This window comes from Megascapheus bottae, chromosome 1 (genome assembly GCF_031878675.1).
Source record: "Megascapheus bottae isolate mThoBot1 chromosome 1, mThoBot2.hap1, whole genome shotgun sequence".
NCBI classification, from domain to species: Eukaryota; Metazoa; Chordata; class Mammalia; order Rodentia; family Geomyidae; genus Megascapheus; species Megascapheus bottae.
Window position 1 is genome coordinate 52,009,961 of NC_143509.1, and position 144,179 is coordinate 52,154,139.

At 45.1% G+C, this 144,179-nt stretch overlaps 1 protein-coding gene and 1 long non-coding RNA gene across 2 annotated transcripts; one reads left to right on the top strand and one right to left on the bottom strand.

Annotated features, from left to right (window-relative positions):
• Positions 1-19,750: 19,750 nt before the first annotated feature.
• On the bottom strand, positions 19,751-109,873 carry LOC150069142 (uncharacterized). Its single transcript, XR_016535277.1, has 3 exons — positions 109,824-109,873; positions 43,735-43,885; positions 19,751-20,131 (listed from the first exon to the last, which is right to left on the bottom strand). It is a non-coding gene; the product is annotated as an uncharacterized LOC150069142 (long non-coding RNA).
• Positions 109,874-110,991: 1,118 nt separating this feature from the next.
• Hes1 (hes family bHLH transcription factor 1) lies at positions 110,992-113,554 on the top strand. The gene is made up of 4 exons (XM_090331961.1): positions 110,992-111,360; positions 111,520-111,615; positions 111,874-111,961; positions 112,647-113,554. Exons 1-4 carry the CDS (start codon positions 111,253-111,255, stop codon positions 113,192-113,194), a joined length of 840 nt encoding a protein of 279 aa, XP_090188087.1. The 5' UTR covers positions 110,992-111,252; the 3' UTR covers positions 113,195-113,554.
• The last annotated feature ends 30,625 nt before the right edge of the window (positions 113,555-144,179 follow it).

A 144,179-nucleotide genomic window follows, 5' to 3' on the forward strand; every position in this document is an offset into this window, starting at 1 on the left:
TGGGGACTGGGCTGGGACTGGGCTGGGCGGGTGGCTCCTTTATCACTACCCCCCCCCCTTGCACCTCACACAGGGGCAGGGAAAGGAAAGGGAGAGGCAGGTTAGAGTCTCCGGGTACTGGGTTTAGCCTATGTCCAGAAGATTGAGAGGTCAAAGGACAATGAGCACCCTAACTGCAGGAAGTCAGTGGGGGAACCCCTCCTCCCTCCTCCTGTGTGTGACAGTGTTTGGACGCCCTTGAGAAGTTCTTCAGAACCCTGGATCCATACTGCTGAGTTCTTCCCATTTTTCCTTGGGCCGAAAATTAACCTATAGTATCATTTGCAGGCCAGGCTTGAGAGAAGACTGGAGAGTGGAAAGAAATCTAGAAAAATTTTGAAGAGTCCAGAGCATACCAGCTCCGTCACAAAGCTCAGTCCACTGCCTTCCCGCAGGCCTCAGTTTCTCCCTCTACCCCCAGCGGTCTGCCTTAATAGGAAATAATAGCGTTCTTATAGAAGAATAAATGACTCCATTTCCGAAGTGTCTTGTCACCGGCCCCTCTTAAGAGATACTATTATGTCTCAATGGAAGAAACTGGGACATGGGGAGTTTGCAAGTAAGAGATCAACACTAGGCTTGTCCTTCATGTTAAAGAGATTCAGGGCCCTGAGGGACAGAATGACGTCTTCCTGGGAGGGAAAAGATTTAAAAATAAAATTCGGTAAAGTCTAACAGTTATGATCAGTTTTGGGGGTTGTCTGCTTCCAAGCATTATTAGCTCCACCGTGACTGTGGTTCTTTTTTATTTGTGGGAGGGACCAGTGGCCCAGAACACCAATGGCAGGCAGGGATTCCTGACAGTCAGAGCTCTGCAGAAAGCAGGGCATAGGGGACCTGCTAAGATTCTCTTAGGGTTGATCCTGAGGGTTTGAATGTGGGGCCAAACCCCCTCTAGGCATGGCTGAGCAGAGAAGCTCATGCCTGAAACAGAAATGAACAAAGGACTGGTTTTTCCAAAACTCATCTCTGACACTACAGCGCGTCTCAGGGAACTTGAGGCCCAGACAAGCTTCATTTCCTGCTCCTGGGACAGAAAGCCTCTCAGTCTTGTTGCTTTCATTTGCATAATGTCAAGAAAAATGAGTTACATTGAATCGCCATTTGTTGAGGAAATACTGGCAAGAAGTTCCAACTGCAACTGGGGTTGATTTCTTAAAAAGGGACAAATGCACTCTCAATTATTGATTTATTTTTGTCTGCATGTGATCAACTCTCAGCTCCGTTTTTTTTTTCCATCTGTGCAACCTAAGGATTCTGGAACTCTGTTGTTGAAAAGATTTTAAACTTTTCAGACAGAGAACACCAAGGGGAACATCAAAATTAGACTCCTGGAAAATAATCTTGTGTCCCATTTTGTCTGTTGACAAAGGCCCCTGTTAAGAATCCCAGCTGCTGGGGAGGCTGAGATCTCAGATCACAGCCAGAACAGCAGAGGCAAGAAAGGTGATGAGACTTTTATCTCCAAGCTAACCACCAAAAAGCAGGAAGTTGAGTTGTGACTCAAGTAATAAAGCAGGAGACTTTAGCAAAAAAAAAAAAAAAAGTTGTGGGACAGTGCCCAGGCCTAACACACACACTCACACTTCAGCTCTGGAGGACAATAAAATCCTTAGCCTCTGTTTTCTCATCTGTGCAAAGGTAATATCATGGAATCTATTCAGCTTTAAAGAAGAAAGAGAGAAGAAATAAGGCTGTCCTATTAAAATCTATTGGTTCTCTGCCTAGTCAACATGTAATATTGATGCAGTCCCGTTACCGTCATCTGCCATAGTCATTCCCTATTCTGCTACATGAGATGTAAATTTCATTGCAAGGCAGAGCAGCGCTGTCTGTGAAATTCCAGAAGCAAACCTTTCTGGTAAGCCAGCACTGTAAGTTTTCATACTTGGCTGTTAAGAACGTAATGAGTCCCTGTGGAGACCAAAGAAAAGGCAGGAGGCAGCTCTGCCGGCTCTCAAAGGGTAATAATTGCTGGGGCAGGAATGCACCAAATGATACCCTTGTGACTGTAAAAATCAATGAAACTTTCCAAGCCATCCTTCCTTCTCCCAGTATAGGTCCTAGAATTAAACAAATTAGCTCCCTGAAAGACAAAAACAAAAACAAAAACCAAGGAATGGGAGAAAAGCTGTGGGTAACGTTCATCGGTGACATACTAAAAAAATAATGCGGCAGTCTATTGGTACAAGAAAACTAGAACTTATTTCTTATATTACCAGTAAAACAATAGGATTAGATTAGATTTCATGGTGCTTCATCCCCTTGGGTTCACAAATCCTTTGAGAATCAGATATAGAAACTAAACTATGGTTCCGGGCTAAAGAAAATACACAGACACCAAACACATAACTCTCATATAATTTTTCTTATAACTTAGGGAGTTCACAGAACCCTGCTGTCATCATGGACCCCTAAATCTACAGGAAGCTCAACTACTCACTTTCTAGAGCCTCTTCTGCCTTAGCTGGTTCCTAGCAACTAAAGAATGACCCTAACCATTTTGCAGAGCTTCTGCAAGCAGAGAAAGGAGCAAACTCTTCCTCTTGGAGATATTGTGAAATTAACCATGTTTTAAACACCCCATTTAGATTCTGTTTGGAAATCACAGCCCAAATAAGCTGCTACGTGGGGTGACGGCATGAAACTTTAACTGGGTGATTCACCTGATCCCTTCCACATGCCCAGAGGCAGATTATGAGAAAAGGGAGACCCTAAAAAAGTGTAGGATAAAGCACAGAGTATAGTCAAAATGCTTGCCAGACTGGTATTCTACCACTGAGTCATGCCTCCAATCCAGTCCTTGAGATATTGGAATTACTTGTTACTGCCAAAGAACTAAACATAACTTTCTGCTCTAACATCCTCCTTGAAAAGAGAAATGAGATGGTATGCAAACGCTGATTCCAGCAGTACCTGCCATATGCACTCTCCTCCCTATCTAACCTTGTCTCTCCCTCATACACAATACTCTCCAGATCCACCCTCACTCAAGTTCCCCTGAAGCTCAGGTAAGAGCTATACCACCTATAGTGGGCCGAGTGGTCTCCCAAAATAAATGTCAAGTTTTGCCTCCTCATATCTGTATATGTAACCTTATTTGAAAAAAAGGTCTTTGCATATGTGATTATATTAAGGCTGTCTAGATGAACTCATCCTGAATCACCTGAATCACCAGGGTGACCTAAATCCTTACAGAAGATAAAGAGCTCACAGCTGTAATCCTAGCTAATCACTGTGCTGAAATCTGAAGATGGCAGTTCAAAGCTAGCTTAAGCAGGAAAGTCTGAGTGGACTCTTGTGTAGTTAACCAGCCAAAAGCCTAAAGCAAAGCTATAGAACACTAGACTTGAATGACAAAGCATAGGGAAGGCACCCAAGCTCTGAGTTCAAGCCCCAGTATTGGCACAAATATAATAATAAAAGAAATGAAGACAGTAAAGTATGGTTGCATGTCCTATAATCTCAGCACTTGCGAGGCCAAGCCAGGAAGATTTTGAGTTCAAAGCCAACCTGGACTACACTGTGAGAACGTGTGTCAAAAAAGAGAAAGAAGAAGGGAAAAAAAAAGACAGAGCAGTGACCAAAACCAGGCAGCCAAACATCACCTGGAGCTCCCAGAAACTCAAAAGAATCATAAAGAAACCTAGAGCTTTCAGAGGAAAAGCTCTGTGGCTCCACTGACTTCTTGAATTCGGGCTTCTGGCATCTCAACATGTCGGGGAACAAATTTCTTTTGTGTTGAGGTACCTAGTTTATAACAATTTGCCACAGCAGCTATAGCAACTTAATACACCTTAGCAAACTATCTTGTTTTCCTAAACTCTTCTATTTGATCAAAGCCTCAAAGGCAAGCACTACAAACCATTGGGCTAATGGACTGGGAAGGAAGCCTACCTCTCTAGTCTCTAGGGAAGGGCCTCAATTACATTTAGAGGGATGAAAATGCCTGCTCACAAAATCTAAGGGCTCTACTTCCTCTCTAGAAGAGGTGCTGGCCTGGAAACAGGCTGAGTCCTTGATTATGGACTATACAGAAAATGATGCTCAAAATAAATAGCTCCAGGAATTAAAGCCCTTGAGAGAAAGCACAGAATTGTATTACTGAGAACAGAGATTAACCATGTAATCCAACTTCAGGTAGAATTTTTGTTATATAGAAGACACTGAGGCCTATAGAGAGAAAAAAATGTACTTGGGTGGATTCCACAGTCCAGCTCAGGAAAGCTTGCTTTTCTTTTCCTTCCTTCCTTCCTTCCTTCCTTCCTTCCTTCCTTCCTTCCTTCCTTCGTACTGGAATTTGAAGTCAGGATCTTACTCTTGCTAGGCTAGCACAATACTGATGAGTTAAACCTCAAGCCCTGTTTTTCATTCATGCATTTTAAGATAAGTTCTCAAATTCTGTTCAGGCTGCACCTGAGCTGCAATTTTCTTACTTTGGGCCTTCTTGTGATCACTGGAATCACAAGTACACACCAGTACATCTGTGAATGCCATTGTACACGCTATGTTGGCTTTAAACCATGATCCTCCAGTTTTCAACCTTCTAAGTAAAGATTACAGGCATGAGCCAATGGCTTCTGGCCCAAGAAAGTGTAACATCTCCGAAGACTCTGGTATTTAGCCCCTCTGATTTTCCCTGAAGAAGAGAAATTTACTATGCCTAGGTGGTAAGGTCCTTGGTAAGTCCTCAGCTTCCTTTTTTAAGACTCTACTCCATGTTAGTGTTGTTGTTTTCATTGTCCTGGGGCTTGAACTCTGGGGCTAGGCACTGTCCCTAAGCTTCATTTTGTTCGAGGCTAGTACTATATCACTTGAGCCTCACATCCACTACTGGCTTGTTCTGTGATTATTCTGAGAGAGAATCTCAGGAACTTCTTGTCCAGGCTAGCTTCGAACCATGATTCTCACATCCCAGCCTCCCCAGTGCAAAGATCACAGATGTGCACCAACACACCCAATTCCATGTCATTTTAAATATCTCAAGATGTGTGTATCTCACATCAAATATTTTCATTTCTATTTTTTCATAGTTCTCTTCTGAATTTTTCTTTTGAATTCAGTTGGTTACAAGGAGCTTATTTTGTTTCAGATGTTTCTACAATGTTTTCAGCAATCAGTACCAAACGAGGAAAATCTTACTTTAGATTTTGCTATTTTCTTTATTTTTTCCAGCCCTGGGGCTTGAACTCAGGGCCTAAACAATGTCCTTGGGCTTTCCTCAAGACTAGAGCTCTGCCACTTGAGCTACTGTACCACTTCTGGCTTTTTTTCCTATGTATGTGGTGCCAAGGAATCAAACCCTGGTCTTCGTGCATGCTGGGCAAGCACTCTACCTCTAGGCCAAACTCCCACCCCCAATTTGTCTGTTTTCAAAGGCAATACAATGTTTATTTCTCATGAATGTTTTCATGATTCCTGTGATTGGTCAATAATCATGCTTCCTTTTGTATGAATTTCATATCCTATTAATTGCCAGTTTATCTTTTAATTCGTGGATTGGGAAGTCATTGGGCCTTCACATTGGTCCAAAGGAATGAGTATCAAGGTAGGAAAATCAAGTAGCAGTACATGCATTATCCATACAATTCCTCTAGATCCGGGACAATGCGGAGTAGGGAATGGTCGGAGTTGCTAGGCCAGCTCTGCATTATTTGTAATCTTCTCTAAGACTTAAAAGTCAAGCAGCACCCAGCTTGCAAATGACTGCATGATCCTCCTACCTCACCCTGCCACCTCACCTAGAAGGTATGGGGACAGCTTTGACTGAATTTCTGTTTCCCTAATGCTCGCTGGACATATCTAGGAAGCCTGAGTCTACTCATGCCCATTTCTATCTGCTGAGACAGGGCCTTGCTAGGGGTGCAAGATAAGACAGCATCATTCTAGGGTGCAGGTGGGATATGTGTCCCCAGGAAATGACTTTGCTGCTTTGATCTCTGCAGCATCCCATTCAGGGCACTTCTGTGGAAAGGAATTCCATCCTCAATGTATCAAATACCTGAGAAAAGGAGGAGCCACTGGAGTATATGCTTACTTGATGGAAACAACTCACAGGTTACAAACGACACCATATCTCTAGTGGTACCAATGATGAGCTGTCATGAACTATCAGTGGATAGAATGATTCTGGGAAGTTTCTTTTTTTTTTTTTTTGCCAGTCCTGGGCTTGAGCTCAGGGCATGAGCTCTGTCCTTGGACTTTCTCAAGGCTAGAGCTCTACCACTTGAGCCTCAGTAACACTTCCGGCTTTTTTCTATGTATGTGGTACCAAGGAATTGAACCCGGGTCTTCATGCATGCTAGGCAAGCACTTTAACCACTAGGCCAAACTCCCGGCCCAATTCTGGGAAGTTTCTATAAGCGAAAGTCAGCTATATTATCATTTCCCCTTTAGGCTGAATTTCATAGCAACTGCTCCAGAACCACTTATCCTTACGTTAAGCTTTAGAGCAGAAAGGCCACTTCCTCAAGGATACCCAACTAGGAATGGAGGAAGCTAAGAAAACTATAACCCAGGACTTGAGACCAAGAAATGCTCCGTCTGCTGAGCTCAGGAGGGCTAACAGTCCAGAGACTCATAGCCTCTCAGGGAATTGTAAGAACATATCAAAAAGAGCCTCCAGAGGTCAGGAGTTTGGCCTAGTGATAGAGTATTTGCCTAGCATTCATGAAGACCAGGGTTCGATTCCTACATACCACATACATACAAAAAGCCAGAAGTGGTGCTGTGGCTCAAGTGGTAGAGCTCTAGCTTTGAGAAAGCCCAAGGACAGTGCTCAGGCCCTAAGCTCAAGCCCAGGTCTGGCAAAAACAAAAACAAAGACCCTCTGTTGGTCAAATCTGGGACAACTATTTATGAAAACAATGATAATAATAGGTTAGTAAGGATTGTAATCACAATAGTAATAGATTATAACCATTAAATTAAATCCATACTAATATGAATAAATAAGTGGAAAGAATCCAAATAATCAAAATAGTTTTCACTACACTAAAATGTTAACTCATAATTGAAGAGGGATGTAATAAGAAAAAAATGACTTTTCAGCTAGGTATTGGTGGCCCACACCTGTAATCTTAACTACTCAGAGGAGGCTGAGATCTGGAGGACCATGGGTTTAAGGCCAGCCAGGGCAGAAAAGTTTACTAGACTCCATTTTCAAAATAACTAACAAAAAGCCTGGCTAGAAGTGTGGCTCAAGTGGAAGAGCATCAGTGGAGCAATCACAAAATCTTGAGTTTAAATCCTAGTACCACAAGAAGGGAAGGAAGGAAGGGAGGAAGGAAGAAAGGAAGGAAGGAAATCATTCAGTAAACCACCATTGCTCTTTTTTTTTTTTTTTTTTTTTTTTTTTGCCAGTCCTGGGCTTGAGCTCAGGGCCTGAGCACTGTCCTTGGACTTTCTCAAGGCTAGAGCTCTACCACTTGAGCCTCAGCACCATTTCCGGCTTTTTTCTATGTATGTGGTACTGAGGAATCGAACCCGGGTCTTCATGCATGCTAGGCAAGCACTTTAACCACTAGGCCAAACTCCTGCCCCCACCATTGCTCTTATGAGGGAGATGCAACCTCCTTGTAGGAACTATACAGCAAAAGGATCTGGATTTGTGAGGAAATTTTTCCTTGTACTATTTTTGCAGCTTTTGTGCAGACTGAAATTATTACAAAATTAATCATTTAAAGAAAATGTCGACCAGGAGTGTGGCCTAGTGGTAGAGTGCTTGCCTTGCACGCATGCATGAAACCCTGAGTTCAATTCTTCTTTATATACACAGAAAAAGTCAACAATGGTGCTGTGATTCCAGTGGTAGAGCACTTGCCTTGAGCAAAAGAAGCTCAGGGACAGTGCTCAGGCCCATACACAAACAAATTAAAATGATGGATAGTATTTTGTCACCTTCCCAGGAATTAGAATGCCATGGTGCATGGTTGCAGGTCTCTACAGCTCACTCAAAAACTTCTCTGGGAAAAAAAGGGGGATATTATAATTGCTCCTAGTAAAACAACATTTAAGAAAGAGCATTTTCCTTAAAAATATGTATAAGATCTCATTCTGCAGTGTGAATGCTGGTTTTCTTTAAAAGGGAATGAGCAGAAAGGAATGTATTGTCACTAACAGACAAGACAAAGAAAGCCAGTATTAGTTCACCACCCCAAGGACGATTCACCTTCCTGTGGCCTGTTCTCCTACGCTCTCCTCTACCTTCCTGCCCAGTGGTGAAATATTACTCACTGTGCGTCTCTTCTCCCACCCACAGTCCCTCCCTCCCTTCCTTCTTCACTGTTTTAATGCGCTCAGCATTGTCTGGGTCGATCAAAAAGTCTGTTTGTTTTTTTCATGCAGACTTTAGGAAACTACAATAGCTCCTGAACCTATGATTAAGCTTAATATAGCCTGGGGAAAGCAAAAGGTTAAGAAAATGAAGACTGTGAATCGGAAGAGACATACAACTAACACATATCTATTTTCCAGTGAAAGACAGGTATAGGCTGCAAACACCCTTCTGTGGGCTGGTCCTACCTTGAATCTCCAGCTGTTACAACTCTGCTTTCTTAAAGACATGCAATGCCTAGAGAGTGTGTGGAGTATTTCCCCAGCATTCCAGAGAATGCTGCAACGACCTTTACTCTCTCTACATGGCACAGGCCAATTTCCAGCTCTCTATGATAAGTATATTGTGTTCATAAATATACCTACACACATGAAAAGAATGGCAGGGACAAATGTACAGTACATTTCCTATAATTGCACATTCAGTTTTTATGGGCTAGCCCAGAACTCTACCCAACACTTTTGTTGTTGTTGTTAGCGTTAACTATAACATTGGCTATATTAGGGGGAATTTCTTTTGGCATTTACATACATATGTATACTATATCTCAACCCCCCCCCCCCCCCCCCCCCGATCACTCTCCCTTCCTCCCGCTCTCCTCCTGCTAAGGCAATTTCAACACTAACCAGTATTTTGCATTGCTGCACTAGGAACTGCAGATGGGAAGCAGATCTCTGGATATATCCTCCCCAATCCCAAAGGTTCTTCTCCATCACACTGGTTTTTGGTTTTTTTTGCCTGTCCTGGGGCTTGAACTCAGGGTTTGGGCACTGTCCCTAAGCTTTTTTTTTGCTCACAGCTAGCACTACCACTTTAGCCTCAGCACCACTTCTGGCCTTTTCTGTTTATATGGTACTGAGGAATCAAACCCAGGGCTTCATGCATGCTAGGCAAGCAATCTACCTTTAAGCCACACTCCCTGCCCCCATCATTCCTTCTCATGCCTCCTCATGCAATCCCCTCCTCCACAAGCACAGAGGAACCCTCCTTGGGCCACAAGACCTATTAATGAAGGAATCCCATCCCACAAAGGCCTTCCAAGTGTTTGCTATACAAGTGCTTACCGTCCCATGAAACCAAGACCTTCACCATTAAAAGGGCTTAAGTGATATTTTCAAGAAATGTCTGTGAGTCAAGGGCTCAGAGTTCAGAGACCACGATGATGTAAATGCATGTTGCATTTCTTCTCTTGAAAATCTGATATGAGATGATATGTTGAAAAGCTCATATCAGGTCAAAGTCTCCCTCTGTCCCACAGTGTGGAACCCAGGCCTAAACACCGTACTTCAATGTGCTGTAATTTTTGCCTGCCTGCCTGCCTGTCTGTCTGTCTCAGGTGCACACACACACACACACACACACACACCAATCTATTGTACTAAAAACAGAAAATTTGGCATTGAAACAGAAAGTAACACTTGTCATTGTGCCACTAGATATATTCTTCATTCAGGACAAGCAACTTCATGCTAGCTGGTGGAACTCTTTTCATTTAAGATATCCTAACAAGGCCGGGAGCATGGCCTAGTGGTAGAGTGCTTGCCTAGCATGCATGAAGCCCCAGGTTCAATTCCTTGTCACCACATACACAGAAAAAGCCAGAAGTGGTGCTGTGGCTCAAGTGGTAGAGTGCTAGCCTTGAGAAAGCCCAAGGATAGTGCCCAGGCCCTGAGTTCAAGCTCCAGGACTGGCAAAAAATAAAAATAAAGACACCCTAAGACTATGCTCTATAGGCAAAGACAAAGAAACACAAATAGCTATGGGTCTCAGCTCATTGCTGTAGCTGTGTATAGCTATAGACTTACTAGATATGCACAATTTAAGTTTCAAAAACTGATTAGACCATTGCCAGGATGATGTCATGGAAAGCAAGACAGTCCTTGAAATTCTTATTCTGTGACAAAAAAATGAGGGAAATCTGTCTGGTATTCTCCTTACATGTTCTTCTTCAAGACAAAGTTTCTAAAATAATCTCAGACATGGTGTAACATTTGCCAGACAGCTGTTCTAGGGAATGCCGAAAAGATAATCCTTGGTTTATCATATTCTTTTGCAGTTTTTTTTCTCTCTCTTCAGTGAATCCTGGGTCCAGGCCAGTATCTGGACACATGTTCTGAAAGTTCAAACAGTCTCTCTAAAGAGACATGATATTGCTTCAGGCCATCCATACCCTGGTAGAGCTAGTTGAGAAGGCAGTTTTTCAACTTTTTGGTTAAGGGAGTGACCTTCACTTGATCTCTTGAAGGCGAATGTCTACAGAGACAAAGCTATGACTAAAGTCCGTCACTATGAGGGCACCCTGGTCTGAATCCCTCTCCAGCCCTGATGTAGTTCCTGTTCAGAGCAGATGACACTCTGAACAGCAATTATGGACTTGTTGATCTTAGAACCAGAGGAAATCGCCAGAAGTGATTGGGCCAAACAGCTTCTCTTTCTGACACACTGGTCATCTCCACTGTCGAGTAGCAACAAGGTTTCAGAAAAACTAAGTTCTTTCTACCAATATACATGTTCAAGATATCATGGCTGTTCTAATACGTGATTCTTACATGTAAATGGGTTCAATAAAAGGAGTTTGATCAGGGGACAAAAAAGCATCTCTTGTTTGTACAGAGCTAGGAATACAACCTTGAGACCAGTCATTCATTCACTCATATCTTCTAATGCTAGTTCGAAGTTCTTCCTCCTCTTCTTTCTTTGTACCAGTACTAGAACTTAAATTCAGGGCCTGGGCACTGTCCCTTAGTGCTTCTGCTCATGGTTAACCCTTTATCACTTGAGCCACACTTCCACATGAGGTGTTTTGCTAGTTAATTGGAAAGAAGAGTAATGCAGTTCATCTAGCTAGACTGGCTTTGAACCATGATCCTCAGATCCCAGCCCTTGAATAGCTAGGATTTTAGGTGTTAGCCACCAGTGCCTGGCTGTTGGTGCTTCTTAAATCATCATTTGTCAGAGAACAAAGAGGATTATGGAAAGAAGTAGCGACAGAGGAACACACCGTGCAGATGCGAGGACTGGAGAAGGGATCTGATGGAAGCAGAGGACACATGGGAACTCCTCAAAGCTGTCTTGAGGTCCAAACTCATCCAGTCAGAAAGCCGGGTGTCTCTCTTCTGCCTTTCTTCAGCCACTAGGCTTTTCTCCAGCTCTACCAAAGAATAGGTTGGTATATTACATGGCAGCTAAAACTGTCATGTCACTTGCCACAGCATGGCTTCTTCCCAGCCTTCCCCTTGGACTTGCAGGTGACTAATTGCTTCTTGTATGATCCCTCATGACCTTTCTCTCATGCCTCATTCCTGTGATCTCCTTTTGTGTTCAAACTTCTACTTCTTATAAGGAAGGACAAGCGTCAACTTGAATTAAATGCTTTGATGTAGCTTCATTATCACATATAATAATATTCTGTAAATATGTGGATTAGGCTTCCACATATGACTTTCTGGTGAATGAAATTCAGTCTATTACAGTTAGAAATAGGGTGCTAAGTCAGACGTTGCGGCTCAAGTCTAATCCTAACTGTTTAGGAGGTAGAGATGTGGATAAGCAGTTCAGTGCCAACCCGGACATAAAAATGTGTGAGACTCCATCTCCACTAATGGCTAGGAAGAGTCACCCGTCATGTACCTTGTCCAGCAACAATGTGTCCAGGCCTGCCCAGGCCCGAATCTTGAAAGCAAAACAAACACAAAAAGGGGACTGTAGAACATCTGCCTTCAATCTGGAAGCCCTGACTTCAATAAAATTAAAAATAATAAATACATAAAATAAAATAGGGTATTATAACCTCTTCCCCAAATTCCTAGGAATTCATATTTTTTTTAAAGAAGCAATCCAGGGTGAATCAATGCAGCAGTGACACTCACAAGGCACTATGTTGGAAATGAACTTTACGGCTTGTAGGGGAGGGAGAAAGAGGAAGCCAGAGGGAAGCGGGGAGTAGGGAAAAAAAAACCAAGGGAGGGGATAACAATGTTCAACCAGAAGTATACTCATCACCTTCCTGATGTAACTGTAATCCTTCTGCACATCAGCTCTACAAATAAATTTTAAAAAGAAAAGAAACAAGCCAGCTGAGTGCTGGTGTGTTGGTGCTGTGTGAAACCTTAGCTACTCAGGAGAGTGAGATCTGAGGACTGTGGTTCAAAGCCAGCCTAGGAAAGAAAATCCATTAAAGATTCCTTATTGTTATTATAAAGGTGATGTACAGCGGGGTTACAGTTACATAAACCAAGAAAGAGGACATTTTTGGGGGGACAATGTTACATCTTCCCTCACACCCATGAGGCTCTTATCTCCAGCTATCAGAAAAGCCAAAATGGAGCTATGGCTCAAAGTGGTAGAGTGGTAGCCTTGAACAAAAAAATCTCAAGGACAGTGCCAAGGCGGAGTTCAAGCTCTAAGATCACCACCACCACCAACAACAACAACAAAACGCCAAATAAGAAGCACTATTGGGCTAATGGCATGATCATGGGTACAGAGTTAACTAAAAGGAAGAGGTGACCTTGAAGGAAACCTGTATCTGTGTGTCTCCTTGCCAGAAACTTTTCTAGATAGCAGTCTGGGAGTAGGAGCCAGCATGGATTAATCTGAGCCAAGGAGGTAATTTTAACAGCAATATTAAAAGACAAGTTTAAAGGTAACATTGATCAAGATGCATTATACTCACAAACTGACATACTGAATTGAAACACCTTTGTCTAGCTACTTACAGATATATAATTTTTTTTAAATCAGACAAAGGTCCAGGAGTATGGCCTAGTGGTAGAGTGCTTTCCTAGCAAGCACAAAGCCCTGGGTTCAAGTCCTCAATACCACATACAGAGAAAAAGCAGGAAGTGGTGCTATGGCTCAAGTGGTAGAGTGCTAGCCTTGAGAAAGCCCGAGGACAGTGCCCAGGCCCTAAGCTCAAGCCCCAGGACAGGCAAAAGAAAACAAAATCAAACCAAATTAAAACGTTTCAAATAGATGGAATTAATTTTGAAATACTTAATCAGATGCAGTATATCCAAAATACTATTTTGATATCTAATCAACATAAAATTATTAGTGTCAGGTCTTCCATTCTTCTTCTGTGCTGTCTTCAGGTTCTGTGAAGTCACCAGAAGTGCATGGCTGATACTCCACAGGGTGCAAGTAGAGAGTAAAGTTCTCTGGAAGGTCCAGAAAAATGAGTTTGAGTGTGGTCCAATGTAGCATGAGCGGGATGAGCTGAAGTTCTCCAGAGCAGTCAATGCCTTTGTGGATCTCTAGAACTGCCTAGAGAATACAGCATGGGGCCCCGCAGACTGGTTCTTTCCCACACTCAAAGTATCAATATAATTATAGATAAGATAAATGATAAGAAGTAAGCTTTTACTATTCCTTTGTGTATAGAAGGTGTAGAGGTTAAGACCTTCTGTATGAGCTCAGCAAGGACATGACTCAGCTGCAGAGCCCCCCAAAGACAGGCACTGACCTTCCTCACGCCACTCAGCCAAGAAAGAATTCTATCCTGCAACTGGCACAACCTATGCCCCGTGGGAACCAAACAAGCCTACTAAGAAATGTTGGTTTTATTACTCCTTCTCTCTCTTTTCTTTAAGGTCAGGAGTGTATTTGGATGTCTTCTCTGCAGACCAGATTTTGTATGTGTGCGTAAAATTAAGATAACATTCACCGCAACAGAAGGATAATCATAGTTGGTGGACATTTTTAGAAGGCAACGCCTTTGAAGGATATTGACTTTGGAATATGAGAAGTGGGATGTCTCCAGCTTCCCACAGTGTGTGTGTGTGTGTGTGTGTGTGTGTGTGTGTGTGTGTGTGTGTGTGTGTGTGTGTGTGTACGTTGGTACTGAGGCTGGAACTCAGGGTCTGAGGACTATTACTGAGTTCTTTTTTGCTCCAGGATAGCACTCTACAATTTAAGACACAGATCTACTTCCAGCTTTTTAGTAGTTAATTTGAGATAATATTCTTCTGGTCTTTCATGCATAGAGTAGCTCAGATCTCAGTTTCCTGAGCTAGAACTACAGGCATGAGCCAATGGAGTCCAATTCCCCACAGGGTTTTAAAGGTCTAATTTAGCTCTAGAAAAAAAAGATAATGGCCCAAAATCAGACAGAGCTGCTCTCCCATTCTTGTGTGGTACCTAGCATGCAGCCAGTTACTGACAGGACTGATTCTAGGGTCTCAGGTGACCCCCAGCCTGGGTCAGGAGTATGTGAGGTCTAATGTTTGCTGCATTTGGGGTTCTCTGAGCGATTTCAACTTCTCTTCCTTGAAAGAGTTCACCACTGACAGGTGTGCAAGTGCCTTCCCAAAGTCCATCCTCTAAAAGGTTATCACATCATTGAACTTAGCAAGTTTCTCTACCTCAATTCCTCAGTAGTAGTGATTATAACAAAACTTATGTTGGGGTTGTTGTAAGAGCTAGATGAGTTAGAGATTTAAACCAACTCATATGGTGTATAATTCAAAGTTACCACAGTATGTATTTTATCTTGTTCTGTTACTGAACAGCCTCCCCCCCTTCTAGTCCTCCAATAGCAAAATGCTCAGGCTAAAACACAAATATTTTTGCTTGTTTTTAAATATTTTTCCTTCTGACAGGATCCATATTGTCTGCAATTTCCTCAAGAATCCTCTACAGCAAAAAAAATCAAACTATTGAGCCTCTCCTTGCATTTTGGTTTAGGAAGTCTAGGGCAAGGCTTGCGAATCTACATTTTTAATGTAGAACCCATCAGAAGTTCTGATATGAGAGGTCTAACACTACTGTTTCAGAAAGGCAGGGCTCCTGTTTCCACTCTGGTTATCTGACTCTTATTCTCAGACCCTGGGCTCAATATCAAGAAAAAGTAAAAAATTAAAATTAAAAAATAAAAATTAAATAAAACCACATTTAAATCAAGCCCACTCTTATTTCTCCATATGATTGGTATATTATATGAAATAGAAAAAAATAGCTGAATTTATGCCCAGAAAAATCTCTATGGTCATGCCTAAGAGTCACCATGGAAACCACATCTCTGAGACTTAGCTCAGATGGAGCATAAATGCTGAGAGGAACAAAACTACTATGTTTCTGAGTTCCTGTTCTCTTTCCAAGTCTCCCTTAGAGACCAGACCCCTTATTCTCCTTTCAAAGCCACTCAAGGGGTTGTCAGGTCTGTGGTGAAAGGAAGTTGAGAATAGGAAGAACCAAAACAAAAGTTGGCCTGAAGTTAATGGACTACACTAAATGAATTCACACATGATTTTGAAGGTCCAGAAACATCTTCACTCCATTCCCACGAATTCATCAAACTTACAAACTTACAACTTACAACTTACAAACTTAAAACTAATTCATGTGAGATGCACTAAACACTAAGTGTTGACATACTTATGGTGAAGTCCAAAACTCTACCCTTTGCTCTACAGAATGAAATCCAAACATCTCTAAAAGGTGTTTAGAGTCAGAGGCAGTGGGGGGAGATCTCTGTTAAATTTCATTGAGGAAAATTTCATCTTGATAAATTCCAGATCAAAACTAATTTTTGCCAGTCCTGGGCTTGAGCTCAAGGCCTGAGCACTATCCTTGGGTTTTCTCAAGGCTAGAGCTCTACCACATGAGCCTCAGCACCATTTCTGGCTTTTTTTCTATGTATGTGGTACCGAGGAATTGAACCTGGGTCTTTGTGCATGCTAGGCAAGCACTCTACCACTAGGCCAAACTCCCAGCCCCAAAACTATTTTTTTAACTCTACAGTTGACTTTCTTAATCACTAACAGGGAAAATTCCATATTTGTCATTATTTGGGGTGAATATTATCTCCCAACATTAAATGTTAGCTTAAATACATAGACTCAAATATCAGTATATTTCCTAATTGGGCACTTACACATGCAAATAAAATATGACTTTACATGTGGCTATACAGGGAAGGAAAAGGTTCTCATGTAGCCACCAATTTCCTTAAAAAAGGAGAATAACACAGAAGAAAGACACTATGTAAATCACAGATCTACAGGAAGAAACTATCTTGACAATGGAGGAAGAAACTGGAACAGTACCAGGGATGGCCAGTGACCAATAAGAATATAGGAGGATGGAAGGAAAGTTTTCTTCCCTAGAGTGTTCAGAGAAAATAAGGCTCTGCTGTTGGATCATCTGGTTCCAACAACCCAAACAGAATAAATCTCAGTCGCTCTGAGCTACCCCGTTCTTGGCCATTTATGATAGTACCTTGAGAAACTTCTCAGTGCGATGCTTTCCTGATGACAGAAAACTCAATCTGCACTGGCTCTCTGAGAGAGAGCATGGGAATAGTGTCAATTCCGTTGAGTATGGAAACACCCAACGCCACCTCACACCATGAGAAGCTGTAAGAAGCAGCTTTGCGGTTACCTTGGGAACCTTCCTCAAGCGCAGTCAGCCTGGAGCTCAGCCTTCCTGTGATAAGAGCATTCCATCTTTGCTTGGGGAGAAGGGGGAGGTTGGAGGTCTTCTCTCCCAATTAGGTACTTTTTGGGTGGAGCTGTCAAACTTCCTTGCCATTGCCTAACCAAGGAGCTTTCACAGGACCCGAACTTTGCCATTTGGACTCTTCTGGAGTTTTGTTCCAAACACAAAGATTCCAGAAGAAAGTGCTGTGTCATCCATCTTGCTGCCTGAGCCTGAAAGGGTCTACACAACAGTGTGTGCTACCTGAGCACTGGGGGTAAACCAAGTCCTGTTTCCCATTCTTCGCAAGCCTTCCCTTTCTGCTTGAATTTATCAGAAGTTCCTATTGTCTGCAACCCAAAACTGTAATGGAGACACCCACCCACATCCCAACGCACCCTAAATCTGCCATCCTCAAGGGATAGGAAAGATAGGGGAATTCAAAACAAAAAGTCAAAATGATACCCAAACACACACTGATTCAAGGTGCCAAAAATGTGGCCATGTGTCTTTTGAATGTGCTCTATATGCAGATTTTTAATTTATTTTGCAAAGCACGATGGTGTTAGACAAATGTCCTGTCATCTGAATGCCTGTCACTATGACGGGGTGGGGGGGGGGAATAAAAGCCTGGCGTGGCAATTAGGGTGAAAACCCCTCCTACAAGGTGCTGGTTTCCTCACCATGGCCTGGAGCAGTTGCACATGCAAGTCCCCAGGGCATCAAGTCACGGCCCATTCCCCTGGAAGAGTTCAGGGGAACAATAGCTGACTAGTCTGCAGAGGTGCCAGATGGGCATCTAGTCTGAGCAGCTAAACATGGAGAGCTCATTCAGGCTGCTTGGAGCCTCTGAGTGCATCTGTGGACTAATACGGTCTGCAGGCTGTCGAATGATCTTTCACTCATGTAGCGTTCTCCTAGGGACACCTTATTAACGCCTATACAACAGATTCCAGGTGGTCCTCTTCCTTGGAACCCCTTCCTGTCTAATGGGAGCTCTGCTTAGCTTTTTCTTCAATAAAGCTTTGCCTCTTCTTTCTCCCTCTGTCTGGGGACTCTTTTTTTTTTTTTTTTGAGACAATAGAGGCAAAATATCTGATCTAGGTGTTGCAGTTTTTCTGTGTCAATTATTTCTCTATTATTTATCACATGATATAACCTATGTTTTCTTCTCTCTGTATGCATTTTGTTTTGTTCAGTGTTTTAGTTTAGAGTTAGAGGTACTGTCATAAAGGAACTATGTTCATTTGCCACTTAATGAACACTTTCCTCTCTCCTGTTGTTGAGCTTCGGTTACTATTTCAAGCATTTGTTAGCAGATTCCTAATATTTCTTACAGAAATGGTGAAAGGTAAATTGTAAATAATTGTAGAGAGAGATCATGTGATCTCCATAAGTCTTAGCAAGTGATCTAAATTTAGCTTCCAGAAACAAATGATGTCATGTTCAGTGCCATTGAGATTGGGATGAACATGAACGACCATATAAAATATACCACATATATACATGTGTATAGACATGTGTATAGAAGAATAGTTAGACAGACAGACAGACAGATTCTGACTTTATGTTGTCTCCAAACTCTAACAGCATTACTTTCATAGACCTGCCTTAGATACTGACATAGGTTCTGCCACGTGTTCAGCAGCACTAGCAAAGTAAACCAGACAAATTCCTAAGCAGACAGTCAGGGATCACAGGGACCAAGGCCTGCCACACCCTGGCCTCTCACCAGAAACTCGTGACCAGGACACTGGTCTTGTTTGGTTTCATTTTCATAGTTTTTAACTGAATCTACGTGTTCACCTGAAAGAGCCAGTTCATGGGGAAGTTATTTCACTGGGTGACCACTTGGCCAGGAAAAAAAAAGCAATCTTTGTTTCCCAACCCCTTGTCCTTCCTGAAGTTAGGGCTTGAAAATAACACCGGGGACAACTTCTCTCAAATATGAGGCACTATTGTACCAACTTGAATAAACCAGTTACTCTTTTTTTTTTTTGCCTTAGGGGTGTGTGGGGAGGAGAGGAAGGAAGGAAGGAAGGAAGGAAGGAAGGAAGGAAGGAAGGAAGGAAGGAAGGAAGGAAGGATTTGCAGCATGAACAAGGCCATCAGATAGAAAAGATTAATATTTCCCATGGCCAGATATAAGTGCAAAATGGCTTGGTGTACATTATGAAATTTCTGTTATAGTAGAATTAGTTACAGGATGACATTCGGACTGTTTCCTCTGTTTTATTCTCATAACTCCACTTACCTGACATTTCCTTCCTCTCTGGTTCATGTAGCCCAGGTCCCACTCTGCGGGAGAGAGGCCACCCTGCAGAATTTCACGAACACATTCCAGAGAAGGTGGCTGCTGAGGAGGCATGCAAGGAAACCTCAAACCCTTTGCACAGAGTAAGAGGTTATTGCCCCAGGACTTGATCAGGAAAAACAGAGAAAGTTTCTCATAAAAAAAAGAATCCCAAATTCTTTCAGCTCTTTGTAGCCCTCAGGGACAAAAATTCACTGAATAACCATATCCTTCCTGATCTTAGGGGATACTGAAGAAAAAAAAAAAAGAAAGAAAGAAAGAAATGACCAAGATTAAAAGTTGAGCTGAAAGGTAGATATAACAGGAGGGGGAAACAGCAGGCCAAGAATGATGATTTATGAAGAACGAGGAGGAGGAGGAGGAGGAGGAGGAGGAGGAGGAGGAGGAGGAGGAGGAGGAGGAGGAGGAGGAGGCAGAGGTGGCGGCAGCAATGACCTCAAATGAACATAACCTAGTTACTGCAGAGGCCAGTGACAGCAGAATGTGTAACAGGTGCAAGCCCCCATCCCCACCCCCTCACCTTTCCTTTGGGTCATAGACAGAGATCCAAATATATATACATATATATATATGTATACACACATACATATGTGTATATATACTTATTTATTGTTATTATAAAGGTGATGTACATAAGGGTTAGAGTTTCAAAAGTTTGATCCTCAGCACCCTTCCCTTCTCCCACAGATTTTCCTTCAATTACTGATAAAAATGCGGGGCTTTCATTGGGTTTGGTGATCTGGAAGAGAATTTCTTTGCTTATTTTGAGGAAAATGAGATCTGCTGGGGCCAGTGAGGGAGAACTGCACCTCTGTAAAGCTTCTGCTAAATGCTATGTCTAGATCTCATGAAGATTTCCAGTCTTCTTCCAGGGCTGCCTCAAAATGCAGCCTTTTTTTAAATCTTCCGGTGGAACAGATGACAGGAATATGATGCAGCCCTGGGTGCTTTGGAGTAGGTACTTATGTCATCAAAACTCTCCTGCAAGTAGCACACAGGCCCAGCTTCGTGGAATCTGGAAATAATCCCTGAAAGAAAAAAAAAGCAACAATAATTCTATATTGTACATCAGGCATCATGGTGAACATTTCACACATTGTTGACCTGTGAGCTAGGTATTCTAATACCCATCCTAATGAAGAAAGAGCTGAGTAATTTGCCCATGTTCACACAAGTTGGAAGAACTTGAGTCAGGACTTCTGTCTGAGTACAATGCCCAGGTACTTAGCTTCTAGGCACTGTGGTTCTGATACCATTTTGTGGAGCGGGGAGAAGACCCCAGCCTGCGTTTCTTTTTGCACCTGTAACCCCCCTTCTCCACTACTGAGGCTTGTCTCCTTTGGGATGGCAGTGATTTGTTACCTCTGCCCTGTAGGTCCAGTTTATGCTTCTGTCATAGGAATCCCCTCCTGTGAAGCTGTCAGATCACAGGCGCTGCCTGAGTCAGATGCAGTTTCCTGACTTCCCACATTGAAGGGAGGCTGTCTCTAAGATGCCAAGGGAACCTTGAATAGCAGAGCTCACATACAAGTGCTCTCTCACTTTCACTTCAGGTAGCCCTTGAAGACAACCCACTGTGCCCATCTCAGGACCTGTGATTTCCCTTCTCCTCCCCACTGAAGTTCAAAAGGAGATTTATCAAGCACAACAGTTCATTTGTAGCCTACGTAGAGCAGAATCTGGCCTCTCCTTTTACCTGGTGGGCTGCCATCATGGCTGCTTGAGCAATGCAGAGGTATATCCTTGATCCTCGCCCAGACAAATAGCTGAGCCCTAGATAGGCAGGAAAGACCAGGGCTTGCTCTTGACCCTGACATGACCTTCTGCTGATTGACTCAACAGCATCCCTCCCTTCTCCTTCCTATGGGGATGGAGGACAGTCTCTAAGGGTCTTCCTGTTCCACGTCTCTCTGGGTTTCTGTGGGTGGCCACTTGGTGCAGTTGGCTTAAAGACAATTACCAATCTAGTCCTGTTTTAACCCTTTTCTTCCTGTGTATCTTTCTCTGGAATCCTATGGCTTAGAGTGGGAAGGAGCCAGTGCAGGTCTCCTTGTGGAGGCTCATCATTTAATCCATTTCTTTTCCAAATTCTTTCTGGTTTGGGGGCCTATTTTTTTTTTGTCAGTCCTGGGCTTGAGCTCAGGGCCTGAGCACTGTTCTTGGACTTTCTCAAGGCTAGAGCTCTACCACTTAAGCCTCAGCACCATTTCCGGCTTTTTTCTATGTGTGTGGTACCAAGGAATCGAACCCAGGTTTTTGTGCATGCTAGGCAAGCATGCTACCACGTGGCCAAACTCCCAGCCCTTGGGGCCTATCTTTTATCAAGATGGTATTAAGCTATATCAAACTTCGCAATCAATTCTTTCTAAGCTGAGGAAGACTTAGAGAAAAGGGCCAGCAAAACCCCAACTGGTTTCCTAGGAATCTGGCTTTACCATGGGTTGGAGTTTGAACATGCTTACAAGATTTGCTAAAAATCAGCCCAGTGTCTATTCTTCACTCATATAATCCTAGCTACTCAGGAGGCTAGGATATGAGAATCCTGGTTCACAGCACAAGCAGAAAAATCCATGAGTCTCTTATCTTTAATTGACCATGCAAAAACCAAAAGTGGAGCTGTGGTTCAAGTGGTAGAGTACATCCTTAATGGGGAAATAAAAGGTGAGGGACTTGAGTTCAAATCCCAGTACCAAAGAAAGAGAGACAAAGACAGACAGAAACAGTGAGGAAAGTTATGGGTTGGACTCTGTTGACACCCTCTCAGGAAGACAATGAATACACAACCAAATATCCCAAGTCCTCAGTTTCCTCATCTTTAATCTATTAGGTTGAAGTATATCTGTAATCTAATGGGGTGAGGAAACTGAAACAGAGAAGATATGGAATTGACTTAACGCCTCTTCCAACTTGGTGATTCCCCTAATTGCTTTACAACTGATGAGTCTGAAATCATTCCCTATTTTTTCCCTAATCATTTTCCATTAATATGGATGGCTAGAGATACATCCTCCAACACAACCTTGAATGCTGTGCCTGGCTCTTCTTCACATGCCCCTTAGCCCCTGCTCAACCTGTGACAAAGGAAATGGAATTTAGCATGTTCTGATTCACTGGTCTCCAGGGCAACAACCAAATGGGCTTGCAGTGATGGACTGTTGCCTCTAAAACCATGAGAAGCCTTCTAGATAGATGAGAATTTTTTTCTGTGTAGTCTTAGGCACTGTCCCTGAGCTTTTTTGTGCTCAAGGCTAGTACTCTACCACTTGAGCCACAGTTTCACTTCCAGATTTTTGGTAGTTTATTAGAGACAAGATTCTCACTGATGTTCCTACCAAAGCTAGCTTCCAACCACAATCTTCAGACTGCCATTTGGCATTACTCTGTTTGAGCATTCAGAAAGCCAATTGATGAATGCTCTGTCGTGTGTGTGTGTGTGTGTGTGTGTGTGTGTGTGTGTGTGTGTGTGTGTGTGTATTTTTGTCCCAGTACTCATGCTTGAATTCAGGGCCTCATGCTCTCACTAAGCGTTTTTCACTCAATGTTAGTCCTCTAACACTTGAGTCACATTTCTACTTCTGGCTTTTTGCTAGCCAATTAGAGGTAAGAATCCATAAGCTTTTCTCCCTGGCCTAGCTTCCAAACTTGATCTTCAGATCTCAGCCTCCTAAGGGATTACAGGCTGTTTTGTTTTTTGATTTTGTAATACTGAGTCTTGAATTAAAGGCCTGGGTGCTGTCCCTTAACTTTTTTTTTTATTGTCAGGGTAATGTATAGGGGGGTTATAGTTACATTTGCCAGATAGTAGGTGCATTACTTCTCACACATTGATACCCCCTTCTCATTTTTTCCCCATTCCCTTCCCAATCATTTTGTTTTCCCCATTTCCCTTTCCTATTTCAAATAAACATATATACAATATACCAGGCAACAAAGTCAGATAGAGTAACAATATGAGATTAACCAAAGGGCAAAAAAAGAGAAGAGAAATAACTGTCCCTTAACTTTTTTACTCAAAGTTGGTGCTTTACCACATGAGCCATGGCTTCACTTCTGGTGGTTAATTGGAGATAAGAGACTCACAGACTTTCTTGCCTTGGCTAGTTTTGAAATTCACTGCTCAAATCTCAGCCTCTTGAGCAGCTAGGATTACAAGAGTGAGTCACCAATCCACAGCTGGTGGGTTCCCTTGGAACCAGCAAGCTTTTACTTGCCAATATTTCATCTCAAAAACTCTGTTTCCCTGGAGCAACTCCAGGAGTCTCAACTTGGGGAAACCACCTCCTTGCAGCCTTCGCTAGGGAAGAGGTGTAGAGTGAAAACATATCACACCCAATGCCTTGTGACATTCTCATTCTCCCAGCAGGGAGAGTCAACCAGTTCTGCCAGTGTCTGGAAGTTAGAACAAAGCCCCTTTCCCATGTGATCATCAGAAAGCAAGGTCTAGTGCCCCACACTCTAGACGGACAGCCTAACCTCTGTCCTAACACCTTGGTCTGACCTGGGCCAGACACCACACCCCCAGGACAGTTTCCCTGTCTGCAAAATAACCCCAGCCTGAAACTACAGACCACAGCCTCCCAGGATGTCTGGACTTGGAACTCACCTATCTTGGGGGCAGAATGTGCTAAGCAAAGAAACAGGTGTGTGTTGCAGGGAGGGGAGGGTGAAGATTTGGGGAAGTCTTTTTTCCCACTTGTGAGGTGAAAGGTCCCTGCTCTAGGCTCACTTTTGTGGAAAACAGCCTGATGAAGAAAGAGGCCCCACAGTGGTGTCTCTGGGGTCCACCAGAGGGGCCTTCTGAAACATTCCTTTCCTCTCTTATTTCCATTCCTCAGGAAAGCAGCTATTTCCTCTGTTCCCTGTCTGGGCCCTGGTCCCTCCGCCACCACTTTTTCATCCTGCCCACCTCAGACTGCAGATCTACTTATCTGGTCTCAGGACACAGCTTCCATTTATGTATGCTACTACGAATGCATCCATCTTCTGCTACTGACTTCTCCTCCTGCACCTGCCCTTTCCACAGGACCCTGACCCAACCATGAGGGCAAACCTTGCCTCCCACAACCTGTGCTGATGTCATAAGCTATTTGGAGCTCAGATTCAGAAGGTGGGAACTTGAGACTTGCAGAATGAGTCAGGTCTCTGGTGAGGACTTTAGTGTGTCTTCCATTCACTTCCTGCCACTCTAGCCAAGTGCACTAAATGTGGCTGCCTATGGAAGGTTCATCGTATCCCTGTTCTCATGGCATCAAATAAGGAAACTTTATTTGCCCATGATCACTTTAATATTAAGTGATTAACCTCACCTCTAATACTGAAGTGAGGTTTGAATGTTAGGGGGCAGGAATGGGAAGAAAAGTCCTGGGGATCTGAAGTCGATTTCTTCATTTCCACTGGACACAATTGTATGACTCTCAGATTGAATTCGAGAGAACAATAAAATTCTGTTCGTTAAATTCCAGCTACACATTAAAATCCAGGATGCTCCCTACATGGATTAAGTAGAAATCTCTAAGGGTGGGACCAAGGCATCAGTTGGCTAACTTGGAAAGCCATTCATCTAAAACTGCTCCATTTTGCATTTGGCCATAAGAGAGGCAGTAGCTGGCCCACAGTCAACTGTACATTTGGGACAGAAATCTAGGTGGAATTTAGGTTTCTTAACTTTAAATTCCTATTTCTGCTCATCATAATTTTCCTTCTGGAGGCTTTAGGGAAAAGGATTTTTATTCTGTGTACATTATAATGATCTGTCGACTTTTAAAATATCCCATGGCAGGCTTGACCTTGGAACTCTGATTAAAATTATTCTGGGCAGCTTGGCCATGAGTAGTTTATAAAGTTCTCTGAGTATTTCTGATGTGTAACCATGGTGGAAAAAAAAAATGTCTTGCTTTTATTCCCTCCAGGACTTCTGGCTTTTAGCCCAGGATTGATTTTACTTATTTATTTATTTATTTACTTATTTTTATTTGCTTATTTCACTCAATCATTGATTCATTCACTCATTTGACAGAGTCTTGCTTAAATAACTTAAGCTGGCCTTAAACTCTCTGTTACCCAGACCAATCTCAAATTCTCTCTCCTCCCAAACTCTGGGATCAAACACCAGTGTCATCCACTACTCTTCCCCCTGTACAGTTTCAGCACCGTTTCTTGGTCATTCTATTTATGTTACTTCATGAAATGAATATTTGCTGGGCACCTACTGAGTATCAGAACAAAGAAGTCCTGCTTTAAAGGTAAAATGAGAAAGAGGGGGAGGGGTGATGGAGGGAGGGAAGGAGGGAGGGAGATAGGGAGGGAGGAAGAAGAAAGGAAGGAAGGAAAGAAGGAGGGAAGGAAAGAAGGATGGGCTACTTTGACATAGCAAAAGTCTTTCCAGGAGAGGAGATACTATAATCTGTGCCCTATAGAAGTCATAAAGGAGATGTAACCTTTGAGAAATAGAAAAAAAAAAAAAAAAAACCCAGCTAAACTAGGCCCCAAACAAGATCTTGAAAGTCACACTCAGGAGTTTGGTGTGAACTACCTATGCAGAAGCTTTCAAGCTTTAGTGAACATGATATTGGCTTGCAGGGCTTGTATAGCTTTCTGGATCCACACTCAGAGTTTCTGATTCAGTGGATCCAGGGTGGCACCCCCAAATTTGCATGTCTAACAAGTTTCTGAATGATTATGATGCTTCTTGTTCTCAGAACATCCTTTAAGAACCATTGCACAAGACAAGGGAACAAAGGAAATCCCACAAGGTCCAGTCTGGGTGTGTGTGTGTGTGCACGCGCGCGCGCGAGCGCCCGCACCAATGCTAATGCTTAAACACATGTCCTGAGCACAATTCCTTAACTTTTTTTCTCTAAAAGCTGGAGTTCTACCATTTGAGCCACATCTCTACTTCCATAGTTTTGATGATTAATTGGATATGAACTTTCTTACCTGGGCTGGTTTTGAACTAACATCCTGAGATTTTCCTGAGTAGCTAAGATTAGAGGTTTGAGACACTAGCACCTGACTTTAAAAGTCTGATCTTAAGTGGAGAGGGAGAGGGAGAAGAAGAGGGAGAGGAAGGCTTTAGTAAGACAGGACACCGACCTGGTATGAAGGGAGAGGACAGAGATGTTGACGCTCAGAGCATGACAGAAGCTAAGGCAGAGATTTCCATTAGACAGAGTGACCATGGTCGTGGGCAGCGGGACTGGGGAGGAAGGGAGACTGCAGCATGGTAAGCAGGTCAGTTCTCAGAATGTGGCAATACACTGGCTTTAAAAGGAAGTAGAGGCAGAGCACAGGGTGGGTGAGTTCAAGAGAATAAATGGCCAAGAGAACAGAGAGTACTGAGCTGAGGAGGCAGTGGAGGCTTCTAGTACCAGGGGCTAGAACTTGAACTCTGAAACCTGGTCTTAAATTCTTGGAAAGAAGCTGACTTCTGATTCAGGCCACGTATGCCACCATGACTATTTGAAACTGCTCCCCTACGAGTCACTGTATGTGTGTCCTCAGACTCCTGCCTTGGTGGAGGAGGCAGCAGGCAGGGAGAGCCTGACTAGTGTGACTTCCTGTCCCAGGCAGTCTTCAGGGCTCTCACCCCACCCAAGCCTCAGGAGCAGGAGAGGAGTGAGAGCTCTGTGTTCAAGTCCCCTCAGGAAGCCAACAGCATAAAAGTAGGTTAAGTCAGCACTTTTGCTCCAAGTCTGGGCCTTGCATTACCTTCATATCTATAGAACATGCCCCCTCCAATAATGGTTCTCCTTTTCTGATCTGGGAGCTTTAAGAAGAGCCTTGACTCAGCCACACCCATGCCAATTACAACTGAACCTCTAGGTGGGATGCGGGAAAGCTCCCCAAGGGACTCCAAAGTGCAACCCAGCTTCAGATCGCGCCCTGTAGGGCGTGTGTTAGTAGCCCTCAAATAGCACATTATGAAAATGGCATTTCCTCTGAAAGAAAATGGTCTGAATGTATTACACTCCACCCCACCCCGCCCCACCCCACCTCACCCAAATGAGCAGGTCAGGGATGGGCCTGGCCTTTCTGACCCACAGGCCCGTGGTGCCGTTGGGGTTGGGCCTATTTCCCACACTTGTGGTTTGTGTGGCTGAAGGCCACGTCCTGGAAGGGAGAGGCTTGAATGCCTCAAGTACAGGGAGGATTTCATTCCAGAGGCTGGATGGACCCAAAGGGGCAGAGGGGGCGGATGGTGTGTGAGGACAGCATGGCACAGAGCCAAAAGCAACCAAAAGCAAGAGGGAGTTTTCAAGGACCCAAGAAATCAAGTGGGAGGAACAAAGGGTGCAAGCGGTGGGAAGTGTTATGCATGCATTTTGCCATCACCAGGCAACTCGCCCAGCCACTCTCCAGGCATTTGTGAGCGCTGAGATGCCAGAAGAGAGCAGAGTGTAAAACTCTTCTATGGGGAAGGGGGAAGGGATGGGCTAAGCTTTCTGAAGGAAAACTGAGAAGATGAGGGAACTTGACCATCAAGTGGAAAACCTGCTCTAGAGGCATCCTGGGAAGGCATTACTGTCATTTTGTGTGGTAGCGTGGTGACCAGGACTTGCATGTGAAATCACTAAGTCTGCACTCTGACCCTCCACATAGGGCCCTATCTGTTTATAGATAAGGCAGCTGAGGCACAGGAAGGTAGAGGAGCCTCCTCTCAATCTCAAATACCCGAGTCTGAGTTCTCAATCTAAGCAGTCTGGTTCCTAGGGGCACAAAGCTAAAAGCCTCCTGGAAACCACATGACATTCAGTATCTCACAGACAGAATGTACAAATGAGACCATAAGGAAAGAGACCAAAGAGACACTAAAAAGGAGAGATGTGAAGAGATGTTTGAGGAAAGCCCTGCTGGTGAAAGGCAGGGCAGCTTGCAGTAGGTTTTAAGCAAGAGCTAGGTGTGGTCAGATGTGTCCATTAGAAAGGTGGCTCTGTGTAGATAGGACTACAGAAGAGTGATTGGAGGCTGACGGTGGAAGCAGGGGTCTTGTAAGGATGCTGTCACTATCTGGCAAGTGTGAATGGGTGTCCACTGAGGCCAAAGGGCCAGCTTGAAGCTTTCCTGGCTCCAAAGACCAGCTTTAGCAGCATGGGAGTATCCCTAGAAAGCATTCTGAGTTTGGACCAGGGGACCTACATTCAATGATCACATCTCCACTTGCCACCTTTGTGAGCTAAATCTCTTCATCTCTGAGTCACTTTCCTCATCTAGAAAGCGGGCAAGATACATCTTGCTGTCTCTGATTCATTTCATTTTTTTTTCTGAAATGTGAACAATATAATATATATGAAAAATAACCCCCATATCTCATTGACAGTACAATAGAAGCTTAAAATAAACCCATATAGCTATCAAGATAGCCTGGAGAAGCTGGAAAAAAAATATTGGATGAAGTCAGTCAGGGTCAGGGAGACAAGGGATGCACGTTTGCTCTTGTGTGTGAAAGTCAGCCTTACTACTAGCGCATAGGACACACAAGCATGAGATCCCTGGTGGGATTCCTTTGAACAATTAGCAGGCAGCTGAACAAATGAATACCCAGAAAATGAAAGATGCCTTTTTTGAGGGGAATGGGGATTCAGGAGGAGAGGCAGCCGAATGGAGAAAGGAATGAAGGGCAAATACAGTCATCATTCTCAGTGTGCCTATGTGAAAATGGAACTAGAAAACTTTAGGAGACTGGAGAGGGTAGGGTAGATGGGAGGGCAGGGAGAATGGTGGAAGGAGTGATTCTAATCAACATGCATCATGCCCATAAATAGATGTGTTAAGCTGAAAGCTCTTTGCACAACTATTTGAAGATAGTAGCAGTAGTAATAACAATCAATAATAATGATAATAATAATAAATGATGTAAAAAACAGCCTGGTAGCTGGGTGTGGTGGCTCATGCCTATAATTCTAGCTACTCAGGAGGCTGAGATCTGAGGATCGAGGTTCAAAGCCAGCCCAGGCACAAAAAGCCCATGAGACTCTTATCCCAATTAACCATCAGAAAACCAGAAGTTATGCTGTGACTCAAGTGGTAGAGTGGTAGCCTTGAGCTAAAGAGCTCAGGGACACGCCCATACCCACAGTTCAAGCTCCACGACCAACGAAAACAGAAACAAACAAAACAGCCTGGCACTTCATTTACATGAACTCCACTGGTGCCCTTGCTCTTGCAGTTAAACCTCACAGCTCAGGATGTCTCTTCTTTCCATCACAATATGGGCCATCCAAACCTACCTGTTCCTCGACATCCAGTGTACATTCTTCCACACTTAACTTTGTGACTTTCTCCCAGTTTCCATTGAGCGGAAGATGTTTGGGCATTCCCTCCCCTTGAGCTGTCCAAAACAGATGCCTTCCTCTCTACTTCTCTGATGCTTAACCTTTACACTGGCACAAGGAACCCACTGGGTGTGTTTTTGTTGGAAGACTGGAAAGCAGAGTGAGTGACAGGGCTGTGATTCCACACAGATGCCCAAGCCAAGAGACAGCATGGAAACTCCAAGTATGAAAGCCTTTTAACAGTCTTCCACTCTCTATTCTTTCCCCAAAGACAAACATAGCATGAAAACAGAAAGAGTAACTGTTTTCACTGAGTTATCAATGTCCCTACCCTCTGCTCAGTGTTTTACTAAACAATCTCATTTAGATATCAAGACACATCCATAAGGATTTTTCCAGCACCTAGAACAGTGCATTGCACAGATGGTCCGCAAGTGAAGTTTTCAAACGTGTAGATGAGGAAGCTGAGCACAAGAAGGACAACTGATTTGTCCAAGGTCTTAACAGTGGACAGGCTGAGGGAGGGGTGAGGGGAGAGTAGGCACAGGAAGCAAAGGCTACTTGCCTCTGCACTTTTCAAGGGCTGGCGCCTGAAGGACTATGAGAGACGGTCTGGCTCTGCATGGCGTCAGCCTTCCCCAGCCTGAAAAGCCAAGCTGGAGTCACAGGCACCCCTCATAAAAAGAGGATAGCTATAGCATTCACGACCATCAGAGTCCAGCACATGAGGACTGATACCACTATTTATTTAAGGATCCTCTAGACATTTCCTTAACCTCAGCTTTTCTGAAAGGATATATGGAATTAACAGGTGCCCAGCTAGACAGAACCTGTTTATTAGAAGGGGTGTCCTGGAATATGTCCTCCTCTCTTAGGCTCAGATGGCTGCAAAGACAGGAGTGTGAACATGTAGGAGAAGCCTATAGCCTTGGTCTGGAGGAGGGGAGGGAGGGGAGCAGTTCCTGTGGAACTAATCCCAGTCCTCTCGGCTGCCCTGGCTGACATTTGATAAATGCTTCCTGTGGAAATGTTTACCCAGGCAGAGATCCATCATGCTCTCCCTCCTACCACAGAGTGGACAGGGGGGGCTGTGTGGTTCCCATCAATTCAAGGAACTGTCTCAGCCACAGCCTGCCTTCCCTGGGGGCTAGGGAAGTGTGAGACAGAGAGGCCGTGACAGGATGCAGGTATGCAGCCAGGAGGCCATGTCTGGAGTAGAGCACAACCATGCCTATTTGTCACTTTTATGCCTGACTCTCCCCTCTCCTATCTTCAATTTCTTTTAAATTAAGTTGGCACCTGTCCTTGTTTCATCCACAAAGTCCTAAGGGAGCAGATCCTTTTGCATCCCCCCCTTACAGGATAAGGAGATGGGGGCTCTTGTAAGAGGTATATTCAACAGAGTGGCACAGGGGATTTTAAATCTTGTGAGCAGAGGTGGCCAGACCTAGTAAAAATCACTAGTGTCCCCAACAATGGTTCTCCTTCCCACTGTATTTGCCTTCTCTTAAGGGGCGGTCTGATATATTGAAGAGTAGTGTCTCTCTTCCAAGTGTCTCTCTTGGGCCGGGAGTTTGGCCTAGTGGTTAAAGTGCTTGCCTAGCATGCATGAAGACCTGGGTTCGATTCCTCGGTACCACATACATAGATAAAAAGCCAGAAGTGGTGCTGAGGCTCAAGTGGTAGAGCTCTAGCCTTGAGAAAAATCCAAGGACAGTGCTCAGGCCCTGAGCTCAAGCCCAGGACTGGCCAAAAAAAAAAAAAAGAATAACCAAGTGTCTCTCTTGAATGCCAGCTCAGTCTCGGGGCCAACTCTAACTTTGCCACCTGGAAACAGTCCAGGACTTTTCTGAGCCCAAGCTTCCTTGAGAGAGGCAGAGAGCCAACAATACTACCTGAAACAGAGGTTCCTGCAGAACCAAGTGAAGAATGCACCACACCACTTGCCAGGACTTGATGCCAGGGAAAGAACACTAATTTTGGTTTTAGTTAAGCTAAGGAGCCTGGCCAAGTTCCCCATCCATAAAGTGGGTAGGTATCCCACTTTTCTGCATGCCAAGGAGACAATATTTGCAAAATTGTCCAAGATCTTGGGTCAATTTTTCATTTTACCTATATCCAAGCAATCAGAAAATAAAACACACCCTACAACTTGTTTCAGCTCCACACTTGTTTCAGTACTGTTGACTGTCTCTGCCAACAGCAATCACCAAGGCAAAGCATCAAAGATAAATGCCTATTCTCTAAAAGTTCTTGACATATATTTGTAGTCTGATCATCTCTTAATTAGAGCAACTCAATTCTCAGTAGTCATTCCATAAAGAATAACTCACACACCCTGTAGATGGAGGAGCATACTTAAAGATCCAGATTCGTGGGATATCCTGACTCCCTAGGGAGAAGAAGCCCAGAAAACTTGCATTTTGTTAAGCTCTTTAGGTGACTTTTCCCTATGCTAAATCATGAAGTTCATCTGGAAACGCAACACTATAGGTTTTTTTGAGGGTCCATTATCAGCCAACCCCTGGGGCTCAGAAGGAAGGGAGAAGACTCAGATTCATGGATTTCCACAAAGCTCAAGTTAAGTGACTCCAGCCTTCAGGGCCGTGTACTATACCTCTGATTCTGGACAAAGCACATGGGTGATGTCGAGTTCAGTGCTCTAGGTGGTCCTTCTGTACCAGAAGTTGGGCCTTAGCAAAGCTTAACACAAAGCAACAGAGCAGATGCAAGATACTAAGTAAGAAAGAAGGGGACTGCACCTCTGAGGGAGGGAGGGAAGGAGACAATTAGAGAACGAGGGAGGGAAAAAGGAAGGATGAAGGATCTTAGATGACATTAGAATCCTTGTTTGCAGACACAACATTAGAAGAACATAGAGGGAACCCACAAGGAAAATACTGTGCATTTTTAGAATGTGATTTTCTCCAAATAACTTGGATATTTCCTATTAACTAATATGTAGCTTTCTCTGAGAGTTTTAGGAATACTTTCAGGTATCCAGTGGTCACTCAGTTGACAGGACCATGACTCATACCTGTCATTATAGCTGTGTGTGGAGATGTCCTTTGGCTTTCAGATATCCTGCAGGGATGTGGTGGTGGGTGACTGCAAAGGCATATATTTCTAATTCCATTATGTTGTTGGATAACAGTCCCATCCCCTTTGAGTAAAGCAGGGTGGGCTTCCATCCTCATTTCTCAGGCAAGAGACTGAAATCATTTCCTAAATCATGTAGGTATAAAACATATGAATGGGACTCCAGGTCTTCTGAATTAAAGTTCCTTTCCCTGTGACTTTCTTATTAAGTTTCAAAAGCATGAGCCTGACTACAAACCCTATATCATAAAAGAGGGGGTGGGGGAAACAGATCAATTATGATTGACTTCCTACTAAATATCTCAGGCCCAAGTCTCTCTATTGAAGCACCAGAATGATGGCCAAAGGCAAAAACAAAAACAAAGAAAACACCAAAAACCCGCCTTTCCCAGCCCTCTAGTAATCCCATGCTTTACCTACAAGGGAAGACAAGAAACAGAAGGACATTTTCTAGTATGTGGCACTTCAGGGAAAATGCCATCTGCACAATGTTCATTCGGATTCATGGAAATGGCTTGTGTAGCCACCATTCCAATTTGTGGTGATTTTCATGAAGCATTGGATTAAGGGAGCACCTAGCTGTTGTGAAGGAATACATGGGAGTGTCTAGCTACGTGTAGAACTTTACTGACCAAGCCTTAGTTGAGAGGCCTGAACCATTTGCTAAGGCTCACAGAACTGTCAGGGAACCCAGGTGAAGATTTGGTTCTGTGAAGAGGTAAAGTTCATTCCAGTTTTGAGAAAAATGGAATTGACATGGGCAGGAGCAGATGGTTGGGGAAAAATCACATGAAAACAGCCTAAATTTGTCAAAAACAGATGGCAAAAGTTTCTTCTATTTATGTCTAGTGTTCTAGTTATCTGTGGCTGCATAACAAACTACCCCCAGACTTAGTGGCTTAAAAACTACCAACACCTCCTTCCTAAATCTCATGATTTTGTGGGTTAGGAATTCAGGCAGGACTAGTCTGAGCCTGGTCCTCACAGTGTCAACTAAGATTCCTCAGAGGTTTTTATTTAGCTGGTACAAGGATAGGCCTGAAACACCAAGATGCCCTCACTCACACGGCAAGCATATCAGTGGAGCCGTTTGGAAGACTGGGCTCCATAGGGATTGTGAACAGAGAACTCCATCTCGCCCAGTGTCCTCAGGGTCATCACACTTCATACACAGTGTTTAGTGCTCCAAGAACAAGTCTCCAAGGAGAACTTAGATTGAGGGTTACATAGGGTCACTTCCATCCATCCATCCATCCATCCATTCATCTTATCAAAGAAGTCACAAACTTACCTAGATACAAGTAGAAGTCATTTAGACCCAATCTCCTGCAGGGAGTGGGTAAAAGTACAATATTCACTTCAGGTCAGAACCAGAAGACATAAGCCAGAATAGGAGTGGGCAGAGGGGCAGGAAAGGAGTCAGAATGGGAGATTCCAGGGGGGCTGGAATCACTGGGAACCAAACCAAGTCCACACTGGGTCCTGTCGAAGATGCCATGTTCCATGGAGCCCACGGTGTCTCCCCAGTCTCCTGCCAGTCATGTTAGAAGCTCATGTCTTTCATTCTAGCTTCTTGGGAGGCTGAGATCTAAGAATTGAGATTTGAAGGCAGCGTAGGTAGACAAATCTAAGAGATTCTTGCTTCTCAATTAAACAGCAAAAATCCAGATGTGGAGGTGTGGCTCCAGTGGTAGAACACAACTGTGAGCAACAAAGATGAGCCCCGAGTTCAAGCCTCAGTGTACTTGTGAACATACATACAGACAAACACAAAGAGAACAGAAATGAACATCAGTGAACATAGATGTGTCCTTGTAAGAGTCGTAGCGGAAACAAACTCATCCATTCAGCAGGGCATGCTTTCACATCATACTTGTACCCTTCTGTTTTATTTTGTCATTTCATATGTTAGACACCTAGAAATGACTGCAATGGGCAGGGGTGGATAAGGAGAAGATGAGACAAAAAAGGATCTGATGCTGCTGGAATTTTCTGGCCCAGCCTAGTAGCCTGGAATGATCTGACATAATTTCTTTGCTCAGAATGAAATGTTAGACAATGATACAATGCTAAATTAAGTATTTTCCCTTCAAACTTACATAGAATTAATAAAAAGAAAGATGGATGACATGGCCACTTACTAAGACCTTACTAGGCCAACATATCCGACATCTGTTACATATATAATTCATCCATCTTTACACAACTGAAGGAACAGATGCATTTATTCTCCTTATACCATGGAAGAAACAGAAGGAGCCAAGGAAAATCCAGATGTGGCTACTTCCTCAGCCCCATTCTTATTGCTGCTTAGCCTCTGTAGGGAATCTACAATCACCACTCACCCATCACCTGAGCTAGAATGATATGCCTCCTCCCTTACATGATACCTCCATGCCAACTAGCAAACAGGTGCCATTTTCCCTCTTCATCATCAGATTTCTTCCATCTTTCATCTTAATGTACCAGCCTCCTGATAAGTCCTTCTGTCTCATACTCCGTGGCCCATCCTTACACTGAAACATAGAAAGCTGCCACACTCCTACTTGCATCCTACAGATTATATCGTCAAAACTGTTGTAGTGATGCACACATGTAATCATGGTACTTAGATACTGAGGCTGGGGGATTTTCAATTCGAGGCCAACCTGAGCTACATAACAAGATCCTGTTTCAAAAATACAAAACTACCCACAAACATTACCAAGTCTGGTATTTAAGGTTTTCATGATCTCCCAAACAACATTTCCAGTTTATTTCTCACTCTCCCTGTTCACTATTGTTTTGTAAGGCTTGAGCTCTGAGCCTTGTTCTTGGAGAGGAGATAAGTTCCAAATAATACCTTTGAAATTTTGAGTTCTTTGCTTCAGTGGTAAAGAAAATCATACATAATCCACCTTCTTCTACTCAACCCTGTCCCAGATCTCTGCATTATTTATACTTGCATTTATAATGTCTAAGTCACTGCTTTAAACTTCACACGCACTGTGTCCCAAATTGGGATTACAGAACCTCTGGAAGCCTAGGTAGGATGCTTGTTGGTGGCTCCTCAAGCTCTTGTCCACATTCCAGTTATAGCAGACAAGCCCTCAAAGTAGAGCTGTGGCTCAAAGTGGTAGAGTCTGAACAAAAAGAGCTCAGGGACAGTGCCTAGTCCCTGAGTTCAAGCTCCATGACCAACCCCCTCCCCCACAAAAGGTATATTTTAGACAAGCACTCATGCATGGGTCAGATCACAAGTTTCATTTTAGCCACACCCTTGCTTCAGCATCATTATTCAGGATTCTCCTAAGGTTTAGAATGGACTCCCACATTCTCCACTCTCAGTTCTCACCTAGCACTACCCCAAAGCATCACTAGGACAGCTCTGCTGCTGTGCTCCAGATGAAAGAAATGTTCCAAGCTGGGCATCATGTGTCATGTAACCATTGTATTTACAGTTAGGGAAACCTATGCCCAGAACAATGCATATCTTGGACAAATGAAGTGTGAAAGAAGTGTTTCAACTGTTCCTGCCATAAAAGCTACTCTCAGCCTTCCGTAGCAAAGCTTGAAGATAAGATTCAAAGGGATCTGTCTTTACGGAAGGCTGAGAGCTGTTGTTCATAATGTACTATGCTATTTCTCATCTCTTTTGTTGTCCCTTGGTTATGTCATATTGTTACAGTATCTAACCTTGTTATCTGGTATATTGTATATATGTTTTTTGTTTATTTGAAATAGGATAGGGGAGGGGGTGGGGGAGAAGGGAAATGGGGACCAAGACATGAGAAAGGGTATCAATGTTTGTGAAGTAATGCACCTTCTATCTGGCAAATATAATGTAACCCTTCTATTAATTACAATGAATAAAAAATAACTAGACATATAAAAAAGCATAAAAATGTTGACCTATAAGGAACAGAAAAATTAGTTCATAGAAACAGATTTATAAATGACACATTTTTTAAGTAGTTCAGTAAGTAACTAAATAAAGCCTGTCAGAAGAGAATCCCCAAATCCCAAAATCAGGTCTCTTGAGAATTTCACATAACCCTTTTTTCTCTTCCCAGGACTCACCCATCTGTTCTTGTGGAAACGTATAGAGATATTCCATGACCAGCCTAATGCCAACGCTCTATAGAAATGTCTTCAGGCACACTTTAGTAAGAACATGTGAGAGGCCTGCAGAGATAGCTACAGACCCTAAATCTATCAAAGCCAATCCCACTTCACCCCACAAGGCTGGTTTAACATTCGCAAATCAATTAATGTAATATATCCTATCAATACAGCTAAAGATAAGAATCATACGATAATTTTTCCAGACAAGGAGAAGGCATTTGGCAAAATACAACATCCATTCATGTTGAAAGCACTAAAAAAATAGGAATAAGAGGTACATTCCTTAAAATAATTAAAGCCATATATGACAAACCTACAACCGGTATTATACTAAATGGAGAAAGACTGGAACCATTTACCTTAAAAGCAGAAACTACACAGGGATGCCCACTCTCTCCACTTCTCTTCAATATAGTGCTGGAACCCTTAGCCAGAGCAGTAAGGCAAGAGAAGGACATCAAAGGGATCCACATAGGAAAAGAAGAAATTAAACTATCCCTATTCGCAGATGACATGATCCTCTACTTGAGTGACCCAATAAGCTCCACTCCCAAATTCCTAGAATTAATAAACCACTTTAGCAAAGTGGCAGGATACAAAATTAAACTTCAGGGGGGTGGGGGAGAGGGTAATGGGGACCAAGACATGTGAAAGGGTATCAATGTATGTGAATTAATGCACCTTCTATCTGGCAAATATCATGTAACCCTTTTATTAATTACAATAAAAAATATAAAAAAAGAAATGTACTTACTTATGTAACTCTAAACCCTCTGTAGATCAATTTTGCAATAAAATTAAATTATTTTGAAAAACAAAACAAAACAAAATTAAACTTCAGAAGTCAGTAGCCTTCTTGTACACCAACAATACACAAACAGAAGGCCAAATCAAGAAAATGATCCCATTCACAATAGCCCCCAAAAGAATAAAATACTTAGGAATTAACTTAACCAAAGATGTAAAGCAATTATTTAATGAAAACTATAAAAGCCTAGTAAAAGAAATTAATGCCACTAGGCCAGGAGTTTGGCCTAGTGGTACAGTGCTTGCCTAGCATGCACGGAGGCCTGGGTTCGATTCCTTGGTACCATATACATAGAAAAAAAGCTGGAAGTGGTGCTAAAACTCAAGTGGTAGAGCTCTAGCCTTGAGAAAGTCTAAGGACAGTGCTCAGGCCCTGAGCTCAAGCCCAGGACTGGCAAAAAAAAAAGAAAGAAAGAAATTAAAGAGCACACCAGGAAATGGAAAGACATCCTATGCTCATGGGTAGGGAGAACCAACATTGTGAAAATGGCTATACTGCCAAAATTGATATACAAATTCAATGCAATCCCCATCAAAATCCCAAAGACATTCTTTACTGAAATAGAAGACACAATCCAAAGGTTCATATGGAACAAGAAAAGACCTAGAATAGCCAAAACAATTCTAGGCAAAAAGAGCAGCAGAGGTGGTATTACAATATCAGACTTCAAACTCTACTATAGAGCCATAATAACAAAAGCAGCATGGTATTGGCACAAAAATAGACCAGAAGATCAATGGAACAAAATAGAAGATCCAGAAATAGAACCACATACCTATAATCAAATTGTATTTGACAAAGGAGCCAAAGATATACAGTGGAACAACACAGTCTATTCAATTATTGGTGCTGGCAAAACTGGGCAGCCACATGCAGAAAACTAAAAATTGACCCTAGTCTTTTGCCATGCACAAGCATTAATTCAAAATGGATCAAAGACCTCAATGTCAGACCAGAAACCATGAAACTGCTACATGATAGAGTAGGAGAGACACTAGAACTCATAGGCACAGACAAAAACTTCCTGAACAGAATCCCAGGGTCACAACAGATTGGGGAGAGACTCGATAAATGGGACTACTTAAAAATAAAAAGGTTCTGCACAGATAAAAGCATAGCCACAAAAGTAGAGAGACAGTCAACCAATTGGGAAAAGATATTTACCAATAATACATCTGACAAATGCTTAATATCCAGTATCTACAGGGAACTCAAGAAACTAATCCCCCCCAAACCCAACAAACCATTCACTAAATGGGCAAGGGAGCTAAAGAAAGATTTATCAAAAGAAGAGATTAAAATGACAGAAAAGTATTTGAGAAAATGTTCATCATCCATGGTCATAAAGGAAGTGCAAATAAAAACAACCCTAAGATACCAACTTACCCCAACAAGAATGGCCAAGATTTTGAACTCAGACAATAACAGATGCTGACAGGGTTGTAGAGAAAAAGGAACCCTACTGCACTGCTGGTGGGATTGTAAACCAGTTCAGCCACTCTGGAAAACAGTGTGGAGGTTTCTTAAAGAACTGAAAATTGACCTTCTCTACAATCCCGCCATACCACTTCTGGGCATCTATCCTGAACACCATAACCCAAGTTACGATACGGACACCTGCTCAGCTATGTTCATCTCTGCATTATTCACAATAGCCAAGCGATGGAAACAATCCAGATGCCTTACTGCAAATGAATGGATACAAAAAATGTGGTATATATATATGCAATGGAATTCTACATAGCTAACAGACAAGATAAAAAAAATGGCATTTGCAGGGAAGTGGATGAATCTAGAGCAAATCATGTTGAGCAAGACAAGTCAAGACCAAAGAACAAAAAAGGCGCATGGTATCCTTAATATGTGGCTATTAGATCCAAACAGTACAAGAGCGAGGACTCAATATTTGCATGTCCAATGCTATGGACATGGTACTGGAAATATAAACACAACTACATAGACTTATGACTCTATAGACATAATATTTTATTACATAGATTAATATGTATCTATGATAAACAAATCCTCAGCCTAATTTTGATTATGTTCTAAAATCTAAGTGCCAGTGATTGTATATAGAGATTCCCTTCTTGAATACTTGTTTGTTAAACACATCATTTGAAATAGGATGTAAAAATCAATGTTAATGAATTCTTTAATAAAAAAAAGCCAATCCCAAATCAGGGGTCAGCACCAGCCATCTTCATGGACAAAATTCTCACTATGATGCACCGAGCTCTCCACCTTGTCACTTACATGGGATTGCTCAAGCCCGCTCTTAGGTGATGTCTTTGGCCTGAGGGTCTCAGTGCCCCAGGTTCCTTGCTTTAGAGAGCACAGACGTGCAGATGTGACCAGTGACAGTGTATACCAGAAAGCCAGGCCTTAGCTTCAGGCCCAAGCTGGTAAAACTTTACCCAAGGGTTCAAGAGGAATACATTAAGCACCCCCAACACGGGGTCAGTCAGCAGAGGTGCGAGCCTATCCCCATCACTAGGTGCACATTTGTGGATATATGTGAGCGAATGGCTCGGGGAGCACAGACACTCACACCTCCCAGGCTAGGGGTGCAGTTTTCCTCCCTGCAATTTACTATACAAGTTGTTACCAAAGCAAATATCAAAGCCCTGCAATTTGCTAATTACAGGCGGGATCCTGGGCTTGTGGGCCCAATTAACCACTTGTTCCTCATTTTCTGTGTGTGACCCGCCGGCTGTGCCCACAATTACCCACTTGTCTTTTAACTGCCCCATGAGCTGGCTGACTCACCTCCAATTCACTCCCACTATCACCTCCAGATGGCCTTTGGTGTCTCTTTGCCTTCCAGGTTCCCCACCCAACTGTGATGGCCCTCTGCATCACAGACCAGCATCTGCACTACTCTCCCCAGGGTAGGTCTTCCTTGGAGATTTCCTGCTCTTGCAGACACAAGGAGCCTGTAAGGCAGGAAGCAGCTCCTGTTGGTCTGGGCATCTTGCCCAGCTACCCCTAAGGATATGCAGGAGGCTTCTGCTTTCAGACAGACTCCACAGAAGAGAAAGGAAAATTACAGCTTCTTTGGAGCCAGCCCACAAGCCCCAGGTCCTGCTCACACCCTCCACCAACTCAGTGCACCCCAGCTTCCTACCCAGTCCAGTCAGGGCTGGGGCCAGGGAGATGTGCCACCAGCCCTGTGACAGGAAGACCCTAATGCTACCAGAATTAGCTCTTCAAGGAGACAAATATAGGAGCAGAAAAACTTAGGGCCTTCCTAGGTCTACCTGGTAATCAGAGGACTTCCAGTCAACTAAAATTCAAGGCCTAGCGCTTACTCTCAGGACCTGGGTATTGACCCATAGCTTTTTCACTCAAGCTAGACACATTCGCTTCTAGCTCTTTGGTAGTTAACTGGAGGCAAAAGTCTCACAGACTCTTCTGCCCAGTCTGGTTTCAAACTGATTCTTAAATCTTGGTGTCCTGAGTAGGGAGAATTATAAACATGCGCCACCAATGTCCAGCTCCAACTTTTTGATGGGTTATTATATCAGTAATTTCTATCTTTTTTTTTTTTGGATCTCAGATATCTCGGAGAATCTATTGAAAACTCTAGAACTTCTCCAGCTAGAAATGCTTAATTCACCCATTTACTTATTACTTAATCATTTAATGAATAATTGTAGAGTGCTTTGTGCTGGGCACTATCACAAAGTAAGAGAACAAAAATTCCTACTCTCCAGGAGTTTATGTTGTAACTAAGAGAAATAAGCAATAAATAGTCATTGTAAAGAATAAGCAGTTAGGGCTGGGAGTGTAGCTTAGTGGTAAAGTGCTCGCCTAGCATGCATGAAGCCCTGGGTTCGATTCCTTGGTACCATATAATCAGAAAAGCCAAAAGTGGTACTGTGGCTCAAGTGGCAAAGTGCTAGCCTTGAGCAAAAAAGGGTCCAAGGCCAATGTCTGTGCCCTGAGTTCAAGCCCCAGGACTGACAGAGAGAGAGAGAGAGAGAGAGAGAGAGACAGAGACAGAGACAGAGACAGAGAGAGACAGAGACAGAGAGAGAGAGAGAGACAGAGACAGAGACAGAGACAGAGACAGAGAGAGAGGGACAGAGAGAGTTAATAAACAGTGAATGTAACGAGTAAGTATAATAAAAGTACTATAGGAAAAGAGAAGTTAAACTAAGGCAAGGGAGAGAGTGGTGGGGTGTGTGGGTGTGCTTTTCCTTATGGGAAAGCATAGTAGTTGTCAGGGTGAAGTGAAATGGGAGCAAACCAGAGTCTGTAACAGACAGTGTAGGTATCTACATGGAAGCCCTGAGGGAACCATCTGAAGTCAGTGCATGGTGTCAGAGGGAAAGTTAAAAGTGCAATACAGCTTCCTCAGGGAAGAGAAGAAAGGCTGCCTCCAGGGAAATGGGGTCAGAAGGACAAAGGAGTTGATTCCACAGAGGGCCTTGGAGGCCCTGAGGACTTGCATTTTACTCTGACTTAATCAGAAGCCAGAAGTGGGCTTGAAACAGAGAGATCACGTTTTTTTTTTTTCTGCCTAAAAAGGAAGTGTAACTACAGCTGGAGTAAATAACCAAAAAAGCAATCAATCAATAAATAAATACTTTGTACAACAAAACAAACAAACAACAACAAAAAGAGAGTGTAACTACTGAAGAAACCAAATGGCCAAGTGGGAGGCCTCCGTGACGTGGACCACAGTAGAAGCAGCAGAAATCTCTGGACGGCTGGGTTAAGAAGAGTTCCTAAGCCTGGCATAGATGGCTGACTCCCATAACCCTAGCTACTTGGGAAGCTGAGATGGGGGAGTTGGGGTTTGAGACCAGCATGGACCAGAAAGTTCTTGAGATCCCTTCTCAACCTATAGCTGGGCACAACGCCTGCCCTCCTAAAGTTCCATAAGAGGCTGAGATTGGGAGGACTGTGGTTTTACAACAGCCCTGGCAGAAAAGTCCAAGAGAGTCCATCACCACAGACAGAGCCTGAACATGATGGCCCATCTGTATGCTCCACCAATGGCCAGAAGCTTAAAAGTAGGCTGCTTGAGAACCAGGTGTGTGCCTGGACAAGCAATGAGACCCTATCCAAAAACAATCAACGAAAAAGAGCTTTAAAGGTGTAGCTCCAGTGGTAGGGTGCCAGCCTACCATGCTTATAAACCTGAGTTCAAATCTCAGTAATGCTCCCATGGAAAGGAGTTCCAGAGGAGACAGCATGTTTGAGGAGGGTATGCTCAGAACTTGGCAACTTATTGTCCCCTGAATCCTGTTCAGGTAGAGGATACTACTAAACAACAAGGGCGAGTAGTAAAGAGGGAGGGAGGAAGGATGGAAGTGAGTGATCAAAGGCTAATCTTACATCTTTCTAAAACATTTTTTTGTTTTTCAGAATCCATAAGAATCTTAGCTACTAGGACCGGGAGTTTTGGCCTAGTGGTTAAAGTGCTTGCCTAGCATGCATGAAGACCCGGGTTCGATTCCTCGGTACCACATATATAGAAAAAAGCCGGAAGTGGTGCTGAGGCTCAAGTGGTAGAGCTCTAGCCTTGAGAAAGTCCAAGGACAGTGCTCAGACCCTGAGCTCAAACCCAGGACTGGCAAAAAAAAAAAAAAAAAAAAAGAATCTTAGCTACTCAGAAGGCTGAGATCTAAGGAGTGTACTTCAAAGCTAGCCCAAGTAAGAAAGTCTGTGGGACACTTCAATTAACCACCAAAAAGCCAGAAGTAGAACGGTAGCCCAAGTGGTAGAATGCCAGCCTTGGGTAAAAAAGAGCCTAGGCCCTGAGTTCAAGCTCCAGAATCAAATGCGCGAGTGCATGCGCACGCGCATGCACGCACACACATGTACATGCTCACACACACAATGAAAGAAAGACAGAGAGAGAGAGAGAGAGAAAGAAAGAGAGAGAGAGAGAGAGAGAGAGAGAGAGAGAGAGAGAGAGAGAGGAGGGAGGGAGGGAGGAAGGAAAGAAGGAAAGTTAAGAAGAGCTGGAGCCATTGAGGTATTGCTCAACTGATAGACCCTAAGTTCAAAACCTTAGTACTATATAATAAAAAAGGGGGGAGAGGAGAGCCAGGCAAGCATAGGCCTTAAGTTCAAAACCTTAGTATTATAAAAAAAAAACAGTGGGGAGGGAGGGCCAGGCACCAGTGGCTCATGCCTGTAATCCTAGCTACTCTATTCAGGAGGCTGAGATCTGAGGATTGTGGTTCAAAGCCAACCTGGGCAAGACAGTCTGTGAGACTCTTATCGCCAATAAACTACTCAGGAAAAGCTGGAAGTGGCGCTTTGGTTCAAGTGGTGGAGCACTAGCCTTGAGCACAAAGAAGCTCAGGGGCTGTGCCCAGGTTTATCAGGTCACCTCCATCCATGGGTCAGATTGGTCAGGAAGTCAGCAGTCAGCCCTCCTGGCGAGGCTGGTTTCTGCATGGCGGCCTGGCTGTCCTGAGATCCTCTGGCTTCTCTAACTTCCTTCCTGCTCTAGGGTCCAGCAGCTCCGAGTCAGAGGTGACCTAGAGAAAAGAGATGAAGAGAAACACACTCGGTTCCAGACCCACAGCTGTGAGTGGAGGCGCAGAATGGAACTGAGAGGGTGGAGGAGGGCCCCCTAGCAGAGGCAGCCTATACACATGTCCAGTGAAGGTTGGTAGGTTTGCTGGAAGGAGGGGAAAGAGGAACAAAGGTACCGAGTGGATGATCTAGGGGTCATCTTAAGGAGAGCTTTGTCTCGGGGACTGAATGAGAGAGCCCAGACCCTATCAGAGGTGCTTTTCTCAGAGCGCTGCATTCACCCATGATGGAGAAGCATGACTCTGGGATCACAGCCAGCTGCAACAAAGACATAAGAGGAACTCTGAAGCCTCCCAGAGATGAAGACAACTGAGGCCACTCCAAGTTTTTCTGTTAACTTGGGTGGACATCTCCTGAGAGCAGGAGAGCAAGGAGCCTCCCTGGCCAGCTCTGTGTCAGTCACCCACCCAGGTTCTGAGCCCCAGACAGGCAAATTCCTTATAATCTCCAGTCCTGTCTCAGAGCCTGGGGAAAGGTCCCCTGCTGCCCCATTTGGCAGATACTTGTGCCATGTCATAGTTCTGATTAAATGCCAAGAGAACTATTTCCCAGGCCACAGCTTTAACAAGGCCATGCTTCCTAATTACTAGTTTTCTCCTAATTAAATAAAAAGGGGGGGCAGGGGGTCACCAGGCATTACTCCAGTCACAACACCACCTTTCATTTACAAGTGTCTGTCTTCAGAGTGGCCCAGAGTGCTTTGTGTATTATTGTGTATTTTCCCCTGGTAACATGCACAAGATTCCCAGGAGAGGTCATTACCAACCCAGTTTACAGCTGGGAAAAGGGAGGGTGACTGGGATCTGAGTACCCTGGCTGAATGTATTAAGTATTCCAAAGCTTTTCCTGGAAATAAAGTCATACCTTGAGAGATAAACTAGACAAAAGCAACATAGAAAGAAGAGATCTTTATTGCCAACTTTACCGTAGTAATTAACAGTGTTGAGTTCTACAACAATCCTGTAAAACAGAGTATTGTGCCAATCTTGCATGTGGGGACAAAGTGATTTAGAAAGATGCAGATATGTGTGAGGTCTTCAACAACAGTAAATATAGAATCTAGCATTCATTGACTATATAGCATGTTACCATATGTTTTGCGCTTAGGAACTCATTTGCATGCTTAGAACCATTTTTTTAAGGGTTTTGTTTTTGTTTTTCTTTTTCCTGTACTGAGGCTTGAACACCAGGTCTGAACATTGTCCCTGACCTCTTTTGTTCAAGGTTAATGCTCTATTACTTTAAGACATAACTCCACTTCTGGCTTTTTTGTAGTTAATTGGAGATAAGAGTCTTATGGACTTTCCTGCCAAGGTTGGCTTTGAACCATGATCCTTAGCTCTCAGGATCCTCATTAACTAAGATTGCAGGTATGAGCCACTAGTGCCCAGATATTTTAAGCTTTTAGTTATCATTTTCTGTCTCTTTCTTTTCCCTTTCTTCCTTTCCTTCCTTCCTTTGTTCCTTCCTTCCTCCTTCCTTCCTTCCTTCCTTTCTTTTTGGAGCAGTTACTGGGATTTGAACCACTTGAGCTACACCTCCATTTCTTGCCTTTTACTGGTTAGAGATAGGTTTTACTAGGTGCCACTGACTCACACCTGTAATCCTAGCTACCCAAGAGGCTGATACCTGCAAATTACAATTCAAAGCCAGGCTGGGTAAAAAAGCCTGTGAGGCTGTCATCTCCAATTATCCACTAAAAAGACCAGAAGTGGAGCTGTGGCTCAAGTGATAGGATACTCGTCTTGAACAAAACAATGCTCAGGAACAGCACTTAGATCCTGAGTTCAAGCCCAAGAACAAGTATACACACACACACACACACACACACACACACACACACACACACACTCGTGCATCTCTCCCAGACTTCTTTTCCTGGGCTGGCTTTAAACCACAGTCTTCAGATTTGACTTTTAAGTAGTGAAGATTACAGACATGAGCCACTAGTGACTGAGAAAGACCAAAGCACAAAAAAGACACATAGAAGGTAAGTGGCAGAGCCGTGAGAGCCTGGAAGAACACTGTAGCCTGGGTGGAAGCACCCAGGGGCAGTGAGAGTATAGCCACAGAACTTTGAGCCAGTCCTATGAAGGCAGATGAGGTCCCCTTTCTGCACCCCTGTTCTGTGTGTGTGTGTGTGTGTGTGTGTGTGTGTGTGTGTGTGTATGTGCGCGCGCACATGCGCGCACGTGTGTGCACTTATGATAAGGACAGGCCCTTTCTCTCTACCTGGATGTAAATGTACAAATACTTTCTACTGGCAAATGGCACCAAGGGAGTTACTAGTACAGAGGTGATGGAATCCAAGAGCAGGACCTAGACAAGAGAGCTCTCTTCACACTCCCGAGAAATTCCCAAAGTGTCTCGGAACCTTGATCTAAAAACACCTGCCATGACTCATTTCCTGCCTCCCACCAAGGAGTGGTGGCTGTATACCAGGACAGAACTCTAGTTCCTTCCTTGGCATGCCATCTAGCCATGTCTATCAGGAAATTAAAAAAGAAAAAAGGCCAGACTCAGGCTACAGAGTGACAAAGGTGAGACCTGGACGCAGCCTCCCTTCTCAGGCTAAGGCAGCCGGATGGCAGCTCTTCTTTATACCCTATTCTGTTGAGACCCACACCTAATAACAGGTTGATTACAATCCCTGTCTCCTGTCACTGCCTGTCCTATCCCTTCCCAACGGGTCACATGGCCAAGGTGTCATTCCTGAGAATAGCAGGAGAGTTAACAAGCCACTTACCTGTCTCCCTGACACACACACACACACACACACACACACACACACACACACACACACACACAAATAGCTCCAGCTCTTTCTGACCAAAGAAGAGTGCTCAAGAAGCTCTGGACTTCTGTTTGACTTATAAACTTTCCAGAATTTCCTCTACCTGGTTTTGGTCTGAGGCTCTAGATGGGAAGTCTTCAGTGCAACAGTCCTCTGGAGGGGACAACAGTTAGGGTACAATACTTAGGCACAAGTATAAGAGATAAACTGCCTACATTTAAGCTCCAGCTCTACATACCATTTACTAGTTGTACTACCCAGAGTGCATAGATAAACCTTTCTGTGCCAGTTTTGGCTCTTGTAATGTAAAGGCAAATAAGAGTTCTGACTTCTTAGGACTGTCATGAGAATCTCATGCACCAATAAGTGTTATCTACTGGTATAAAATCTCTTCTATCCCTAGATCCCATTACTGAGTCATATTAGGCTTTATACCCCGGTACTTAGGGACAGAGGTAGCTCAGTCAGGTGAGGACTTTTGCCATTGTTGAGAAAAAGTATTGAGCTGGGGTCTGGTAGCTCATACCTGCAGTCCTAAGCTATCAGGAAGCTGAGATCTGAGGATCTCTGTTCCAAATCAGTCCAGGGGAAATAATGTCTATGAAACATTTATATCGAACTAACCAGCAAAAAGCTAGAAGTGGAAGTATGGCTCAAGTGGTAGAATACATCCTTAAAGCAAAAATGCTAAAGAAGCTGGGCACTGGTGGCTCACGCTTAACTACTTAAGAGGCTGAGATCTGAGGAGCATGGTTCAAAGCGAGCCAGGTCAGGAAATTCTGTGAGACTTTATCTCTAATTAATAACAGAAAAAAAAGCTAGAAATGGTAGCAGGAGCTCAGGGACAGTGCCCCAGGATATAAGGCCTTGAGACCTAAAAACACACAAACACAACACTGAACCTGAGATTTCTGTCTAATCAGCGCCAAAAGATAGTCTCACCCCTATTGATCATGTAACATCTGCAGAATAAAAAAGAAAGAGAAAAGCAAGTTAAAGTTTGGAAGCACCGCTGGAAGAAGGGTGACCCCAGCTCCCTTTCCTTCCCGATCCTAGGTTTATTTTGTTCCCTCCTGGCCCAACACCAGCAATAACTCCGGTTCACTAAGGTCCTGGGCTGCTCCAGAAACATAAATATCAAATGCCTGGCCAGAGACAGGTCTGCATTTGGGGAGCTCAGATTTCTCTTGTAGCCAGGCCAGCACCTGGGCAGCTAGCTGCTGGAGGTCATGATTAGACAAGTCCACACAAGCCTGGGCAGCAGAGTTGCATTCCCTGGGGATAGTGGGGTCTGATTCTCCAGCCCTGAGAGGCTGGGAGGTGGCTTTCCTCTCCCAACTAACTTTCCTTTTGTGTATGTGTGTGAAACAAAAAGGAATGGCCAAGAGAAAGACAGGCTGACAAAAAGAAAACATCCAAGCAGCACCAAGAAACAGATGCAGAGACCAAAAGAGACCCTCCATTTAAAGCAGTGCTTAGATTGTGAGGTTTGTGTGATTGCTTGGGAATGCAGTGCATTTGGCTCTGGAATTCTTTTGCAATGGATGTCTCACAGAACCAATCTCAGTTTACCACAGGAAACCTGGGGTCATTTAACCTTAAGAAGCTAGTCTTCATTTTCTATTAAATAAAATATGTTGGGTTGAATGCTGGAGCCTGCTGGAGATAAAAATAGAGATGCTGAACAACTTCTCCACCTGTGTTTTCTTTAGACTGCATATTTTCCATGGTAAACAAAAAAGCACAGATTGGAAATCCATTCATTCTTTCAGAAGATGGGGATTATTTGTGTTTCAGTCAGCCAAACTAAAAACAACCTGTACAAGATTACGGTAATTTCATGCCTTGCAGCTCCAAAACATTCCTTAATCCCCTCGATGTTTTCAATGCACTTTGTAATTATAATTGCCATTTAATTTCCAGAGCATGCACCATGACATGTGATACTCACTTTCCACGTTGTCTCATCTTTGATAATATTGAAACATTTCTTTTCTTTTTGGCTTTAAGAGTCAAGGTCTCACTGTGCACAGCTTTCTAAGCTAGCTTTCCAATGGTAGACCATCCTGCCTCAGCTTCCAGAGTGCTGGGATTACAGGTATATGTTACCACACCTGACTGAAACATCTTTATTCTGATTTTACAGATGAAAAGGGCTTGTGAAATGTAACCAGTAATTAGGCCTGTGCCCCTCGGGTCTAAAAGCTGCAAAGTTGTGCTCTTTCCACTATCATTAAGCTGCCTAGTGTTCTAAACAAAGGACTGGTAGGAACATGTTGATAAATCTGTTCTTTTGACTTTCAGGATAGCTTGACTCCTTGGTACACTTCTCTAACTTGTGCTTCCTAACACTGACTGCCCAGGCAGAATCTCTAGAAGGAACTTTGAAAACTATGGGTGCTCAGGCCTCTCCCACTCAACACACACACTCAAGTTGTTCTGCAGTGAGCCTCAGTGCAAAGCTTCTCTAAAGCTTCTCAGATGATTGTGTATACAAAGTTGAGCATTGACCTAACCCAGGAAACTGCCAGTTCCACCCACCCTCGTCATGCTAATGCTTTACCACTTGAGCCACAGCTTTATTTCCTGCTTTTTGGTGATTATTTCATAGATAAGAGTCTCACAGACTTTCTATTCCAGCCAGCTTTCCCTCATGATCCTCAGATCTCAGCTTCCTAAGTAGCTAGGATTACAGGTGTGAGCCACTGGCCCTTGGCTTGGAATTTCTCTCTTCTAAAATTCAGATACACTGGTACTACCAGAGTCGATCTCAAAACAGATCTGAGTTTTCATTTTATTTGTGTGTTTTGCTCAAGTAAGTTGAAATGGCTCACCAAATTTTCAAAATGTTGGAATAGTTACTGTATATGTATGTGTGTATGTGTGTATATACGTGGGTGTGTTGAAGAAGATGACAATGATGCTTTCCTCCACTACATACAGACGGGTACTACAATAAGATTTAGAGATCAATCTGACACAATAACTGAAAGAAATCACACCAAATACTGACTTAACTTACAGGCAATGCCTGCTCATTAAAAAATAGCTTGTGTTAGACCTAGCCTAAGAGACTGGCCTAGGCTAGAGATGGTTGAAGTATGGAGCTGGGTAAGAGGCCAGCCCGGAGCCACTGGAATATCTCAGGGCCCTAAGCTATTTTATGTAAGATTAGTTCCTTCTTTTGGCATCTATTAGAGTGAAGCAAACTTTCCAAGGCACTTCCTCTAAATTCAGCCTGATGACAAGAGTACCCAGAAGAGGCTCACTCTAAATTCAAACTGATTTGGAAGAAACTATTAATTTCTTGATATATAGATGAAATCTATATATCCTAGGTAAACATCTATAATATTTTAAGACTTAGTTGAATGTAAATTTAATGATGTGGTTCTTATATAACATGGAGCTTGACCCCCAGCACAGGAAAGAAGGAAGGAAGAAAGGAAGGGAAGAAGGAAGGAAGGAAAGAAGGAAGGAAAGGAATTATGGTTTAAATAGGGTTTGCTCCCTACCTCAAATTCCGCAAGAGCTTAATTTCCAAAGCCCTACTTAATAGTATTGAGAGGGTAAGGACAATCCCATAATAGTGTTTACAGATGGGGCCTTTGGGGAGTGGTTAGGTTTAGATAAGATCATTAGGGTAGTGCATAATTGAATCCTGGTGACTTCATTAAAAGAGGGACAGAGACCAGACCTACACAAGGTGAGCTAAAAAAGCTTCTTCAGTTTCTTCCTCCTCCTCCTCTTCTTCTTCTTCTTCTTCTTCTTCTTCTTCTTCTTCTTCTTCTTCTTCTTCCTCTTCTTCTTTGAACTTGTCTCTTGTATTTCATTATAGTAATGGAAAACTGATGGATACAATATCCGTACACACACACACACACACACACACTCACACTCACAGATACACATACATAAATATACACACACATACATACATGGAAGCAAGAATGTAGTTTGAATCAACCTAAGCTAAATAGTTACAGTGAACAAAACACTTCTCTTGTTAATAGTTGATTCTGTAATCAGAAGACTGCTTTCTCCAAACATGGTAGGGCAGACATTCAAACAAAAGCCAGGAGCCATTTTGGGACTCCTTATCCTTTCCCTGTTTTCTACAGTCTTGACTATACAAAACAGATAGTAGAGTCTACATAAGGTAGGAATGTTGTGATTGCCTTCCATATTAAACTGCTATGTCCCCCTGGCAATAGAAAGATTCACCTTTTTGAATAAGGGAATAGTTTTAACTCAGTCTTCCAGCCACTGCATCTACATTTAAGTTAGTCAATGTTCACCTAATACTGAGGAGATAAGCAACCTGAATATCACATTATAAAGTTATTATGCTCAAGATCAAGGAGGTAGCAATCCTAAGAAACTAAGGTTAAAATCTCCAGAAAATGGCCAGGAGTTTGGCCTAGTGGTAGAGTGCTTACCTAGCATGCACGAAGACCCAGGTTCGATTCCTAGGTACCACATACATAGAAAAAAGCCAGAAGTGGTGCTATGGCTCAAGTGGTAGAGTTCTAGCCTTGAGAAAGACCAAGGACAGTGCTCAGGCCCTGAGTTCAAGTCCACGACTGGCAAAAAAAAAAAAAAGCTCCAGAACATCCAGGAATATTCTCAATCTGCATTTCCAGGATAAATTCCATGTTAAAAGAAAAAATCATTTCATAACTAGGATAAGGCAGAAACAAATGAACTTACTTACTTAATGAAATTGGAAGATAAAATCTTGAGTTTTAAAACAAGTTCACTGCCTGCCACAGGTTAACAATGGGTTCATACTCTTAAAAAAGAAAAAAAAAGCTGTTTTTAATCAGTCCAGATAAGAGAAAGTGTAAAGTAACAGGGAAGTTGTCACTTCTTGTGTAAAATGCAGGGATCAGATTGAAAATGTGGGTCTTGAAAAACGGAATTATTTTTATCAGCATAGTTTCCAAGACAGCAAATCACTTGTTTCCCTTTTCTTGTGTATAGTAATTTATAGTGTGAGTCTGATGATAGATGTAACCTGATCAAAATTCATTTCATTTCTGTCTAATTCCATGGATACTTATTGAGCATTTACTATGTACCAAGCATGCACTGGACTAAGCATGAAGTTCGCAATGTGAGTAGGGCTCTGTCACCTTTCTCAGGAGCTTTCCCCACCAGGTAACAAGGCTTACCATGGGAACCAAGCTGAGTTGTAGATGACCACAGTTTCACAGCTGACAACTCCAGGAGCTCTCAACTTGAGTGGAAAGACAAAAGTGTTGGGGTGATTTTAACATGCCCCTAGCTTAGAATTAGAGCCAACTTGTGTGGCCAGTGATGGGAATTAAGGTGTCATGATCATTGTTCCGAATCCGCAAGGGATCCATTTGAGCTAAAGCTGGGCAAGAAATCAAGAAGGTGTGAATGGACAGTGTGGGAATGAATAAACTGAGGACTCTGGTTTCCAAATTAAAAGGAAAACTAGATGAATTTCCTTTAAGGGCACCACATTGTAAATGGCAAGTGAGAACTTTGCTGGGTGGTACTTTTCAAGAGAAGCTACATAAAGGGGCTTTGAACCACTTTAGAAGAATAATGCCTTAAAGCAAAGTACACCCAAGATCCAGAATGATAAATTGCCTTTGCCAGTCACTGGGTGGGTTCTTTTGGTCCTGAACACCTAGGCCGGTGAAGGAGAAGACAGCGACTGATGGCATTGCTTCTGACAGACATTTAACCCTTGGCAAAGAGGTTTTCAGAAGCTGTCAGATTGTCAGATTCAACTTAACAGGCTATACAGAGAATAGCATGAATTCAAAAAACAGAAGAAAGCTGGATGGGAACGGGGAAGGGAAGGGAGAACGGGGAAGGGGAGAGGAAGAAAGAGGAAGGAAGGAGAGGAAAGGAGAGAGCCCCAGTTCCTAGTATGTTTGGAGATTTAGGGCCACTGGCTTATGCTTCCAATACCCACGGCTTTCTTGCCCTCTCCTACCCTCTGCCCTTCTAAGGCTTCCCTAAAAAGAATGTCCATTGCAATCTCTCTTCAGCTGTTAGATCTTTTTTTAATGTCTTTCACTTGTCTGTGGCATGTGCTCCAACCAAAAAATAGACCTCAGGCCTTCAGGATGGGAAAAAGTATTAAGTGGCAAATCCTGCCTCGTGCCAGGGGTGTGGGTAGCCTTTCCCCAGCCATAATGACAAGATGGCCCAGATAGATGGGTGGATGGTCCCAATTTAAAATCTTCTAGTCCCTTTCCCCATAAGTGCCTTCACACTTGTCCAACCATGTGTCCCTATTTGAATCTTGGAAAATCTAGCTACCACATGGATCCCCAACACCAAGTGTCAAACTGAGTGCAAAAATTGCAAATATAGATGACATTGGGATAGACCAGCTCTACCCTTTACTATCTGTGTAGATTTAGGAAGTCTTGGTTCTTTCTGAGACTCTATTTATTCATCTAGAAAATGGTTCAGTTTCCCCTGCAAGGTAGTTCCACCATGCATTGACTTACATAAATCATTGCCCACAGACACTTAGCATCTTTCAGCCTTTTTGGTCAGTTCTGCCATATTCTTGGTAATTCCTCCTTCTCTAGGCAAATCTGAAGCATCACTGGTAAAAGCAGTGACTTATATATAACATTCAGGTGTCATCTTTAACAGATGTGCGAACAACAACCAAAATAACCAAACAGAAAATTCTGTCTTAGGCACTAAAAACCGTGAGGCTCTTATCTCCAATTAATCACTAGAAAACTGAAAGTGGGGCTGTGGCTCCAGAAGTAGGGAGATAGCGCTGAGCTGAAGAGCTCAAGGACAGTGCCCAGGCCGAGTTCAAGCCCCATGACTGACAGAAAAAAAAGAAAGAAAGAAAGAAAGAAAGAAAGAAAGAAAGAAAGAAAGAAAGAAAGAGAGAGAGAGAGAGGGAGGGAGGGAGGGAGGGAGGGAGGGAGGGAGGGAGGGAGGGAGGGAGAGAGAGAGAGAGAGAGAGAGGGAGAGGGAGAGGGAGAGGGAGAGGGAGAGGGAGAGGGAGAGGGAGAGGGAGAGGGAGAGAAAGAAAGAAAGAAATCCTTTGTACTCCTTGAGACTCAATTTGGGTATCCTGACCCCCCATCCTCACAGCTCCCATGGACTGAGTTCAAAACACGCGTGTGCGCGCACACACACACACACACACACACACACACACACACACACAAAATGTACTCCTCCACTCTCCAGCTATTTCCAGGCATGTCATCACAAAGTCAGTATCCAAAATTCTCCATAATCTGGCTTACCCTAAGATTCTCAGACTGACTTCCCACGCAGCCAGCACATGCCTTTGATAGCAGCCACGCATAACTCCTCACTGCTTGGCAGCTCTGGCCTCTACACATTGTGCCTATGTTACTCTCATCACCATGCAGGGCCTCTGCGCTCCCTTGCATCACTCCCTGGCATCTGTCTAGACCCAAGTCACATCCTTTCTCCACTGCTGTCGACTAGACTGTGTGCCTCCCAAATTCATACCCAAAGATCTAAGCTCCAATATGACTGCCTGTCTTCATGCAGACATGATTAAGGTTAATGAGGTCACAAAGATGGAGTCTTAATTAGAGAGAGCCAGTATCCTTAAGAGTCATGACAGAGCTCCCTGCCATCTGGAGACAGGGAGAAAAATAGCCATCTTTAAGCCAGGAAAAGAGGCTTCACTAGCAAGCAAATTGTCTGGCACCTAGCTTTTGGCCTTCGCAGGCTTCCAGAACTGTGAGGAAATGTATGTCTGCTGTTTAAGCCACTATGATGGTATTTTAGCAATCTTATGTCAATTAGCCACATGGATATGTTAGTGGTTTTGTCATTATAGGAATATCATACAATATTCTTACCCAAAGTAAGATGCCTATGGTCTCACTAAATGATGTGACTTTATGGGACCACTATGTAACCCAGACTGACCTTGAACTCATCAACCTCCTGTCTTCACTTGCCAAGTGTTGGGATCACAGGCATATGTCACAGAACCCAACTCAACTAAAGTTATCTCTGTTTTCCAGGTAAGAAAACTGAAACGTAGAGTGATTGACCTACCTAAGATCACATGTCTTCTGGTCTTGTCAGATTCAGAACCTGTGATGAAGGCAAGCATCACTGTCTCACACCTGAGACCTGAGGAATGTGGTTCAAAGCCAGCCAGCGCAAAGGAGTACAAAAGCCAGATGCAGAGCTGTGGCTCAAGTGGTAGAGCGTTAGCCTTGAACAAAAGTCACCTAAGGGAGAAAGCCCAGACACACCCATGATAAATCCAACTGTCCCAGCTTCATTTGCTGCCACATTCAACCAATGTGGAGCAGCTACCATGAACAGATGCCTCAGGTCAGCAAATGCTGCTCGAGAACCATGTGGTCTCTGTCCATCAGAACCTGCAGGAGGGAGGAGGGAGGAACGTTGGTGCCCATGGCACTCTTGAGTAGGATTTCCTTAGACTGCAGTTGTGCCCAAATCAGGCCTTCCGGGCTGAGGTCCACGGCGCGGGGGGGGGGGGGGGGGTGACTCTGGGTGATATTGTAGGACCGGCAGGGGCAGAAATGGAAAGGAGCTGGAAGAAGGCCAGGGAGCAAGGTCACAACCTCAGAAAGACAGCCTGAGGTCACAGGGGCCTTAGGCCACACCAGTCTGTCTTCTCGTAGCGTCACTGGGTCCCAGGACATACAGTCCTTCCCCATGTCCATCTGCCTCACTCCCACCTTCCCCACAAGGCAGGGGCCTACAGGGATATGCGCAGTGCTTAGGAGAACTGGGGTGGAGCCCCATCTCCGGCCGTGCCCGGCTGCCAGCTAGCAGGGTGACCTGGCCAACCTTCCCTAAGTGGCTTTCTAGACGGTGACCTGGGTGACTTCGGAGCACACGTGATTCCCGCGGGGGTGGCAGTGGACGCAGGGCCCGGCGTGGGGTGCGGGGCTCTTCGCCAGGCCCCCCGGGAAGCTGGCTCTGATTTGGGGCCGCAGGCGGAGGCGCCTCCCGCCACCGCGGCCGACCTGGGGGCGGGCGGGGGGGGGGTGGAGCCCGCTGCAACCGCAGGGGCCCAGGGGGCGCCCCCTCCGCCCGCTCCCGCCGGGCTGGGCGGGCGGCGCGCGGGTCGCCGGCGGCGGGCGGCCGGGGCGCGTGGGCGGGAGGGCGGCCCCGGCGGCGCGCGTGCTCGGAAGTGGCCCCGGGCGGCCTCCGCGGCGGGCGGCTCCTGTTTCCCGGCTCCCGCCGGGGCGGGCACAGGGCAGCTGCTGGGAGGTGAGCGGAGCAGCGTTTTCCCACAGTCTGGGGCGGTGACACATGGCGCTCACACATTCCACAGCCGCCGGCCGCGCCAGGCCTGGCCCCGAGTCAAGGCAGCGCCGGGAGCTGCCGACAGGCAGGTTCCGACTTTGGCACCCGCCGCCCCGCGGCCTTCCCGCCTCCCCCGCGCCCAGCCGGGGCGCAGGGGGGACGCGCGGCCCACCGCCGCCTTAACCCTTTGAGAGGCAGGGCCTCCGCTCTCAGATGGCTTTGCCTGCTGGCGTGTGGCTCTCCCGAGCACAGCACAGACGTTGCATGCATGAATGACTGGAGGAATGCATGCATGCATGCACACGCATGCTGATGACAGCCAGCCCTCCCCGGCACAGTACCCGCACAGCAACTGGATTGCGCCGAGTTTTGCCACTTTCCAAGTCTCTGCTCTCAGGCTTTCCGTACATTCTTGGAAGAGCCCAGAAGGAAGTTGGGGGGGGGGGGGGATGCTGGGTGGACTGCACTGCCAGTCTACCACGTGGCAAAGCGGACTCAGGAAGAGGTGATTGACCGTGGGAAGCAACGCTCTTGCCTTTGGATTCAGAGAGAAACCGCCCAAGAGATAGAAAGTGACTTGGGAATCTGGCCACTCTCTATTCCCTTCCTGAACTGTTTTATTGGTGGGCCGAGGGAGCCCACGGACATTGTGACAGTCGTCTGACAAATAGAAAAAGAATGAGGAACCTGCCCAAGAAAGTGGGCCCTGGGATGGCAGGGTACAGGCTGGATAAGGGAGCATTCTGTATCCCCCAGCCTCTGGGTGACCTCCAGGTGACCTCCGCAGCTGTTGCTGTATCTGTGGGCACCAAGGACAGTATCTAGCAGAAACCACACTGAAACTGGGAACTCTCACAGTCCCACAAGAGTAAGGGCTCCACCGAGCACCCCACAGAAGACCAGACCCAGGGGAGGCAAAATCATAAGCATATTGCCTTTCCCCCCGGGAAAAGTAGGGAGAGTTCCAGCCTCTAGTTTATACTGATAAGACTCTGAAACTTAAGAGATGAAATCACCTGCTATAGGTCATATGTCTATAAAGGTATTTGCTCTCAGGCCTGTGTAGCCATGAGCCAGAATGATGTCAACTGGGTCCACACAAGAATTTAAGATACAATTCATATTGCACCTCTCTGCCATACACACACACACACCCACCCACCCCCCCACACACACCCCTTTACCCTTTCCAAACATAAATGTACTTGGATCTTCAGTGGTTCTGATTTTGATGGAACCGGGAAAGTTTTACTTCATCCTCCATCATTCCAATGTATTCACACAGCCAAGATGTCAACTGAGGAGATTCAGGACCAGCTGAGTGCCTCCAAGTTAATTTACTCAGCATTCACCTTAAACCTACAGTGGGCCAGGCTTCTTGCAGGGTACTGATCAAGACAGCCAAGGAGACCAGAAACTGAAGAAAGAGGGAGGAATGAAACAATCCAGAAGCCGCTCCCAATCAAGCAGCTGGGAAAGACCCACAGAGTCAATTATATCATAACAGGATAAGCCAGGTGCAACTAAGTGAGGATACAGTGATTTGGATGTTTTAAGTGAAGTTTAGGGAGGCTTGCCAATACTTCTGTTGAGGTTTTGTCAGTCTGTTTTGTGTTACTGTAACAAGAAATACCATAGGCGAGCTAACTGATAATGAACATTAGCTCAGGGTTCTGGAGATTTGGAAAGGCCAAGCAAGTATCTGGTAAGTACCTTCCTGCTGAGTTATATGTAGTGGAAAGGCTAAAAGAGAAAGACAGATATGTCCACAGTCAATAAAGGGGAGCTGGAGTCCTATTACTATTATTGTGGTAGTTATTGTTGTAGTTATTATTATTGCTTATAGTGGTTGACATTGTTGAAATTGAGACTTGATTCTCTCATTTGGCCATTTAGCTCAAGGCTAGCGTTCTCCCACTTGAGCCACACACAGCTCTGCTGGAACTCACAGATTTTCCTGCCCAAGCAGGCTTCAAACTGTGATTCCTAGATCTCAGCCTTGAGACTAGCCAGGATTATAGGCATGAGTCACCAGCACCCAGAAGGACTCCCTCTGCTAGAACCATACTAACCTCAAGCTAGTTGGGTGTCAACCCAACTACTCTGTACTCAGGGACTAATCATTAGACTGCACTTCCCGACTCTATTGCATTAGGGATAACTTTTCTAATACATACATTCAGAAGGACACTCTAACACACTGTCTTAAATAGTTCTCCTGATGAAGCCATTCCTCCAGGCAAAGAGAATGTGACCTGATGCCATAGGTCAGGATCCAGACAATAGGAGCCACAATCTTTTTTAAAAATTAATAATTACAGGCCGGGAGTTTGGCCTAGTGGTAGAGTGCTTGCCTAACATGCACGAAGACCCAGGTTCAATTCCTCGGTACCACATGCATAGAAAAAAAAGCTGGAAGGGGTGCTGAGGCTCAAGTGACAGAGCTCTAGCCTTGAGAAAGTCCAAGGACAGGGGTCAGGCCCTGAGCTCCATCCCAGGACAGGCAAAAAAAATATTAATAATTAAATGTCATAAAAATTAAGCATGTCTGTTCACACACACAAATGCCATCAAGATACCAGGTGCCAATGGCTCATGCCTATAATCCCAACACAGGAGGTTTAGATCCAAAAGTTCAAAGCCAGCCTGAATAGAGAAATCTGAGACTCTTGTATCTAAACTGACCAGCAAAAATTCAGGACTGAGGGTATGACTTGCTTAAGTGATAGTACATTAGCAGAGTAAATATGAGACCCTGAGTTCAAACCACAGTATTAGCCTAAATAACTGAGCCATCCAGAAAACAAGTATGCAAATGGCAGACACAAGGCACTATTTATAAAACATTACATCATATCTGACAAAAATGTGTATGCAAAACATATAGAGAATTCCTTTTGCTCAATAATAAAAAAAGACAATGCAATTTTCTTACATGGCCAAAGGCTCTAAGGATAGCTTAACAACAAAAGATTTAAAAATGATCTTAACACGCATGCATGGAAGTATCCAGTGTCATCAGTCAGCAGAGAAATGCAAATTAAACAAATGAGAACTGCTATGCACCCAGAAGAATGACGAAAACCAAAAACTGACAGCCCCTGATGGTAGAGAGGGTAGGATGTGAAGTGATGGGAACACCTGTATACCATAAGGGTAATCTTAAGTAGTATGTCCGCTTTCAGACCCTGAGGGAGTCAGCACACCCTCGCTGACTGGTGTATTAGTATGTGTTAACTGCAGCCTGTCTGGAAGAAAAGCAAACCTAATTTTTAGCATTTGCTGATTTCCCTGGCGTGAATTCTCCCACCAGGGCCAATTTCAAGAGTCATCACTATGACAGCAGTAAAAGCAGAGCTGGAAAGAGATGAATGTACTTGGCTCTCCATCTCTCATCCCAGTCCACAGCAGCACAGCACTGAAACTCTACCATGACAGCAGCCCTACGCATAGGCATTCACCTAAGAACCATGACAACCAAGGTCCACATCCACAAAGTCTCTCTCAGGAATGCTTGCCATACCTTTACTCTTTATAACCACACCTGGAAACAACCCACAACTACACTAGGGTTATGCAGTGGAATATTGTTCAGCAACGAAAATGGATAATCTGCTGTGGCATGCAGCCGTGTGTTCAAATCTCAGAAATAGAAAGCAGAATGTAAAGTGAAAGAAGGCGAACATAGGAACAGCCTGCGTGTTTATATGATATTCAAGAATAGTTGAAACTAGCCAGCATGATGATTTCTGCTGGTGTGGAGGAAAGTAGCTAGGAGAGATTGGGACAGTGACAAATATCTGCCCCTAAGTCAGATGTGGTATATGTGCCTGTAACATGATCATCCGGGAGACTGAAGGAAAACTTCAAGTTTGAGTCCATCATAAGCTACAGAGTGAGATCTTATCTCAAGCAAAAGAAAGGGGGAACTGGGTTTAATTTTTGGCACCACAAAAAGAAAGAAAAAGAAGAACAAAAAACAAAGAAACAAAGAAAGAAGAGGTCCAATGTGGGTGGTGCAGAACTATAATCCCAGCACTCAGCAATATGAGACAGGGAGATCATGAATTTGAGTCCAGCCTGGGCTACAGAGTGAGACCCAGCCTCAAAGAAAATAAAAAGGAACCAGTTACTGACAGGTATGAATATTATCCTGGCTATTCAGGGAAGCTGAGATTTGGAGAAATGTGGTTTGAAGCCAGTTAGGGCAGAAAAGTGTGTGAGAGTTCATCTGTAAAATAACCTGCAAAAAGCAGGGCTAGTGGTGTGATTCAAGTGGTAGAGCTCTAGCCCAGTCAACCATAAGGCCTTGAGTTCAAACTCCACTGCTGCCAAACAACAACAACAACAAAAAAAAAAAAACAGTACACTGTGTATTTATTGATTACACTTTCCACCACTCAAGGTTTCTTAGGAGCAGAGGAGAGCAGGCTGGCTTAGGGGCTACAAAGCAGCTGGCTCAGCACATGGGCCTCAGACAGCAAACTGGCTTTCTCTCATTTTCTTTAAGACAAACTAGCCAAGCACTATTTCTCTGCTACCCTCTGTGATCACTAGTTGTACTAATCACGGGCAAAGCCTATCCCTTCCATGCTGGGCAGCCAGAAGGCCTAACGTCAGCCCGTCTCCTCCATTTCCTCATTCCCTCCCTCACTTGGAGGAATCCCTCTTCCTTGCAAAACAGCTGTCCCCCAGGTCTGTCTACTCCCTCATTGAGTGTGTGGGGGGGTGGTACTGGCGACTGAGCTCAGGGTCTGGGTGCTTGTCCCTTTGATTTTCTACTCAAGGCTAGTACTCTACCACTTGAGCCACAGCTCCACTCCCACACTTCGGTGCTTAATTGCTGATAAGAGTCTTACAAACTTTCCTGCCCAGGCTGGCTTTAAACTTTGATCCTCAGATCTCAGCCTCCTGAGTAATTAGGATCACAGGCGTGAGCCACCAGCACCTGGCTCCACTCTTGAATCTTTTCAGCAGTTGTCCCTCCCATGCACAATTTGCCATCCCTTTTCTGTGTAAACACACATACAGAGATACATGCTTACTCCTAACAGCCCATGGCAGTGAGAAATTCCTGTCTCTAGGAGTTTCTGCTATCCATCCAAGCAGGAAGTAGATAACTTGTCAAAGTTATGCAATGTATTGAATTTAAATAACTCAAACTCTCAGAGGCTCAGTTTCTCATTTTAACAAAGCAGGATTGATTCCCAAGGATCTATATTAGAAATAAATGAGAACCTGTGGCTAGGCGCTGGTGGCTCATGCCCATAATACGTGTCTTTGTGTACCTGCAAATCCAGTAGAAGATAGACCAAGTGGTAGCTGAATTGGCAGATAGATTGATAGGTAGGGTGGCTTGGATCACTGGGCTCATATATGAACATTTATATGCATACATGGGATGTACAAGAATAATTGAGTAAATGGATGAGAAACAGACAGGCAACATACCTGGGTGGCTGAACCATGTAAACTTCTATTTCCTTTCCTTTCCTTTTTTTCCCCTCCCTCCCTTCCTCCCTCCCCCTCTTTCTTTCTTTTTTATTTCTCTCTCTCTCTCTCTCTCTCTCTATATATATATATATATATACATATGCATATATATATATATATATATATATATATATATATATGGAGCTTGGACTCAGGGTCTGGGCAATGCTCCTGTGCTCTTTTGCTCAAAGCTATGGGACCACAGAACCACACTTCTGTTTCTTGGTGGTTAATTGGAGATAAGAGTCTCACAAACTTTCCTCCCCAGGCTGACTTTGAACCACAATCCTCAGATTTCGGTCTCCTGTATAGCTAGAATTATGGCTGTACAGCTTCTATTTCTTGCCTGTCCATCCATGATCTATGTCTGATTAAGGGGACAGCCATTTGACCATATTTCATTCAGGCTAGATCCCAAGTCTTATTCAATGTTTATAGATAACAAAAACGAAATGGATTTTCATTTGTTCCCAACTGAAACCTGACATTTTTTCACTAGTATTCAAAAGTAACATATTTTCTGTCTTTTAGCTCTCACTTGAATAGGCCAACCAGTCCATCCAGTCTCTTCTCAAATGAAAAAGTCAGGGGTCTGAGGGGAAAAGGAGATTGCACAAAATTGGAGGTAGAGTGAAACTAAAACACTAGTGCTGGACTCCCAGCTCTTTGCTCAGTTCTTTAAAACAAAAGAAAGGGCTGGTTTATCCATTCCAGGTCTGTTTCAAACCTTGATGAAAAGTGGGGAGATCTGAGAACAAAACTCAAGATTTCTCTGGAGAGCTGTTAAAATTTCCACACTGTAAGATCGAGTGTGTGTGTGTGTGTGTGTGTGTGTGTGTGTGTGTGTGTTTAATGCCAATAGATTTGAGATACCTTAACTTTTTTTTTTTCCAGTCCTGGTGCTTGAACTCAGGGCCTGAGCACTGTCCTTGGGCTTTCTCAAGATTAGAGCTCTACCCCTTGAGTCACAGCACCACTTTCGGCTTTTTCTAAGTATGTGGTACCGAGGAATCGAAATTGGGTCTTGGTGCATGCTAGGCAAACACTTTACCACTAGGCCAAATTCCTGGCCCCACACTTTAAATTTTAATCTCATGTGTACAATGAAGGGGGAAAGGTTAGGCTCCTGACTCTAGAACTTATGGACAATAGAGAATTGGAGACCTTAGGACTGCCATTGTCTGCTAGGACTTGATAACAAGAAAATTCTTCAGACAATCATTTCTTTGCTCCAGTGATGTAAACACTTCCTATGTTTTTTCTTTTGTTTTTTTTTTTGTTTGTTTGTTTTTTGCCAGTCCTGGGCTTGAGCTCAGGGCATGAGCACTGTCCTTGGACTTTCTCAAGGCTAGAGCTCTACCACTTGAGCCTCAGCACCACTTCCAGCTTTTTTCTATGTATGTGGTACCGAGGAATCGAACCCAGGTCTTCATGCATGCTAGGCAAACACTTTAACCACTAGGCCAAACTCCCGGCCCCTTCCTATGGCTTTTATTGAAAAAGAAAATAATGAAGTGAGCCTGTGTGGGCTTCTAAGTTCTCTGCCATTCCCCTTTCCCCGACACAACTTAAATTTCCTAGCAATTTCTAAAATTTTGATCCAAGCACACACACATAGACACAAACCACACACACAAATCACTAATACCAAATTATTATTTTTTTATCTCAGTCATAGGACTTGAACTCAGGGCCTGGGCACTGTTCCTAAGCATTTATTTGCTCAAAGCCAGAGCTCTACCCAGTTTTCGGGCGGTTAACTGTAGATAAGAGTCTCACAAAATTTCCTACCTGGGCTATCTTCACATCACAGTCCTGAGATCTCTGCCTCCTGAGTAGCTAAGATTACTAACCACCAGGGCCCAATTAGTATACCAAAATTCTGTGTAAATCACAAAGGGTCCAGCTATGCATCCTAATACAGACAGTAAGGATTCATTAGGGTTGTTTTGTTTTGTTTCATTTTCCCTCTAGAAGTTCTAAAGACAACAGGAAGAAAACAGAAGAGAGTCCATAAACCACAGGTACCAGGGAAGATATCTCTGAGAGACCTTGGTCTTCTGTCCCCACCCCCTCCCAGCTTCTAAGTGGCAATTATGACTGGTCAGCCAACCTGAAGCATGTCTTGCTTTTATGAATTTCCAGTCAATACCCCAAATGCCAGAAGTTTCTTTTCAAAGAAGGAGGAGGAGGAGGAGAAGAAGGAAGAGAGGGAGGAGGAAGAGGAAGAGGGGGAGCAGGAGGGGGAAGGGGAGGAGGAGGGGGAGGAGGAGGAGGAGGAGAAAGGAAGAAATCCAAACAGTAGACAAAACCTAGGCTGCTGTGGCTCCCACTCCAGCTTGAGAAGCAAGCACAATGGTGAGAAATCAATGCTCAAACCACAAGGCATCTTTCAGACTCTTCTTGACCCTGTCACTTCCTGGGTAATTAAGAGGCACTATAGTTCCGTGTCACTGACAGGGGCTGAATGTATATCGATAGATAGATATATATGTGCTTTAAAAAGATTCTTTTTCTACAGCCTTGGTCGGGATCTTGCCAAAAAAAGAGGGGAGAAAAAAGGCATTTTGTCCCCTCCACAGTGAAAAGCAACATGAAAGGAGAAATCTAAATTTTTCGGCACAGTCTGTTCCTGACATGGGAAAATGGCGGAGACAAGAATAGATGGCTTGTTCACTCTTAGGATTGTTTTTCTCCCCCCTCCACTTGACAGGTCATCTCTGTGAATGTGTCCTAGGCGGCAGCAACCCCTCCCTCTCTCTGTTCTTCAGATGCTCTGAGAGTAAGAATGCCCCCGCCTGACGTCCCCTGCAGCAATGACAGGCTGAGTCCCTGCTTTTCTTCATGAGATGCGCAAAGTGTGGCTTCCCTTCCCTAGGCCTATTTTCCCCAAATGAAAGAAACTGGCTCCATCTCTTTGGAGCTTTTTCCAGGGCTAACCATTCACTGAGACCATGAGAAATGTCTTCTGTCTGCTGACCTTGTCAAGGAAGCAGGAAACCAGAAGACTAGGAGGGAAGAGTCAGCATCCTCATTCATACCTGTCAAATACCAGTTGCCAGGGCTACTGGAGCCTATAGGAAACCCAAGGTAAAGACACTGGGACAAAGTCATGCTAATTCACCTGAGAACAGGACTCTGGGAGTGTACTTTATCAGCTCTGACTCTGCACATCCTATAAATCTCTGTCCTTTTCCACTCCACTATGAGGCCCACTGAGAGGGCTGACCACTCTCTGCTTCGTAAATCTGTGCAAACTGCTTTTCCACCATGGGCTATGAGCTCCTTACTCAGGCCCATGTTGGTTATCTCTGCATCTCGCTCAGCACCAAGCCTGGGCCAGACATACCAAGGAGCTCAGGAGATGCTGATGAGGCCAACAACCTCATGGAAAGATTCCACTTTCACTTGGCTTTCTTCTCCATGGCTGGTATTCTAGTCCAGCATTTTCTGCCCAAGCTGGCTTCTAACCTGGATCCTCCTGGTCTCAGCCTCCTGAGGAGTTAGGATTATAGCAACTACCTTCACCAGGCTATTTTTATTACATTCCAGTTTACTTAAACAGAAATGGCTGCATTTAGATACCATAGTGGATAGCACAGCTCTCACAGCGCTCCCCCCTCCCAATTTATAAAACCACAAATCTTACAGAGCTTGATCAAACTTATCTCCAAATTAACTACCCGAAAACTGGAAGTGATTAAAGTGGTAGAACACTCTCCTGAGCAAAATGCTCAGACAGTTCCCAGACCTGGAGTTCCAACCGCATGAGGAAAAAAAGCCAAACAAGAGCCTGAGGCGATGAGTTCAAGCCTTAGTACCAGAACATACGCATCCAAAGGTCCAATAAGAGTCTGTCCAGAGGTGGTGGCTGAGTCTAACTGAAGCAACCATCTCTAGTGTCCCCCTGGGGTGCGGCCCCCTCAGTAATTCTCATCTTAGCACAAATAGTAGATGGCTATCCACATGTATAGTGGCAACTGGGCTAGACTGTGACCTCCCAGGGGAAAGAGACTGGGCTCAGCCATTGAATATCTCTCTTGAGCTTCTCCCTCAGAGTGACAATTGCCTGTCACACAGAATGAAGTCAAGAAGAGTTGCTTCAAGCAGAAGTCCCAATATTAAATTCACAGGTCATTACAGTTACAAGATAGGATCTTTTATCAATTGAATGTCTCAGTTTCTCTTGTATTGATGCCTAATTTCCAGTGTGGTAGCATTTGCAGAGGGATTTGGGTGGCACTAATTTAGATTTAGATGAGTACACGAGGGTGGAGCTTCTGTGGTGGAATTGGTACCCTTAGAAGAGGAAGAAGCAACCAAAGTCTCTTCTGTCTGCCGTGTTAGGATACAGTAGGAAGGAGACCTTTCTGAAATTCTCCCCACACAGGGATGAAGTAGCCAAGAAAGAACCAGTCCCTGCTCTGGGGAAGACCTAGTACAGTTAGAGAAATCACCTAGTACCAAGAAGAAATTAGGTAGCTACTCAGGAGACTGAGATCTAAGGATCAAGGTTCAAAACCAGCTCAGGCAGACAAATCTGAGAGACTATTATTTCCAACTAAGGACCAAAAAGCCAGAAGTGGAGGTATGACTCCAGTAAGTAGAGTGCCAGCCATGAAGAAAAAAAGCCAAACAACAGTACAAAGATCCTGAGTTCAAGCTCCAGTGTGTGTGTGTGTGTGTGTGTGTGTGTGTGCGCACACGAGTGAACACACACACACACACACACACATACACAGAAGTAATTATGATCTTAGACATAAAGCTATCAGTTCCAGTTGAGCAATACAGATGCAGTCTTCAGAGGAAAGATGGGCAGGTCAATACTAATTTTCTTGGAATGGGGGAAGGGGATGTGAGACAGGACACGATGGATTCCTCCAGAAAGTGAGGCATTCCAGGCTCTGAGGATCAAGCAGAGCAGAGGAAGTGGGTGACAGAGAGGAGAAGTCTGCAAACTAATGACAAGTCCAGCTTTGGATACAGCAAGCTGCATAATGAGAGTGGAAATCTCTGTTCTGGAAAGCACTGACCCTCATTCTCTGCCTTCCACCACTCCCTGGAGCTCTGTTTTAAAACCGGAAGGACCTGAGGTATTTTGTATTTCTAGTTTCTATCCTCTCTCCACTCGCGAGGTGAGGGTTTGCCCTGACCCGAACTGCGATGGATCCTCCAGTCTCATGTCCCACCTCTTTCACAAGGACTGAGATGGGGGACAGCTGGACAACCAGTGTGGCCTCCCAAGTGGCTGTGGGAAGGGACTGGGCTGTCTGCTCCCCTCACTCTTCCGCTTGCTGTGAAATCCACATCAGCTGGAAATGCCCAAGAGATCTGTGTCCATCTGTTCAGGGCCTGGCTGGTGAGAAAGCCTCAGGATCAGAGAGGGTTAGGGGTTGGGGGAGCAAGAAGAACAGACTGTGAAGGCATGCGTAGCCAGCCCTGGGAACAGCTGCCCTGAAGAGATTTGCTACTTCCCAGCCGCACTCAATGCACTCGTTTTGTAGCCAGGTTGCTAATAACACCATTAAATTCATCAGGAAAACATCTGTTCTGAATGATCAAACCCTGGCCATGGTCTGAGTGAGGTTCCCCACACTAAACAACCAGGAACCAAGGGCCTCCCGACATCATCAACCACCTAACTAGACCTGACAGCATCACTGAGTCCTCTGCCTGGATCTGCAGACAGAAGAGAATTCTAGGCTATGTCACTTTGGAAAAGTCTCAGAGTTTGTTGTTATCGTAGTCCCTGGGGATCCCCCTGCTGCCTCTGTGAGACTGAGCTGGGGAGAAGGTTTTGAGGAATCTAACAGGGGCAGCTGTTAGATTCTGGCATCCTGAAGTCCTACTTTCCCACAATTTCCCACAAATCCAGGCTGGAGACAAAGGCGTGACACACAGGCATTTATTCAGGGTGAATCCAAGAGTAGGAGCCAAACACCCTGGGAGAATGAAACCAGGGAGAGGGGATTGCCAATACGAAGAGGAATGGCTACTTCATGCTCAGTTCCCAGAACTGCCCACCAGACATAGGAGAGAAAGCCTTGCATTTGCCTACAGGTTCCTGGCCTTGGATGGGCCAAGAGTGGCTCTGTGACTGACAACCCTGTGTCCTTATAGGTCTGCAAATACATGAAATACATGAAGATGCCTCCTGACTGCAGGGAGAGGGAGCTTGAAAATGTTTTCCAGAAAGCTTTGGGGTATTACATCTGCTTTTAACACATGGATGCCTGGAGTCCAGGGTACAAGCTTCTGGAAGTCTGCCATTGCTAACCTCTGTATTCATTTCATAGCAGTGCTAGAATAAATTACCACAAACTCAGTGGCTAAACAGCACTAATGTGTCATTTTATAGCAAAGGGCTCACAAGTCCAAAATTGGCCTCCCTTTGGTAAAACCAAAGTGTCCACCAGGCTGCATTTTCTCTGTGGAAGTTCTAGGAATCAGCCCATCTTATCATTCAGAATTTGTTATTGATTGCTTTTTCCAGGCATACAGGCCTGAACTCGGATTTTCACTCCAATTTTTGTTCAAATTTTTCCCATAGCTGATGCTCTACCATTTGAGACACACCTACATTTCTGGCTTTTTGGTGGTTAATTAGGCATAAGACTCGTCTCACAGACATTCCTGCCTGGGTTGTCCTCAGATCTCAGCTTCCCGAATAGCTAGAATTACAGATGTGGGACACCAGCATCCAGCTTCTAACCCATGTGATGTGCGTGTGTGTGTGTGTGTGTGTGTGTGTGTGTGTGTGTGTGTATGTGTGTGTGTATTATTTAGAGATGGAGTTTCATGGACTTTTCTGTCTGGGCTTTGAACTCTGGTCCTCCTGGTCTCAACCTCCTGAATAGTTGGAATTACAAATATGAGCCACTGGCACTTGATATTTATTTGTTTATAATGTAAAAAGAAAGCATAACCACTCCCTTATTTGATTTTCACAGTAACAATCCAGACAGACAGGACAGTTAGCTGTCATTTTGTGGTACTCACAGCCCAGAGATATCCCATGCCCAATGCAAGCATCCCAGTCATTCAGAGCATGTCATTTGTCCTGTCACTATCCTGTTGTTAGGCAGAGCAAAGGATTATGAGGTAGAAAAAAATTAATTAACTAATTAATCAATTACTTAAAATGACTTTTGCAGAGAACTAGGACTGCAGGGTCATATTCTCAGTTGGTATACTTTCTTTTTTTTTTCAAATTTTCCAGTCCTAAGGGGTTGTACTCAGGGCCCAGACACTGTTCTTGGGTTTTCTCAAGACAAGAGCTCTACCACTTGAGCCACAGCACCACTTCAAGCTTTTTCTGTGTATGTGGTAGTGAAGAATCAAAGCCAGATCTTCGTGCATGCTAGGCAAGCACTCTACCACTAGGTCAACTTCCCGGCCCCTCAACTGGTATACTTTTTTGTGACAGCGCTGGTGTTTTGAACTCAGGATCTTGTACTTGTATTGAACAAGCACTCTACCACTTCAATCATACTTCTACCCCCAGTCCTTTTTGCTTTAGTTATTTATCTGCTAGGGTCTTCCACTTTTGCTCAGGGCCTGCCTGAAATTATGATCCTCCTCCTACTTCTTATTATTTTTTTCCTTTTGTCAGTCCTGGGCCTTGAACTCAGAGCCTGGGGGCTGTTCCTGAGGTTAGTTTTTTGCTCAAGGCTAGCATTCAATCACTGAACCATAGCTCCACTTCCAGTTTTCTGGTAGTTAATTGGAACAAGAGTCTCATAGAGTTTCCTACTGAGGCAGGCTTCAAACTACAATTCTCAAATCTCAGGCTCCTAAGTATCTAGGATTACAGACAGGAGCCATCAGTGCCTGGTCTCCTACTTCCTCTTACATAGCTGGAATCAGAACTGGGCTCCACATACCACATTTGCTTTGTTCTTTGAGACAGACCTTGGCCTCAAAATACAATCTCTCCCTAGTGCTTTCCTAGTAGCCTGGATTATAGGTGTGAGCCACCATGGCTGGTCTTGCAAAGTATAAGTGTCTTATTGTGTATTCTGTAGGGATAGATGTTTACAGTTCTCTTTCAGCATTTATCTCTGGCTACCTTCTGTTAGCTTGCATGTTTTCTCGTCTCTCTCTCCCACAGAGTTGTGAATTCACCACCAAGGAGTAGCTGATGGACTCAGGAGGCCCCAAACAGTGAGGCATTTAGTAAGGTACTTTGCAATTATTTAGTAGATCTCAGGAAATACCTGTTAGCTCTGCCCTCTCACCCACACCTCATTGCCTTAGAGGAGAATCCTAGAGATTGCTTGCCAGAAGCCTCAAGTGAGTAAGTCTAAGTATTTTGATAGTCAGGTTGGCAGGAGTGAGCTTCAAGTGGTCCAAAAGCTTCTAGTTGACTCCTTACCTACAGCACAATCCAGATGCCTGTGACTTTTCTTTTCCCTGTATTCTTAGAAGATGAAGTGACTTGATGCTTGTCCCATTATCTGGTTCCCAGGATTCCCTCCTCCAATTTTCAGGGTGTCCAGCTCAGCATCTAGGATGCCATATTTCTTGAGAATAAAGAGAGCACTTTCAGGTTTGACGAGCCCAGCGTCTGCATGTCTTTTTTCAGAGAGATACACAACTTGGGGGAAATTAGGCCTTTTATTTTCTTTCCCTCCACCCTCCCATTCAGCCCAAAACATACAAATATTTTTTGACATGGTTGCCCAGGAAAGGATTTCTAAAGAGAAAAATACCACTGATGCCCTGTGATTTCAGTAAGCTGGTGTGAAAAGTACACACCAAAGGGGAAGGAGAAAGGGTGGAGAGCACAAAAGAAAAACAGAAAAATCTCTTTAATCGAACAGATTGTTGATCTTCAAGTGGGCTATACATTAACTTTCACCTCTAGTCTCAGGAAATACACATCTTGGTTACTCTGCACTGAGGAACCTGGCTCCTGCTTTCCTGGACCAGGAGGAGAGGGGCAGGAAGTAGGGAAAGAGGCAGCTGGCTACATCTAGAGCTGAGGCACTGGCAGGGGTGGGGAAAACAGGGATGGCTCTTAGCTGTATTTGACAAATGGAACCTAGGCTTATCTACACACACTGACCAACTCTGAATTGGAAAAAAACAACGTTAATCTCCTTGGAAGCCCCGAGCCAGAGTAGCTCACACCTGTAATCCTGGCTAATTGGAAGGCTGAGGTCTGAGGGCTGATGTTTGAAGCCAGCCCAGGCAGGAATGTCTGGGAGCCTCTCATCTCCAACTAACCAGAAGTGGAAGTGAACTCAAGTGCCAGCCTGAAGAAAAGAAAAGGGAGGGGGCAGCACCCAGGTCCTGAGGTTAAACACCAGTATCAGCACAAGGAAAAAAATAAAAGAAAATGGGGCCGGGAGTTTGGCCTAGTGGTTAAAGTGCTTGCCTAGCATGCATGAAGACCCGGGTTCGATTCCTCGGTACCACATACATAGAAAAAAGCCGGAAGTGGTGCTGAGGCTCAAGTGGTAGAGCTCTAGCCTTGAGAAAGTCCAAGGACAGTGCTCAGGCCCTGAGCTCAAGCCCAGGACTGGTAAAAAAAATAAATAAATAAATAAAAATAAATAAAAGAAAATGTAATTCCACTATCCACATTCATCTGGATCTGCAAAACACTTTCTCAGATGAGACAGGAGGAAACAAGCCAGCCAGGTGCTGGCTGGTCCCTTGAAGAAGTCTTTCATCCATGATCCTTAACCCAAATACTGCCTATTCTCACCTCTTCTCTTAAAGGGTTAATTTCAAAACCCCTCTTGGGTTAGGTACAAAGTAGTCTCCAACACAATGTGCAATTTCCCTTTTCTCGGTTCCCCTCCAAACATTTACCTTTCACTCTACATGAGCAAAGCTGAGGCTGGAGGGGAAGTTGGCTATCAGCTGCTGCAACAACACTTAGGCAGACAAGCCCTGGGAGATGCTGCATATCTGCAAAGGACATCTGCCCTCAGAGTTCTGACCTTCTAAAATGAGCATCAAGACCCAAAAGTGTTCTAGTAGAGAACAGAAGAGGCCATTCCCCATCCCTAACCTCAACTCGACCACCCTGTTCTACCTAGCATTGAACTGATGAGTCACTCCCGGTGCTCAAGTTATTAATTCAGGAAGGAAGCCACGCTAGCTAGCTGCCTCCTCTGGCTGGGAGCTTGCTGCTCTTGCAAAACAGATGAGTAATCAGACATTCCCGGAGCCCTCGGTAAACCTATAGCCAAGAAAGGTGTCTTGCAGCTCATTTGCTGATGGGGAAGCCACGCTACAGGGCCTGAATCACACGGCACCCAGGTAGCAAGGCCAAACTTGCCTCCTCAGTTCAGTATTGCACCACGGAGACCAGTGACTTATAGGGTCACAGAGCCCCACCCACAACTGCAGCTGGAGCTGACTTTGTGTAGGTTTGAGCTGCACATCTGGAGATTGAAGAAACGCAGGGAATAGAGGCAAATGGCCTTTGAGGGACACCACGTACTAGATAGACCCCAAAGTCTCTGTTTGACAAATGGTGAAACTGAGACCTACAGTTAGATAGCTAATATAGTCCCTTTTCCACAGGAGGCTGAGCTGCAGAAGATCAAGATTCTAAGCCAGGCTCAAAGGAAGGCCCCAAGATTCCATCTTCAAAAGAACCACCCAAGGGGCCAGGAGTTTGGCCTAGTGGTCGAGTGCTTGCCTAGCATACATAAAGCCCCGGGTTTGATTCCTTGGTACCACATACTTAGAAAAAAGCTGGAAATGGTGTTATAGCTCAAGTGGTAGAGATCTAGCCTTGAGAAAACCCAAGGACAGAGCTCAGGCCCTGAGCTCAAGCCCCAGGACTGGCAAAAAAAAAAAATAATCATCAGCCAAAAGTAAGGCTAGAGGCATGACTCAAGTGATAGTCAACTGTGAGTAAGTGCAAGACTGCACTACTTTTTGTATTCAATATGGAGCAAGTTCCATGATATGATTTGAAGAGCAAAAAAGCAAGGTATGGAGATAGCTCACATGGTTTGCTACTATTTCAAATAAGGGAAACATTGTCTTAATAGCTAGAGTTTGAATGAGTTGAATGATTGTGTTAACTCTTGGTAACACTAGTCACTTTGAGCTTGCCTTCTCTGACTCTAAGTAGTCAACTCCTTAAGCCAGGCACGGTGGCTCAAACCTGTAATCCTAGCTACTCAGGAGGCTGAGATCTGAAGATCCTGGTTCAAAGCCAGCCTGGGAACTAAAGTCTGTGAGACTCTTATCTCCAATTAACCACCAGAAAAAACTGGAAATGGCACTGTGGCTCAATGAGGTAGGGTTGTAGCCTGGAGCTGAATATCTTAGGGACATCACCCATGTCTAGAGTTCAAGCCCCATGACAGACAAAAAAAAAAAAAAAAGAAGAAGAACCCCACGTCATTACAGTGGTGTCCAGCCATCCCTGCACCCTCCTCTCCCTCTGGGGATCTGAGTGCTTTTTCTGGCATTGGCCACCCCAGCGGCCTGCCTCAGATTCCACGTGCTCAAGGAGTTTTCATGTAGAAGAGCTCTGGGTGCAGATCCTTGAAATCCCCACTCCTCTTTCACACAGCTTACCAAGATCACAATGGGACAGCACCAGAAGAGAAGGGCTTTGGGACTATCAAATGTTTCAGTCTTCGTGAATTGTCTAGCCTGCTTCAAGACTCCAAGAGGAATCACACGTTGGGCTTAATCATCTACCACCTTCTTATTTGCCTACTAATCTCTCTGCATGGGCATGCATACGGACAGCCATCTCAGGAAAGGACCAACACTGCTCTCCATCTCACTCTAAGATTAGGAAGAGGAGGTCTTTGAAGTCATATCTGATGAAACAGAAGAGTCACCAAGTGACAATAGTAATCCTGAGTAGAAACCCTAAACAGAAAGAAACATCTCCCCATCAAAAAACCCCTCCACAGACTCTGGCCTTGGTAGCTCACGCCTGTAATCCTACCTACTCGGGAGGCTAAGATCTGAGAACCAAGGTTCAAAACCAGCCTAGACAGACAAATCTATGAGACTCTTATCTCTAACCAACCAGCAAAAAAACAAGTAGTAGCTTGTCTACCTTGAGAAAGGAGGGGAAAACAAAAACAAAAACAGGTAAGCCTTGAGTCTAAGCCCCAGGACTGGTACATACACAGCAAGAAAAAAAAAATCCTCCACAGAGTTCCATTAGAAAATTATTTCAGGAACTCCTGCTATCATTTTTTTTTTTTTTGCCAGTCCTGGGCTTGAGCTCAGGGCCTGAGCATTGCCCTTGGACTTTCTCAAGGCTAGTACTCTACCACTTGAGCCTCAGCACCACTTCTGGCTTTTTTCTATGGATGTGGTACTGAGGAATCGAACCCCGGTCTTCGTGCATGCTAGGCAAGCACTCTACCACTAGGCCAAACTCCCGGCCGCATATCATCTTCTTATCTTCTACAATGTTCACATTATTTTCCTATCATCCCCATCTTACATATAAGGAAACTGAGGCAGAAAGAGAAGAAAATCATAAATCCAGGCTTATGCCCCAAGTGTCTCCATCTGTAGATCTGTGCCAAACAGTTCCTGGAATGTAGGGAACATTCACTCAATGTTAGTTGACTAGGGAAAAACAAGCAAGCAAACAAACAAAAAACCTGCAGTGGTACTAGCAAAGACTGGGGCATTTATAATTTAGTATACAAATATTCCTTGTCTGAGTGGGAAGATGGAAGTAGAGCAGAGACCCTAGGACTTAGTAAGGAAGCATAACCACAGTGTTCAAGGTTCCCCTCCCCCACTCTCTCCCAATTGTCTCATTGCTGCTGAACTGTTTTCCTAGTTTCCATCTGTATCCCTTTTGTCAACATCATACTTCTCTCCAGCAGAGTCCACTGGGGTTTGTTGGATCTTTCCTATCCGAGGTTCTTCTTTCTCTTGCAAATGTGCTCGCTAATTCATCAAGTATTTACTGAATACTCAAGGGCCAATCACATTTCTGTATCACTCCACAGATGATCACTGAAAATTATGCAGTATTTGGCATATCCTTCATAAAGAACCAGACAGGAAAAGTTACTTCCCTAAATTCTCCCTTGAGATTGTTTCAAAGCAACAAAGACACACTGAAAATCATGAGGTTTTATGAGTGTGTAATTATTTCTTATACTCTTCTGTATTAAAATTTCCCCTGGTTTCCAGAATGAAATCAATAAATACTGAATTTTTTCTGACTTTTTTTTTTTACAAAAAAAGAGGGGGGTTAATTTCACATGCATTTGTTTCTGGGACTTGAATCTCTCTCTCTCTCTCTCTCTCTCTCTCTCTCTCTCTCTCTCTCTCTCTCTCTCTCTCTCTCTCTGTCTCTCTCAGCAGATAAATGAGGTTCTAAACTTAGAATAATAAGGCTTAACAGTGAGGCGCTTTTGAAAAAGTGAATCATTTCTCAGTTCTCCTTTGCTAATCTCTCTTGGTAACATTAATTATGAGTTTGTACAGCATGCCCCAAGGCAAGCTCAGCTTTCCCAGGACAATTAAAGTTACTTAATTATTAAAAACTTGTGTGTGCTGCTGCCTAGAGAGAAAGAAGCAGCCAGGGCTGGCTCCCACAGCCCCCCACAGGAGTGACCAGACCCTGTGGGAACTGGGCTCCATTCCCTCACCATTGTAAGTCTTTCAATATAAACTATGGAAATCCCCTCTGCCATTACCTTGGCCTCTCCCTCCGCAGCAGGGATGATTTAGAGCTGCTTGCTTACACTGCTGGCTCCCCAGGCCTCTCTTGGGCTGGCTCTGGTCTCCAGACCAGCATGGAAGAGGCCCCTGGCCTCTGAGGCTGAGAAAGATGACAGGACCCTGTCTGGGGATCTGCCACTGGATAGGTCCTGGAAAACATGGGTTTGAATGGTTCTGGCTGGGCCCCTTCTTCCTCAGGCTGCTTACAAATGTCATTACTTACCCACCAAAGGATGGAAGGAAGGAGACAGACTGCACTGACCAAGAGTGGATAGTAGTTTGCAGTCTTCTTTACTGGATGATTCTCTGCAGGAAAGGGGAATAAAGAAGAGGTGTCCCTGGTATTGCTATTCAGCTTTAGGACCCTTGATTTGGAGAGGAATGGGGGTGGGGGTTGACTTTTTATGCCAGTACTGTGGCTCAAACACAGGGCCTTACAGTCTCACTTGGCTTTTTCACTCAAAATTGGTGCTCTAAGCCAGGTGCCAGTCTACTCAGAAGTGGCACTGTGGCTCAAGTGGTAGAGAATGCACCTTGAGCAGCAGAAGCTCAAGAACAGCACACAGGCTCAGAGTTTAAGCCCCAGGACCGGCAAAAACAAACAGAAAAACAGACCAGTGCTCTCTCACTTGAACTATACCTCTACTTCTGATTTGTTTTGGTAGTTAATTAGAAATAAGAGCCTCTTAGACTTTCTTACCCTGGCTGGCTTCAATGCTCATTATCTCAGCTTCCCGAGTACCTAGAATTACAGTTGTGAGCTGTGGACAACTGGTCATAGAAGATTCTTGAGAAATTAAGAACATCAGTAAAGGTAACTAGATGGATGGAGGGCAGGGAAACATTTCAGAGTGTTGTGTGTTTACACTTTTGAAATTATTGAATATGTGGATACATTTTGTGTTGAAAAACTAAAATAAAAGCTCCTTGGTGAATAGTCATGCTTTACCCACAAGCCTGTTCTACCCTTTGCTTTCACACCACTGGTCACCATTCCCCAGGGTCAATGCCACAGAGCAAATGGAGGTCAAGTCTGTGCTGTGGCTGCTGGTCCACTGTAGGAAGAAGGAGGCTAGTTATAGGCCCAGGGCAGGAAGACACGATTTCAGGTAACTCTACAGCTCTCTCCCTTTTTTGTGAGAAAGGCAGTGGTTGTCACCCAGCATTCTCGCCACCTTTAGAGCTCCTGATCTCTGGAGTCTTGGCATTACCTGCTACAAGAACAGATTCTCCACCCAGAAGTCAGCAGCCTTCAGGCTTTGGGTGGGGAGAGGAAGAAGCCCTAGTCCTCCATTCCCAAACAGTCAGTTTTTTTCCCCCAGAATATCCTTTCCGGAGGCATGATGCCACCCTGCTATCTGCTCTCAAACTCTTAACGTCTCCAGCTTGCCTGTCACACAGAGGAATAGAACTGAAAAATCAGAGTATGACTGTGTCGGCTTGTGTATGGCCAACTGTGTGCACGTGTGATGTACATCCTCTCTCCCTTCTTCCCGCCATCCTTCTCTCTATCCTTCCCTTCCCTCCCTCCCTCCTACCCTTCTTCCCTCCCTCCTTTCCTCCTCCCTTCCTTCCTACAAAGATTTTGTTGTATACTTACTGTATCTTGGTCATTGTGTGTCCCTTGGGCAAGATCACTGGGTTTCTAAATTCCAAGAAGAGTTTTACAAAAAGAGTTAAGGGTTGTGCCTAGGTGCCCAGGTCTTCATGACTACTACAGGAAAAAAGTTGGTACATGGTCAATAGGGATCATTTTTTTCTGCATTTTTTTTATCTGCAGTTGAAACCAGAGGTATGGAACCTGCAGATATGGATGTCTGACCATCTACACACATTCATACATGCACACACCATGTACTACACATACATACGATCTTAGGACACATGCTATGTGCCATGTCCCTGTGCCACCAGTTCTTCAGAACCAACCACTCTATCCAGTCTGTGCCTGGAGGGCACAGCAGAGGGTCCAACCTGAACCCTCTCCTCGCTGGCAGTCACAAAGACCTGGATTCCTGGGGCACAATGCTAACTCTCTTTTTGTAAAGCTGTTCCTGGAATTTAGAAACCAAAATATGCGTCCAGAGAGATGACCCAGATTTTAAACCCTGATAAAGACAGCCAGCCCTTCAGTCAGGCTTGGTATGCATGGATGTGTGCGTGTGTGTTGTGAGTGTGTGTATACAAAGGGCTGGCCTTATTTCCTTGGAGGCCTCCCTTTGCTGTCAGATAGCTGGGAAGACCAGAGCCTTGGAGACCACATTTCTGACTTACAAGCTCTCCTCATGGCTCCAAGGAAGCACAGCCAAGGCCGCTGTGGCTGCTGCTATACACAGTAGCTGTCCACTTAGGAAAAGCCTTCTTCCTTGGATGAGATGGAACAATGCCAGGAAAAAATCTTGCTCCTGGGAATGGGACCTGCATCCAGGGAGCAGACCAGAGCTCACCAGGCACAGGAAGTGGGCGTTGGTCCTCTTTGCAGGTGCCGAGAGTCATCTGGTACTGGGAATGATGAATTGGCTTGTAGGTGGTTGCCAAGAACATTTCTGATGCACTTCCCAGACTCCACTGGCCTTAAGGGGCAGTTCTTTGAGCATGGGGCCTGAGGAATCAGTTGCTGGTCAGGGATGCAACTCAGGCCTAAGTCAAAGCTTCTGAGCTCAGAGCTTGAGAGAGTGTGTGTGTGTGTGTGTGTGTGTGTGTGTGTGTGTGTCTTGGGATTTGAACTGAGGGCCTGGGCATTGTCCCTAAGCTTTTGTACTCAAGGCTAGTGCTTTGCTATTTGAACCACAGATCTACTTTTAGATATTTCAGTAGTTAATTGGACATAAGGAGTCTCCCAGGCTTTTCTGTCAAGGTTTGAACCATGACCTTCATATCTCAGCCTCTTGAGTAGTTAGGGTTATAGGTGTGAACCACCAGCACCAGGATTGAGAATATAGCTTTTTAAAAGCTTTCCTACAACTAGGTGCTGGTAGATTACACCTGTGATCCTAGCTATTCAGTAAGCTGAGCTCTGAGGATTATGGTATGAAGTCAGCCTGGACAGAAAAGTCCATTAGGCCCTTATCTCCAATTAATCATCAACAAGCCAGAAGTTGAGGTTTGGCTCAAGTGGTAGAGCACTAACCGTAAGCAAAAAAGCTAAAGGAGAGCATAAGACCCTGAATTCAAGCCCTAGTACAGACAGAAGGAAGGAAGGAAGGAAGGGAAAGAGGGAGGGACGGACGGAGGGAGGGAGGGAGGGAAGGAGAAAAGAAAAATGGAAGAGTTGGTAAGGGGAAGGGAAGGGAGAAAACGTTTAAAAATTAAAATGAAGCCAGTGGCTCACATCTATAATCCTATCTACTCAGGAGGCTGAGATCTGAGGATCACAGTTCAAAACCAGCCCAGGCACTAAAGTCTGTGAGACTCTTATCTCCAATTAACCACCAGAAAACCAGAAGTGGTGCTGTGGCACAAGGGGTAGGGCGGTAGCCTTGAGCTGAAGAGCTCAGGGACAGCGCCCAGGCCCAGCGTGCAAGCCCCATAACCGACAAAATAGATAAGTAAGTAAATAAATGAATAAATAAATATAAAAACTTAAAAAATAAATATAAAAACCATCCAGGAACACAGTCTGTCTCAGAGTGCTTCCAGAGTGGGGGAGAGTAGGGGAGGCAGGACAAGCAGGTGGTAACCTCTGTTCCAGCTGCTTTGGGAGCACTGAGGTCTGGCTGGTGGGGCCAGCTTGATGGAACAGCTGCCCAGCTCTGTCTCTCAGCAGCCACTCCAAGCTCCTGACTCATCCGGCCTCCGCAGCAGACCCAGAAATACCCCTGTTGCCTGCGCACTGTTTTCCATGCCTCTGTGTGGCTAGCTTATTTTCTTTTACTCCAGTTACCCATATCCCTCCATGGGGGTCACTCTGCTTCACACTGGTCATTTCTTCTTGAATGTCTAGACAAACACCGGGACCCTGAGGCCCTGCAACCTCCCCCAGCCCATGTTTACACTGTGAGACAACCCCTTACCCTTCCTGCCTCGCACCCTCCCTGAGTACAAACTACCTCCCTCAGTCAGGGCTCAGCCCTGACTCAAGCAGAGAATGCAGGGGGTGAGGGGAGAAAGGAACAGGGGTGGGAGAGAGAAGAAGGAAGGAGGAAGGAAGGCTGCACTAAAGCTGCAATCAAATCCAGTTTCCAATTGATGCCCTACATCAGCTTTTTCCCCAGGGACCATTCCAGGAAAGCTGCTTGTTCAAACCAATCAGAAATTACTCTTCCTCCCACTCCCATCCCCACCCCCATCCCTCCAGACTTCTCTTATGAAGGAACTGTGTGCAAATGTGTCCCACAATAAGCGTTAACTACACTTTACCATCGATTCTTTAAGGGAGGGAAGCTCTTTGCATGGATACAGAATGCCTCACAGATGGACTGAAAGATAAGAGAGCTCTAAATGTCTACATATGACCTATTCAAGATAAAGTAAAGGTCACCTCCTCAAAGAAGGCTGCCTGGGTTTTCCTGGTGAGATCTGGGCGCCCCCGCTGCTGTTCTATGTACATAGTGGGCATGGACCATAGAAAGGAGCAAAGGCTCTGCAGTCATTTCTCATTGTAGCTGAACAGGAATGCAGAGGAGCTGCTCTCCTTTCATTTCTTCATGTGTGCAATCAGGTTGTTGCAGGTCTGAGGATGAACAATGAGGTAGTTTCACAGGGTTCACATTATTTCCATATTTCCTTCCTTAGAGGCCCACAAAGGAGTCTACTGGTCTGCCCCTACTTGAAGCTGGGTGTGGTAATGTGTCATCATCTGGCCAGAAGTGCTAGGTGAGCAGCAGTGGTAGGTGTCTCTTCCAGGCAGAAGGATCTTGAGCAGGTGCACACATCTTCTCACTCTCTTCCCCTGATACAGTAGTTGCTACAGACTGTGTTGAGAAAGTGACAAACTGGTGAAGCACCTGTCAGACTGGCATCTAGGAGCCAATTCCAATCCCTGAAAAGTGATGTTAAGAAGCTCACATCTCTCACTTACTGTTTCCAGCCATTGAAATCTGGGGACTTATTTGTGAACACAGCATTGCATAGCCTAACCTGATCAAATCAAAACATTCTGCATGCAGGGAGGGCTCTCAGCTCACCTCTGATACATAGCAAATACATAATGCGCATTTCATGATTAAAGAAATGTACGAATCAATGTTTAAACATATGAACAAATAAATGGACTAGGAAGTTCAACAAGTGTTTTCACATCCAGTGTCTGCCATGGTCCATGTGACAGCTTGAAGTCTCTTGGATTTTGTCACACTCATCCTGCACAGACAGAAACAGAGGCTTGGAGCAGGGAGGCACAATTGTCCCACTGTGAGAGAAGCTGAGAGTCCTTTGTAAAGTTTCTCTTCCTTTTAGTGTACTCCATTCCCTCCTGCTAACATCCATCACTCAATGAAGCAGGCACTTGGCCTTTGTCCCCCAAAGATCTTCAAAGACTACTTCCTATAGCAGAAGACGAAGATGAAGACCGAAGAAGACGAAGATGAAGACCGAAGAAGAAGAAGAAGAAGAAGAAGAAGAAGAAGAAGAAGAAGAAGAAGAAGAAGAAGAAGAAGAAGAAGAAGTTGTTGTTGTTTGTAAAGGGTCTATCAATCAGGAGGTAGGGGCAAGAGCAGTTTTGGGACCAACCTGGGCTACATAGCAAGACCTTGTCCCTAAACAAATAATTAGAAGAGAAAATGTCAGAGAGACCGGGGAATCTGGCCTAGTGGTAGAGTGTTTGCCTAGCATGCATGAAGACCCAGGTTCAATTCCTAGGTACCACATACATAGAAAAAAAAATCCGGAAGTGGTACTGAGGCTCAAGTGGTAGAGCTCTAGCCTTGAGAAAGTCAAAGGACAGTGCTCAGACCCTGAGGTCAAGCCCAAGACTGGCAAAAAAAAAAAAAAAAAAAAAAAAAAAAAAAAAAAAAGTCGGAGAGACACATCATCCTAGAAACTAAGACAGCACTCAGAGAAAAGGAGTAAAAGAAAGGATCCCTCTGGAGAGAGACACATGCTCTAAGCCAAAAGCTACTCAGTATCACTGTGACTTAGCCAGATTCAGTTCACTGCTGATTAACTGGGTCGCTCAGGACTCTCAAGTACAAAGGGCAAGGCAAAAATGAGTCAGGAGAGCAGACACACATCGTAGGGGTAGTGAGTGTGGGTCCAGGAAACAGGAGGTCCAAGGCTTCCCGTGCTGTGATCATCGTGTGGGTCCGAAGATAGCCAATCTACCCACAAGATCCAGTAGTATGCTCTGGACTGCAGATTCCTTTTCTGGTAGAGATGGGGTTAACGCTAAGTTCCCTCATCAGTCCCCAGTTCTGACACAGACACGGTTTGGTGAACTCAATGCCTTTCCATTCTTCATCTCTAGACCGTGGAGCCTGCAACACACCCAGGTCCAGGGCTACCCAGCAAGCACAGAGCTGACTCTAGACCTCACAACTTAAAGTTCATTCCTGTAATGCAAATGGGGATCTTATTTCTTTCCTTTTTTCTTTTCTTTTTATTTTTGTGTGCTGGCATTGGGGCTCAAACTCGGTGCCTGGGCACTATCCCTTAGCTTTTTCATTCAACCATACCTTCACTTAGGATTTTTTGGCAGTGAATTGGAGATTAGAGTTTCAAAGACTTTCCTGTGCAAATTTTAGCTTCAAACCTGGATCCTCAGATTTCGGCTTCCTGAGCAGCTAGGATTACGGGTGTGAGCCACAAGCACTCTGCAGAAACTGAGATTCTTGTACTAGGTGAAGATACTTCCCTACTTGCCACACTAGTCAGATGAAGGCCTAGATTCAAATCCAGCCCACTCTGGTTGCCTGTCTCAGGCTCTGGCAGCCACCTCTTGCTTTTCCCCACGCTTAGAGTAAAGATTCACGCGGAGCAGCTGTCCTCTTTTAGGGTCACCTTTTGAAACATTGTCCACCTACATCAACAGGGAACTGAAAAGGACTGGTGATAAGCTGTCATCACACCTCTTTGCCCACACAGAAGGAGCATGAATACTGAGAGCAGTGGTGCAGAAAGCCTTTTGCCCCCATGTCCTTGCCAGAGACACATAACCTGTATGTGCAAGTCGGGTTAAAAATTAATTCTGCACCCAAGGGTGCTATCCAATGCAAGCAAAACAAAGTCCTTGCCTTGAGCTCAGTTGCTGAGCACCAAGCAGAGGGAGACTAAGTGTGTGCCACCGTGCCTCCCCTCACTATGAAGCATTCTCATAAGGTGAGATGAAGGAGTGCACCTGCTCAGGCTCCCAGACCCAGAAGTGACGTCCATCTGCATGTAGCCATAAGGTATTACCCACTCTCACTCAGAGTCTCACAGGCTGTGCCCAGACAGAGACTCCACACTACAGTGACCTTTCCCGAGACATAGCCCCCATTCCCTTGGCCAGGCCAGGACGAAAGTGGTCTCTTTGCAGAGCATCCCAGTTTGCATTCCCTGGATCCTCATGCTCTCTCTACTCCTGGCCTTTGCACTCTGACTGACAGCTGCTGGCCCTTCACTGCTGTTTGGAATACACCGAGGATGGGGGTGGGGGAGCTGGTAGTACAGAATGAAGACTTGGGACATTAGCTAATGGTCACACCACACTTTTCCATCATCATAGGTGTCTCTTTGACTTCCCAACTGAGTTATTCACATAATTGACAAATCCAGAGGTCTCTTCCCTTCCTTATCTAAACCACAGTACCCATTTTATAATCAGAGATCAGGGCATGGGCCTTCCATAAGCCTCGCTTCTTAGAGTACATGACTATTAAAAAGAAAAGAAAAAGGTCTCTTCCTCTTAGGTAACAAGCAGTCTGGGAACAACAATAGCTTTCTGACTGGTGGGTGGTTCTAACACAGGATTCAAACCTAACATAAACCAGACAGCCTGGCTAGGCGGCAAGGACTCTGGTCTGTATTTACCCATCAACTCGGGACACCACTTGTAAATATACTGTTTCTTGCAGAATCTGGGACTAATGGCCACCACTGGTGCCCAATCCCATCCCCTCTCATAGCTCAGAGGCTTTTGAAAATCTCTGCTAGAGCCCCTTGGCCTACAGAAGCCTAGAGCCGCCATGTCAGGGAATCCCTCCCTGACCAGAAGAAGCTGCTGGCTCCCTTATCCCCCCTTTTTAAAAAAAGTAGTTATCTAATAGTACTTACATTTTAGGTACTTAGTTCTTTAAAAAAAAAAAAAAGCTGTGGAACAGCTTAACCGTTCCTAAGCAGAGAGTATATTTTACAAACTGTAAATCTTGCCTTCTAATAGCTACTCCGCTGATTTGAATGCATTAGAGGGTGACAGAGTAAAATGTCTTCACAACTGTAAGCCACCTCTTTACTTGATCCTCCAAAGAACAAATATCACTGTCCTCGTTTTACATATAAGAACAAGGGCACCCTCCCACTGGCTCACTCATGTTTAATGTGCATCTGTTTCAGACTAGAAGAGAGGATTCTCACTAGGAGCTGGTAGTTCATGTCCATAATCTGAGCTCTATCGGGAAGATCACAGTTCAAGACCATCTTGGATTGAGGAGACCAAGACTGTAGTTTGAGGCCAGCCTGAGCAGAAAAAGAACCCCTTTCCCAATCAGTAGCTGGATGTAGTGGTACACACCTGTCATCCTAGTTAATATGGGATGCTGAGATTAGGAGAATCAAAAAATTCCAGGACAGCTCAAGTGGGAAAGGTTGGGTGTGGTGGCTTGTGCCTGTCATCTCAGCTGGCCTAAGAACTCTAAAAATAGGTGAATCAAATTCCAGGCATGTGCTCAGCCAAAAATAAGACCCTATCTCAAAAATAGCCAGCACAATAAAGATCTGGAAGCATGGCTAAGCCATAAAGCATCTGCTTAAGAAAGTTCAAGGCCCCAATGCTGTTAAAAGAAAAAGAAAAGAAAACATTTCTCAGGCTTGAATGTGCCTATCAATTTCTTGTAGAATACACATTTTCATTCCGTTGATCTGGAGTGGAAGAAGGCCTAAAATCTCCCTTATTATCAAATTCCCAGCTAACACCCATTCTGCAGGTATAAGGGTCCCATTTCCGATCTACCCACTAAACAGGGTGGACTGAAAAAATGCTTAGTTGGAGCATGTGGTCGCAACTGGAGTTGCAGGAGGAGAAGTGGATAGCATTGGACCCATCTTACAGAAAAGGAATCTGAGGGCTAGAGAAACTAAGTGACTTTTCCCAGGAATCTATCTTTCAGGCACCAGTTCAGTGCCACCTAGACTGACAACCGTTGTGCTACACGCTGGAGGGGATTCACAGATGAAGGCACCATGTCCTGTCCTGGAGAGGTGACACACAAGATGCATGTGGCTCCAGGGACTAGAACACCAAGCAGAATGGGCAAAGAGCCTGGAGCCCACAGGTGGGTGAGCATGGCCCAGCCAGATCTCACACCGAAGCTGTGGCCCAATTAGACTGGAGGAGAAGGGGGTCTTCTTGAATCAACTCAGTCCCTTTACAAGAAAGGAGTTGCGGGCTGGAGAGAATCTCAGTGGCATTAGGGTTTTCCTTTTAAGCTCTGAACCTCTTCAGTGGAAAGTGCTGCCCTTCTGACCTGTTGATGTAATTGCCATAATTGAAGATTCCAGGCCCCATGTGGGTGGACAGAGTCCCATTCATCCATCAGGTCAGCGAAGTGTAAACCTGCTGAGTCCTTCAGATGCCCTGGCCACAGCCTCCCTCTCCCACTCCCCTCTAGCCCTGCAGACTGGGCTCCCCACAAAGCCAGGGCAGCCAGGCCAGCCAGGCCCAGGCTGGTCTCTCTCTGGATATGGGAATGGTGCCTAATTAAGGGATCTCTTCTCATCTCCATGGGGCCGACTTAACGCCTCCTGACAGTAATGAGAGCCACACGTGTAGGACTGGGGGTGGGTAGGAGAGCCTCCCTGCTGTCTTAGCACCCTATTAAACAGCATGTCACATACACACACACACACACACACACACACACACACACACACACACACACACACACACACACTGCAGTTTTGCTGCAATTACCATCAGACCTTTACAGCTACAAGGAACTTCCCCTATTCTGAAAGAGGAAGGAACCAAAGAGATGAAATAACTTATCCAAGAGTGACAGTGAGTCACTGTCACCAGGGCCCAGGTGTTCTGTTGCACCTCAAAGCACAGACTTCCCCTTGGAGGGTGGGGCCCTCCACTGGAGCCCCCAAGGGCCCATCCAAGGGTGGGAAAGAGAGCAGACAGGCTCTTAACTTGCTGTGTGTGAAAACAACCTGCTTCAGAGGCCAGGGCAGAACAGATAGGCACCTCAGGAACAGGTTCTATAGAGGTTGAGGGTTGGGTGGTCTCTTGAACACTAGCTATACCCATTTATACCTGGTCTTCTTGAGCATCTATCCCTTTCCCATAGCCCCCACTATAAGCAGCAAGTTGCTTAACAAGTTGCTGTGTACTCAAACCTTCTCTGCTTCTCCACCCTAGGGGCTCAGCTCAGTGCCAGGAACTAGTCACTGGATAGTACAAAAGTCAAGTCACTGTTTGCTCTGACTCTAAATCCTTTTAGTTCTCTGATTCCTCCCATTCCTGCTACTAGAGAGGGCCAAGGAAGCCCCCTAAGATGCAAATATGGCAGAAATGCTGGAAATAAGTACCATGGATCAGATGCAGGAAAACTGGCACACTAAAGATAAGAGCCCGGTGCTGTAATGCATACCTAGAGATCCTGAACTCAAAGGTTTCTTCATGTTTCTGCTAGGCAACACCTACAATTCCACCAGCCCACACAGAGTGGAGAAATGGGGTGAGCTTGTCCTATCCCTCTCCCTGTGGGGAAGAGTAGTAGCCAGTAAGTGTGAACAGAATTTACCAGAAGGGGGTCACTGAGCAGGGGATTTTATATGTAGTTACTTACTGCCCTTTGATCCTTTGGTCTCATTAGAGCAAGGCAGTCCCTCTGGTTGTCTGTCCCCTCTTGGATTTCAGTAACAAAATACTTCCTCAGGAAATGCATCTACACTTCAGGAAGTGTATCCCCACCTTTAACACGTAAGGATGGTTTCCTCCTGCTTTGAAAATTCTTCATTCTTCTAACAGCAGGCTAGAGTAGTGGATTCTACTCACCTATTTCCCAGTGCAGGCCACAGAAGCTTGCCCTGCATGGGTAAGGCTCACAGGTGACATGTATTTGGCCATTAGTCCTGGGCCATTCTCAGTCACCACGAAGCAGGAGCAAGGCTACAGAGGGCACACCTCCCCACCATGTCAAGCATAGCCAAGCTATGAGCTTTTTGGCAGCAAGGTTTCATTACAGAAATGTATTATAGAGAAATATGGCCTAACATAAAGAATTCCCCCACCCGCTCTGGCCACACACACATATACACAGTGACAATGGCATTCTCAGGGACAGAAGATGAAGAGTCTATACCTGGTCAGTTTTGCACGAATTTGTAATTAAAGTAAAAGAGAAAATATTAATTCAGTGGAAGGAAGTTGAGTTAATACAACTCAAATTGTACTACTTTCTGGGCTAGTGATATAATTCAGTGGTAGTACACAGAAAGCATGGTGAGGCTGTGGTTTAAACAACAGCACCAAAGCAAATAATGAAAACCATATTGCTTTTTGTTAAGCTAATCAAACATAAGGAAAAGTCCTCTTGATTTTATCATCATCATCATCATCATCATCATCATCATCATCATCATCATCATCATAAGCAAGTGCTCTACTGCTTGAGCTCTGCTTGCAGGCCAGGTGAAAAGACCTAATTCTTTGATTTGGGTGGGTGGGGGGAATTTTAATTTTTGTTTGAGGCTGGTACAAGGACTTGAACTTAGCACCTCACACTCTCACTTGGCTTTTTCACTCAAGGCTAGCTCTCTACAATTTGAGCCACACACTCACTTCTAGCTTTTTATCTGGTTAAATGAAGAGAAGAGCCTCATGAACTTTTCTGCCCAAGATGAGTTTGACTCATGATCCTCAGATCTCAGCCTCTTGAGTAACTAGGATTATAAGTATAATCCACCAGTTTTGATCATCTTTTAAATAGAAAATAATAGCAGAAGACTGAAAATTAATCTCGTATCCTCCTATACACTATGCCAACAAAAGTTAATGTATCCTTTTGAAAAACAGTAGCATACTATGTGAGCTTTTCTTAACTAGAATTTCTACTTCCACAAATTTATACTGAGAAAAACATATTTTTAAAAACCTGGACCAGAGGCATGGTTCAAAACGACAGGGCCTACCCACAAGCTTGAGGGCCTTTAGTTCAAACTCTAGACCTACCAAAAAAAAAAGTTTATGCTTTAATATACTGAGAATATCATGGTACATGACTGATAAAAACCTATGTACTCATTTGAAATAAAGTTTATGAGGAGCTTATTATTATGGCATGGTAAGTGGCAGATCATAAATTAATGTATGCATACATCTAATGATGATAACCATGTAAAATCCTAAAGAAAACTAAGAAAAATAACATTGAGTAGTTAGCTATCTTTTACCTTTTCTGTATTTTTTTTCAGGGAGCACATATTATCTTGTAATTATAAAGTAAAAATGAACTTCACTTTTTAGTATATAAGTACACTAACTGTACATTAAACCTCTACTTTAGGGTCCAGCCTGGGGGTCACAAAGACAGCATTTTACCACAGAAATGTGCTAAGCACCTCACCCAAGGAGGAACAGTGAGGGAACGCCTCACTTCTACCCAGAGGGAAACTCACTGTGATTAGAGAAAGAGACTTGGAAGCAGCCAGACACATTCAGCCATCTCAATTGAGTTGTGGCTCTCTGAGGTTCCCCATTTCTATTTACCCACCAGAGCTTGATGACCGCTTTTCACCTGTCAGAGGCCAACTAAGATTGGTAGCTGTAAGGCCTTATCTAGCTAAAGAACACTGTAGGTGGTCAATTATATAGCTACTGAATGCTTGAATGGCCAGACTTGACTTAATGTAAGAGTGGGAAGTACTGAGACTGAAAACACCCAACTAGAAAGGTCCCACTTGCACCTCCTTCCTCAGTGTTTCCTACGGGACTTTAGGGTCCTTCATCTTCCTGGGGCATAGATAATAGCTCAAGTACTTCTCCCTGCTATCAGATTCCCCTGGGACCTTGGACAAACCACTCCCATACCATAGAAGTCAGGATCTCAGACTTGCTACGAATTGTTTGAGATCTGACTTTCTCACTTCCTCTTGACTCTGGGATGGAGTTTTGGAAAATGTGGGCACATTTATTCAACACGACACATACTAGGGTACATGGCAGGGAAGGAAGGAATGAGCAAAGCCAGGACAACTAGCTTGAGTTCCACTATACCACGACTACCTGCAATTTCTAAAAGCAAGAGGGGACTTTAGGGGAGTGACTGTGGCTCATGGCAGAATCCTAGCAACTCACCTTTTAATGTTTCCTTGTCTTTGTTTTTCCAGTCTTGCACATTAGGATCAAGGGCCTAGATTCCCTTTTCCTGTTTAGTAACACCAGTTACAAGCTCACAACTGTAATTCTAGCTACGAAGGAGGCTGCCAAACAGGTTCAAAACAACCTGGCCAGAAAAGTCCCTAAAAACTCTTATCTCCAATTGACTGATGGAAAGCTGGCATTAGAGAGGTTCAAGTGGTACACACTAGTCTTGAGCAAAAAAGCTAAAAGACAGTATCCAGTCCTTATGTTAAAGCCATGATGCGCACGCACGCGCGCGCGCACACACATACACACACACACACACAATGAATGAGTGTACAAATGAATAAATGTAATACAACATGGAATGTTTCTCTTTTACTCTTCCCTTCCCTTCCCATTTTGCCAGCTCTAACTTGAGGAAGCAACGATTTACTTCAAAATGCACGCCATTCTTTTTATTTTGTGGGATTCTTTCAAAGTCTTTGCCAAAAATCCAACCTCAGCTATGAAAAGTAGTTCCACCAACGCAATTGAAGTGGGGGCCTTGGGTCATCCACTAAAGGCCTTTTCCAATCAGCGACACCTGTAAAGAGGATAGTGCCAGACTATTTCTCCCCAGCAGGGAGGCCCCTTGGTAAGATATGGGGAAAGAAGGACAGCTGGGTAGCTTTTCTGTGCAGTGAAGCCTTAGGCTGGAAATCTAGGAAGAGAGGTTAAATGATGAATTTGGAGTTCAGACACAAGAAGGCCCTTAATTCTTTTTTTACTCATTTCTTCCATTCTTAGGGCTCCATAAAAAAAGACCCTCACCCCTCCCTTCTACAAGACTACCCCAGGCTTAATCAGAGTCTTAAGCCACTGTCACTGGCAGTGTTATAAGCTCAGTGACAATGAGCAGGTTAGGTGTTTAGTAATGTATGATGTAAGTTGGACTGGTGCTGAAAGAGTCATTGACAGACAGGGCAAGTCGACACCCTGAGAACAGCCAGGGTTATGAGGTCATTTGGTTCAACAGGTAGGCCCTTCTGTTTTCTCAGTCCTGACATTCAATGCCCTGCCAGTTACTCAATAACCAGAAATGAGAAGGACCCTACAAATTCCTACATCTCCATGGGGAAGCAGGGGGGAGGGGTGGAGACGCTTTCAGTCTGCTAGACTGTGGGTTTGATCAAGGGCATGCAGGAAAACCAGCCTTGGAAATCTGTCTGGAGGAGAATGGGTGGTTGGAACAACACACAAGAAAGGCATTCAGAGGCAAGTGGCACTGTTCCTGTGGCGAGACAGATGACTGAGCCAGCTTAACAGCCCCCCATGTAGTAGGGGAGGAGAAACTCCCCTAGACTGTACAATTGTTCCGACTCTCAGGTGAAAGGAAGCAGCTAATTCTCAGACGTCTTTTACTTTTTTAAAAGATGAGGGCTGGTGCTGGTAGCATAGCCTAGGGGGAGAGTGCTCACCTAGCATGCATAAAGCTTTGGGTTCAATTCCTTGGTACCACCTACACAGAAAAAGCCAGAAGTGGTGCTGAGGCTCAAGTGGCTATCCTTTAGTAAAATGTGTCCAAAGACAGTGTTCAGGCCCTGAGTTCAAGCCCCAGGACTAACAAAAGAGAGAGAGAGAGAGAGAGAGAGAGAGAGAGAGAGAGAGAGAGAGAGAGAGAGAGAGAGAGAAAGATAAGGGCAGGGGTTGAGATAGGCACTGCATAGTACTTCATTCTCATGTACAATACCCAGCACCAAAAAAAGTAGGGAGACAAGAGGGAGTTGTTGGAGCTTTTCTCCACTACAGGGTTTCTTCATTTCTCTATTACTCAATATTTGCCACACATGTGACCCAACATGCAGAGACTTATAGCTTCAACCACATGAGGTATCATAATTAATACTTTAAAGAAAAGTAAGTTCAAACCAAATATGTTTTCCTTTGACTATTTCATAGAAGTTGAAAGGAAAAGAAGTTACAGATTTTCTTTTTAAGCATCATGTTAGAGGTTAGGGGAGTTTAATAGTCTAGCAGAGATTATGAGCAATAATATTGTACCACACACTGGGTGTCTTGACAGGACAGAAACGTGTGGTCTCATAGTTCTGGAGCTTGGAAGTCCCGAATCCTCTGAACCTTGCTGGGGACAGTCCACTTTGCCTCTTCCTCTTTTCTGGTGATGGACAGCACTTTCTGGCTTTGCTTGGCCAACAGATGCATCACTTCACTGTATCCCTTCCTGAATGACCATCTCCCTTCATGTGTCTGTCCCTGGGTTGCTTCTACTTGACACCAATCCTAAGTGTCTAAGGATTAATTACCTCTAGAGTGAGCCTAGTTCTAAATAGGGTCACATTCTGAGAGGCTGAGCCCAAGGACTACCACTTTAGCATGACACAATTTAACCCATAACATAGGACAGCTTCCAGTAACTTCAATCAGATCAAAAACAAACAAACAAAAACCCCATAGCCTCCATCTAGTTCCTGTCTGCCTTGGGGAGGCCTTTTGCATCAACAAAGCTAATGAGAGACCTCCAAGAGCAAAAGAAGCCATTCATCATTTATCTATTCCTTCAGCAAATATTTCCTGAATACCTTTTGAGTGTCCTAGGTATACTAGCAGTGAGTTAGAGGGCTAAGACATTGTTTGTGCTATTGATTAAGAATAATAGAAGGAAGTCAGGCCCAGATGCCTGACTTTAATCTTAACTACGTGGGAGGCTAAAATAAGGAGGTTCATTGTTCAAGACCAGCCTGGGAAAAAAAGTTTCTAAAATCCCATCTGAACAGAAAAGGCTAGTTGGGAGAGCACATACCTGTTATCTCAGCTACCGCAGTAAACATAGATAGGAAGATCACAGCCCAGGCTGTATAGGAAGAAAGTGAGATTTTATCTCAAAAATAAACAAAAGAAAAAGGACTAGAGGTGTGGTTCAATAAGTAGAACACCTGCCCAGGTAGCATGAGTCCAAGTTCAAGCCCCAGCATAAGGTCTGAGAAAGGGAACTCCACAAAGCTCGGGAGAAGAGGGTTTATTTTGTGAAGGAGAGAACAGACCTCCTGCGGCCCAGAACAAGAGAGTTTATGGTGGGAAGTGAGAGATTATATAGGGGGAGGGGTGTGGCCACAGAGAAAGTAGATGTGATCTCAGAGAATGGGGGAATCCCTCAAACTGGGGGACCTCCCACTGCCCCCAGGCATGCCAGTTGCCAGGGTTACAGGTGCTGGGCGGGGATTTCCAGGACGCAGGGGGAGAGAGCCAAGGGAAGAAGTCATTTCTTCCTAGTGGACCTAACACCCAATATCTCCAAAAAATATTATTAGAAGAGGCCAAGTATGATGTCACACACTTGTAATCCCAGGAGGAGGTGAGAATTTTTCAAAGACAAGTTAAGCATACACTGATGTCTCATACCTGCAATCCAGCTACTCAGAAGGCTGAGGTCTGAGGATCAGAGTTAGAAAACAGCCCAGGCAGTAAAAAGCAAAAGGCCAGAAGTGGAGCTGTGGATCAAGTGGTAGAGCATTAGCTTAGAATGAAAAAGCTCAGGGTCAGTGCCCAGACGCTGAGTTCAAGCCCCAGGTCTTACATCCCCCACCAAAAATTAAAAAATTCACCAAACTCTCACTCAAGTTTAAGGCCCTGTGTTCAATCCCCAATACTGCTAAGAAAGACAGAGACAGAGATAGACAGGACAAGACAGAGAGAGAGAGAAAAGAATATTAGAAGACTCCTTAATTATATAATTTTTTGATCACTTGCATCCACATGGCAAGGAAGCAGTTTATGGGGTACTACCCCTTCCCAGTCAGCCCTTTTGAGGAGCCTCTCTGTGAAGAGAGAAATAAACTCATAGTGACTAAAGACACATGGCTACATGGTGGACAAGACCAAGTCTTAAAGTCATGAAGAACCATAAGATTCTCAAGCTGGCAAGAACTTTTGGAGATTTTCAAACTGGAAAAAAGAAAAAAAACATCAGCCAGACGTGGTGGTTCATGCCAGTAATCCTAACTACTCAAGAGGCTGAGATCTGAGAATCGCCATTCAAAGCCAGCCCAGGAACTAAAGTCTGTGAGACTCATCTCCAACTAACCACCAGAAAACCGGAAGTGGTGCTGTGGTTCAAGGGATAGGGTGGTAGCCTTGAGATGAAGAGCTCAAGGAGGTCCAGAGTTAAAGTCCCATGACCGATCAAAAAAAAAGAAAAGAAAATCAATGGGACATGGCTGAGGGTAGAAATCAGGGGCCGAGAACTTGCTTGGGAATGACACAATGGGTCATTTTCTACCAGCAAATCTTATGAAGATACGCAATACATATACTGACAAAACCAAAAGATGATTGCGGAAGATGGAGGGTTGTGTGTGCCCCCATAGGCTCAACCCCACCTACAGCCCCACAACTCCAGACATGATTCAAAATCATTAGACTACCAACAAGGAAATGGAGACTCAGAGATGTGTCTTCAGTTACCTCATCAGGGCATACACAAGGACTCTACAGCAGAGGCAGGACTAGAACTTGGATCCTCTCTGATTACTGGTGCCGTTTCCCGCTCTACTCTTTCTTAGGGTAAAGTGCACAAGAAGATAGACTTCCATGCCTCCTGCTCCCGGTTTTCCATAGACAACTCTCCTGGCAGGAGACACCATTCAGATGCAACCCTACACCTTTGGCGCAAGCTGTACCTAGCAACGAATGGACTCAGTGACTTTCTGGCTCTTTTCCAGCTTATTCCAGCCAAATGAGCTTCTAAATGCTGGCTCCATTCTGTAGCTTCCTTTCTCTGTAATCCTCATGAAACCTTCTAAACTCCCTGGGATTTACCCGATTCCTGCAGGCACCCTTCCATCCCTCTTCAGAGCAGGAAAACCAAGAGCCATGAGATGCAGAGAGAACTTCCTTCACAAATTTGCTTGGAATCCAGCCTTTCTGATCCACTTAACTGACAGTACTGGGGGGCGGGGATGGTGAGGGGGGAGAATGCATAAAATTCCCAGAGTCAGTGAAGCCCCTAGATATTTCCATCTACACTGCTAACAGTTTAGAAATTCATACCCAGTGTTTTTAGCCCAATGAAGTCAACCCTGCCGGGGATCTTCTGAGAAAACAAGACCTCCTTACCACCTCTGAGGTCAGTTTCCCCTCCACTTATTAACAAAAAGCTCACTATAAATGTAAAGGAAGTCGGCTCTGAAATCTCCTTCCCACCAGTCAACGGAAAGACACAGTGAGGTGGAAAATCTGGAGAAGGGTGCCTAAAGGAGTGATAATGGGCTCAATGCTGGTACTTCACACATCTGAGTTCATGGAGGACCTGTCACTGACTTGTTCCTGAACAGTGATCTCCTGATTATTCTTCCATTTCTGCGCTGTAAATTGCAGTCCCACTCAACATCCATTCCACAATCTCTCAGCAAGAGAGCAGAGCAGTGGTATCTTCTGCCCGCCCCCACCTCCCATGGGGAGGGTTGATTAGGGGCCTGAAGGTAGCTGCTTGAATGGCTGTGGTGTGTAAATATTGTCTCTACTTTCAGGCTTCTCCTATGAAGTAGGAGATACACATTTTCTTGCCATGCCTCACCGTCCTCAGAACCTTATATTCTGATTTTCTATCAAAACAATGAAATTAATTTCCATGGTTTTTCTGAGATTTGCTTTTTCATCACAGTACCAATTTTGAGGGCTACCTTGGCACCTGGAAGCCCATGATCTACAGCTAGCAGGCATTCTTCCAATTTTCCTTTAAAAAGTAATCTCAGGATCCCCAGTTCTGTGAGACTCTTATTTCTAGTTAACCAGCAAAAAGTCAGAAGTGGAGGTGCAGCTCAAGAGGTAGAGTACCATCCTTGAGTGGACAAAGCAAGAGCCTGAGACATACACACACACACACAGTAAATGACACCAACTTTGCCTTTTCTCCTTTTGCAGCTAAACGCATAATAGGTATTCAGTAGATATACTGACTGGATGAACAAATGAATAATGAGCAAACAAACTGGAAGTCTTGCTTCCACAATCAAAGGGAAGGCCATTTTCTGAGATTATTTTGCTCATATCCCTGTAGATCAGTGTTTTGTCTCTCCAGGGACTGCTCTGGATGGCTGAAGGTTGGGTGCTCTCCCAGGCTACAGAGAATTCTTGGATCTACCGGGTTTCTTGTGCTGTTGGGAAGCCAGGCCAGACATCCAGGGCCCAGCTTCCTGACGCCTTTGTAACCCAGCAGCAACACAAATAGAGTGGCGATGTGGGAGTCCTCTGCCACCCTTGTGCTGATTGCCAGAGTGGAGGGAAATATTTTCATCCACCCTTTCTCTCTTTCACTCTTTTTTTCTTTTAAGCTTCTTCTGATGATAAAAGCTGGAGCAAATCGAAATTGGCAGCTCTGTGGTCTTCAAGCAATAGGAAAACTATGAGAGATCATGTGAACCACACTTTTGAAAAGGTAAAGAAAAAAAAAATCTAATCTCGCCTCAATAAAAATGACATCATGTCCTTCAATCGGCAAGGAAAGGGCTTGAGAGTTGCTGGCAGTGGCCCAGCAGAGTTCAGGGGTTACAGTGGTGGCACTGAATTCCCACGGGAAAGGTAGATGTGGAGTGCTGCCTTTCAGGTGAACCTCTGGAGACTGTCAGGTGCACAAGAGTAGGAAGGGATGATAAAGCTCCCCCTGAAACTTCTAGCAGGGGCCACCTGCTCTAGCCTCCTTTTCCACCTGTCTTCCTCTCCTGATGGGGCTTTTGGTTGTGCTCCTTTCTTGTGCTGGCTTTGAGGGAGAGCAAAGATGACAGGCAGACTGGGAAGTCTTAATAACAAATCTCCCTGTGAGAACACAGACCAGAACCAGGGAGGGTGGCACCAGATAACCCAATTCCACTGGAGTATGGAGTCGACAAACCCAGGTCAAGGTGGTCTGAGCCAAGACAACAAGACAAAGGGCAGATGGGCCGTGCTGGGGAGTGTGGTGCTGAGAGCCTCAGTCTAATTTAGGTGGGTAATTACCTGCCGCTACTGCTGCTGCTGCTGCGAGCCAGACTGCTCTTTGGCTGTCCCTGGATAGGTATGTAAGGGCCTGGTGAGAGTGCCTTCCTTCCCACAGCACTTTTCACCACTTTTCAAGATCTACCTTTTGTATAGCTTGAAAATTTTAAACCTATACATATATGCTAAGTTAAACCATTGGATTTAACTTAAATACAGAATGGTTAAAGTAGAATACAAAGTCAATCACAGTGATGCACACTATAGTTCCAGCCAGGAAGCCAAGAGCACTTCGAGATCAAAGCTAGCCGGGACAATGCAGTGAGGCCCTATATAAGATAGAAAAGGAAGAAGTGGGGTGGGGGGGAGAGACGAAGGCAGGGAGAGGAAGGGAGAGGGGAAAGGAAAGGGGAAAGGAAAGGAAAGGAAAGGAAAGGAAAGGAAAGGAAAGGAAAGGAAAGGAAAGGAAAGGAAAGGAAAGGAAAGGAAAGGAAAGGAAAGGATACAAAGTAATCCAACAAAAGGAAACCTATAGTTTTACTTTTACATGGAGGGTTAGGTAAAGAGAGAAGTAGAAAGGTGATTTTTATATTAAAGGAATAGGAGTATAAATGGAGTATAATACAAAAATGAGCGTTTAATGTGTTGTATGTGCACAAGCCAACACTCAGATGGTGGTGCACAGACATCCTTCCTGTGTTTAGGGGTTCTGAGATGCCACAGGTGTTTCAGTAACAGAGCAATGTTGGGTTAATGTTCTCAGCTAGAGTGTATGTAATTTCAGAGGCCTGAGTTTTGGAGGGCAGGAAGGCACTTGACTGGCTCTTGAGAGTGCCACAGGGTGGGAGACTATGCGAGTTAGGGTTCATTGGCCCAGGGACCCAGGGAAGGATATGATTCACTGAAGAGAGAGGGCAAGTGGCCAAGATTATCGAAAGCCCCAGTGAATGGCTGCAGAGTTGAGTCTGACCATACGGACCTGTGTTCCTATTGTCCACACCACAGGGGAAGACAGGACACATACCTGGGAGAACTTTCTTAGCAGTGCTGGTTTTATCTTCTTCCCAATAGATCTCAATTCCACCTCTATTTTGCTACCATTCTGGTTCAGGCCACCTACAAATCTATCCTGGATTAACATTATAGGTACTCTTCTTCCTTCCTTCCTTCCTTCCCCTGCCTCTCCTTCGTTCCTTCTTTTGCTCCTTCCTTCCTTTTTCTTCTTTCTCTCTTTCTTTGTTCTCCTTTTCTCCCTTCCTTCCTCACCGGTTTGCTTGCTTGTTTGCTTGTTCTGGAGATTAGGCACAGGACTGTGCTTCCTAGGCAAGTGCTTGCACCGCTTGAAGCACACCCCAGCCCTTTGTGCTTTAGTGTACTTTTCAGGTAGGGTCTCACTTTTCCCCAGGCTGTCCTCAGATCTTCATCTTCCCATCTCCACCTCCTGGGTACCTGGGATCATAGGCATACACTACCATACCCAGCCCTAATGGTATGATTTGTTAGCTGGTCTGCTTGACCCCCTCCTTTCCTGTCACAAAGCAAGGTGACTAATTCTTCAGAAACCTGAAGCGGGGACTGGGAGTGCACCTAAGTATAGTAGTGCATGTCTTAGCATACACGAGGCCCTGGGTTCAATCTCCAGCATCTCCTAAGAAAAGTAAGAAAAAGAAAGGAGAGGACACTTTGCTCAAAACTTTGCAATGGCTTCTATGTTTACAACAGCAACAACAAAAAAGACATACATAGAAAAATTGGCATAATCCACATCAAGTTTGCAGTTTATAGTACTTTACTAAGATCATTTCTTAGTCCCTAGGATCCTTCTATGCTTAACTGAAGTGCTAACATACGAGGAAGCTGGTTACAGAGTATGTACAGCTATGTACTGTCCCTGCACTTTTCCCCTGGTTGACTACAATTATCTCACAGTGAAACGTTTTTCCTTTGGTTAGTCCTGACACTTGAACTCAGGGCCTGGGAACTGTCCCTCTAACACTTTAGCTCCTGAGCCACAGTGCCACTCCTGGCCTTTTCTGTTTATGTGATACTGAGGAATTGAATCCAGGGCTTCATGCATGCTAGGCAAGTATTCTACCACTAAGCCACCTTCCCAGGCCAAAGTCAAAATTATTTTTAATCAAAGAATCATCCAGGGCAACTGCAAATTTGTCCTTCTTCTTCCACTGAATTTTAGGCCTTTCAGAAGAGAGGAGTTGTGATTTAAAGTAGTCTTGTGGAAAAGGGTCTAAAGTTGGTTGCTCGGATCTGTTTTTATCTCTTTCTTTCCCTTTCCATCATGGTTCAGGGCAGATCCTCTGGTTTCTTGGATCCATCTCCCCTCCATCCTCACCAGCCCCATTCAGGCAGGCTTCTGTCTTCCTGTGGGGGTTCCTATGGACATCTTCCTGGGAATAATTAGAAAGCAGAAGGCTTTGGAGACATTACCCTAAAAAGACACTGGCATTTGCCAGTGCAGTGGCTCACACCTGTAGTCCTCGCTACTCAGGAGGCTGAGATCTGAGAATTGCAGTTCAAAGCCAACCAGGGCACTAAAGTCTGTGAGACTCTCAATTAATCACCAGAAAACTGGAAGTGGTGCTGTGGCTCAAAGGGTAGGGTGGTAGACTTGAACTGAAGAGCTCAGGGACAGTTCCTAGGTCCACAGTTCAAAAAATGGGGGTGATAAATTGCCTCAAGTCTATCAACAAGTGGGAGGAAAGCCCCTGCCTGGTTCATTCTACATAATTTCATTGTGTGAGAGAAAGCAGCCATCCCTATATAAAGTATCAAACTCTAAGATCTGAGGTAGTGCCCGGTTTTACTCAAAGAACTTGGCATGGGCAATTGGTGTTTCTTTTTTTTTTTTTTATCTCCCCCTTTCATTTATTGTGTGAGGGTAAACAGGTGTGATTCCAAAATGCCTGAAGAGTGAATCAGTATTCTCCTGTTCAAGTCAGTAGAGGCCACATCAAACAATAGCCCACAAGGTATTATTAATCATTAAATAGGCACACATATGAACACTCAGCCAATGAAGCCATTTTTCTTTCCTTTCTTGTCTATTTTTTAAAATAAAATTAACAAAGCATAAAGCTTGACTCCGACCTTCTCAGAGAAAAGTGTCATTTTTTGGAACCATTAACAACATGTCAAATTCAAGGCTAACAGGACAAATATTTTGGGTGGGAAAGTGCTTATTCCTTTGGGGTGGCATTCAACCACTAAACAATGAGTTGGGTTTCAAGCTGGAGCCCCTGCCTTTCCACATTCACACACACATGGGGGGTGGGTGGGAAAAGGAATGGATGTACTCGGCCATGTTTGGTAAATACAGGTGGACAGGGTAGGATTAGGACACAGGGACCCCCACCTGCGTGCCAACTGAGACATGCTCTGTTGGAAGAATCGTATCAAAGCATGTGAAAGACGTTGTAAATACAACTATCATGCCTCTCCTTCTCCTTCTCTCTTACCCTGTGGTCCTCCCTCAGTAGAATCAGTAGACCAAGAACATGACGTCCCACCAGTGTGGAGTCAATAAAACATTAGTGACTTCTCCATAACAGGTCCCCTCACTTTCCCTCAGGAGACACTCAAAGGACAGAATGAAGAGATGAACAGTCACAATCCCACAGAACTAGGATGGTCAAAGGCCATGTTATGCCACTCCGCCTGATCATTGTTAACAGCACTAAACTTCACTCTCAAAGTATCCAAGCTGAAGCCATAAATTCTGTAGTTGCCCTCCCAGGAAGGAAGCAGCAGGATTGTAGCAGGGTCTCAGATTCACTAGGCTGGTCTTGTACTGCTGGGCTAGATCTTCAGTATCCCCCTCCCCTCATGCTTTGCATTGGTTATTTTTTAAACAAGGACTCACTTTTGCCTAGATGCTTGTTGGAACCACAATCTGCCTGTTTTAGGCTTTGCATTGTGGCTGGGATGACAGGCATATGCCACCATATCCAGCTTCTCTCTGCTCAAGCTGGCCTGGACTATGATTTTACCAATCTCAACCACCCCTGTAGCTTAGGAAAGCATGATAGGCGCACACCACTGCATCTGATATGGGCTGAGAAGGGGGGAAAGGGGTCTCTCAAACTTTTCTGTCTGAGCTGGCCTTATACCACGAGTGTCCCAGTATCAGCCATCAACACTCAGCTTTTCTAACTACTCTTACCTCCATCTAAGTAAAACTAGGATCCAGACAGTATCTGCCCATCTTATTCTTTGGGCATGAAAGCCCTCTGAAACCCTTTCTGGCCTTCCTGGGCCCCTGGGCAGGGTGGAATGCAGGGAAGGTGCCCCACATCCTGCAGTCCAAGCCCTTATCAGGGCTAATGCCCTTGGCTCCATTCAGAACCCCCCTTTCTGTGAACAGAAGCTCATTCCAATTAAAAGGCAGTGCTCCATATCTGTGGGGCAAACAGTGTGTGGGCAGTAGCCCGACCTCCTCCCTGGAAAAGGAGGTGGAGTCAGGTAATTTTTTAAGGATTCTCCTAGATCCACGGTCTTCAATGCAGGAATGAATGAATGAATGTGAAGTCATTCATGCTTGGATTTGCCAAATGCATTCATTTGGCTTGTCATCTTTCTGCCCATCTACTTCTTGGAGAATATTAACATCTTGTGATTTGTTTTCAGATGAATGAAAGTAGTTATATATCCAAGTGTTTCAGAATCCATATTGTATTTGCATAGTTTGCCAGGGAAATTCTAGACAAGGTACATATATTAGATCTCAGAACAGTTCTGTAAGGTAAGTACTGTGAATTTCTTCCCAAGCAGGCAAAGAAAACAGAAGTCTGGAATTACTGATACACACCTAGATACTAAAAAACCTGGAGCACAAACCAAGGTAGTATAGATCTGACTCTGTTGTTCTGCTACTTCATCCTACTTTTCTACATGTGGATGTGTACTCAACATTCCTAATAGAAATAATCACCGGGTCTGTCAAATCTCAGCTGCAAAGCACTGACGCTCACAAAGGAAGGCTGTATTTAAATATGAGGACATTGCACCCCAACTTTATAGCCCCCTTTACTGATACCATTCAGATCATAAAACCACAGGTGTGTTGAGGTGCTCCATAAAAACTGGTGTTTTGTGGGCTCCACTGACAATTATTTCACCTGGTGTATCAGCATGATTCCTATGAGTTTCTTGCCTGCACAGAATCTTCCATGAGAATCTGGAATAAAATGAGATGAGTGCAAACAGGAGAAGGAAGTCAGGCCTTGCCTCCTGACCATTTGCTGGGCCATAGTCCAACACAGTCCCAATTGTCTGTCCTCATCTTCCAGTCTTTCAGAATGAAAGACATGGCCTGCTCACAGGACTTTTTACCCTTCCCATCTACTGCCCAGTGGTGGAACTTGCCTGCTTAAATCTTACTTATTAACTATACATAGATATGCCAGGCTGCGATTACAGTAGGGTTGTTTGAGAGTGCTGTATCTTCCTTCTTCCCACGTACCTTACCCTGGGAATTGCTTTGTACTCACATATTGCCATGTGGTAGTGTGTCTTTAATAACCATCAATAAAGATAGGCCTGGGAAAACTCCTCTAAATTCACCTGATTGCAACAGAGAGGAGCTGTCTGCAGGGCTGGCCTGGCTGCCCAGAGGTGGTCACCAGGAGTGGTCAAAAGTAAACTCACCTCTTTGATTAAGCAATCAAGGAAAATTCGGGCGGGGGGGGGGGGGGAATGTGGCCCTATGAGGGTTCCTTGAATCAGAAGTAAAACCTACTTCCTTAAGTCAAAGTTCATTCATTCATTTATTATGCAAATATTTGAGATGTCTGTTTTGTAAAAAGCATTTGCTAAACATTCTAAAGAGATTTGTAACTTTATTGGCTATCAAGAAGGTAGAGGGGGACGTTTTTATGATGTCACCATTCTGCTTACATGAGTGTAGTAGCATTTTAACAACAGGCAGTGACAGAAATAATTGTCAAAACAAGTATACAACTCTGACTTGCACATAGTAGATACTCAAAATATTATTAAGCAGACAATTGGAATTTGACACAGCCCTTGCTGGTATAGTCTGATGACCATCAACACAGGTTAATTTGACACTGACCAAGCAAAATGGGACTCTACCCGCTCTGTCCAGGTGACAGGTAGACCCAGACATCAAGTCTAAGTCTGTTCTGCATACAGGACTTTGAGTTGAAGGGCGTATAGGGGGTTGAATAAATGCCCAGGGCAGAGAGATCAAACAACTGAACGTAAGGTTCAAGGCCCTACAGTATTGTGAAAGGCAGCTGAGACTGAAATAACAGCGAGATATATGTGTGGTAGATACACAACTTGGCAACTTACTTAGGAGACAGCAATATACTCGGACCTTATCCAGAGTCTTTAGCCAGGTTGATTCAGCTGGGCACATACTCGTATGTTTTATAAGCTCACCCTCAATAGGCCCCCCACAGATTTCAGCCAAAGCTGGTCTGTGGTAGTCCAATGCCTTGAAAGGAGAGACTTCTTCCCCTACTTTGTCTGGTGTACAAAATTCACTAAGTCATGTTAAGCAACTGGCCACAGCGGTTGAGAGACAACAGAGATCAAGGCTTGGTCCTACCTTACCACCACTTCCTATGTAGGACCACGGCACTCGGACTGTCTATAGAGTGCGATGTAGTCTCACCGTTGCCTTCATTCTCTGCCATCATGCCACCTTTTCCCATCTCTGGGATTTATGTTACAGCTACAGCAACACAGACCACACAGAATAAAACAATTCATTAGTAAGGAGTGCTACAGGAGCTAAAATTCTCCCAAAGCTGGTGTTCTTTTCTGACATCTTCCCAGGAAGCCTTTGGAGTGCACTGGATATTGAACTTGAGAATCTAGTGGGAATATGGCCTAGTGGTAGAGTGCTGGCCTAGCATGCATCAAGCCATGGGTTGGATTCCCCAGTACTACATAAACAGAAAAAGCCAGAAGTGGTGCTGAGGCTCAAGTCATAGAGTGCTAGTCTTGAGCGAAAGAAGCTCAGGGACAGTGCCCAGATCCTGAGTTCCAGCCCCAGGACTGGCAGAAGAAAAACAAATAAACAAATAAAAGAGTTTGTCCTCAACTCCAGAAAATCTAGGCCATCACTTCTCCATGTCATTTCTAGAACCTGTTCAGTTACCTTGCTAAATAGAATTCCTTCTGCCATGTCCCTCTTTCTAGCTTTCTTTCTCAAGAGCAGATATTTTCTCTTTGGTCTTTCTTCTCTAAAACGTTGTCCTCTGAATCCCTGGCATCTTATATCAAAGGGATAAATATCATTTTTGTCTTCTCTGTTTCAGATCCTAGAAATCTTACTCTAACCTCAGGTCCTCTCTGATCAAAAAAGTTCAACCAAGAACCAAAAGTTCTGCTAGGTCCTACCCTGCCTTGTCACTATACAAGTACCACCTTCCTAAAGCCTGTCTGCCCCATATCCTGTGCTCACAACAGCTCATAGTCCCACCAAATGTCCTGTGTCCTCACCATATAAATCTCCCTCCCTCTCCAGCTGCTTCCCCACATCCCCTCCAGGTGGTATTATAGGCTATAGCACATAAGGACAAAGTGCCATAAAGGATGTGAAAAGAGAAAACAGTTCTTTTCCTTTTCTCCCTTTCCTAAACATGACAACAGTAGCTCCAAGTCTTTGTGTTCTTACATCTTCCCTCCCCACCCCCAGTCCTGGGGCTTCAACTGTCCTTGGGCTTTCTCAAGGCTAGAGCTCTACCGCTTGAGCCATAGCACCACTTCTGGCCTTTTCTATGTATGTGGTACCGAGGAATCAAATCTAGGTCTTCATGCATACTAGGCATGTACTCTACTACTAGGCCAAACTCCTGGCCATGTTCTTACATTTTCACTGCATTCCTTATCAAGTGTTCTGGTGCTGAGAGCAAAGCTTAGCATGGGTGCACCACAGATTAAGGAGCTGGAATTATTCTCTCCAGATCTTCTTTTTACTGCATATCCAAAGCCTGGAGATGGTACAAAAGAAGGAAGGGCATATCCCCTTGGCATGGTGAGATGTTGAGATGGTCTGTTCTATGCTGCTCCTGCAAAAGGCTTCATGCTCCCTGGAACTCAGAAGTCAACATTCCTTCCTTTCCCAAGAATACAGAGTAAGGGGAAAATCCTAGAGAGATTCACAGCACAGCAAACCAGGGACTAAACTGTCCTCATCAGTAGACAACTCAGCTTCTCAGCTGTCAAAGCCATCTTTATGGTAAGGGTCGTCACTTACTGGAGATGATAATCCTATATAAGGAGAAAAACTCCTAGACTGGCAGGTGGAAAATGGGGGCTTGATTGAGGGAGGGGGGACTGATTGACTTGTATGAGCCACTTCATCCTAGGCTCAGTTTGGAGAAACTCCATCCATTAAGTGTGTGGGCTGATAGGGTGACCTCTCAGGTTACTTCACAGCCTCCACTTTTTTCTATAACCTGTGTGATAATGTGAGGAGGAGGAAGACTGTAATTTAAACAAACAAATATACATACATATATACAACCATTCCCCTCCCCTATCACTTTCAAGTCCTAAGTTTTACTCAAATAATTTCCTTCCAGTAGCTATGTTTTCTTGGCTTTTATTTTGGAGAATTTTAATTTAATTTATTTTATTTTTTTTGCCAGTCCTGGGCTTGGGCTCAGGGCCTGAGCACTGTCCTTGGGTTTTCTCAAAGCTAAAGCTCTACCTCTTGAGCCACAGCACCACTTCTGGCTTTTTTCTATGTATGTGGTACCAAGGAATTGAACCCAGGTCTTCATGCATGCTAGGCGAGCACTCCACCACTAAGCCAATTCCCTGCTATTTTGGAGAAATTTGATCTGATGACACAATTTGAATTGGCTTATCAGCAAACCACATAATTGTAGGCCTAGAGTCTGCAGGGACTTAGGCTTCACCCTCACATTCCAGTCTTTGCTTGGCCCTGGGGCCTGCCCTCACACGCCCTGGCCCTGAGCACAGCTCAGAGCCTTTCCTGTTCAAGCCTACAGGTACCAGGCATTCCTGTGACCACTGAGAATACCCCTCCTCCTCCCTGGGCCAGATGATCTGCATCACCAAGGCCCTGCTGGAATGTTGGGGGTATGGGGTGGGGGAGTACTTTTAGAGCCTCCTTATCTCACTGCTGTGATCTGGCCACGTGTGGGAGTTCCGCCATTCCTGGCCGCCCCACCCCCACCGGGTCTGAGCAAGGCTTTCTTGGCAGCCATCCTCCTTTAGAGCCCATTAGTAGAGTTCATATTCCCTTGCTCACCAGCTCCAATCAAGTGCTGGGGGGGCGGGAGGCCTCTCAGGCTGCTAGGAGCCAATGTTGAAAGCTTCTGCTTTCCACCCCACCCCCACTTTGTTGAGCGCGGTTTCCAGCTTGGCTAGGAATCAACCAGGCAATTTTTTGTTGTTGTTGTTCAAAAAAGTGGCAACTTATTTTTCTGGAAGCTGGAATGCAGCAGCACTGAAGTTGTTTCTAATGCCTCAGCATGGCAACCAAGTGCCAGTGCTAAGTATTCCTGAGGTCTCTTTTTCTTGCTAGACACTTTTACCCTCTCACCATCCACACATTATACTGCTCAGGTGCCTCAGAATTAAGACAGATAATGTAGCATTCAACCTAGCTTTATACTCTACTTTAAATGCAGGTTTGGGCTAGTGAACTATAAGTCCTTTTTCCTAAAATAGCCAGAAGAGCAGGGAACTATAGCATCTTCAACCTGAGGGTGTCATGGACCTTTCCCCTAAGGGGAAGTACAGACTGTCTGGACCAGATTTCCTTCAGCCTTGCTGGTCATATAGAAACTGATCTGGCTGACAGCTCTAGACCTTATCACGATAGATTGAAAGCCAGCAGAGAGGAAAATGCATTTGTTCATTTAGTTGAGAAGTATTCATTACGACTTCTGTTACAGGTACATAATTTAAAATTCCATTTCAGGGACTTTACAGGCTCCAAAAATCTTGGCTTATGAATTTCATGATGAGAATACCCGGGCTCTTATCTAGAGAGACTACAGTAATGATTCTAGTAAAGGATCATAAAACCATCAGCCAGCCAGATGCCAGAGGACAGAGCCGGGAGGCAGTCACCAGGAAGGTGATCTCCAGTTCCCCTCCCACCCCAGTGACACGCGCAGGCAGACATGCAGGCACGAGCAGAGCACCCTGGAATGTGCTGTTTCTGGGTAGTCTGGCTGCAAAGAGCTAGCCGCAGCCCTGAGGGGTAACAAACATGGCTCTTCCATCCTGGGCTTTATTTTTCTCACAGTCTCTGAAAGGGCTGTGATCAGGTGATATGTGTGGGACAGCTCCTCGTGCAGGTGTACAGCAGGTAGGAGAGGGGAGGAGAAAACACACCCTGTGTGTGCTTACTCAAGGCTCTTTCAATAGCCTCTCAGGATAGCTCTTGGCAAGGCAGCTACCACGTCTCTGGCAGGCTGCAGGGAATCTGAGTGTGAGAAAGTCAGTCAGGCAGAGAAAAGGAGGAAAAAAAAGAGCTCTGAGTCCTCGGGCAAAATACCTTTTTAATTTTTTTCTTCCCTACTTCTCTGACTCTCTCCTTTCTGAAGCTTTAACCAAACCTACAAACCCTTCAGATACCTAAAGGACAAAGGAGAGTCTCCCTGATGCAGGTATTTGTGTTGTGGTTTAAAAAAAAAAAAGTGAGACCACATCAGAGAAATCACACTGGGGGAGGGAGGAGGCCAGGGCCTGGATGCATTTATTGGGTGTGAAGCAGTGAGCTCAAATAAGTAGCCTCCACTGATACCCAGAACACAGTGTTTTTTTTTTGTTTTGTTTTTTGTTTTTCTGCTACGGAGTAGAGGAAGAGTAGTAGGGAAGAAGGAAAAATACAAAGGCTGCTCTTTTTTTTTTTTTTTTTTTTTTTGCCAGTTCTGGGACTTGAACTCAGGGCCTGAGAACCGTCCTTGGGCTTTCCTCAAGACCACAGCACCACTTCCAGCTTTTTCTATGTATGTGGTACTGAAGAATGGAACCCAGGTCTTCGTGCATGCTAGGCAAGCACTCTACCACTAGGCCACACTCCCGGCCACAAAGGTTGTTCCTAAGAGGAGCCTTTCAGATCTAGAAGACTTTCCAAAACTCAGTTTACAGTCCCATCCCAGAAGGAAGGAGACTCACCATTGATACAAACCAGGATAAGGACATACAAAAAAGAATCTATAGGTATATTCAGGGAAAAGTATCTTTCTTCTTGAATATTTAAGAGATGAGAGACCTCTCAGATTTTTATTTTATTTTCCCAGGTACAAATTCAGGGCTAAGTTTTGGATACTTGAGTTCTCCGTTCCTCCATTTAAAGGTGTTTTCTGTGTTCTTCCAGACTAAGCACTCCTGAAGTGGTGACCAGTGAGTGAGATGCTGGTTGCTGGTTAACTGATTCATGAGACTGCTTGAGACCCTGAAGTGAGACCCTAACTGAACTATATTCCATCCTCTCTCAAACTCCGGGGAGCCAAAGCCTGGGTAGGGGCTGGAGCAACAGAATCAGATAAGAAAGTGTCAGTTTAGGGAAGGGATGACCCAACCCCAGGCAGCATCCCAAGTCCTACACAGAGCCCAGTGGAAAAAGCTTTAGGGAAAACCTGGAAAGAGTTAACAAGCTCTCTGGGAAAGGTTTAGTTCCTTAGGAAAATCTGGGTCAGTGTATTTGTGCAAGTTGGTGTTTTGTTTTGTTTTGAAGTCAGATGCTGGGCAGAAACATCCAAAGAAGCTTGGGAAGTTTACTGGGGGCACAGCAAAAAGGAGAGTATCATCATAGACTCATTCTTCAGCAAGGTTACAAGCACACAAGAAAAACTCACTCTAAAAAAAAAAAGACCAATTTTCTGTCATAACCATTTTTCCATCTGTTTAAAATAAGAAAGAAGTCTTAACCCCTTGGCACAGATTGCAGGTCAATAAAAGAGTCATTGATGATCATTTCTTCTGAATATGATAGGGCAGCCCACTTTGCAGTGTGTTAAACGCACACACGCGCGCGCGCGCGCGCACACACACACACACACACAGTCCCCCAAGGGGCAGAAGTGAGTAAATCAAACTTGCAGAGAGGTAAAGGTTTGGCTGCCATCTCTAGGGCTGTCTAGGAGATGGAAATGAGTTTAGCAGGTAAACAGGGTCAGAGCCATAATGATAGCTTAGTTGTGACTCCAGGTGGTAAGATAAACAGAAAGCACTCTATTAAAGGGTAAGCAAGTTTCTGTTAACTGCAGGTCTGGGGACAACTGGAAGTCAATGCCCTGGTGAGTAGGATGGGAGCAGGTGTTTCCAGATGATTGTCAGTTCACGTTGGCACTCCACAATCTCCTTTGCTGGTATGAGCCTCTGAGGTGGCCTCTCTGCCCCCAAACACTGCAATCCACTCTCCACTGTCGGATGTAGTTCATCTTCCTGAGAATCCCCTTGGTCCCTTCTTTGCTGTGAACCTGGCCCTGGCTCCCACCATCTAGAAAAGGTCTTGTGTCCACCTTAAACTTCCTCCTCATCTCTCTGGGGTTCCTCAACACAAGTCCACCTTCCCTGAATAAAGATCTCAATCTGGGCCTTCAAGGCCCTAGATACTTCCTTTCTCCTCTATCCCCACCACACACATTTCCAATGTCCCCATCCTACCTATTTTCTAAGGTACAAAACACAGGCCACCTCCTCCAGGGAGTTTTCCAAAGCAACCCAACTTATAAGCAATGTAACCCTGAATGTTCATAGTATTCGATCTCGCCCCCAGCTACACAGAATCGCTGCTCTTACATCTAGGACCTCCCAGTGAAATCTATTGGAGAATCCAATCGATGTACAGGCATCCAGAGAGCGCAGGGTTCCTAGAGGTCATGATGTTTTATTGCCTCCCATAGCCCTCCAGTTTGACCAACAAAAGCTCCTCCCGAGTCCTCTGAGAAATGAGGCATGCCTAGTCAGGAGGCAGAAAACCAAGACTGTGTAAAGACTCCTCGCAGGCTGCCACTGACTTTCCCTCTCGCATCTAGGTAATTCCGTGGTTTAACGCAATGGCTGGCACGGTGCTGGCGTTCCATCACGGAACAAAGAAGAGGAGGCTTGCCCAAGGTCACGCAGCGTCAAGGAACCCCCGAATCCCATCCCGGATGAGATCTGGCGAAATCATTTACAGCCTGATCGCAGTGGGGAGCTCAGAGGAAGGAAGGAATGAAGTGTCTGAGAAATGTGTGCCAGGCCTCGGGGACTCGGGAAGGATTGGAGTAGGGAAAGGCGGAGGGGAGGGGGAAGTTGACATCAAACAAGACGCCGGGATCCCCGATTGTCCCCAGCCGCCAGTGCGGAGAGCAGAGCTCCCAGGCGGGCGGGAAGATTGGATGGGGGTGGGGGGCTGGAGACCCCGGCGGGCGAGAGGAAGGGAGGGAGGAAGGAGAGGAGGGAGGCGGCCCAGGCTGCCGGCCGCCTCCGGCAGTGCGCGCCGCCCGCCCCGCGCGGCAAATCCCCCAGGGAGGCCGCCGCCAGAGCCCTGGCGCTCCCGGCCCGGCGCCCGCCACGTGGCACCCGGCGGCGGTGGCGGCGGCTCCTCCCGGCGCGCGGCTCGGCCAGCCGGCAGCACGCAGCCGCCCGCGCCGCCCGCCTCTTCCCGGCCGCCCGCCGGCAGCCTCTAGGGCGCAGAGAGGGGGAGCGGCCCGGCTGCCCCGGGCCCGGAGAAGGGGCGGGTGGCGCGAAGCCGCCTTAACCACAGCCGCCGAGCGGAGGCAGGAGGCTGACCCGGCCGCTTCCTAAGTGCGGTCAGGCATCTCGTGACCGCGGCGGGCGCCGAGGGCCCCGCGGGGGGAGGCTGGGCGGACGGGCCGGGCCGGCGAGCCGGGGCAAAGAGCAAACAAGGAGCGCCCCCCCCCCCCCGCCTCCTCCTCCCGGTGTTGCAAGGGAGGCTTTTGACCGCATTAAAACGCCAGACCCCAAATTGGGGACAGGGTGGGCTGACTCTTCCCTACGCCCCACTCCAGGGCGTGCGCACCCCGCCCGGAAGGGCTGACCTTGGCGGGTAAGCGCCGGGGCTCGGCTCCCAGCCCACCCGCCCCCTCGGATTCCTGGCCCCGCGGGGCCGAAGGAGGGGGGCCCCGGACACACACACACCCCACACGCAGCGCGCGCCAATGAGCCCGGGCCGGGCGCAGGGGGCGGGGTTTTCCCAGGCTCTAGCACAGCAGCTGCTATTTACCTTCTTGGCTTCTCCCGGAGACTAGGAACCAGCCCCCGCGCTCCGCCGCCCGCCGCCGTCCCCCGCCTCCCTGCCCCCGGGGCGCGCGCGCGCGCACACACACTCACACACACACGCACACGCACGCACACACACACACACACACACACATCCTCCTGGCCTGGCCGCAGCCGCGGCGGCAATAAAACATCCTGGCACGTGCTCGGGCTCCAGGCGCGCCCTCGCCGGCCGGCTGATGTCAAACTGCAGCTCGGCTGGTGTAGCTCTTAAAGGGCCCGTGCGCGCGCCGCCGCCGGGATCCGAAGCTACGTAGGCCGCCCGCAGGGTGAGAAGGGAAGAGGCTGCCACCCTGCCCGTCACCTCTACGAACAACAGAACCCCCAGAGCCTGCGGGTGGAAAGGGAAAAAGCAGCCAGCGTAGGAGCGCGCGCTCGCGTCCCGGTGGCATTGCCATCAAAGCGTCCCTTGTTCATTTTTTTTTTCATTTGAAATTCCATTTCCTTTCTACCCGGTTTGAAATGCATTCTGATTGTTTCCTAAGGAAACTGGAGGTCCAAGGTTCCAATTCCAGAGGACGACTAAGGGGACGTGTTGGGTAGGGAGGCATTCAAAACCCATCTTGCTTTCCCAAACGTGCAAATGTAAGGTGGAAGGCATTTCGCTTTCTGGAAAAAAAAAGAATTAAAAATAAAAAACAAACCACAATTTTTTCTTCATGATCTGCTGTCACTGAATAAATGAAATCAGAACAGTGAATCACTTCGGAACACTCCAAATTGTCTTTTTTTCCCCCTTGGGCCTTTTCTAACCATATCTCAAATGAACTTATTATAAAACATCTCTGCCACGCATAATAATAAAAAGCAAAGATCCCTGAACCCGAAAAAATTTCCCCACCCGAAGAAGAGAAACCCTCTCCAAAGTAAAGCCCAAAGAGGGTGAGCAGTAAAGGGTTAAAATCCTTTTGATTGACGTTGTAGCCTCCGGTGCCCTGGGCTCAGGCGCGCGCCATTGGCCGCCAGACCTTGTGCCTGGCGGCCAATAGGGGGGCGCGGTCCACGAGCGGTGCCGCGTGTCTCCTCCTCCCATTGGCTGAAAGTTACTGTGGGAAAGAAAGTTTGGGAAGTTTCACACGAGCCGTTCGCGTGCAGTCCCAGATATATATAGAGGCCGCCAGGGCTTGGGGATCACACAGGATCCAGAGCTGGTGCTGATAACAGCGGAATCCCCAGTCTACCTCTCTCCGTGGTCCTGGAACGGCGCTACCGACCACAAGTAGCCATAAAATATAACAAACCCTCCGCACTTGCTCAGTCGTTTTATGAAAATCTCAAGTATATTAGCAAGCAAGCAAAAAATATTTTTTTTCGTGAAGGATTCCCCCAAATAAAATTCTCTAGGGATCTAGAAGAAAAAAAAAAAAAGGAAAATGCCAGCTGATATAATGGAGAAAAATTCCTCGTCGCCGGTGGCTGCTACCCCGGCCAGTGTCAACACGACACCGGATAAACCAAAGACAGCCTCTGAGCACCGAAAGGTAAGGGCAATACCTGTCTGTTTCTGCGGCCCTAGGAAAATAAGTCGGATTCGGGGTGGGGTAGTGTAGGACGGCCTTTTCTGTCTTAAAACTCCGGGGTGAAATGGCAGCTCTCAGGGGAACACGGCCTTTTTAAAATATTTTTTTTTTCCTTTGCAGTCATCAAAGCCTATCATGGAGAAAAGACGACGAGCTAGGATAAACGAAAGTCTGAGCCAGCTGAAAACACTGATTTTGGATGCTCTTAAGAAAGACGTAAGTGAGGAATGATGCTTTTTTTTTTTAAGATACGAAATGTTATTTCTCGGTCACAAAGAATGAACCTCTAGCCTGCGGAGCGTGGGTCTTACCCCGCCACCCCTGCGCTGCCCTAAGAGGGAGGGCCAGTCTGTCTGGGTTCCTGGGAGGAGGGGGGGGCTGTGGCCCGGGGTAAGGGACCCCCCACCCCCATCCCGCGCTCGGGCGACTGACAGGGGTCTCACGTTCCCCCCTCCGGCTTCCTCTAACACGCAGAGCTCCCGGCATTCCAAGCTGGAGAAGGCAGACATTCTGGAAATGACAGTGAAGCACCTCCGGAACCTGCAGCGGGCGCAGATGACGGGTAAGGGCGGCACGCGCGTCCCCCTCGGCCGGGCGTCCCTCTCGCTCCGCGGTGATTTCTTCCAGACTTCCGCCCGCAGTTGTGAGAGGCATTGAGCTACATTTTACTGCCTTGGCTCCCTCTCGAGTTCCCACGGTCTGGGTCTTATTTATAGCCATAACTCCAAGTTGTTACTGTTCCGGAAAAGGAGGGAGGGAGGGAGAGGTTGTAGCCGCAAGGGTGGAGGGTGGCTCGGCTGCGGAGGAAGCCGAGCAGGCGGGCGGGGGGTGAGGGGGGGGGAGAAGGGAAGGGGGTGTAGGATGGTGGCGGGTTTGAGCGGAGTGGAGGTTAATAGTCATCTGGCTTAGCAGTCACACACCCGCCCCCTACTGCAGGAGGGGAAATGAGAGTCGGATGCCGGGTGGGTGGCATTGCCCAAGGTCACAATCGCGCGCGTGGGTGGGGGTGGCCGATCTGGAGCAGAGGTCGGTTTAAATGGAACCGTCGAGAAGGAGGAGGGAGTGTCCGCTTGGGCGGCCACACTCGGTGTGGAGAGGTTTCTGGAGCTACCCCACCCTTCTAGCCGGAGGTAGTTCCGCAGGCGCGCGGTCAGGGAGGCGGCACGCCGGGGACCTCCCAGGGCGGGAGGCAGTGGCCTCTGGGCTAGCGCCGGTCGGTGACCCGTGTGTGTCCTTCTGGCTTGCAGCCGCCCTGAGCACAGACCCCAGCGTGCTGGGCAAGTACCGAGCCGGCTTCAGCGAGTGCATGAACGAGGTGACCCGCTTCCTGTCCACGTGCGAGGGCGTTAACACCGAGGTGCGCACTCGTCTGCTCGGCCACCTGGCCAACTGCATGACCCAGATCAACGCCATGACCTACCCGGGACAGCCGCACCCCGCCTTGCAGGCACCGCCGCCGCCCCCGCCTGGACCCGGCGGTCCCCAGCACGCGCCGTTCGCGCCACCGCCGCTGGTGCCCATCCCCGGAGGCGCGGCGCCCCCTCCCGGCAGCGCCCCCTGCAAGCTGGGCAGCCAAGCTGGGGAAGCCGCCAAGGTGTTTGGCGGCTTCCAGGTGGTGCCAGCTCCTGACGGCCAGTTTGCCTTTCTCATCCCCAACGGGGCCTTTGCGCACAGCAACCCGGTGATCCCCGTCTACACCAGCAACAGCGGGAGCTCTGTAGGCCCCAATGCAGTGTCTCCTTCCAGCGGCCCCTCGCTCACTGCGGACTCCATGTGGAGGCCCTGGCGGAACTGAGAGACTCAGGCCCCCAAACTCCCCAACCCACATCTTCCCTTCGGACACTAAAACAAGAACTTGGCTACTAGAAGAGACTTTTGTGATTAAAGTGGTTACTTTACTTTCTAAAAAGTTACTTTTTTTTGTAGAGAGCTGTATTCAGTGGCTGACCATGCACTATATTTGTATATATTTTATATGTTCATATTGGATTGCGCCTTTGTATTATAAAAGTTGAGATGACATTTCGTTTTTTACACGAGATTTCTTTTTTTTTATGTGATGCCAAAGATGTTTGAAAAAAAAATGCTCTTAAAATATCTTCCTTTGGGGAAGTTTATTTGAGAAAATATAATAAAAGAAAAAAGTGAAGGCTTCTTTATGAGTTGCAACTGATTGGTTCATAATAACTAATAAGAGATTCTTGGTGTAATTCAAATGACATGTATCCTGGGGATTAACAAACTAGTTGTTTGGTTTTTTTTTTTTAATCCATCAAATCTTTCACCAATACTCCATGGACTAAAAAAAAAAAAGTCTCAGCCAATTAAACACCTGATACAGTTTCCTTACTTATGGTTATTCTCTAAAGTATTTCAAATAATTGTTCCAAAGTTCTTTAGTCTTAATGTCCCCACTGCTGGTACTGACCGGGGCTTGAACTCAGTCTATGTACCCGTATACCTTTAGCATTTTTGTTCCTGAACGGGACTCTACCACTTGAGCCAAACCCCTCCTTGTAAGTTGGAGATAAGAGTCTCACTGACACTGGTGTGTCTTCCAATCTGGATCCTCCCATCTCCGCCTCCTGAGTAGCTAGGATTATTGGGAAGGACTGAACTCAGAGAAGTTCATAGGTCTGATCCTACCGCCCACTAAAAAGGCATCTCCTGTAGTACATTGCTCCTTAAAAGAATTACCAACATCCAGAGGAAGAACAGACTCAACCCCAGCAGCCTAAAAAGTCTTGGGGTCTTCATTCATTAGTCTATCATTAGGTGCAGCTAGATATTCCCTACCAGCATTTCCACGTTTGAAATGCCTCTCTGCACACTCTTCAAGCAAGTTGCAAAGGTCAACAGATTCCTTCTGCCAGGGGACAGCTTGTTAGACTCCCAAGTGGAGCCCCAGCCCAGATGATTAACACCAGACATATGTTTCTGATAAGTTTTTGTGCTTGGCTCTAATAGAGAAAACATGTGGGGGCTGTGCTGGCAGTCACATAGACCATCTTCCCCTTTTAATACAAACAGCAAGCGACCCCTTAGCTTGGTCATGCCCCATTTCCAGGCAAGATGTGGGCTCCAGATAGAAGCAAAAGGGTTGTCTCGGGTTTCAGCTCACATAACCCTCCTTAACAAGTCCTAACTCAAAGCGGACAGCTTTAAACTGTGCCAGGATCTGCAGGGAATTTCTTCCAAATCCCATCACAAAGGCTTGTCAGATTTTGTCAGATTTGGCCAGGTGTTTGACTGCATCCAGGTGTTGGGGAAATGAAAACCACGAGCCCTGCGAGACCAGACACATCAGCCTCGCTGTGGGTCTGGCCGGCCAGTCCCCCTCTCCCACCCACCTCTCTCACCCCCCTTCTCTCCAGCGGCTTCTGGGAGGAGAAGGATGAGGCGGGAGAGATCAATCTTTGAAGCTTTCCTAACAAAGATAAAGCCAACGATTTTCTGTCTTGTTTCAAAAGCTTTACTTCTCCCCCGCCTGGCTGGGGCCTTTCCCACAGGCCAGCATTGAGAGCAGCTCTGTCATAGGAATGATCTAGCAGAGGCGTTTCTCTTCTATGCTTTGGGCTTTCACCTCCGAGGGCTAAGGTTTAAAAGAGACTTTTATGAATTTGGCTACTTGCTTTATTTTGTGTGCCTGAAAGGTGTTCATCATACCTTTCACCAAAGAAACATACACTCTTCTGAATCATTGTTTTCCCTTTTGCTTAAATACAAATATAACAATTGCCTGTCTTCATCCTCACTAGACCTTGACTGTTTCAATAAATATAATCCAGACATCAGGATCTCAACTTTTTATAAAAAAGCACCGATTAATTATACAAACTAATACGTTTTCTTATGACATTTTCATACATGCAGCTCCTGTTAACTCCCTCCTGGCCCTCTGATCTCAACTTGTATAAAGTAATTCCTTTCCAGGGTATTAAAAAAAAAATCACCCAGAGTACATTGATATCTTCCTGGGGAAGGGTGATAGAGAAAAGGAAAATAATTTGTTCTTCCTCTGAGGAAAAAAAATGGTATGAAATTACCGCTTCCCCCCCGCCCCCCAACACACACACCCGAGATTTAGGCGTTTTTGTTTAATAATATAGAGAGGGGAGCGGAGACCGTAGGTCCCAGATGGAGACTTTCAGGTTCCAGTGAGCCATTCAACTCATTGTGTCCCCTTGGATAAATCATTTCCTTCGCTGGGACATTTCCAAGTGTGTAAAAGTGAATGGACTCATTCCTCGGGCGCCGCCCCCTCTTGCAGCTGGCTGCTGGTGAAGGAGCTGGGGGAGAGGTGAAGGGTCTCAGACGACTTTACCGGGTCCTCCCGGGAGGTCCTAGGGACCTGGCCTAATTATCCGGCCTGGGGGCTCTTCGGGCAGTCCTTCCCCAGGCCCCCCGGCAGTTCTGATCCTACTGGGAGATAAGGCGTTTCCAAGCAGTGTTTCCGGATGCGGGCCTGGGGCCCTTCAACCTCCCCGGGGAGACCCTGGAGCGGGAGGGTGGAGGGTTTCCCCCTCACCTCCTCCACCTCGAAGTGTCTCCAGACACCTCTGGAACCCGGAAGGCGGGGACCTGGCATGAGAGGGGGGAGGGGGGTCTCTCCGAACCGCAGAAGACCCCCCTCCTTCCCTACCCCCCCACACCAAAGCAAGCCTCTAAGGCTTGCTCCCTTCCTCCCGCCCATCCTACGTGTTTCAGCCCTGTGGACCCCAGGGTTTACATGGACCCCCTCGGCGTCGCCACTGTCCCGGGGAACCTGTCATTAAAGTCAATTAACTTTTCCCACACCCCTTGGCCGGCAACAGCTCGCTGCAAGCTTCCTCCGGGCTCCTAAGTGCAACCAGATGGGCGGATGGACGGCCCCCGCCGCGCGCCCGCCGGGGGCGGCTCGGGGTTCCCGGGAGGCCCGCGGGGCCGGTGGCCGGGCGGGAGCGGGCCGGGGCGGCCACGCCGAGCCGGCCCCGGCGGCCCTGCGGCCAAGGTGGCTTGCTCAGCAGGCCCGGCTGCTTTCTGGCAGGAAATGAATAGCTCCCAGATGAGCTCAGGCAACCTGAGAGGTCGTGAGAACGGCGCGAACCCCCGCCTGTGCAGCCGGCAGCCTGCCAGGCCGTGGGGGGAGCGGGCGGCGGCGGCGGCGGCGGGAGGCCGGGAGGCCCCGCGGGCGGCCGGGCGGCGGCGGCGGGGGCCGGAGGGAGGAGGGAGCGGCTGACACACGAGCCCGCGCCCGCTCCTGCTGACAGGCGGGCGGCCTCCGGCCTCCGCCCGCGCCCCGGCCCCCGCGCGCGCGCGCGCCCGCCGCCACCCCGCTTCCCCCTCCCGGGGCCCTGCGCCTCCCAAGCAGCAGGCCCGAGCCGCAGAACCGCGGCCGCCCGACCGCCCGCTCTGCTGGCCCGCCGGGCCCTGGGGGTGGGGCCGCCCGCCAGTGTTTTTCCAGTTCCCCCGGTAGCTCCCGGCCGCGTTTAGAAGAAGCCAGGGAAACTGGGCCGAGGCCAATGTCAGGGCACCCGAGGCCCCGGCGGCCCGCCGAGCCCTGCCAGGCGTGGGGCCGAGCTGGGGCCGCGGCGGGCAGGCGAGGGCGGGGCCGGGCCTCGAGCCCGCAGCGCCGTCGCCGGAAAGACCTTGCGACCGGACTGCCACCGTGGACGTCCTGACAAAAAGGCCCATTTCTCCACAACTCGGAGCACCTTCCGAGTACCCAGCCATCTGCGGAAGGTACTGAGACTGCGCTGATGGCGACCCCCCCCGCCCGCCCCACAGCCCCGGAGACTGCGAGGACACGCGGGTGACTCATGCCAGGCCTGAAGTTTAAACAAAGGACACCCACAGCTGAGACATGAATTCGGATTTGAGAGGAAACCAGGGAGGTTTTGCACCGCGGCCGTCGTTGAAACCCCAGAGGCTTAGCGACAATAATAAGAGAGCGAGCACAGAGACTGTGAAAGTGCAGGTCAAATAATCTAGGGTAGGGTCAGTGTGATCATGGTTGTTGTCTTTAAAATTTTAAGCCACTGTACAAATCGTCTTAAAAGTTGGGGGGGGGCGGGGAGCCAGGTGTCACTGAGTCACACCTGTAATCATAGCTACTCCCGAAGCAAAGTTAAGAAGATTACAGTTCAAATACAGCCTGGGCAGGAATGTCTGTGAGACTCTTTACTTCCAATTAACCTGCCAAACGCAGAAAGTAAAGCCGTGGCTCAAGTGGTAGACAGCCAGCCTTGAGTCAAAATGCTAAGGCTCAAGTGCTCAAACCCTGAGTTCAAGTCCTATTACTGGCACACACACACAAAAATAAACGATTGGGGGGGGGGATAATAATGTGCTTTTGTCCTTGACTTCCACAAGACAGAAGCGCAGAAGTCAGCTCCAGGTTGCTTAAGTTGTTGAGTCCAAGGCACATTATTTAACCTCTATGCTAAGCTACAGAGCGGGGGTTGCTGGCACTACAGACCTAAAATATGGTATGGCCTTTATAACTCTGGTCTGTAACTTGAATAGATGCACTTAAAACGTTTAGAATGGCTCTTGGCCCTGAGCCCTAAGTGTTTGTCAGCTGCTATGATTCCTAAACAACCACAGTGAGGATGTTCACCAGACCAGAATGTCTTAGAGTTTGCTTGTAATTGAACCAGGCCCCTTGGTAAGGGACCACTTCGTCTTCCTCAGGTTCTCCGTTTTATGCATTCGTTTGGCAATTATTGAACTAGGTACTACAGGAAGAAAAGGAGAGGAAAAATATGATTTCTGTGGCTATAATAAAACTTACAGCCTAGTACAAAAAGACAGTTGAGTAAAAGGTTTTTAAAGGTACTCTGGTAAGTGCCATTAAAGAAGTGTGTAGCTGGGCTCTGGTGTCTCAGGCCTGTAATCCTAGCTACTCAGGAAGCTGAGATCTGAGGATTGCAGTTCAGAACCAACCTGAATAGGAAACTCTGTAAGACTCTTACCTCCAATAAAAACTACTTAAAAAATAATCTGGAAGTAGAGCTGTGGTTAAAGTAGTAAAGTGCTTGCCTTGAACAAAAGAAGCTCAGAGACAGCCTCCAGCTCCCCCTCCCTGCATTCAGACCCCAAGATAAGTTCAACACCAAAAAAACAAAACCAAAAAAAAAAAAAAAAAACCCAAACAAACAAAACAACAACAACAAAACAGGGACAGGGGAGTATTATTCCTAGTTGTTACACAAAGAAAGTTATACATCTGACCAGTACATTTTCTGTCCTATAAATTGTGATTTATTTTTTGTGACCATAGTAATTGCAGGCATAGCCAAATTCCACCTACAAAACATTATTGTTAAGTATTTCATTTCCAAATGAGTACATTTAGGTCTGCAGGTATGGTTTGGTGGTAGGTCACTTGCCTGGCATACATGAGGCCCTGGGTTCAGTCCCTAACAAAATGCACACTTACATGCACATGTATGCATGTATAACTAGTATTGTGTAACGAAGCACAGCTTTCTTGATGTAATCAAGTAATAGAATTAGCAATCAGGCAATATGACTGCTACCTAGGAGATCCTGCACAAGACCTCTTAAGTTTCTGATCCCTCATTTCCCTGTCAGCAAGGCAGGAAAACCAGAGTAAGAAGTCTCTGAAGTCCTTTCAACTCTAGTCTGTGCACATGCTTTATTATTGAAACAATCTATGCCAAGCATATTTTCGAACTTTCACGCAAGGTCCTTGGGATTATTTTACAGTATATTATTTTTATAATATTTTTACAGTATTTTATCTGCCTTTAAACATGTAGAAATTATCTGAGTACCACTGGCTTGTTCTCAATCCAAGCTACTATGGAAGCTGGATCTGAGGATCAAGGTTCAAAGCCCTTCTAGTCAGGAAAGCCTGTGAGAGTCTTATCTCTAATTAATTACCAAAAAACCAAAGGTAGAGGTGTGTCTTAAACTGTAGAGTACCATCCTTGAGCAAAAAAAGCTAAGGGCTAGGCTCAGGCCCTGAGTTCAAGACCCAGTACTGACACATACACACAAAAAGATGTAGAAGCTGAGGCATGAAAGATGGACATTAGAGTTTGCCATTATAAGAAAACAGGGCACACATTAGATCCTTGGAGACTTGCCATGCTGGTGAGAATCATGTCCACTGCAAAACATATCAGAGGAAGCTTGAATCTCACAGGATTTGCTCACAGATTTGCTACTGAGACTATTCTCTACTGTTATATCAGAACAGGAAAAGTTAAAAATAGCACCATTTTCTCTTTTCATTCTAAAGCATTTGTCTCCACCCTCTTCATCTGCTTACTTCTGAACAGAGAATGGGATCTGCTGGATTGATAACCAGGATTCTCCCCATCTAGGAAGCATATTTCTCCAACTGGCTAGGATTTTCCCTCTTAGTAGACTAACTGAATTAAGTAAACTTACTGAACTTATCTGGCTAAACAACAACGTTAGTTTCAATTAATGAAAAATCTAAAATTTAAATATCCAGGAGGGAAAGCAGTAATTCTGCAAATACTTATAGTGAGATTGAATTCACAGTTTACAGAAGCACTTGATTTCATAAAATAAAAATGTATTTAAGTCATTTAAAGAATGTCAAATGTTAAACATGGCACTATAAATCCTTATAATAAGAATAAGAGGAATCATAACTGCAGCTGAAGTAAATCATTAGAATCAAAATTAATAAAAATGCATTACTGTGAGTATCTTTTCTTTCCTTTTCTTTTTCCTTTGTTCTTTTGTTTTGCTTTCCTTTTTTTTTTTCGCAGTCCTGAGACTTGAACTCAGGGCCTGGGCACTGTCCTTGGGCTTTCTCGAGCTAGTGCTCTACCACTTGAACCACAGTACCACTTCCGGTCTCTGTGCATGCTAGGCAAGCACTCTAGTCCAAACTCTTGGTCCTGTGAATATGTATTCTATTCTTATGTACAGTTCTAAATTATCTTTGGTCAAGCAGGGATCTATGCACTTTTTTTTCTCAAAATTCCAGTGATTGCCATATTACTTAAAGAACGCTGTTTTTTAAAATCTTTTGTTCCACATAAATGTGATCTCTTCTTGAGACACAGCGCCACTTCCCGTTTTCTAGTAGTTAATTGGAGAGAAGAATCTCAAGGTTTTTAGCACACAGGCTGGCTTTGAACCATAATCCTCGGATCTCAGCCTCCTGAGTAGCTAGGATTACAGGCATGAGCTTCTTCTGGTAATTTATTAATGTTAGAAATGAAATTTGTAAATGCAGCCTACAAAAACTTCTAGTTTACTAAGATGGACAAACACTATAAACTTCATGGTTTCTACTACGTAGTTTCTTTTCAAACAGTTTTTCTCCCAAGCTGAATGGTTATAAATTTGTCCTCAAATCCATCAAAATGTGAAAGAAGAATATCATCTCTTAATAGAGCTAGGGGAAAGCAAAAGTAATATGTTTAGAACAGTTCTAGAAATGCAAATGTGTCTGGCCATACCAGTGACTCACACCTGTAATCCTAGGGGCTGAGAGCTGAGCTTTGCAGTTCAAAGCCAGCTCAGGCAGGAAAGTCTAAAGCTCTTATCTCTGTCAAAAAGCTGTATGGAACTGTGACTTAAGTGGTTGAATGCTAGTCTTGAACAAGAAAGTTCAGAGATAATGCCTAGGCCTTGAGTTCAAGGCCCAGTACTAGCATACACACACACACACACACACACACACACACACACACAATGCTGGCCTCATAAGATGTGTAAATAGTTATCAGAATTATTTCCTAGGAAATAATTACACATCTGTGTTTTTTGTGTTTTTCTTTCCCTTTCTCCTAGATAAGTATAAATGTGCTTGAGTCATTTCTTTATCTCCAGTAGAGATCTAGGGCAGGGGTGGGGGGGGGGGGGAGGATGGGATAGGATTTCAAGTTTAGGATTTGGGAAGAACACGTATTGTCCAGGGCCCCATTCTTCTCTCCCCTTTCTCTTCTATCATGAACACCCATGTGATTGTTTAGGATCAGATAGATACATTAATATTATAGTGCTTTATTTGGTAACCATGGAGTTGGTTATTAATATCTTGTAGAAGAGAACAAGCCTCTAAACAATAAACAACTAAGGACTCATTTGTGTTTCTATTGTTTTTATTTGTTTGGGTTTTTTTTCCTCTTTGTAATACATGTGCTATTACTGGAGCTTGAACTCAGAGACTGGATGCTGTCCTTGAGCTTTTTTTTTTTTCTCAGGGTGGTGTTCTACTACGTAAGTCATAGTTTCATTTCTGGATTTTTAATTGAAGGTAAGAGTCTTATGAATTTTCCTGCCTGGTCTGGCTTTGAACCGAGACTTTCCTAGGTAACTAGGATTGCAGATGAAAGCTTCCAGCACTAGCCTGTTTCCCCATTTTGGAGTTGGTGAGAGAGAGAGACAAGAGGAAGAAGATGGAAGGAAAAGAATGTTTAATTGTCTAGGAAGCACTGAAACTGCCTTCATGTGACCTCTTCTGAGGTTTTGAGTTCAACACAAGTTTTCAGTCTCCAAAAAAGAGATATTTGAGGCTGGAAACATTTTAAAAATGATAACTTCAGCAGGTAGCTCACACCTGTAATCCTAGCTACTCAGGAGGCTGAAACCTGAGGATCACTTTTCAAAGCCAGTCCACACAGAAATGTTTATGAAACTCTTATCTCCAATTAAAAAAATGCCAAAAAAGCCAGAAATGAAGATAGCATACAAAAGCTCAAGGATGGTGCCCAGGTCTTGAGTTTAAATCCCAGGACCAGCAAAAACAAAAACAAACAAAACCAGTTCAACATCAAACACATAGCCATCAGTTTCTAACAAGCTATTGGTCTAAATCCAACTAGGATTTTTTTTTTTCCCAGCCAAGTTTTAAATTTTGTTATACAATCAAAGCACTTTCCCAGATCTGACAGAGGCCTATTCAGCTTTTTCACCATACTCTCTGGATGATTGTTTTGCTTAAATAAATGTACCTCTAACACAGCGCTGGGTGTTCAGGCCTGTAATCCTATTACTCAAGAGGCTCATCTGAGGATTGAGGTTCAAAGCCAGCCTGCGCAGAAAAATGCGTGAAACTCTTAGGCCAGATAACAACAAAAAGCTAGAAGTGAAGCTGTGGCTCAAGTGAGGGCAAGAAGCCCTGAGTTCAAGCCCAATGACTGGCACAGAAAGAGAAAGACAGAGAGGTGGAGGAGAGATGGAGAAGGGGAAAGGGAAAGGAAGAGGGGGAGAGAGAGAGACAGAGACAGAGACAGAGAGAGACAGAGAGACAGAGACAGAGAGGAGAAAAGGAAAGAAATGAGGGAAGGAGGCAGGCAGAGAAACAAGCAAGACTACCTACAGTCTCTGTATGGACCTCCAGCAGCTGGTCCTGTCTTTCTTCAGAGTTTATTGGGTTGATGACTTTGAAAAGTGGCCACTCTGCTTTGTCTCCAGCCGGTGGTGGAAAACAAATTTTTGGTTGGTCGTGAGGTTTGAACCCTGGGCCTGGGTGCTGACCCTTAGCTCTTCAGCTCAAGGCTACCACCCTATCCCTTGAGCCACAACACCACTTCTGGCTTTCTAGTGGCTAACTAGAGATAAGAGTCTCATGGTCTTTAGTGCCCAGGCTGACTTTGAATCTCGATCCTCAGATCTCAGTCTCCTGAGTAGCTAGGATTACAGGTGTGAGCCACCATGCCTAGCCGGTGGTAGAAATTTTAAGAGACAATTCATGGGAGGGATTAGATCTTTGAGGGCATCCTCCAAGGACACAGTGGGAATTCAGACCTTTCCTCTCTTCCTGACTTGACCAGACAAGTGGATCCCTTCCACCATTCACTCTCACAATGAAGTGCTGTTCTGCCACAGGTCCAAGACAATGGAGCTAATGAACTGAAACCTCCAACAGTGTGAGACAAACCAAACCTTTACATTTTAGGTTCTTTTTCTAGGGTATTTGTTATAGTAACAGAAAGCTGACTAGCATACTCCCAACATAGAAGGACATTTCTCTACACTCTTTAAGAGCTACCTGTGACCTCTCCCACTTCTCACCAAGAATGCTCAAATCTTGCTCAGGGCTGGCCTTGTTTTACTTGCCTCTCACCCTATTGACATTCTTAGTCAGGGCAAGTCAGTGAACAGACTGACTTTATGTATTTGACCCTGTAAAAAAAAAAACCATTCTTGGAATTCCCTTTCCTTACTTGCTGTAGCATCTCTTTTTTGTTTCCAAGTTCTTCCAACCTCTCTGGCAATGCCTCAATATCCACCTTGGGATTCTTTCTTTCCACCTTCTACTCACATCTCTTTGCTCAGGACTAGAGCCCCCTGAAGCAGTGATGGGCTTTTTGATGAAGACGTTGCCAACCTGGCATCTTCAATCCAGACTTCTTTGTCTCCCAAACCATGGACTTAACTGTGGATAGGACATCTCCACATAGCACTCACTGTTTCCGCTCTCTCTCTTTTTTCTCCCCCCCCCCCCCGCCCAGTCCTGAGATTTGAACTTAGGGCCTGGACACTGTCCTTGGACACTTTCTGCTCAAGGCTAACCCTCAGCCACTTGAGCTCCAGCACCACTTCTGGCTTTTTCTCTGTATGTGGTGCTGGGCAAGCACTCTACCACTAAACCATGCTCCAGGCCTGGAACTCACTGTGTCTTAAATTCAGTTTATGACTCTCACTCCATCCTATCAGGATGCCCTGTCCCTATTTTCCCTAGGCGGTGTGTATTTTTCTCAAGCTCATCACCTGTTTCTCCCCTATATCTCTCAGCTCACCAAGACCTCAGCCTCCTCTGTCTGATGTCCCCACCCCCCATTGTTGTTGCCACCTCACTCTTAAGAGTCTCAAGCTGATTTATTACTTCTATCTTCCTGCAGGGACTGATTTCCTCACTCTTTGTTCTGTGTAGCCATTCTGATATCCTTGGACCATGCTCCAGTCTCAGCCCGAACCATCATGGTGGCTAGAAAATTTCCATAGCCTATCCTGTTGCTTTCACATCAGATCAAGTTTGCACTTGAAATCTCCTGACTGACTCCCTTGCTTCATTCCCTGTTAGTAGGCATTATCTGTGCTTATTCTCCCAACACGTACACACTCAAAGCTTTTCCAGTGCACTCTCTGTCTTCCATCACTTTGTGCATACTGATCGGGGCTGGAAGTTTCCCTCCTCTGTTCTCTACTCCAACATCTTCCACTACATGCTCTTGGAATGCATCTGCTTCAGGAAGGCCATCTTGCTGCCCCCCAATCCCTCTTTGTCCCCTCCCACTCCTCCTGTCCTCTTTCTGGGGCATCTAATGTGTACGATCCTATTCTCATGGACTCATGGGAGACAAGAACGGTGTCTTTCTTGTGTCCTCAGCACCTGGCATGGACACTGACCTGCAGAAACCATTCAGGGCATGTTACTTACTGGTATAGGAAGAAGGATGATTAAAAACAACAGCTCACATTTGCCAAAAAATGCCTTAAGGGTCCCCAAATGCTTTCCCAAACATCACCTCATCTGTTTCCAAAACAAATCTAGGAGGGTAAAGAGGATCCATATTGTGATCTTCACATCCAGTGTGAGGTATTTATGCTCAAAAAGGGTAGGTGGCTAGGCCAAGATAACAGGGGGAAGGGCCAGAAGTAGGAGTCTCTGGACCTCACATTTCTGACTAGGAACAACCTAGTAAAACAGGTTTCCACAGTGATACAGGCACACACCCTTCTCCCTTCCTTAGCACTTGCCAGGGTCTAATAAACCTAGTTTCAGTATTTGTATTCTGTGCACTTTTGCTGCTTGTATAATCGGAATCAATTACTTAGAAATGTGCTCTCACTCTGACTTTGTCGTGACACATGTATAACTGAAATCTCAGAGAACTGCAGAAATTCCCTCCTGTCTCTCAAATGGTAGGATATGAACGCAATCAAGCACAATCTTCAGTAAGCATAAAAATTAAAATCCAGGCCATGAGTCTGGTCTAATGATAGAGTGCTTGTCTAGCATACACAGAGACCTGGGTTCAATTCCTCAGTATCACATACATAGAAAAAGCCAGAAGTGGTGGTGCTGTAGCTAAAAGAGTAGAGCTCTAGCCATGAGGAAAGCTCAAGGACAGTGCCTCAGGCCCTGAGTTCAAGCCCCCGGACTGTTAAGATGTAAAATTGTCTTCAATAGCAAAGGATTAATGGGATTTTTTCCAAAATTAAAAATACTTAGAATGAAAAAATAAATCCCAAACTTTAAGAAATAAAAAAAGTATCAGATTCTAAAGATGCCATTTGTGAGGCTGGTGACTGAGTCACACCGAGACCCAGAGAAACCAGCAAAATTAAGAAAGAACTGGGTGTTGGTGGCTCATGCCTATAATCCTAGCTACTCAGGAGGTTGAGATCTGAGGATCTGAGGATCTTATCTCCAATTAACCACCAGAAAACCAGAAGTGGCACTGTGGCTTCAAGTGTTAGAGTGCTAGACTTGAACAAAAGGAGCTCAGGAACCGAGCCCAGGCCCTGAACTCAATTTAGTAAGAGCTTCAGGAGTGATTTCAAAGTCACAGGTGAGAAAATCCATAAATCCAAATGTGGCTGTTTGTAACAAGATCCATAGAAGTTCTGTATGCAAAGTATTTCCCTGGGAGACAGTCACAGACTCTCTAGATATGACTGTGGATTTTTTTTCTTCCTATCTCTGCTACTGTTTTGTGGTAGATAAAAGTGAACAGAAGCCAGACACTAGTGGCTCATGCCTGTAATCTTAGCTACTAATAAGGCTGAGAACTGAGGATCTCAGTTTAACGCTATCCTGAGCAGATAAACCTTGAGACCCTTATTTCCAATTCACCAGCCAGTGGAACAACAAGTGGAATCTACCAGAAGTGGAAGTGTGCCAGCCGGGGTGTGAGAGGCCCTGAGTTCACGGCTCAGTACTAGCACACACACACACACACACACACACACACACACACACACACGAGACATAAACAAACAAACTGGCAAATAGACAAATATACTTAGTGTGAGCACAGTCCCCAAACCACCTTTGTCTACCTTTTTGTCTCTCCTTCCCTTGCTCACTTCCTGGGTACTCCTTAGACGCTGGCACCAGTTCATCTCCTACAGCACCACCAGAGATACCCAAGATACCACTCACACTGTGCTCATCTACTACCCAGTCTGGGAGGTTCTGATTTGCTGGGACCCACCTCCTGCCAGCCTATTTATCTACAGCTATGTCCCTTTGCAAAGATTGGAATATTTTTTTTCATTATTTGTACACCAAAATAAGCTCCATAAAGCTGCTGGTCTCTTAGCAGTTTCCCAAGTACCTGGCCAATATCATAGACAGAGACAGGGAGGGAACACGTGGCTGGGTTAGGTTTGGTTTTTTTTTCCCTTCAGTTTCCAAAGTTGTTAGACTACTTTTATATCCTAAATATTTACGTCTTTTAAAAATGAGTCCTGAATAACACCTTGTGGAAGGTGTTCCCCCCTACTGAATGAAAGTCATGTTGATAGTTGATTAGTCAGATTGGTGAAGCATTTATTTACTGTCTTCCTAGGTCTGGAGTATCTTTGTCTGATCTTTTACTTCTGGGCTAGCACCTAGAGACAATTTGCTACTCTTCTCTGCATCACTCTACTGACATCAATCCTGGCAGGTTGTTTCTGCTCAGGTAATAATGGTTGGTACCTCAGCTCATGTAACCATTAAGAGACAGCGCTAGGGCTTCAAGGCAAGGATTTCAAGATGCCAGACTGGAAGAAACATAAGGCATATATTGATGTGTTCCAATGAAGAGTTAATAAGAAGTTCCTTTAATAAAAATCAAATCATTTGCTTAGGCAAGGGACTCCTGGAAAAAATAAAGTCATGGGAATGAAGACAGAGAAATAACATGAGGTCATGTTAATATAGGCAATGAGATGTGGTTTATGTTCCTAGGTCCAGGCTGAGCATGAATGAAGCCAGTGGTTTAGGTTGGCAAGGCACTGAGTTGTGGAATGATTTGTTACACATCAATGAACAATTAAGACATCCCCTTGAATTTTTCCATCTCAATGTTTTTTCATTTCTCAATTCACTCGTTCATCAAACATTCATTGTGTACCTGTTATGTACCAGTCACTGTATGAAGGATCTATGTTAGACCAGGTTCTCTCTGTTTCTTTTTTCTCCTTAGTTGAAACATTTAAGCAACTAGATATGTAATTTAAAGGCACTATGAATAAGACATTCAGATAATACCACATACCAGTGTATGTTATGAGTTATTCTCAATTATTTATGGATGTGGGGGTTTTCATTCCTGAGTTAGACTGCAAGTAAGTCCAGTCGTAAATTGTTATTGAAGGAAGCTTGCACTCAGATTTTTAGAAAGTAAGTGTTAAAAGGCAAGAGTCTCAAAGGCCTGCTCCAGCTGAAGTCCCTGTTCTGTAAGTTTTATCTATCAACTTGATTTGGCTTGGTTTTAATTTAGCTTGAGAGCTTTCTTTAGTCTGCCCACGTATCTCCTGACAAAGGAAGGGCTAGCAGCAGACAAACACGTTTTGCTGGGTTAAGAGGTACAGATAGACTACCCAGCTTAGATCTTTGCTAAGAAAACCTTCAAATCTCCTAAAGTTCACAATTCTCAAGACTACCTGGAGTTCTATTCTCTGTCTTTCCTATCTCCTCCCGATACTTACGCTCTTACTGTGCTCTGACTATTGAAAGACAAATAAATACAAGCCAGGCACGGTGGCTCACACCTGTAATCCTAGCTACTCAAGAGGCTGAGATCTGAGGATTAAGATTCAAAGCCAGCCCAGGCACAAAAGGATCTGAGACTCTTCTCTCCAGTTAACCTCTAGAAAATGGGAAGTGGGGCTTGGCTCAAGGGTAGGGCAGTAGACTTGAGCTGAAGAGCTCAGGGACAATGCCTAAGCGGAGTTCAAGCCCCATGACCCCCCCCCCCAAAAAAATACAAATAAATGAAATGCTGGAACAGCATTCCTTTGTCTATAATCAGAACACTCAGTAGGGATATTCAATATTCCTAGGTAAACAATTAAAAGAAAAATGGTTTCTTTGATTTATTTAAACATAATAAAATGTGTTTGTTTCCAAAGGGCTGGAGATTCCAGGGGGCTGGAAGCTGGGAATGTTGGAGAATGGAAGATTGGTTAGAGGAGGCTCTGGCTGGGTACAGCTGGGAGAAGAGGGCAACCGCAGGCCAGGTCTAACTGGTTTCAAGGACTAATGAGTCACCACCACCAATCAATCTTTATCCAGGAAAAGCTGTCTCTTGTTTCTTTATATCTTTTGTGGAGAGCTAGGTGGAGAGAGCAGAGTCAGATTTGGAGATAGGCCCCATCCCAAATCACTGTATCCTTGGCCATACAATTTGCTATCGTTTTAAATTGGAAGTATTTAACTAGTGGCTCACTCCTGCAATCTTAGCTATTTAAAAGGATTATGGTTCAAAGCCAATTTGGGCAGAACATTCCATGAGACTCTTAATTACCTCAAATTAACAGGCAAAGAAACTGAAAGTGGACATGTGGCTTAAGGCTGGCTTGATAGAGTACCATCCTGGAATATAAGAAACCAAGTGAAAGCATGAAGCCCAGTTTAAGCCCTGGTACCATCACAATAGATAGAATAGAATAGAATAGAATAGAATAGGACAGGACAGGACAGAATAGATGATATTGAGACAGAGAGGGAGAGGGGAGGAAGAGGGAGAAGCGAGAAGAGGAAAGGAGAAGAGAAGAGAGGAGAGGAGAGGAGAGGAGAGGAGAGGAAACAAGAGGAGAGGAGCATTGGTTCCTATGGCTCTTCCATCTTGAAACAGGGTGCTCTGAACACCAACCCACTAGGCTCTCTGCCTTTGCCTGTGGTCCAGGTTTGTGGGCAATATGGACTAATGTCAGAAGCTGCAATGAGAAGTGATTGTTATGGTCCCTGAGTTGCAAGCATATGTGTTCTGCCCCAATACCAGAATCCCTTTAAATCTCCATCCTATGTTCACTCTAAGTCCTTGTCTGCCCAGTTCTGCTTTCTACTCCTTTTCTCCTTATATCCTGTTCTCTAATGGGTTCATATTTAAATCATCCATTCATTTAATAAACACTATCTTGGACACCAAGACCTATCTCCTGAGCAGGCTTTGGGATGAGGTTTCTAAGTGGACAAAAGGGAGGTGAAGGTATGAAAGCTGGAGGCAAGGACAGAGGTGGTGGGAGCGGCTGTCCATGTGTGGGGCGCTGCCTTTAGAAGAAATCTGCTTACTTTCTGGATTTTCTCCAGACTTCCTGGAGTGAAGGGTGAGGGGAGTTAAAGTCCAACTACGCCTTCCACTCAACATTCCCCAACTAAAGTATGATTCCCTCCCCTAAACCTCTGTTCTCATTTCTGGGGAAAATCTTTCTATTTTTCTTCTCTCCTGGGAGGCCCCAGGGCAAACTCAACAGTAGTTGAGTAACTGAGTAGTTGTGTCTGGGGTCAGGTTAACTGTTTTAGCACCTCCAAGCTACTCTCTGTCCCTTTCCATATTTGCTATGAACTGATGGGGTCTGTGATGGAGTGCAGCTTACCTCAAGGAAGACAGGGCAAGCTCCCCAGACCAGCAGCAACAAGGCAGCCAGGCCCCTATCCCCAGCCTGGCCTCCCTAAGACAGTCAACTTTTCCTTCTATCCTTGAGTAGGCCCTATATTAATACAGGCCTTTCTCTTTTTTTGGCAGGGCGGGGGGGGGGTGGCGGGAGGGGGAAGGGGGAACGGGGGGGGGGGGGGGGGCGACTTGAACTTTGAGCTTGAACACTGTCCTTGAGCTCTTCAGCTCAATGCTAGCACTCTAGCACTCGAACCACAGCGCCACTTCTGGTTTTCTGGTGGTTAATTGGAGATGAGAGTCTCATGGATTTTTGTGCTTGGGCTGGCTTTGAACTGTGACCTTCAGATCTCAGCCACCAGAGTAGTTAGGATTACAGGTGTGAGCTACCAGTGCCCAGCTTTAATATAGGTCTTATTTGACCTGCAGAGTATTCACTTTTGGCGTGGTGAAGGCAGGAAGAGGTGAATCAGGGGACCCACAGTAGTCCCCCCAAAATGAAAAACTAAATTTCTAATGCATAGGACTTGAAAGGCAGAAAGGGTACTCCAGAGGCTGAAATCTGAGGATCACATTTCTCTCCCTTTCTTTCTTTCTTTCTTTCTTTCTTTCTTTCTTTCTTTCTTTCTTTCTTTCTTTCTTTCTTTCTTTCTTTCTTCTTTGTGGGTCATGGAGCTTGAACTTGGCCTGGGCGCTGTCCCTGAGCTCTTCAGCTCAAGGCTACCACACTACCCTTGAGCCAAGCCCCACTACCCGTTTTCTAGAGGTTAATTGGAGATAAGAGTTTCAGGTTCTTTTGTGCCCGGGCTGGCTTTGAACCTTGATCCTCAGATCTCAGCCTCTTCAGTAGCTAGGATTACAGGCATGAGCCACTGTGCCAGGATGAGGATCACATTTTTAAGCCTGCCCAGGCAGGAAAGTCTGTAAGACTCTTATCTCCAATCAATCAGCAAAAAGCCAGAAGTGGAACTGTGGCTCAAGTACAACAGTGCTAACTTTGAGTGAAAACGCTAAGGGATAGATAGCACTTAGACCCTGAATTCAAGCCCAAGTTCCTCCTCATTCACACACACACACTCACTATTCATAGAAATAATAGTAGTAGTGAAGACGATAATAATGAAAGCAGAAAGGAGTGGGCTAATGGGCAGAGGAATGACATTGACAGTGAACTGAATTCTAGAACGCCAATCTTTCTTTGTTCTCTAAATCTCAACCAGATAAAGTCAACCAGTCAGTCAGTCAGTCAGTCCATCCATCTGTCTTTTTCTAGTCTCCTCCTTTCCCAGTGCCCTCTTTCTCCTCTCTACTAGATACGATTCCCTTCCCTGTCTCCTGTTGCTTCTGTTGTTCGAATTCTCATTTGCCAAGTTTCTCAGGACCTGGTATTTACTTGGGTCCAGCTGTAAGTTTTTCCCCCACTCCAGGAATTTCAGTAATAAATCACAGAGAACAAAGCCGTCCTCACAGAGATAGTACTTGGGTTTCTGCTCAGCCTCTGCGGCCTTGGACAGGCTTCTGAGAAGAGCCCTCGCCTGGTTACAGGCACAAACAGAGCCCTGCCTTTCACAAACACAGGCTGCTGAGAAGGCCTGAACTCCAGGTGAATGGGCCCCGGCCCAGAGGGCAAGGGCAAGGTCAGGCTGTGTGCAGGCCACCCCCTCGCTGAAGTTGAGCCAGTGGGAGCCCAAGGCACAAGGCTTGCTTCCAAGGGACCAAACCACTCGAAGCAGAAACCTTGAGAAAGTTATTTTAGCCTCTCTAGACTTCCCTTTCCCTGTTTTTAAATAGATGGGAGATTTATGCTGCCTAAATCACAAACAAATTGCATTGGGAAGGGAAAAAAGCCAGATTGCTTTGGAAGATTTTTTTTTTCTTTTGAGAGGATACAAGGTTGTAGGTGATGAAGGGACTGGGATACACCTGTGCACACACCCTGCATCCAATCGGCGGACGTGGTATCTCCCCCAGGCCCAGGGCTGCTGGCTGCACTGTGCCACCCCTGCAGTGACCCATACGAACTCAAATCCTTGCTCAAAATATACTCAGCGAGTGAATGTCCTTAGTAACATTTGTCAGGGCTCTCTGTTGCTCCTGTCACTGTGCTCAGAGCTTAGTGACAGTCCTGTCTCTCCAGTGGCTCATGGTCTGAGAGGGAAACCTCCATGCGACACAAACAACTGCACATAAAATGTAGATGACGGTTATCAGAACAGAAAGGAATGGAATGCTAGCTAATATCCTCCAACAGGGAAAACACACATTTAGAAGCCCATTGAAGAGCCTTGAGCCCACAAACAGAGGTAGAAAACAGAGCTGTTGCTCATGGTTGAATCATAAGAAAGGGGGAAACATATAGGAAAAGAGTGGGTTGGGTCCTGTAGGTGATTCTTGTCCTCAACTAGACCCTTATAGAATGTTGTGGTTTACTTGCTATCTAGTTGATTGAGAAACTATAAATGCGTGCAAGAGTTAACGTGTGTAACAGAGACATTCCCACCCTTTATTAGCCTCTACACTGGAGTGTACAGGACAGAAAGTCTTACTTTGCGTGTCTATATAAGTTATCATCTCACCTGGTTCGTTTTGGAGAAATAAGCAAGGACTAGAACTGTTCTGGGCAAACAGCATACTTGACCACTTTAGCTAATGTGCTTGGCTTTCCACTGAAGGATTTTTATAGAGGTCAGTGGTATGGTCAGATTCACCATATTGAGCTTGAGTGGCTTTTACTCCTTCTGTTGTAGAATAGTGAGAGTAAAAAGATGAGGATAGTTTTGCTGATTTCTGTGGCCTGTTCTACCTTCAACATTCTGTGAGCCAATGTTAGGTAGGAATTTGGATGGCAAGAAGGGCTGGACAAAATGTAACTTCAAAGAAGTTTTGGGGGTGTGTTGCAATTCAACTTAAACCAAAAAGGATACATACCAATATCCTTCTTTTTTTTTGAAACCCAATAAAACTGCCCAAGAAAAATACTCCCAAGGAACTGCTGCTCCTCCACCCATCCACGAAGAGAAAGGTGATGCCCATGAAAACATTCCATCGAAGTTAAAGGCTAGCTGCCAATCAACCTCTCCCATAGCTCTAGCCCTCCTTCTGTCTCTTCCCTCTTCCCTCCGTCCTCCTGCATGTTCCAATAGCACACAGGTGAACCTGGTTGGAGATGTGAAAAAGTGGGAACACAAGTTCGTGCTATTGACTCAATTCCCATACTCATCTGTCTACATTGGAAAAGCAAAGAAATAGAATAAAAGCCAAACACTTGTGAAAATGGAAAAGCTGGAGGACTTATTTTAAAGGTACAGTAATCAAGATAGCATGGTATTGATGTGACAAGGACAAATAAACGCAATAATATTGAGAATCCACATGGTTCATAAATATATGGTCAATTGTTTTATTTTGGAGAAGGGATTTAATTTAGTCTCTTGCTTTCTGGGCAGGCACTTCTACCCCTTCAGCATCCAGCTCCTTTTTGGGTTATTTTCAAAGTAGGGTCTCAATTTAGGCCCTGGACATTCTGGCCTGCGATCCTCCTATTTGTGCTTCTCCATACATCACTGGAGATGACTGGTATGCATCACCGATCCCAATCTTTGGTTGAGAGATGGAGTTTGAAAACTTCTATTTGCTTGGGTTGTCCTCCAACCACAATCTCTCGATCTCCCCTCCCAAGTAGCTAGGATTACAGGCTTGAGCTGCCACACCTGGCTAGTCAGTTTTTTTGTTTTTTGTTTTTTTTCAGTTAGGCTAGGAATTTATTTAGCTGGCCCAGGAAAAACAATAAAAAACCCCAAGTGGAAAATGTAATACAAAGAGCCAGGCACAGTGGCTCATGCCTGTAATCCTAAAGGCTGAGATCTGAGGATCGTGGTTCAAAGCTAGCCTGGCACTAAAAAAAAAGTCTGTGAGACTCTAATTTCCAATTAACCAGAAAACTGGAAGTGGCGCAGTGGCTTAAGGGGTAGGGTAGTACCGTTGAACTGAAAGGCTCAGGGACAACACCCAGGCCCAGAGTTCAAGTCCCATGACTGTCAAAAATAAAATTCAAAGAGACACCTATAGACAAACTTTGACTGTGATGAAAAAGAGTTTGGAATAGAGGGAAGGTGGATGGATTTGCTGAGACTAAAGTATCCCATCCCCAAAATGATTTATTTATTTATTTTATGTTTTTTAAGTTTCTGGATTTCTGACCAATGAGTTAATTCAGTTTGGTTTGAAGTCTCTTGTATGACCCTCAGCTCTGATTTAGTTTGAATGCCTCTTCATGTTTCATTTTGCCTTTCCAATCTTGTATATGAAGGACCAAAGGCTTGTGTTCTCTCTTCCTGGTTAGAAACAAGACTTATAACCAGACACTGGAGGTTCACATAGCTGCTAAGGATGCTAAGATCTGAGGGTCAAGGTTTGAAGCCAGCCCGGGCAGAAAAGTCTGAGAGACTCCTATTTCCAATTTACCAGCAAAAAGCCAAAAGTGGAGACGTGGCTCAAGTGATAAAATGCCAACCTTAAGTAAAACAGTCGAACAAGATAGAAAAAGCCCAAGTGGGGACCGGGAGTTTGGCCTAGTGGTTAAAGTGCCTGCCTAGCATGCATGAAGACCCGGGTTCGATTCCTCGGTACCACATATAGAAAAAAGCCGGAAGTGGTGCTGAGGCTCAAGTGGTAGAGCTCTAGCCTTGAGAAAGTCCAAGGACAGTGCTCAGGCCCTGAGCTCAAGCCCAGGACTGGCAAAAAAAAAAAAAAAAAAAAAAAAAGTTGATCAAAGGCTGAAATTAAAAAAAAAAGAAAAAGCCCAAGTGCTGGTGGCTCATGCCTGGAATCCTGGCTACTCAAGAGGTTGAGATCTCAAAGCCAGCCAGGGCAAGAAAGTCCCTGAGACTCTTATCTCCAATTGGATACTCAGAAAAAGCTGAAAGTAGTGCTGTGGCACAAGTGGTAGTGCGCCTTGGACACAAATAGGCTTAGGGTCAGCACCCAGGCCCTGAGTTCAAGCCCCATAGGCAAAAAAAAAAAAAAAAAAAAAAGACTGAAAGACCCTGAGTCCAAGCTCCAGTACACATAGGAAGTCTATGGATCTGGGGGAAGGGGGAAGCCCAACAGCAAACCCCAAATGCCTCTTCTGGCTGCTCTTTGACACTTGGTGATCTCAGCTACTTTTCTTTTCTTTTTTTTTTTTTGCCAGTCCTAGGCTTGAGCTCAGGGCCTGAGAACCGTCCTTGGGCTAGAGCTTTGCCACTTGAGCCTCAGCACCACTTCTGGCTTTTTTCTATGTATGTGATACCGAGGAATCGAACCCAGGACTTTGTGCATGCAAGGCAAACACTCTACCACTAGGCCAAACTCCCGGCCCCTCAGCTACTTCTCTGAAGAGAATAATTCTTTAAACTCTCAACTGGCTCTGCTCTCAGGAGTTTAAACTCTTTCCCCCTGGAAGTTTACCAGACAGATCTGGATTTTTTTTTTCAGGAGAATGTTTACAAAGGACTTTTACTGTCACCAAGAAAATGGTGAATAGGCAAAATAGTTTCTGAGGGCAGTTTCAGAGGCAGTGAGCTTTAGATATAAAAGAACCTTTTATGTGAATTAATGCACCTTCGATCTGGGAAATATAATGTAACCCTTCTATTAATTACAATAAAAAATATGTGAAAAAAAGAACCTTTTTTTTTTTTTTTACCATCTCCCAGGTTGCCCAAAGGCAACCTGGACAGAACAGATGGCCACAGAGGTGAACAACCTCTCATAGATAGGCACCAATGGGGAAACTTCCTGTTAGGGTAGAATCTTATTCTTGTTTATTGCCAAATTGGTTGCACTCTAGAGATTGAGGCCATCAATCCATTCCAAACCCCGCCCCCCGCCCATTATTCTGCTTCCTTTAAAATCATTTTATTCCTCCAAAGTGGAGGTACTTCTTAAAAGTTGACGTCTTGCTTAGTAACAGTGTCATAGTTACATAACAGTATGGTAATAACTATGTAAGGGTAAATTTGACTTTGGGGAAGGAATGTTCTAAAATGTTAGAATGAGATTAACTACTGTGATCAGTCTTCTGACATAAGCATAGGGCATTTTTGAGAGTGGGTTCAGCAATAGAATGATTTTTAAATTGCGAACCTGTCAATCTTAACAGGTTTACAACCCTGAAAATAAATAAATAAAATTCTAACTGTGCTTAGTTTATTCAGTTTGGATTGATTATGTGAGACATTTTCCAGCATATTCAGGCATGGATCAATGCATCCTTAGTTCTGGAAAACAACTTATTAATGAATCCCTTTAGAGTCTTTTCTTTCATTTCTACAAAAAGACAATCCTCCTGTAACCAGCTGAAGGAGACGCTTTTCTTCTCTCTGATAAGAATGACTTGATTTTATCTCAGTAAAAGACAAGTTTTCATCACCATAATTAAGCATAAGAAGAATGATTCTCAGGGAGCTTCATGACAAGATGTGTGATTATACAGTTAATTTTCATTAGCAAGCTCCATTTTTAAATTCTTAATCTCCTTTCTGTTCATTTTTGTCAAAACTACCACTAAATGGATTTCAACAATGAGCTTCCCCCTTTCAATGAACTGCTATATTGCAAGTGTCTTGTAGGGAAAATGGATTTATCCTAATTTTTTAAAGATGAATCTTCACTGTACCGAAGATGGAACTTGTTATTCATAGCAGCCTCTCCATGTGATGATAAAGGAATCTTAAAAGGGATCTTCTGCAGAGTCACTTACAAGTGTGCGGGTGGTGAGGTTGTGTGTTGGGTGGAGGTGAGGAGAGTGACATTTAGCAGGACAGTGGCTCAACAGAGAAAAGAGCTTTAACCTTCCACTTACGGAAAACATTAACAGGAGAAAAAACAAGAAAACCAAATTTGATGTTCTGTGGTTCTATTTGCAACACAATACATGAAAAATTTTAAGTGGGGTGTGTGTGTGTGTGTGTGTGTGTGTGTGTGTGTGTGTGTGTGTGTGTGTGTGTTGTGTTGCCAGTATTGGCCTCTTGCTTAGCTTATTCTATTAAGGCTGGTGCTCTACCCCTAATTCTGGCTTTTTGCTGTTATTGGATGGTTAATCGGATATGAGTCTGCAGGATTTTAATCTGCCCAGGTGAACTTCAAACGTCAATCCTCAGATCTCAGCCTCCTGAGTACCTAAGATTACAGGTGTGAACTACCAGCATTGGGCATTTTTAATTGATTATTTTAGGACAGTTTTTGGGACATCGGGGGGGGGGGGCAAGTAGCAGTAAGATTATTGAGAAAAAAAATTAAGTTCCTAGAATAAGCTACATCCACCCAAGTTACTTCTACCTACTACTGGGTGAAGGTGTGATGGGAAGCTTCATTCTTAAGGAATTGATCTCAGACCTCCTCCAGTCCCCCAGGTCACTGAGGTCACTGTCCGGAGAAAGAGTGTGTGTGTGTGTGTGTGTGTGTGTGTGTGTGTGTGTGTGAATGTGCATATGTGTAACCAGTTTTTAAAAAAAAAAAAAACTGCCCTGATTGATTGTGATCTGCTAACAGCATGATAGAGAGCATTGTTCTGCCCTGTTCAATCACCAGTTTTCAATCTCGAAGACACAGAGGTGGCTTAGAAGGAGATCTCCACAAGGCATGTGGCCTGAACTATGGTCCTGGGCTTGAGTTTTATGACATCAGAGGAATACAAAACTTGCCCAAGGGAATCAAATGAGGGTTTCATAATTAAATGAGAAATCTTAGGCTCATCTAGTGCCAAAGCTCCCTACCTTTCATCACCTCCAATCCTTCTGAGCCTCCAAGTTATGAGAAGCTATCTTTATTAAATAATAACTCAGTTTCTCATTTGTCACTAATCAAAACAATCAACAGCAGTTAACTTTTCTGGAAGGCTTACTGTAAGCCAGCCCCAAGGACATTCTGAAATTGAGATAATTGTGTGTGTGTGTGTGTGTGTGTGTGTGTGTGTGTGTGTGTACACCGGAACTAGAACTTGAATGTAGGGTCTGGGCACTGTATCTTAGCTGTTTCACTCAAGGCTAGAAAGCTAGCACCATAGCTTCACTGCCAGCACTTTATTCTGACTTTCAGCTCTCTTTCTGGATCTTCTTTCCTTCCTTCTTTGCTTCCTTTCTTCTTTCCTTCCCTCCTACCTTCCTGTCTTCTTTTTCTTTGGTGGTTAATAGAAGCTTAAGAGTCTCCTGGAAGCTGGGCACGCGGGGTAATCCTAGCTACTCAGGAGGCTAAGATCTAAGGATTGCATCTCAAAGCCAGCCCAGGTAGGAAAGTCAGTGAAACCTTTATCTCCAGTTAACTACCAGAAACCTGGAGGTGGAGCTAAGGCTCAAAGTGGTAGAGGGCTATCCTTGAGAAGAAAATTGCTCAGAGACAGTGCCCAAACCCTGAGTTCAAGGCCCATGATTGACAAAAACATAAAGACAGAAATAGTCTCATGGACTTTCCTGTCCATACTGGCTTTGAACCACAATCCTCAGCTCTGTCTCCCAAGTAGCTAAGATTGCAGACTTGAGCCATTGGGCACCTGGTTTATGTAATCACCTTTGTGTTACAAAAGAGAGGCCTGAGGTTCACTGGGGTAAAGTTTCTCCACCAAAGTCCTCAGGCTAGAAAGTAGATAAGCACAGGCCTGACCCTCCCTCCCCTACCTGACCCCCACCCCCACCCCTTTCCCAACTCAGTCTGCCATCCTACTAAAGTGATTCTTCACAGTTCAATTTGCCTGGGCAGGGCTTCTACCCTCAGGATACACCACGCAATGGTTCTACCAGCTCTTGCAACAAACAGCTCATAGACTTTCTCTCATCATCCATGCCATTAATACCACTAAGGCTTGGTATGTTTCAAACAAAAGCCCAGAGATTAGGGGTCCCAGCCCCTCCTCTGGTGGAGAAGCTGGGGAACAATGTAATTGTGGAGCTCAGGCAAGATGTTGCTTCTTATTTTCTTTACGTTTCTTTTCTGCAAAGTTATTTCTTCCAGGATCCTATTTATTGCTGTTACAGACTTCACTAACAAACATCAGAGAATTCTATTTTTTTCAACTCCTTCAGTTGTACAATCTCCCTACCAAGTGACTGGATGCCTTCAAGATTGCAGAGATGTCACCTGATGGCTGCTTCTTGCCACTTTGAAATAATCTGGGATTTGAAACTACCTGTTAAGGAATGCAAACTAAAGAGCATAGCTGTCAATCATGAGAGTCTTTTTCACACTTCTGGGTGAGGGGTAGGGGTCAGAGAATGGGAACAATCTAAACACATCTTACTGGGGCTGAATGAACTAATGTCCAAAGATCTCTTTCTTTGAGAAATGTAGATGCTGAAAATATTATTTGAGGGGCACTGTAAACCTAGCTTCTCTCTCAGGTGAAAGTTAACACTGAATTGACACTGATCAAGTGGTACCAGCCTGAGTCTGTTCATCCCTGTGACTTCACAGTTCTAGATGGACCAGCTGGCCCACTAGCATAGTAAAGGAATACTGGCTTCATTATAAACAAGAAAGCCCAGGATTTTTAGCGTTGGCACTGGAAGGAAACTGAGGTTCCCATAGGTGGCCTGAAGGTGAATCATCTGCCTAATGTTCACAGGGCCTTTTCCCTGCTTCTGTGTGAATACAGACCCCACCCCCCCACAATCTCCGTAGGGCTACCTCAGAGCTCTAATACTCTGTGTGTGCTCGCACGCGCGCGTGTATGTGTGTGTGTGTATGTGCGTGTGTGTGTGTGTGTGTGTGTGTGTGTGTGTGTGTGTGATGAGACTTGAACTTAATGATCTCTGGTTCTTGCTTGGCTTACTCCTCCCAAAGCTGAAGCTCTACCTCAACTTTCAGATAAGAGTCTCATAAACCTTTCTTCCCCAGGCTGGCTTTGAACCTTAATCCTTTATTTTTTTTTTTTGCCAGTCTTGGACTTGAGCTCAACGCCTGAGCACTGTCCTTGGATTTTTCTCAAGGGTAGAACTCTACCACTTGAGCCTCAGCACCACTTCTGGTTTTCTTTTTTTTCTATGTATGTGGTACCAAAGAATTGAACCCAGGTCTTCATGCATGCTAGGCAAGCACTCTACACTAGGCAAAACTCCCACCCCCTTGGACACTTTTTGCTCAAGGCTAGCATTCTGCCACTTGAGCCACAGTACCACCTCTGGCTTTTTCTTAGTATGTAGTACCGAGAAATCGAACTCAGGGCTTTGTGCATGTAAGGTGAGCACTCTACCAGCTAGGCTACACTCCCAGCCTGAACCTTAATCCTTCTATCTCAGCTTCCTAAGTAGCAGGGATTACCAGCATGAGCCACTGGTGCTCAACTGGAAGAATTCTTCACGTCCACAGTCGAAGACATTCCTTTCATGTGACTCACACCGCTGTGGAGCCCATATCTGTATTATATAGTTAGAAATATTTTAAAGAAAAACAAGAACCACTATGCATGCTCAATTAAATGATACTAAATGATTAACATCCGAAGCCAATCACACGTATGTCTGTAACTCATTTCAGAGCTGACCCGATGACCAACTTTTCATTCTGTGTCTTTTGAGCATCCCCTGCTTGCCTGCTATGCTCAGGAAAAGCTTCCTGTTTGCAGCCTGAAAGGTGCATCAGAGCGTGGTGCACTGATAAGCCAGCAACTGTGACGTTATCCATAGTCTATTATTTCAAAACTTTGTTGGTTTTGAATAAATACTCTGGGTGGGTACCAGTGACTCATACCTCTAATTCTAGCTACTCAGGAGGCTGAGATTTGAAGGTTGCAGTACAAAGCCCAGGTAGAAAATTCATCAAAATCCTTATCTCCAGTTAACCAGAAAAATGCCAGACTAGTGAAATCGCTAAAGTAGTGAAGCCTCATGAGTGGAAAAAGCCATGTAAAAGAACAAGGTCCTGAGTTCTAAGTCCTGAGGTCAAAGCCCCAGTATCAGGACATGGTTGGGTTTTGTTTGTTTGTTTGTTTTTAGTTTTTTTGCCAGTCCTGGGCTTAAACTCAGGGCCTGAGCACTGTACTTGAATTTTTCTCAAGGCTAGAGCTCTACCACTTGCGCCTCAGCACCACTTCCGGCTTTTTCTAAGTACCAAGGAATCGAACCCAAGTCTTCATGCATGGTAGGCAAGCACTCTACCACTAGGCCAAACTCCCGGCCCCGTTTTTTTTGGTTTGTTTGTTTTATTAAAGCAAATAAATACTCTGTTGACCATAATATTATAGATTTGAATGTTACAGAATAAAGGTGCGCCAGCTAAAGCCCACTTTTCTTTGTGTTTTGTTTTGGGTTCCATATAAAGTTAATATAGCAGAACTTATTTAGAAAAAGATTTCTGGGCCTTAAAAATTTTAAAGCCCTTCTTCATTACAGAGAGCTAGGCACCTATGGTTCCAGCCAGTCAGGAGAGGCACAGGGGCACTAGACCTCAAGAGTTTAAAACCAGAAAAAAAAAAGAGCTTGAGACCAAGCTAACACAACATAGCAAAATCTGATCTCAGAAAGAGAAACTCGGGTATTGGTGAGTCACATCTGTAATCCTTGCTATTTTGGAGGCTAAGATATGAAGGGTCTCTGTTCAAGTCCAGCCTAAGCAGCAAAGTCCTTGAGCTTCTATCTCCAGAGCAACTAGCAAGAAGCTAAGCTGGAGGCATGGTTCTAGTGGCAGAGTGCCAGAAGAAAGGGAGGGAGGGAGGAAAGAAAGGGGACAGAAAGGAAGGGGGGGAGAAAGAAAGAAAGAAAGAAAGAAAGAAAGAAAGAAAGAAAGAAAGAAAGAACAAACATAGAGCCCTTTCACCTGTTCTCCAGAACCCCGATGTCACTTACCTTGTACACATGTCCTTCCTCTTGTGTGGCCACAGAGAAAGTACAGATCTCCCAGCATCTGGGCCCAGGAGTCACTGGAGCTGGGGCTCCTTAGAAACATGAAGAGGGAGGGATCATAGCAGTTCACACTTCGAAGCCTTCAATGCATATTAATTAAGTCCTGTTTTGACTCCCTTACTTGTCTTTCTTATTATTTCCATGGGTCTAGAGAGCCATTTCTCCTGTTAAGCTAAAGAACGCCATGAGCGAGTCTTGGGTTTAAACCTGGGCGAGATGCAGAAATGCTTTATGGGATAATTTTCTCATCCTCAGAATCCATGACTGTGGAGATTCCTGAACAGCACCAAGGCTTGCCACACTCAGGTGGTTTAGGAACATTACAACTTTATTTCTTGTGGTTCTGGGGCCCAAGACCAAGGTGCCAGTTTGTGCAGTGTCTGGTTTATTGGGTTTTGTCTCTTTGTACCCTCACAAAGTAGAATGGGAGAACTCTGGTCTTCTCAGCCCTAAGAAGTAAATATGAGCTCTGCCATATGAGCTATCACTGTGGTTTAAATGTACACATCAAGCCAGTGCTGGTGGCTCACGCCTGTAATCCTAGCTATGCAGGAGGCTGAGATTTGAGGATGGCAGTTCAAAGCCAAGCCTGGGCACTAAAGTCTGTGAGAAGCCTGGGCACTAAAGTCTGTGAGACTCTCGTCTCCACCAGAAAACTGGAAGTGGTACTGTGGGTCAAAGTGGGAGAGCTCTAGCCTTGAGTGAAGGGCTCAGGAACAGTGCTCAGGCCCAGATTTCAAGCCCCACCACCACCAAAAAAAAAAAAAAAAAGTTTACATCACCTCCAAAAAGCATGTTTGTTCAAACTTAACCTCTCGTGTATTAAGAGGTAGAGCCACTGGTCAGTGATTCATCTGTGAGGATATGGCCAAATGAAGGGGATTCGTGGCTTATAAATGGTTGGAGAGAACTAGTTGGGCCTTTTTGTGCTTCCAGTTTTGTCTCTGTGAGGACATAGTAAAGAGGTACCAGGTTGGAATTAAAAAGCAGCCCTCACCAGACACCAAACTGGGCAGAGTCTTGCCGGTTTCTAGAAATGTAGAAAAAGAGTTTTGTTTTGTTTTTTAAATGACCTAGTGCAAATCTTGCGTTTTGGTATCAAGGGAAGACTAAGACACCTCACCAAGTCTTCACCTCCTAACACAGCCAGGTTTTAGCATCTGAATTTTGCAAAGACACATACATTCCTTCCACAGCAAGGTCAAAGGCCCTTCTGAGTGTCTTAGACCATCTGAGTATGAAGAAATGGAGGCCTACAGAGGGAAAATGACTCAGCCAAGGTCATGCCATAGATGATTCTTTGACTCCATGTTCCTGTCTTTCCATGGTGTCTCACCTTGCCACTTGGGATGACACTCAGCTTTGAGGTGAGGGGTCATCCTCCACTCTGATAAATGTGGGTAGTGATTTATATACCAAATGTGGCTAATGGTAGAAATAAAATCATAATGAAAAGGACGCACATGCTTTCAAAGTGGCTTCTCACCAGAGTCAGCATTAAGCCTGATTTGATCAGACCCATTAGAGATTTCAGCTGAACATTACAGGGTTATTTCCCGGGGATTTGTCTGATGGATGTGGCAGGGGCAGCTTTGAGGATAAAAAACTATCATCGAAATGTCCGACTCGATAAAATTTTCTCAATTATTGCCGTGTAAGAATTTGAAAAGCTATACATAAATTATTTCTAAAATGAAGCAGCTATTTTTATAAATTATTTTTATGTTGTCAGCTGTTTGGCCTGCTTTAGGAGTCAAAGATATGTGGAGAGAGTGGACATTTTTTTTCTTTTCACTTTTAATTGTTTTGGGTGTTAGGTTTTGTTTTTTTTTTTTTTTTTTGTCAGTCATGGGACTTGAACTCCGGGCCTGGGTTCTGTCCCTGAGCTCTTCAGCTCAAGGCTAGAGCACCACTTCTGGTTTTCTGGTGGTTAATTGGAGATAAGAGTCCCATAGACTTTAGTGCTCCGGCTGGCTTTGAACCGTGATCATCAGATCTCAGTCTCCTGAGTTAGCTAGGATTCCAGGCATGTGCCACAGGTGCTGGCTAGGTTGGATCTTTATTAACGTGAGCAGTACCTGTTTGAAGCGCTTTAAGTCTGGGATGTAGTCCAACTTGTTCATTTTAAAGAAGTGGCTGTTATCCAGAGAGGGGAAGTAACTATCCCGAGGTCACACATCAAAGACATCAGACAGAACTTGAACTCCCCAGACCAAGGTCAAGGCTGTATCTGATCAACAACCAGAAAAGATCCCCGAACCTTGAGTCCAAAAAGCATAATGAACGGGAGCAGAATCTACTTCCTGTATGTAGTTTTTCATTTTTTTCTTTGCTTCTTTATCCAATCTCAAAGAAAACC

Excerpts from the sequence above, each read along its gene's own strand:
- Hes1 (XM_090331961.1), top strand. The coding sequence starts at position 111,253 with ATGCCAGCTGATATAATGGAGAAAAATTCCTCGTCGCCGGTGGCTGCT. Across the intron at positions 111,361-111,519 it reads CAGCCTCTGAGCACCGAAAG|TCATCAAAGCCTATCATGGA; the intron begins GTAAGGGCAATA and ends TTTCCTTTGCAG. Across the intron at positions 111,616-111,873 it reads TGGATGCTCTTAAGAAAGAC|AGCTCCCGGCATTCCAAGCT; the intron begins GTAAGTGAGGAA and ends TCTAACACGCAG.